Source organism: Dasypus novemcinctus, chromosome 3 (genome assembly GCF_030445035.2).
Source record: "Dasypus novemcinctus isolate mDasNov1 chromosome 3, mDasNov1.1.hap2, whole genome shotgun sequence".
Classification (NCBI taxonomy): domain Eukaryota; kingdom Metazoa; phylum Chordata; class Mammalia; order Cingulata; family Dasypodidae; genus Dasypus; species Dasypus novemcinctus.
Genome location: NC_080675.1, coordinates 160,165,729 through 160,309,907, shown reverse-complemented (window position 1 = coordinate 160,309,907; position 144,179 = coordinate 160,165,729). Strand labels below are relative to the sequence as shown.

The 144,179-nt window shown below is 37.5% G+C and overlaps 1 long non-coding RNA gene across 1 annotated transcript; it reads right to left on the bottom strand.

The window, feature by feature from the left end:
• Positions 1-52,093: 52,093 nt before the first annotated feature.
• On the bottom strand, positions 52,094-111,431 carry LOC131276111 (uncharacterized). Its single transcript, XR_009183606.1, has 4 exons — positions 111,340-111,431; positions 69,969-70,097; positions 60,662-60,837; positions 52,094-52,161 (listed from the first exon to the last, which is right to left on the bottom strand). It is a non-coding gene; the product is annotated as an uncharacterized lncRNA (long non-coding RNA).
• Between the last annotated feature and the right edge of the window lie 32,748 nt (positions 111,432-144,179).

Below are 144,179 nucleotides of genomic sequence, written 5' to 3'. Positions count from 1 at the left end.
TAATGTGTATGTTTATGTGTTTTGCATTGTCATTCAGGTCCCTAAGTCCCAGCTGGACTTTTTCTTTTTATCAATTAGTTCTACAATCTGTTTGACTTCAGATGTACTGTCTTCCATATCACTAATTCTCTCCTCTCCCTCTTCTAATCTGCTGTTATTTGCTGAGAGTGTATTTTTGCTTTCTTGAATTGTGCTGTTCATCACCATCATATCCATTATCTTTTTGTGTATAATTGCAATTTCGTCTGTATTCTCTCCAAGTGTTTTCTTCATATTCTTAATCTTTTCCTTCACTTCATCAAATTGGTCACTAACATATATTTTGAGAGCTTTAATTACTTTTTTTGATGTTCTGCTCCTCTTTCTTGTTTTTAGTTTGTTCACTGGATTGGGACATGTTTTCCTGATTTTTGGTTTGGTTTGTAGTTTTTTGTTGCTGTCTGGTCATCATTTTATCTTGAAAGTTTTAATCAGTTCCTTAGCTTCTTTGTCTAGTCTTGGGGTTTAATTAGTTGTTGTTTTTGCATACATGTTATGTCTTCTCTTTGTCACTTTGTTATTCTAATTCTATTTTCTTGTTGCTGGCTAAGTCCACTTGAAGGAAAATATTAGGGCCAGGGAAAGCAAAATGAATAAGAAAAGAAAATGAATCATAGTAGTACTGGTAGTAAATGTTAACAGAGGAACCATGTGTGATCTAGGAGAATGGATATTAGACTCATGCAAGCTGGGTAGGGTTATAACAGTAAATAAAGTAGAGTGCCTATAATGAGACAGTCAACTGAATATGAGGGGGTAATATAGTATGAATTAAAAGGCCAGTGTTTTCAGGAGAAAGGGAAAGAGAAAAGAATGACAATAATATAAAGAGTAAATAAAAGCAGAAAACAGAACAAAGGTATTAGAAATAAAAAGTCAGAAAATTGGTGGGCCAAAAAGAGAGGTAGAATGTAAGAGAAACAATAAATGATGGAGGATAGAAAGTGTAGAGGAAAGGGGATAGTGTTGGTAGCCAAAATCAATACACACAGAAAAGAGGAAATGGAGGATAAGGAAACCCAGCAAATGTGAAGCATTCCCTGTAGCCCCTAATATAAAAAAATAAATTAAAAAAAAAAGAAAGGAAGAAAAAGAAGAAAAAGGGGGGGGGGGAAGCAAGCAAGAAAAGGAAAAAAGAAAAGAAAAGAAAAAGGGCCTTTGGAGGGTAAAGAGAAAGGAAAAACCAGAAGACAAACCAATGACAACAACAACAGCAAGAAAACAAAGTTTCAAGCTAGGAATCCTCTTTGTAGTTAAATAAAATGTGTAGGAATCTGACATTGCCCCTTTCTCCCTTTCTCCCTTTCCTCTCTCCCAGGGCAGCAGGAAAGCTGCATGAAGCTTCCAGTAGGAGATTCGAGTGGGTCCTTGGTGAACCAAATCTATACAGAAGACCATGACTCATTATTTCCAGCGAGAGAGGACCTACGCCTCACCAGGAACCCCCAATATGCTATTGGAAGCTTGGAAAGCATGTCCTACGGGCCCTCTCTCTTAGGTGTGCTAGGAGGGCTAATTGATATTGTGACTCCTCCTTCTCCCAGACCAAGTTTCCTATCCCAGGGCGTTTAGGTAAATTGGGCTTTTTCAGCACATTTGTCTCTCCTTTCTTCCCAGGCTCTCTCCAAGCCAGCTGGTATGCTCCTCCAAGCTTAAAAAAAAAGAGGGGGCAGGGGGAGGAGGCGGTATCAGAAAATTGAACCTGCTCACCTAGCCCTTCTGTATCTCCCACCAAATCTCTCACACTCACAGTCAGTCCAAAACCAGAGGGCTAGGGCAATCACCGACCTCAGGGAGCACTGGATTTAGGAATGGGAAGTCCGGGATATTGCAGATTCGAGGTGTGTGTGTCTGTGGAGTGTGGGCTATGGGGGCTTAGGGGACACAGACCCTGGGAAACACGGGGCTTGAGAACACCGCCACACAACCAACAGTTTTCAGGGAACGCAGCAGCCGCCAACCCTAGGGGGATGGGTCCCACCCACAACTTCTGACCTCTTTGTCAGAAACCCAAAATTCTACCTCTAGCAAGTACCACTTCTGTCACTGTCTCGCCAAATCGACATCCAGACACCTCCTGCCATGCAAGCCCCCAAAACAGCCTTCTCTGGCAGGACTCCAACTCCACCCAGCTGCTTCTTTGCAGGAGAGATTATGAGGTGCACTCACTCAGATGCTATCTCGCCCCACCTCCTTATGAGTGTTTCTTTAAGCTTAGAGTTCAAGGTGATGAGGAGGAATTTCAAAGGAATTTTGAGATAGCAAAACCATGAACTAGGATGAAGAAAAGTAGAGGAAATTTATGCCAAAATCTGCTGAGAGATTGGGTAAGAAGAGGTCTGAAAAATCTGGGAAAGAGGATTTCACTGAGTTTTGGGGAGTGGTAGGATAAAAGCTTTATTGGAATGTGTTCCAGTGGGTGTAGAAGGAGCAAAAGTAGAGATGAGATGGAGTTTCATGACCAGAAGCTGAGGATGAGGGGTCACATACTGGAATTTCAATGAGAAAGGGAAAGATGTGCAAGTTGCTTATGATAGCTAAATGCATGAAAGAACTAGGCAAATATGCTAGAATTTCTAGATGTCAGTAAATGTTAGAGATCATGTATAGGAAGTGTGACTAGTTATCAGTATTGAGGTTATTTTTTCCAGCTACAGACAGTGTTCTGGAACAGATCCTGAGTAGGACAGTTGGGGTTCATAACTGGGGTTTAGGAAGGCTGTATGATTTGGGGAATAAGAAAGTAGAAGCTCTATATGCATAAATAATTATGATAAAGCATGTGGTAAATTGAATTATATACCCTAGTTTGGACATGTTCCTGGTCTTGGTCTGCATTCTGGTGGGTATGAACTCACTGTAAATAGGACTTCTTAAAGATGTTGTTTCTAGGTAAGATGTGGCCCAAGTAAATGAGTGTGGGTCTTAATCCAGATTACTCCAGTCCTTTATAAACAGAAGAAATTCAGACATGGTCAGAGAAGACCAGAGGGAGAAGTAGGGAATCACTGGGAGCCTGGAAGAGAAAAGAGAGGACATCGCCAAGTGATGGAAAAGCCAAGAAAACCAAGACATGCAGGTCAGTTCAAATGGTGCTGACTCCAGGAAAGTACAATTTTTCTAGTTTCTGAAGCCATGAGCCTATAAATTCCTATGGTTTAGCCTACCCATTGTGTGGTAGCTATCATAGCAGCTGGGAAACTAAGACAAAAGTGACACAATTTAAGTGAGGGAAGGAAGGAAATGGGAACATGAGAGTCTGAGGCAGTGACAAGCCAGGGTGTGAGAGCTGTACAGTCACACAGGGTCTCATATACTGAGAGGGGCACTGCACTTGTGTTGATCCTCTTTAGTTGTGATCTCAAAATTCATAATGTTCTTATCTTTGAAATTTTTACATTGCAAGCAAAGTCCTATGAGATAATGGAGCATGTTATATTCAAACATGATACTCCTTTCTATATCCCTGGCATGAGTTATCTGCTACACTCTCCCTCATCCCTGGTACACAGGTACCATCCAGCCTCCTTCTCTACAGGCCCACTCAGAAAACACTGCCATCCTCTACCCCTGGCAGAGGCCTGGATCTAGGAGAGAAGGTCAGTGTTGTACATGTGGTGTGCTCCAAAATATTTTGGGGCAGGGCATGGCAGCAGTATTCTCGAATCTGGGCTCGACTGTTCCCTACCTCCAATTCATCAGTGAATCCTGACACAGAGATTGCAACCTCCTAGAGACTTCACATCCATGATGGACAATGGGCCTGTGGAAAGGAAAGACAGACATCCATATCCCCAGCTAGACAGTAGCATGTGGATCTGGCAGCTGGTAGATTTCAGAGAAGTCAAATCTCCAGGCTTAGATGACTGTGAAGGTCTGCACTCACTTTGTGAGTATCCATGTACCCGAGGGAGCACAATATTAAACAACAAGTGAAAAATACTATGACAGGGCATCGGAGAGGCCATAAAGGAAAAGGCTTTGTTTGATGCTTAATGGCACTTTTTTCCCTGCTTTTTGAACAAGGGGCCCCACGTTATTTTCATTTTGCTCTGAGCACCTCAATCTACAGCCTTGTTGATAGGGTCAATGCACTTGAAGTCCTAATGGAATTGAAGAATTGTGTTGGAGGTGAAGTGCTAAAGAAATAAGGAGGAGGATACTCGGTGGTACTCAGAGAGTAATACGGATCAACTTGAGTGTTGGATGGTGGCGTTGTCACTGGTGGTGACAGTATTTATGGAATTGCCTTAGGAATGGGTGGTTGAAGTATTACCAATGAAAAGACCATTGCCATTCAAGAAGTCAAGTGTCTGAAAATCAGGTGTGGTGAGTGGGAGCTATGTATCCCAGAAAAACATGTTCTTAAACTTAATCCATCACTGTGGGTGTGAACCCAGTGTAAGTAGGATCTTCTGACGAGGCTAATTCACTTAAGCTGTGGCCCAACTCACTCAGAATGGGTCTTAATAATATTACTTAATCCCTAGTTCTTTATAGGAAGAATGAAATTCATATAGATAGAGAGAAGACCACAAGAAGCAAGAAGCTGAAAGTCAATGGGACTCTGAAAACAAGGGAGAACCCAGGAGAGGCTGTTTTGTGCATTGCCATTCGTCAGAGGAGCCAGGACCAAGGATCAACATTAGCCAGCCCCAGAATGCCAGTCTTAGGGACTTGATGATGCCTTGATTTGGACTTTCTCTTAGCATCAAAACTGTGAGCTAATAAATTCCCATTTTTTAAGTCAACCCATTGCATGGTATTTGTTTTAGTGAGGGGGAAACAAAAACACAAGGCTGTTAAAACAATCAACTACATGGATATTGAATTCACCAAGAATTATGATATGAGTAGTATTAATGCAGCACACAATAATTGGCAATGAAATCTTGAATGAATTTGGGGGATTCCCTGGGTGACCCATAGATGACTTAAAGAGGAGAAATAGGAAACTACCACAACTGAAATTCCCATTTTCCATTAAATTTTTATTCAATATTTGTTTTTAATAAACCTTCTTGCGCTCACCCATTCAGATTTAAGTTCTTATATTAGTTCCTGTGGCAAAAATAAAATATTAAAATAGACTGCTTGTTCTGCTCTTTGAAAAATATTATGAAGAAAATGAAAAGACAAGCCACAGAGTGGGAGAAAGTGCTTGCAAAACACCCATCTGTAAAGACTTTGCATCCAAACTACACAAAAAAGACTTAAAACTCAGTGAGGCAAATAGCCCAATGAAATTAGGGCAAAAAAAAAAAAAAAAAAAAAGAAGCACATGGAAAGATGCCTAGTGAAAATTAAAACCACAAAGAGACATCATAATACATCTGCTAAAATTGTAAAATTAAAGAAAACCAAAAAAATACAAAATACTGGTTAGCATATGAAGCAAAGGGAAGACCCTTACATTGCTTGTGGGAGCACACTTTGGAAAATAATTTGGCTGTTTCTTCTAAAGTTAAACACACACTTGTTTGATCTAAGAATTCTACCCTTAGGTATTTTCCAAGAGAAATGAAAGCACATGTAAACACAAAAACCTGTAAGCAAATTTTATAGTAGTTGCATTCACTCATAATAACCCTAAACTGGAAACAACTGAGCCATCAACTGGTGAATGAAAATAAAAATTGTGATACATCCATAATGGAATACTAAACAATAAAAAGGAACTAATTCTGATATATGCAACAAAGCAGTACATCTCAAAAGTCAGTCACATGCTATGTGGAAGAAACCAGAAAGGAAAAGCTACACGTTATATTATTTCATTTATATGACTTCTGGAAAAGACAAAACTGTAGGGTGAGAAATCAGATCAATGGTTTCTAGGGTAGAGTAGGAGGAAGAAAAGTGTGAGGCACACAGGAACATTTTTGGACAATGGGAATGTTCAATTTATTGATTGTGGTTGTGGTTACATGACTAGATATATTTATCAAAATTTATCAAAACCTGTACTTCTAAAGCACATCCGATTTTTACTGCATGTGAATTACTCTTAAATAAACCTGACTTTAGTATGATTTGCAACCTTTCCCCTTTTGCTGTGCTGCTAGGTCTTTCTAGTACTTATCACAATAATTTGTAGGGATATAGAATTCAAGAAGAGAGCAGTGAAACTTTTTCCAGATGGAGCATGAAGGTGGAAAGAGAGAATGATGTAGAATGGAGAGGGAAGAACGAGGGGATATGAGATCCAGTGAGACCAAGGAGTGGAGGATAATGGCATTATTGAAGAGGCAGAGAGACTTAAGTGGAGCTACAGGAATATAACCTCCATGAAAGAGAAAGGGGAAAAGAAATTTTAGGAAGTGTTATTGCATAGAGTTGAATGAGTCAAGCTTTTCTACCACTATCCCCTTAAGAAAACCATTTGTCATACTCTATATTCCCCTCCAAGGATTTTGGAATCAGACATAATATTCACTTTGTATTTCTCACTTTGCCGAGATGAGACTTAACAAGGAAGCGTGCAGGCCCCATTTTACTTGGGTTTCACATTTATTTATTTACATGCCAACTTCCTTCAGAGAGCAGGGGTCTGAACTGGTGAATTTTAATAACATTTGCTCTCCCTCTCCACTGCACCCTGTGCTTTGAACAATTACAGGTGCAACCTAATGGTTGACTATTTAATTTAAACTGAAATGCATTTACTTGTCCATTTTATATAATGGTGGCCTTGGGTAAAAGAAAAAAAAACAAAAGGATGATGTGAATCTGAGTAAAATAAGCATGCAATGCCATTGGAATAAACCCTGTGCACAAGTATTTGCACGTTATCTTGCATACGTACAAGTGTAAGTTTTAGGCGGTAATTCCTAGATATTCCTCCTACTAAACAAAGCTCATATTGTATTCTCTGACTTTTCCTGCACATAATAATATGAAAAATTTAGGTCTTTGATCTGTACAACAGTTAAGGTAAAGTTTGCTGAGAGTCCAAGTGTGTTTGGTATTGCAACCAATACTTTGAAAGATGGATATTTCACTGGTACCAAGGTCCCATTTTGCTTTCATTTATGGGTAGAATCAAGGACTTGGCGATGTTATTCTCTGCTCAAATACCATTGAGTAGGGGAAAGCAAACATTTCATATTTTATAAAATGAGTCCATAGGAGAATAAAATGAAGGATCTTACCATCAAAGGATCATCCCAGAGAATATTATGTCCACATATTTTCACCTACAAACATTTTGACTTTTTTTTAATGTGCAAGAACATTGTGGCACGTAAGAAAGAATCCTACCAAAGGCCTGTTTCTTTTTGGAGCTGCATGTGAGTGGAGACAAGCACAGATGTCTTTATTAGACTGTGGTCTAAGTAGCTTCCCTAGAGGGGACCCTGGCGAGTGAGCATTAGCAGGCTGATGTCTAATCTGTGTGAATCTCTGTGCTCATTAGCAGTGGGTGACCTCACAAGGAGACCCCCAGTTTTGCGATTTCTCTGATTCGTAGGCCTGGTATTTACTCCCTGGGTACGGAGGCACATTTCCAAACATTTACTCTCAAAATGAATCATCATTCAACCATACATCCTTAGCACATGTCCACTAGGCATCTCTCTTCAAAGTGCAGTTTCCACATGAGGGGAACAGTTATGAGGTGTCCACATATAAGGTATTTTTATTTGGCATCCAGAGAATTAGCTTATGCCACTATCTTGTTTCCGCTAAACTTATCACTGAATAAAACAGCTGTGCCAATACAGCAGAATTTTTCAAGTTGTGAATTCCATTCCTTTATTTTAAAAAAAAATGAAATTATGAAATTTTGTATGACTATGATTTTACTTATCAAAAATGCTTGTCTGCTTTTACCTCTGGTTGTTTCAGGTCCGTGTTCTCTCATAATTTTGGTCCTAAGAAGGAAGGAAACCCAACGCCATGGTTCTGGGCTGTAATGAAATTTAGAAGGAGTACTATATAATTTGGTAAAAATTGAGAAGATGACATGACTTTCTTTGCCTTAAGTGGGTTGATTTCTGTGAGAGTGACCATAATAATGGGAATTCTCTTTTTCATATGAGATTTGAATCCAAACATATATACTTCTTGCACTTTATCAACAGCACTTGAATTTTTCCTTAAGTGTCATCATATTGATTCCCTAACCAAAAGCAAATGCTAGGTAATTAAACATATACTGTTTTTATGAAATTTCAGACTGAATAAAATAATCCTATTTCCCATTAAAATGCACCTAGACACTTAGAACTAGATTAGAATCATGAAATAGAGTTCACTGTTCTCTCTGTTCCGTTGCTGATAAAAACAGTCAGCGAAAACTAAGAGCACAAAAACAGGACTTTCTTCTAATCTATGACTATATTGCCATTTCCCCTATAATCATTTGGGAAATTAAAAAGGGAAAACTCATTTTAAAATGCTTTTAAGAGAATCCATTACAAATTCAGTGACTTTGCATATTTTCACTGATTTTATGTCCACCTACACAGAAAACTACTTTTTGTGACTCACTTGGGGGAGTAAAAGAGCCTTGACCCTCGCTTGGAGTCACTTCCTTAATAGAAACTGACTCAGGAACATTGTAAATGTGGTTAAGCCACAAGTTAATTAAGTCTGACATTGTTGCTAGAAGTTGGCAGATGATGGGGAATAGGGGTGGGGAAAGTTGGGGGAGTGAAAAGAGATTTATAAAGTTACTGTTTTTTTTCCCCAAATGCATGACCTTTATTTAAATTCTAGTTTGATCAAACACACTGTTCAAAAATGCGTTAGTGGGCGGCGGACTTGGCCCAGTGGTTAGGGCGTCCGTCTACCACATGGGAGGTCCGTGGTTCAAACCCCGGGCCTCCTTGACCCGTTTGGAGCTGGCCCATGCCCACTGCTGATGTGTGCAAGGAGTGCCCCGCCACGCAGGGGTGTCCCCTGTGTAGGGGAGCCCCGTGCACAAGGAGCCACCCAGTGTGAAAGAAAGTGCAGCCTGCCCAGGAATGGTGCCGCACACACAGAGAGCTGACATAAGATGATGCAACAAAAAGAAACACAGATTTCCGTGCTGCTGACAACAACAGAAGTGGACAAAGAAGATGCAGCAAATAGACACAGAGAACAGACAACCAGGGTGGGGGAAGGGGAGAAAAATAAATAAATCTTTTTAAAAAAATGCATTAGTGAAGTTGGTGAAATATGAATACCTTTTGGATATTTGGTAATATTAAAAATTGCTACTTTTTAAAGCATGACAATGGTACTAGGGTTTTATTTATTTTTTATTTTTTATTTTTTTATTTTTTATAAGAGGAATTGTAAGTTTACAGAAATAAAGTTAGTACTTTGACACCAGGGGGTTTTCTTTTTGTTAAATATTATATATATGAAAGTTATTGTCTTGTATTAGGGAATTAATTTACATGGCATGAAGGGAAGTTTGTTTAAAACTTTAACAATTCTTCACACCTCTCCGATCTTTTTGCACATATCCTCTTTGCAGTGTTTTCCCTGACTTTTTGCATCAAAAAACAAGTGTTAAAAAATACATGCACGTGGAGTTTACTGCCATATCCAGGAAAATATTCTCAAAATTGGAAAAACAGCATATATTGTTGGCACAATAAAGTAAATAAATGACTGTTATTTTAAACTAACAAACCAGAAAAAGCTATAAAATGAATCAGATGAACTTTTGGGATTTTCAGATAAGATTAGTGGGTCCTATTCAAGCCCAGGAGATTGAAATGGTGTGGTAAAAATGTGAGTTTGTAGTAGTGAAGATAAATGATCCTTTAAAAAGTAGCATTCCTCATTATACAAGATGTGGAACATGCCTCAATAAAGTTATACGCATGTATAAAAACATAATGCTCCCCTTGTCCTAGTGGTAGATTGGGATATATATCCTCCATGGCAAGGGAGGAGATGGTGCCACTATCTGCAGGACCCTTTCTCAAACCTTTGCAACAGGCATAAGGGGCTCTCAAAGCAGCAGCAGGAATTGTTTAGTTGCCACTTGTTCCGTACAAGTCACTGCTCACATGGCCTGCCCCCTGTGGGCTTCTCTTCCTCCTCACTGGAATCTCTCTCCTCATGTAAATGCATGTCACTTGTGTCAACAATTTGCAGGGATTTTTCAATTCAGAGTTTAGATAGTAATAAGGGAATTTGGTGAAAAAAATGGCAACATTTATCTGTGAAATGTATTAATGGGTTACTAAGGTGTTAATGTACCAGGTGGATGGATGGTGTAGAGAAACAGCAGTGGTGAATAACACAGAAACCCAATGATCATGCGGGCCTGGTAATTACTACTAAACTAGGGTGCAGAACTCCACTTCTTCTGCAATTCCAAAATCCAAAAAGCTCCCAAACTGGAATGTTTGTTTTTCTCTAATTTATTTGGTGGCAAACATTGACCCCTATTGATATAAGGTTACTAGTAGACTCTATTTCTTTTACTTAGTATGGACATCCAGATGTTACCGTAAGAAATATTAATGTGTTTTATATTGGGGATAGGGGCTGAACAGATAATATATCTCTCTAAAATTTGAAAACTGAATTCTGAAACACAGTTGGGACTTTGAGAGTTTCTATTGAATGATCATGGACCTGAATTTCAAAAAAAGCTACCTTTATTCATTGATTTCATCTGCTAATTTCTTGGCCTGCATTTAGGTCCCAAACCAGGTCTTTGTTCCCAGTGATCTATGCTAGGTGGATCACTTTCTTGACCCAAGATTGATACTTGCTTCTATAATGTTAAATTTCTTAATCACTGTTCTGAGTTTATTCCACTTTGTCTAGAGGTAGTGGTTATTTCTATTTTCACTGGCTTCTGAGCAAGATCTTTCCTTCACATTGTGTGCTGTTAAGTTGGCCTTACTTTTTTTAATTAGAATGGCTCGTACTCTCCCTGTTATTCTTATGTGAAGACTAAAGGGACTTACGATTGGCTCATCCTTTTGGTTCCCTTTTGTTCAAAATGTTTTATATGGTTCTTCCCTAGGTTATTTTAGCAAAACGTATGCCTATATCCAATAACCTGGGGTTTTGCTTTTTACCTTTTTGGTGACCATTTATAAATAAGTGACATTTTCACTTTTGCAGATACATCCTGAAGCCTTGTAAGATGTGTGTAATTAAATCCCTTTGCATATTTGATAAGACTCACAGACACTGAGAACTTATCTAGGTCCACGCTGCTCTGCACGTGGGCTGGGGACGTAGCAGCAGCATCACCTGGGGAATTGTTAAGCATGCAGAATCTCACTGATAGGATGGATAAGGATGAGGCAAGTATATGGGGTGGCTATACTTGCACTTACAGGGTTTAGCTGGTAGCCCATTGTTTTAGGTGCTTTTCTAATAAGGCCAAAGGTCAGGCTCCATTCCATTTTCCCTGTGTATGATGAAAAAGCACAGAACCAGGGACTTGAGCCTAGAAAGTACCTGTTTCTCCAGACTAAGTGGGGAGTGGAAGGGCAGAAAACTGTGATCTGAAGGCTTGGGTTTTTCAATAACAAGGTAAGATTTTCCAATCTGTAAGGCCTAAGAACAGCACAGGAGTGCTGCTTGCAGCTGGCCCAGCTCCAGAAGGTTCTAATAGTTTCTTATAGCTGCATAATATTCCATCATGTATATATAGCACGATTTGTTCATCAGTTCATTGGTTAATGGATACCTGGGTTGATTCCATCTTTTGGCAATTGTGAGTAATGCCACTATGAATATTGGTGTGCAGATTCTGTTGGTGCCACTGTTTCTAGTTTTTCTGGGTGTATACCTAGCAGTGGAATTGCTGGGTCATGTGGCAAGTCTATACTCAACTTCTTTAGGAACTTCCAAACAGTCCTCCACAGTGGCTGTGACATTCTACATTCTCACAAACAGTGAATAAGTGTTCCTATCTCTTCACATTCTCTCTAACACATGTAGTTTTCCAATGGTTTAATATTGGCCATTCTAATAGGTATCAAATAATATCTCATTGTAGTTTTTATTTGCATTTCCCTAATCACTAATGAAGAATATTTTTTCATATATTTTTTCACCATTTGTATTTCTACTTTAGAAAAAATGTCTATTCAAGTATTTTGCCCATTTTTTAATCGGATAGTTTGTCTTTTTACTGCTGAGTTGTATGATCTCTTTATATATCATGGGTACTAAACCCTTATAGGATATGTGATTTCCAAACATTTTCTCTCATTGAGTCAGCTGCCTTTTCATCCTTTTGACAAAATTGTTTGAGGTACAAAAGTGTTTAATTTTGAGGAGTTCCCATTTATCTATTTTTTCTTTAGTTGCTTGTGCTTTGGGAGTAAGGTTTAAGAAATTACTGTGTCCACAAGATTTTGAAGATGTTTTCTGTCATTTTCTTCTAGGAGTTTTAGGGTTGTTGTTTTATTTTTTTTTATTTTAATTTTTAAATTTATTTCTCTTCCTTACCCCCCTACCCTGTCGTCTGCTCTCTGTGTCCATTCGCTGTGTGTTCTTCTGTGTTCACTTGAATTCTTGTCAGTGGCACCAGAAATCTGTGTCTTTTTGTTGAGTCATCTTGCTGCGTCAGCTGTCTGTGTGTGCAGTGCCACTCTTGGGCAGGCTGCACTTATTTCGCCGGGGGCGGCTCTCCTTACAGGGTGCATTCCTTGCACGTGGGGCTCCCCTACGCAGGGGACACCCCTGCGTGGCACGGCACTCCTTGTGCTCATCTGCACTGTGTGTGGGCCAGCTCACCACATGGGTCAGGAGGTCCTGGGTTTGAATGCTGGACCTCCCATAGGCAGATGCTTTATCTATCTATCCACAAGGAATCCACTTCCCTGTGGATTTTATATTTAGGTCCTTGACCCATTTGGAGTTAATTTTTGTATAAGGTGTAAGATAGGGATCCTCTTTCTTTCTTTTTGATATGGCTATCCAGTTCTCCTAGCATCATTTGTTGAATGGACTCTTCTGGCCCAAATGGGAGGGCCGTGTTAAAAATCACTTGACCATAGATGTAAAGGTTATTTCTGAGTTCTTGATTCAGTTCCATTGGTCAATCTGTATCTTTATGCCAGTACCATGCTATTTTTAACATTGTGACTAAATAATATGCTTCAAAGTCATGAAGTAAGAGTATTCCAAATTTGTTCTTTTTAAAGATATTTTTGGCTATTCAGGGACCCTTACCTTCCAAATAAATTTGATAATTGGCTTTTCCATTTCTGCAAAAACGTGGAAAATGTTTGGGATTTTCAGTGAGATTGCATTGAGTCTGCAAATTGGTTTGGGTAGAAATGAAATCTTTACAATATTTAGTTTTCCAGTCTATGAACACAGAATATACTTCCACTTATTTAAGTCTTCTTTGGTTTCTTTTAGCAATGTTTTGTAGTTTTCTGAACACAAAGGTCCTTTATGTCCTTGGTTAAGTTTATTCCTAAGTATTTGATTATTTTACTCACTATTATAAATGGAAATGGAATTTTTTCCCTCATTTTCTCTTCAGATTGGTCATCAACAGTGTATAGAAATGCTATTGATTTTTTTTTGTATTATTCTCGAATCTTGCCACTTTGCTAAATTTGTCTGTTGGTTCTGTAGTTTTGTTGTGGATTTTTCAGGATTTTCTAAATAGAAGATCATATCATTAGCGAATAGTGAAAGTTTTACTTCTTTCATTCCTTTTGGGTGCCTTTTATTTTTTTATCTAGCCTAATTGCTATAGCTAGAACTTCTAGCACAATATTGAATAACAATGGAAAGTAGACATCCTTGTCTTGTTCCTGATCTCAGAAGGAGAGCTTTCAGTCTTTCACTGTTGAATATAATACTAGCTTAGGTTTTTCATATATGCATTATACCATATTGAGAAATCTTCTTTCTATTTCTATCTTTTGAAGTGTTTTTTTAAATTAAGAAAGGATGCTGTATTTTATCAAATACCTTTTCTGCATCAATTCAAATGTTCATGTGATTCTTCTTCAATTTATTAATGTGGATTATTGCACTAATTAATTTTCTTGTGTTGAACCAATTAATTTTCTTGTGTTGAACCACCCTTGCATACCTGGGATAAAACCCACTTGATCATGTTGTATAATTCTTTTCATGTGCTTTTGAGTTCAGTTTGCGAGTATTTTTCTTTGAAGATTTTTGCATCTATTTTCATTAGAGATATCAGTCTGTAATTTTTTCCATAGTATCATTACCTGGTCCTGGTATTAGATGATGTTGGCTTCATAGAATGAGTTTACTAATATTCTTTCCTGTTCAGGTTTTTGGAAGAGCTTGAGCAAGAATGGTATTAGATCATCTTTGAATGATTGGTAGAATTTACTGGTGAAGTCATCTGGTCCTGGGCTTTTCATCTTTGGGAGGTTTCTGATGACTGTTTCAATCTCTTCATTTGTTTTTGGTTTGTTGAAGTGTTCTATTTCTTCCAGGGTCAATGAATCTTGAGTTTTTCTTGGAATTTGTCAATCTCATCTACATTGCCTTTTTGGGGGGGGGGGCAGAGAGTTGTTCATAGTATCCTCTTATGATCTGTCTTATTTCTTTGGGTAATGCCCCCACTCTGATTTCTGAGTTTATTTATTTGCATCATCTCTCTTTTGTTCTTTGACTTTCTAGCTAAGGGTTTGTCAATTTTGTTGATCTTCTCCAACAACCAACTTTTGGTTTTGTTGATTCTCTCTATTGCTTTTTTGTTCTCATTTCATTTATTTCTGCTCCAGCTTTCCTTTGCCTTGGTTTGGGATTAGTGTGCTATTCTTTTTCTAGTTCTTCCAAGTGTGCAGTTAGATCTTCAATTTTAGCTCTTTCTTCTTTTTTAAATGTAAGTATTGAGGGCTATCAATTTCCCTCTCAACACCACCTTTGCAGTGTCCCATACATTTTGATATGCTGTGTTCTCACTTTCATTCATCTCAAAATATTTACTGAATTCTCTTGCAATTTCTTCTTTGACATTATTTAATGTGTGTTGTTTAGTCTCTATTTATTTATGAATTTTCCCTTTTTCCATCCAGTATTGATTTCCAGCTTCATTCCATTATAGTCAGAGAAAGTGTTTTATATAATTTCAAACTTTTTAAATTTTAAATTTAATGAGGCTTGTCTTGTGGCCCAACATGTGTTCTATCCTGAAGAAGGATCCAGTGCTTGAAAAAAAATGTATGTCCTGCTGTTTTGGGGTATAATGCTCTGTAAATATCTGTTAGGTCTAGTTCATTTATCATATTATTCAAGCTTTCTGTTTCTCAATTTATCCTCTGTCCAGATTGTCTATCCAATATTGAGAGTGGTGTATTGAAGTCTCTGTTACTGTAGAGACATCAGTTTCTCCCTTCAGTTTAGCCAGTATGTGCCTCATATATCTTGAGGCACCTAGGTTAGGTGCATAAATATTTATTATACTTATTTCTTCTTGGTGAATTCCCTTTCCTTCTTCATCCCTTATAACAGTTTTGCATTTAAAATCTATTTTGTCCAGTATTAATATCACTACTTCAGCTCTTTGGTTCTTATTTGCATAGAATATCTTTCTCCAACCTTTCACTTTCAACCTGGTTGTGTCCTTACATCTGAGGTGAGTCTCTTGTGGACAGCATATAGATGGCTCTTATTTTCCTATCCATTCTATAGTCTATGCCTTTTGATTGAGGAGTTCAAGCCATTAAAATTCAATGTTATTAATGCAAAGGCATTATTTACTTAGTCTATTTTATCCTTTGGCTTTCCATTGTCATATCTTACTATTGTTCTTTTTTTACCCTTTAATTTACTCATCCTAATAATCTTCATTTATACACTCTTCCCCAAGTCTCTCACCCTTGTTTTTTCCTTTCAGACTGAAGCACTCCCTTTAGTATCTCTTTAGTATCTTTAGTATCTCTTGTAACTCTGCTCTTTTAGTTATATATGCTCTCAGTTTTGTTTGTCTGTGAAGATTTTAAACTCACCCTCATTTTTGAAGGACAGTTTTGCCAGATACATAATTTTTAGTTGGCAGTTTTTCTCTGTCAGTACCTTAAATACATCATACCAATTTTTCTCACCTCCATGGTTTCTGATGAAATATTGGCATTTAATCTTATTGAGGTTCTTTTGTATGTGATACTTTGCTTTTTCTTGCTGCTTTCAGAATCCTCTTTCTCACTGATATTTGTCATTCTGAACAGTAGGTGTCTTGGAGTAGGTCTATTCAGGTTTATTCTGTTTGGGGTGCACTGTCTTTCTTGGATATTGATATTACATCTTCCATAAGGTTTGGGAAAATTTTGGTCATTATTCCCTCAAATATTCTTTCTGCGCCTTTTCCATTCTTTTCTCCTGTGACACCAATAACATATACATTTGGCATTTCACATTGTCATTCAATTCTTTAAGACCATGTTCCACTATTTTCTCTTTTTTCTCCTGTCTTTTCCAATTCGAAATCACTAATTTTGTCTTTAAGAAATTCAAATTTGCTTTTATGTGCTTCTAATGTATTTTTAATCTCATTTGTTGTGATTACATATAACATACGTACAATATATGTATGTTATACATATAAAATATATAATATATGTACATGTATCTATAATGTACAACATATACATTTCATTCCCATAAGCTCTGTTACTTTTCTTTTCAGGCTTTCAAATTGTTCTTTTCGCTCATCCAGTGTCTCCTTAATATCCTTTATCTCTTTATTCTATTTTCCTTCATTTTTTTTTATTGATTTAAGAGATTTGTGTGATTAGCATTGATTAGTTGTCTTAAATCCTATACTTTATCAGGATATTTGGTTTGTTCCTTTGACTGGGCCATCTCTTTCTGTTTCCTAGTGTGGCTTGTAAATTTTTGCTGAAATCAAGGCATCTGAATATGTTGGTCAATTTACTCTGATGACACTCTTGCCTAGTGTTTTGTTTTATTTATTTATTTTTTCCACAGCTCTTCTTGATTTTTGGTTCAACTACTTCTGAGTACTTGAGAACTTGCCTAGCTTAAGTCATCAAAGTAGAGCCATAGACTAACTAAAGGTCACAGATTTTCTCCCAAGGATTGTTGCTGAAGAGAGATCTAAAAGCAGTTTTTCTCCTTGTACTTTCCTGTGTGACTAGCAGATGGCGCTTGTCAGTAAACCTTTCCACAGAAGTGTTTTTTCAACCTCTGCTTTCCAATATTTCCAGTCTGGCTAGAGCAGAGAGTCAAAGTAGGCTCTGCTGGCCAGATTCACTGAAGAAAAACCACTCTCTGTCCTCCAAAGCTCCCTCCCTCTTCCCTTGTAACAGTTAACTAGGAGGAAGATGTTTGTTCCCCTCTCAGTCAGCTGTAGTGAGCCAAGGCTTCCCTCTTGAGAGGGAAGGATGGGGGCCATTCCCAGCTGCTGCAGGGTTTAGTAACTCAGGTTGGTTGTTTTGGGTTCTTCATCTCTCTGTCCTTCTCCCTCCTGGGGGTTGCACAGCAATATCCGGGTCTGTTGATCCCCAAAGTATATCTCTTTGACAGTTTCTGGCCCTTTCTCCATTGTTTTTGTGACAGAGTTGACCCCTGCCTGTCTACTCTGATGCCATCTTCCTGGAACTTGAAAAAGTTATTTTAATGAAGGATTCTGTGATGTCAGTTTGCAACTGTGTTAAAGGTAGAAGGAGTCTTGAAAGCCTTTTAGTTTAAAAACATCATCTCCTGGGGGTAGAAAACTTGTGTCAGAAGGGTTAAATTTAAACAACAGGTTTGGCCTGGTCTACCTATTGTTAGGTTTTATTATTAATATTTTCATTTTTAATATCTTAAGGTGTGGCAGCTCTTTCCAGTTTTCACTGTTCTTACCTCTCTCTTTGTTTTATACTTCCATTGATTCCAATTCATAAATGGATGCCACCTGTTTGATCCCATCCAGGTATTTAAATTTGCAGTGGCTGAAATCTAACTGGATACCATATTGTTTATTGGCTATCTTCATCTCTAGAACTTCATGTGCAATGAAGCTCCTAAAAGTAAAACAAAAGAATGCCCCACATGGTACCAGACTTGGCCCAGTGGTTAGGGCATCCGTCTATCACACGTGAGGTCCATGGTTCAAACCCCAGGCCTCCTTGACCCATGTGGAGCTGGCCCATGCCCACTGCTAATGCGTGCGCAAGGAGTGCCGTCCCACAAAGGGGTGTCCCCAGTGTAGGGGAGCCCCACGTGCAAGGAGTGTGTCCCGTAAGGAGAGCCGCCCAGCGTGAAAGAAAGTGCAGCCTGCCCAGGAATGGTGCCGCACACATGGAGAGCTGACACAACAAGATGACACAACAAAAAGAAACACAGATTCCCATGCTGCTGACAACAACAGAAGCAGACAAGAAGACGCAGCAAATAGACACAGAGAACAGACAACCAGGGTGGGGGGGCGGGAAAGGGAGAGAAATAAATAAATAAATATTAAAAAAAAAAAAAGAATCCCCCACAAAATACTATGGCTATTTATTGTTCATTTACTGTTTTTCAGTATTTCTCCATTTTAATGTAATTATCTAGCCAAATGTAGCTTAAGGGTATCTTGTTAAGTTGACATCTTTTAGTCTCTACACATGCCTGAATAGTTTTTGGTGGTGATCACTGTTTCTAGTTCTAAGAACTCTAACATCATTCACTTTATTTTTTTTAATCTCAAGATGCGCCAGTGTTCTTTGTCTCAGTTCAATCATGTTCGTTTTGCTCTATATCAGCCAGGATATATATAGTATACCAGGCTATGCTGAGTTCAAACGATTCTAAAATTGCAAGGGCCTCAACCAGCTAAGGTTTATTCCTTGATGAATCCACATTTCCCTTAGATTTTGGCAAAGCTGCTCTCCTTTTTGGAGACCCACTGTAAATGTGGTCATTTATACAAGAGGGGGAAAAGCTCTGAAAAGTCTTGTACTGGGAGTGAAATGCACAATTCAGGAATGACACACATCCCTCTGCTTACAATTCATTGATTGGCCAGAGCTTAGCATGTGGTCTTACCTTCTCACAAGGAGGCCAAGAATTTCCCTACTCTTCTCTGCCTTGCAGGCAGAGACCTCTGCTTCTCTTTTACTTCTCCTAATACCATTTTATATTTCTCTTAAGTTTACTGACCTTTCTTTTTGCCTCAACCTCAAAACAATTACTAGAACATTTTGGCACCAGTGGACAACATTCTGAGACAAAAGCAATTTAACCAGAGAACACTGATAGCCTACATTTCTGTTAGACCAAGGTTATTGAAGACCAGCCAGGTTATAATAAAATCTATTGCAATAAAATTTCTTTCCTTCATTATTCAGAAATAGAGGTCTTATTTAATTATCCACATTTATATATAAAGTCAATGTTGTAATTCTTTGGGGAAGGTGAATTATTTTGTGGTAATACATCTGAAAGTTTCCAGTATCATCCTTCACATGCAGGCATTCGAGAGATCCAGCCATTACCAAAAAGAAAAAGCATCATTTAAAAATCAGAACATTATGTTCTACTTCATTTTACATAACTGAATTTATAATATTTATTTTGCAACCTGCTTTTCTGGATTCAGTACTCTTATGGCATTTATTTGGAACTTGGTTCTGCACTTTTTATCAGATTGTCTTCATCGAGGATTTTCTTTTCTATTTTTTTTTTCTCTGAATAGAGGCTCCTCCTAACCTGAATTGAAATGTAGCAGATGCAATAAGAAGTCATACAGCAAAGGAGAAAAAGACTTATCTTTATATCTCTGTCTGCAACTCCCAATTTCCTATCTCTTTCCTCTTCCCCAAATGCATAATTTTATTAGTGAATAAAATATTATGACCTAAAAAGACGTAATTTGTTCGGGTCCTCTACCCTACTATTAGCAACTCTGGGACAAAGCACGCCTATAATTTACTAAGGTACTCAGTTATTTCAAAAGGTTAGAGGCTGTGTTCTCATCCTGTGCCATCCAAAGCAGCCTGCGTTTAGCTGGATCGTCGACAGATAACAGGCATGGTAGAACATTTTAAACTCTTGACGTCAACAGGATAAGCCTGTAAAATTATATGGATATGAATAAATGCTGTTGTATCCAAGCAAATGACAGAAGCTTGTGGTGCAGAAATTCAGAAGCCCCCTCTGGTAATACTCATGGAGCTGGAGAAGGGACCCACTGCTGGTGTCTTGTTCCACCAGGAAAGCGGCGCTCCGAGCTTGTCATGAGGCAGGCAGCTCACTGGAGTCTGTGAAGTCATTGTATAAAGCTCTCCATAGGAACTGACAGAGAGATCTGTGCTTTCAGGACATACACAGCTGTGATGTCACAGGCACAAAGATAATAATAAAATGTGGCTAGTGTGATGTCAACTACACCTTGGTCCTTTTGTCTTTTTTTCCCCTCCTCATATAATTTTGTATCCTTGTACGAATCGTCTCATTAGGGAAAGAGACTGAAAATTGGGGTCAGGGTATTTAAACCTGACCTGCGCAGAGGCCAGCCCAGGCCGGGGGCCCACCGAGGTTTCACTTCAGAGCCCCAGACCACCCCTGAGGTGACACCAATTCAAGCCTCATTTTATAAAGGCCTTATTAATTATTGTCCTTATAAGAAGGAGAAGAAGCCTTATAAAGAAATGTGTCATTCTTAGAGTAGGAGTGGGCAGACAAAAAAAGGAAGAGAGAGGGAGAGGGAGAGAGAAAGAAACAGAAGATCAAAAGAGAGCTTTTTTTTCCCTTTTGCTTTTCATGCCTCAAAACCTCAAAGGAGGTCGAGGAACAATCAGACTTAGGGGTCTCGTGTGCTTTCTGGCAATTAGACTCAGCTGATGGGCTGAAAGGGATTGAATGGCAGGGTTCAAGGCCCTTCTCCCGAGCTGCAGACAACAGGCTTTTCCAAAGCAGCCGAACAGCAGACACCATCGAAATCATTTCAAATGGAGACTTACAGCGAGGATTCATTAATTCACTGGCCTAAACAATTATGGGAACATATAATGTCTCTATAAACACTTTGATAAAGACTGTCATCTTAGACCTTCATTTTCCCTTTTTTACTAGAGACTTTTAATGCCACGTTGGAAAGGCATCTTTTATTTCTCCAATTACTAAATTATAAACCTTTTTGCTGGAAACCATCCAACCCCAAATAATGAAATATTTAATTTTTTTACATTACAAAATCAAAAAGAAAAAAAATAGTTTCCACCCCCAAATCTATAAAGTTGTCATCTGGCTTAAGCACAGCAAACTGGCTCCCTGGTTTGGTAATTGTCACAGCACCTTTATAATTCCCAGTTTCCCCTTATTTCTTTAAATTTTAGTGGGTGAATTAAGAAAATAAAATGTACAGCCAATTTAGTCAATGCTAGCAAATCAGGGAAGGTAAATACAAAGGGCCAGGGATAATGACTTTTGTATTTTGAGCAGTCACCATTTTAAAAAATAATAATAGAGAGATACCTAAAAGCCCTTTGGCCTTTAGAAACAGCTGAACATTTAGAAATGGAGAGAAAATCAACATGCTGGACTCCAGGGCGTGCAGCAGGATGAATGATGCTGAATTTCAAGTGCTCCACTTCCTAAGTGTAAGGGGATCAAAATGATCCTGATCAGTTCGGTCAGTACCCAAATGAGTTGGTAATTTGCAAGAGAGCGCTATTAACCAGCTTTCAAGAGATGCTGCCTGTTTTTTAAAACGTGCAGAGCGGTTCTGTAAACCCAGATCAGCTTTGTAGTTCCAGTTTTATTTTCTCCACGGGGTTTTCACCTATAATACCTGTTAGGCTTTGATTTTAGGTTGAGCTGACCTCTTGCACAGCACCTGCCAGCAAAAATAGCGGCTCCGCTTTGCTCACCCGCATGGAGAAAATGTTTGTATGTGTGTGTGATCGCATCGGGCAGCTCAGCGGGGCAAGGGTTAACTACTTACATACTGTGGACTCCTTTCAAGCGGGGTCTAAGAACTGCTGCTTCTAGGCAACGACATCAGGCACTCGAGGGCTTTGCTGATTATTGATGACAAAGTAATAATAAAAAGAAATATGGCCGCTTTCATGGTCTGCTTCCCCTGTGTACAGAGGGACACTTGTTGCACAATCAGCCGGTACTTTGTTCGGCATATTTGGAAACTGAGGTAACTGGCTCTTTTGCCTTTTCTAGAAGGTGCCCAGGCTGACCTGGAATCAGAACCCAAAGCACTTCGCCTTGTGCACCCCACTTGAGGGAGAGCTGTCTCCATCCATCTTGATTCACTGGAAAAATAGGAGCGTACTTTTTGTCTCTTCAGTGGCTGGGAGGCTCCTGGGTGTCAAGAATTAAGGAAAAGCCAAGGTAGTTCTCAAACAGGCATCCAAGAAAATCTCTTCCCGAGTGCACACTGCTCTCTAATCTAGACATTCTCCTGCTGGGCACACAGATTTTAGAATAACCTCCAAGCGTTTACTCTGGGGACATGGATTTGCCCAGTACATTTGGGATGGTCCCTTTGACCATTCCTTCATTTGTTCTTTCAATCAAAAAATGCTTAGAAAACTTGTATTCTATATACTCTAGTAGTTCCAGAGAATATGGAGCTGAAGGCAAAACCCATTTTTATAATTAAGAATAAAACAAAACAAGACAAAAAGGCCTAAACTAAATTAAAGATATTTTTATCTCTCTGGCCCAGAGTCAGCACAGACTTGTCCTGCCAACACAGGATGCGTCTGAGTTCAGCAAAACTGGCATTTGGTGTCTATGTTAGGCAGGTGAACACACAGTCCTTTTGCTTTTTCAAGGTTAGAATTAGACTCAGTTTTAATTGTATTTAAATACATGGATAGGACTTGCAGAAATGGTAACGCTGAATGAAGCAGAGAGATTTCAATATCTCAATCTAAATTTATTCTCATTCTTGCTCTGGAATATTCACTGGCCTTGTGTTTTTGTTGCCGCTTCAATTATTAGTGTTAAGGCAGTTGCTCCATGTAAAATTTAAAAGCAATGAAGCACAACACTGCAGCTGAGACGCATAAGTATCCTCTCTCAAAGAAACATGCTGATTGTATTTTATTTCTAGAAACAATACTTCAACTCCCTTACAATTATCTCCATTAATTTCTTCTAAATTCTGATTTACCCTACAGATACTCTTCCTTTTGTTTAGTGCCAATTACATTTTGAGTTGGTTTCGGGCAGTCTCTTCATTTCCCCTTGTTCTAGGGCCTTTTTTCTCTGAGTGTATGGCTCAGCTCGCAGATGACTCCTCTCGCTCTGTGACATGTGCATTCCTCCCTGGCACTTGAAATATTAATTCCCAATGTCAGGTAGTTCATTTTACCAAAAGAGACATGGGCCCGTGAATTACCTTTCTCACCCCCATCTCCTAAGAGGTTTTGTGGTTGGTAATGGTTTTCCTCAGATGTATCTACTTTGAAATCTCTCAAGTAGATGAAATAATTTAATTTTTTAAAAATGCTAAGCTGAGAATTTAAACCCGACAATTTAAACCTTACTGTCATTGCAGCAAACAGTTTCAATTCCTTATTCACTTCCAGTCATTTTGGTTATCTGTGTTCCTTTAATAGAATTTTTTTTCCTAATGGAAATGAATGCGGAGTGCCAATTTTGTAGGTGGCAAAGTGAGACATGATCTGGCTGAAGTAAGGTTCGGATGTTGAGGGGTTTAGAGCCCCATCCATGTCAGTCTTGCTGCCTGCTCCTCAAAGCACCCCGGTGCTATTTGTAAGGAACCCTGGGACTGAATCTAGTTTGAAATGTAGATGGACTGAATTTATTGCCAGTCAAATCCACTCTCCTTTGGGCACCTCACGATCATCTTCTCTTTGAGATGCAGGATGTGACATTACATATAACAATAGCACTCATTGTCCTTTTTGGTACACATGAGCCACATTTTATTTTGCATTCACCTCCAAAATCCAAAATTGCTCCTCTATCCAAAAATATTCTCTACTTTTTGCCTCCAGAGAACAACCACTTGTGTTTCTATCCCACCCAAATCCTTGGATTCCCTCCGTTCTCTTTCCCAGTTCATGGCCTGTTTCCATCATGATAAACAATCTCCATTCCCAAATCCAGCCAGCCACTTAGCCCTCAAACCTCTGAAACAGATTCCTTATACTCTGTTTCAGTAACAAATGGCCATATATGCCTTGGGCTTGCACTATTACTCAAAATATATGATGTTTTCTGGCCATTTCCTTTTCCCAGAGAAACTCTTTAGACAATATTCCAAACACTGGCATTAACTGAATAAACATTCATTGAACTCCTCACTGGGACCATCAGAGCTGAATCTGTCACCCTGCCTTCAAGACACTTGCAGATTGGAAAGGATTGAGGTATATACTTTCATGCATGAAATAGGGGATGTTGGGAAAATGGAGGCATGATCTGAGTGTCTCCTATCTGACAGGCATTTCCAGTCATCATTTAATGAGTCATTATGAAGAGCCACTGAAATATTTATTTTATGTCCATTTTTCTTCACATGATGAAACTGAGTCTCAGAGAAGTTCATGGCATCTGATCTGATTCCAAAGACCGTGCTTGCCCGGCTCTCATAGACCAGTGCTTTACGATATATCAGGTGACTCGTCACATCCTTACACGGCAAGGATCGTCCTAACTATGGTGCTGCTCACAGTTTGCTCCTACAATTCATTGTTCATAGGATCAAAGTAAACAGCCCCCCTCAACTCCAAAAGATACCCACAAGGCAATGACCAAGGGACCAGATTATGGTTTCAGTCAAAATTAAATGAAATCCGCACACTTTCTTCTTTCATGCAAAACAACTGCTCTGAGGTCCTAAGGAGAGCAATCATATTTGTAGCCCACATGAGTCAGAAGAGCCTACCTACTCTTTGCTTTCCAATTAACTGGACTCTTCACACTGGACAAGTAGTTTAAGGTTCTGCAGTCCTTGGTGTCAAAGTGTGCAAACTGAATGTAAAGATATTTATTATCTCAAAGCATAACAGTCATCAATAATGACTAATCAGTCTCCTGTAGGTATGATATGCTTTTCAGAAAGACTTGAGAGAATTCCAGTCATGTGAGAAGTGTGCTAGACCTTTTGTAAAAGGAGATTTATTTTTTTAATTTTTTGTGGATAACATTCGACAATGCATGGGAGTGATGGTAGGCTTTGGCAAGGAGGGAGTTAACTAAATGTGCACTTGAGCCAATCCAGAATTTTCATCTAGGAAGGTGTTCACTCTGCCTCGAACCCTAATTAAAAATAAAACCCCTAGCTGAGCGAGCCTGCCCCATCCTCAGGATAAACAAGATTTGATTCACTGCAATTGCACTGTACTAACTGTATTGTAGAGTAATACAGTATATATGCCTCCTCGGGGGAGGCACAAAAGAGGCAGCTTAATTATCATCTAACCAGAAGGATAGAGCATAGTTAACACCTTTCTGGGTGGGCTGAAATTAATGACCCCTTCCCCCCACTCTTGCCTACCTCCAAGCCCCTTTATAAATGACTATACAACATAGTAGTTGGAATTCAGATCACAAGAGAGGGCATTTAGCCAAAGCATTTGTCTAGAGGGTTTGATCTCTTTTTAATTTTATTCAGATTTACAACTGTGTTATTAAGTGAGATGACTCGATCCTGTCTGAAGTAGAACAGAGCCTTCCCCACTCAAATCTGAACATCTGAAGTGAACATTAATTTTTGAGACTGGACGTAATGCTTTTTCCTGAAGTATTTGGGCAGGCTGTTATCACGCAGCCACGCTGAACCCTCCATTCTTCAGGGCTGTGCATACACAGCCTGCTGGCCCGCTTCAGGCAGAGGGAGTGGGCTTTGGGGACATAAACGGCTGGACTTGTGCAGTGCATTGCAGAAGCTTTAAAATTCACAGATGGTCCAGTGGCTGGGGAATTCTGCTCCCTCTTTGGGCAAGGAGAGAACTGTGGGCATAACTAATAAGGATGTTTGAATATAACATAGCATTTCCTCCTTTAAGTATGTGTGTGTATATGGATATGCATGTGTGCATATTATATGTACATAGGCATAAAGCATTTAATGACTATTTTTCCCTTTATAATATGCTTTTGTGATAACAAAGCAAAGCAAGATTAGGTGATGCATAAGTGTCATGTGACATCTTTTAGGGTCCTGTCATAATTTACCCCAGGACCTTGAAATAAGGGCACTATTCACCCCACTTTACCTTTGAGGAAAAGGACCTTCCAAGCCCACTTGGTTAATTCAAAGCTAAGGAGGATTAGAGTCAAACACATTTATTTTTTCTGATTCTAAATTCAGTGGTATTCAATAAAACTATTCTTTATTCCAGGAATTAAAAGTCATGGTTACAAGGAGTCTGCCTGCCACAGCCGTAGTTAGTTAGTAGTACGGGGTTTAACTTTGGGTACTGCTTAGGTGAGGGATTTACCTTCTTTAAATCTCAGTTTCCATGTGTAGGAATGGGAATGATAAGAGTACCTATTTAACAGGACACAAATAATCCAGGAAAAGGCTTAGAATAAAGTAAGCTCTCAATAAGTAGTATACTCACCTTCTTTATGAGTTTATGTGGTTACTTTAACTGATAAAATGTTTCATTCTTTGTGTGTCCCCTGATAGTTTATATATGACATTCTCAAAAATTAATTGCATCCTATAATGACTGTTTTGTAGAAGAATCCAGAGTACACCTATCTGTATTAACAAAAGGCCCTCTTTTATTTTTATTTTCCATAAAACTTACTCTGGGGTACCTTCATTTATTCAACAGATATTTAATGAGCAAAATCTCTGTGTTAAGCACTGGGATAGTTGCTCAGGAGCCAGTAATGAACAAGAGCAGACAGCTTCTCTATTCTAATGGAGCCTACAATTTAGTGGGCAGACGATCAGCAAATAAACACAGTAGTAAACAAAGAAGACATATCAAGGCAAAAAGGAATGAGTACCAAAGGATGGATAAGAACATATTGCTAAGGAAACAGATAATGAAGAAGTATGACTAAATTGGGGTAGGGGGAGCTCTAAGAAAAGCTTTCCTGAAGCACATGCTGCTTGAGCAGCTGAAAATATAAAGGATGGGTAGGGGGGGTGGGAGAAAGCAAAACTAGATGGAGTTGGAGATAGGATTACAGACAGCAGGATCAGTTTGTGTAAATGTCCAATAGTGGGAAGAAGAGTAGCTTATTAGAGGTTCAGAGAACCTGTGGGGCAAGAGCACAGAGAATGAGGAGGAAATCTAAAACATGTAAACATGTGAGTAGTGTACTCTCCATGCAAAGCTACCTTGAAGATTTTGGGCTTTCCCTATGAGTACTAAAAAATTTGTTAATAATATTAAGTAGGGAGGCAACAGAATCAGATTCGTCCTTTGCAAAGATTATTTTGTGCTGCTATGGAAATAATGGGTTCTAAGAGACAAATATTCCAGGAAAGAGAATATGGCAGCTTGGAAATATGGGAATATAAGTGGACTTGAGAAATATTTTGCAGATAAAATTTAAAGTATTTGGAAATGAATTGTATTGCTCTAGAGGGAAGGAGTGAGGAATTAGAAGGAAATTCCAGACTTACATAACTGAATAGATGATGTCTTTTTATTGGACTAAGGACCACTGGAAAAGACTTATTTTTGAATCTGTTAATTTTAAGTGACATTGGGACATTCCAATGGGCATGAAGAGAGTAGAGTTGGATCTTTGGATTTGATGATCTCTGGAGATCCCTGGATGCATACATACAACTGTGTGACATTGGCATTTGAAGTAATTGAGGCCATGAGGTTGTTTAGGGACAACGAATAGACTATGATGAGGAAGATACACAAGATGAAAGATTCCAAATGTGTAAGTGCCTGCAAAAGAGATTTGGAAGATGCAGCAAGAGAGAGATAAGAACAAAAAGAATGGTGTGCCATGTAAATCAAAGGAAAATGACGGAGTAATTAAGAGTGTAAAAACGCTCTGAAAAATGAGGGCTGAAAACCATCCATTAGGCTTAGCAATGTTGTGACCACTGTGGTGAAGGACTGTTTTGCCAAGCAAATATCACCCATACCTACATTCATATGGCAGATTGAGAAGCAAGTAGGTTAGGAAATGAAAACTAGGAGTACACACACATTTTTCAGGTATTTGGCTATAAGGACAAGAAGAGATATAAAGTAGTGACTGGAGGAATCTGAGGAATCTTTGCACTTTAATGATTGGACTTGCCATCTACATGTTACTGGTACTCAAACCTGCATTTCTAGGCTTGACTTTCCCCAGGGCTTTGGTTCCATATTTACCGGACTTTTGAGCTTCTTCTGAGACTCACACAGATCTCATCCCCATCACTGCCCTTGGCCCAAACGTCTTCTCTACCTGCTGTGGTCTTTAGTTCAATGAATGAATCCTTTCTTCACTGGGTTCCCTAAGGCAGAAACCTGGATGTCACTTTTATTCCTCACCTTCTCTATACATTTAAGTCAGTACTAGCTTTTACAACTATCTCAAATCTATCCAATTCTTTTTTTTTTTTTGGTATTAGATTCCATTAAAATTTTTATTCTCTTTTTTAAAAGATACATATATCATGCAAAATGTTACATTAAAAAATATCCATATACCCCATTCCCCCAACCCACTCCACCTCTAAATTGAGAGGGGCTTAGATCTCACATGGTTGATGGATGGAATTCTCCTGATTGCAACTGTAGGCTCTCTTGGTTCTCTGGTGTGGTAGTTGACCATCCTCACCTCCCTGTTAGCTGATCTGGGTAGGTCTAATGAACTGGAGAGTAGGTGTTGCAACTCTGCTTAGGCTCAGCTGGCACATGGACAGTCCAGAGATTCAAGTCTCCTAAGCATACACCAACCCAGTGCCAACCAGGTTCAGTAAAAGTGACAGAAGAGGCATGCATAGAGAGGACACATCTGAGTCCAACTCTATCACACGCAGGAGCACAAATCCCAAAGTAGGGCTCACTGGCAAGACACTGAACTCCAGAGCTATCTGTCATGACCATAGGACCTGGGAGTCTCCACAGCCCTCAGGTGCACCACTACCTGGAGTTGTATTTACTTTGGCTGCCTCTGAGATCCTGCTGAGAAGTGCATAAGCACAACCCCTTTTATTCAAGGACTAAAGTTGCATCACCTGTTGGTGCTTGATAGTAATCCCTTGGCACCAGGGAGGCTTATCCCCAGGAATCATGTCTCATGCTGGGAGGAAAGAAATGCATTTACATGCTGAGTTTGTCTTAGAGAGTGGCCACATGTGAACAATGTGGAGGTTCTCAGGAGGTAACTCTTAGGCACCCTGAAGCTCTAGGCCTAGTTGAAATTTCAGGCACACAGGCTCATCAACATAGTCATCAGTATCAAGGCTCCATCACTGGACCATCTAATAGGCATCTCAAACCTAGCATGTCCATAATGGAATTTTTTATTTATACCCCACATCTCAACTTTCTCCTCTCTCACACAGACTTCCTGATCCCATTCTACCAGAGTTGCTCTGGGAACAACAAAAAACCTTTAAAATTTTCCTTGACTTCTCTCTCTCTCAAAACCCACATGCAGCTAGTCATCAATTCTTGTCAGCTTGTCAGTAAAAATTTATCCAGACCCTGATTACCTCTCACTTCCTCCTCTGCATTGTGGTCTACACTGCCAAGATGTCTTGCATGGACTTCTGCAGTATCCCTACTTGTTCTTCTGGATTTCTCATGTACAATTCTCTACATGTGTAGCAGTTTGTTATTATTTATGAATTCCAAAAATAGATATTAGATTATGTTTGAAAACTGGCCTGTTGGCATATTAGATTGTATTGGATTCAGAGGTTTCACTTTTATTTGATTAAATCATGATTAAGGCTTTGATTGAGCCATGTCAGTAGGACATTGAGTCTCTGCCCCCTTGGTGAGAGGGAACTCACAGTGAGAAAGCTGGAGTTTTGATACTGGAGTCCAGGAAGATAAGCACACAGAGAAGCAGTTATGTGAGGAGAGAAGGCTCCATTAGACATGGCAGAGGTCCCAGGAAAAGAGATGAGCCATTTGCCTGAAAGTCTACAGCTACCCTTGTGGAGAGAGCAGAGCGGCTAAGCCCAGAGAAGAATGAGCCCTGGGAGGGAGACAAGACTTGTTCCCTATGGCTGAGATTTAAAGAAGCTAGGACCATGCAGCCTTAAGAGGAAGAGGAAGCCTGAACACTTGCAGATGTCAGCAGCCATCTTGCTCCAACATATGGCAACAGACTTTGGTGAGGGAAGTAACCTACACTTTATGCCCTGGTAACTATAAGCTTCTACCCCAAATAAATCCCCTTTATAAAAGCCAACAGATTGCTGGTATTTTGCATCAGCATCATTTGGCTAATATGGCATGGAAGTGAAAGAAATAAGTGGAGTTGTTTCCTGACTCCTACTTCTACAGTAGCTACCTCGATTATCCTTGCTACTGTCTATCACAGCACCCTGTTTTATTTCCTCCACAGCTCATACATCAACTACTACTGGAGGGGGAAGCAGATCTGGCTCAAAGGATAGAGCATCTGCCTACCACATGGGAGGTCTAGGGTTCAAACCCAGGGCCTCCTGACCTGTGTGATGAGCTGGCCCATGTGCAGTGCTGATGCGCACAAGGAGTGCCGGGCCATGCATGGGTGTCCCCCACATAGAAGAGCCCCATATGCAAGGAGTGCACCCCATAAGGAGAGCTGCCCAGCACAAAAAAAGTGCAACCTGCCCAGGAGTGGCATCACACACACCGAGAGCTGACGCAGCAAGATGATGCAAAAAAAAGAGACACAGGTTCCTGGTACCACTGACAAGAATACAGGAGACACAGAAGAACACACAGTGAACGGACATAGAGAGCAGACAACTGGTGGGGGTTGGGGTGGGGCAGAGCAGGGAAGGGGAGAGAAATAAATAAAAAATAAATCTTTTTAAAAAATTACTACTGGTATCTCTTATGTAAATACTTGTTTCCTTGTTTAGTTTATTTCCTCTCCCATTAGAATGCAAACTTCATAAGAGATATTCACTGCTTTGTTTTCAATATCTTATGCAGTATTTAGCATATAGTAGAGGCTCATTAAATAAGTTTTGAATAAATAAATCCTGGTACTAATATTAACGTAGGAAATAAGGTGAGGCCAAGCCTGCTAATAGAAACTTTAGTGGTTCTAACTGTAAATAGCGGGGTTTGAGGAAAACTTAAGTTTCTGAGAGCAGGTAAGAGATGAGGCTATAGACACAAAAACTGTTACAGATAAAAATATTTAACTTTGACTTAGTTGAACAAAGCATCTGAGTATACCCAGGTTTGAGTATTCTATGGTGTGAATTTTAAGCATCAGTTTTATTATATAAATATTGTACATGGATGCTAACAAATAAATATGAACATCTTACTGATTCACTACTACTAACTACTTGAAGTCAGCTTTAAGTTCTCATTGTTTTAGACGTGGACTTTGCTAATGAATTCAATTACACTCCAAGCATTCTCTAAACTAAACATTATTGCCTGACCTGAAAAAGCAAATTCATCCTTTTTAAAACTTCTACCCTAAATAAATTCCCATTACTATAACCTATAGTTTATAAAACTGTAAACATTACTATTTAATAGATTTAGGGAGAAATAAAACCATTAGATGCTCTGCCTAAAGAAAAAATATTAATGACTGAAGAAAATTTCATCCAAATTAAATAAAGTAGTTGTTTAGGGGAGAGTCACAAAAGAGGTGATGTATGTCATTTGAGCCGATATATGGTTTTAAAAAATTATGTGCTTTCTGTAGCCAACACCTCCATGAAGAGTTGAGTTTTAAGGGTAGGGGTGAAGGAAAAGCATAATGAATGGGCTGGGAGAGATTATTCTACAGGTGAAGAGAAACTTGGGAAGCAGGGCAGAGAAGGGAGTCAGGAAAGATACTCAAGAGACTTAAGAAATTCGATCTGAAGCAGACAGTAGGTGAGAGAAACTGGTGAGTGTTTATTGAATTTCTCCAAGTCTATAATGCCCTCCTGAGCAATAGGTGGAACATTACCTCCTCATGCCACTGCAATAAATAATTCATTCACAGTTCTGCCTAGGTAGGAAAAAATGGTACCATTTTGACTTCCAACTGGTACTCCCACATTTCTTCAAGAGAAAAGCATACTTTTCACCTCTGCAAACACCTGCCAATTGCAAGTACGGTGGTAAGCAAATTTCTATACCTTCCTGGCAAACAGCATATATTCCTGTCTTTGAATTCAGAAACTGTCACTTCTGGGTTTCCTTTGTGAGAAACAGTTCCCATAACAACTTGAGAAGTCAGACCTCTGGGAGACTGCTGGCAGAGCCCTGGTGCCTTCTTAGCCTCAGGGGTAGGGGGGAGAATGCCAGCAAGCCTGATTGGCCTCCCTTGTTGATGCAAGCTTGTATCTGGAAATGGGCCAATTCCTGTATACCATAGGCAAATCCACTCTTCCTCCAGGTTGCCGTAAATGATGCAGCATCTCAAATGGCAAAGCAATATTTTTGAATCTATCAACTAATGACTAAAAGAAGGGATATTGTAAAATATTCTCATAGTTGCAAAATAGATGTATTACAGCTTGTCAAGCACTAATGTTGATAAATACTTTGTACCTTTTGAAAACATCGTATGCATATACATGTATGAAAACATTTGCTTGCATACTTGAATATATGTACATCCCTTTAAAAGATTAGCCATCTAAATTTCCTAAAGCATATTATTTTAGAAAATAATTAATACATTCAAATTTAGATCAATTAGCTTCTTTGTAACTGGAAGTTAGATATATAACTTATTGTGGACCTTAAAACAAGAGTGCTTAGAATGAAGTTAGAAATTCAGTGGGAAAGCCACTTAATCACATCACAACATATAGAAATATTCCATTGTTAATAGTAAATTTTGTAGTTGCATGCTAGGTTTTTAGTCTTTTTTGTTATGGTTATTTATCTGTTGTGATTAATACTATATTATCCCTAATTCATTATAAAAATTTAGTAAGACCAAAAATGATTGGCTGGGCCACAGTAATATATCTGTAATGTATGGCTGCAATAATAGGTCACTTTCTCTTCACATTATTTTATATTTCTAGACCTGCTGTAATAACCCAAATGATTCCATTATACAGGTATTTTTTCATAATAATATTAAATTACCGTTACCTCTTTCATAAATTGTACATAGTGATTTGTGCTATATGTCCATCTTCTCTTCTGCTAGTTGAAATGAGAATTTGCCACGTGATTTTTAACCCCAGCTTTCCCAACCCTACCCATCCTATCTTTGAAAAACTAAACAAAATAATGGGAAGATTTTTTTAAAAAGGTACCAAATGACAAGATGGAACAAAAGGGCTTTTGCTAAATAAGGTCTTGATTTAATCTTTTCCCTTTAATACATTTAAGTTGGTTTGATTTGCTACATTAAAAATAATATAAAATTTTTATGTATGCTATGGACCATGACTGGTGGTAATAGTCTGATGATATTATCTCATAATCTGTAACAAATGTTCCACCATGGTGTGGTGTTGTACAGGAAATCTATACATCTGTATGATTGTTTTGCAAGTTCACAACATCTGTAACAAATACATATATATTTTAAATAGCTTGGGTTGGGGGAAAAATACACCAAATGTAAGATAAGGACTATAGTTGGTAGTAAGATTTTGACAATGCTCTTGCATAGTTTGTAGCAAATGTTTCACAACAATGCAAAGTATTGGTGGAGGGGTGATGTATGAGACTCTTGTGTGATGTTATGTATGTTTATTTTGTAAGTTCACAATCTTTACTATACACTTATTGTTTATGCATGTTCATGTAAGAATGATATACTTCAATAAAAAATATATTAAAAAGTTAAAAAAATTATATAAAATTTTTAGTACAAGAAAACCTTAAGAATTCAGACTTCATAAATCCATATTTCCCCTAATGTGAAAAGTGGTCGAATTAAAATTTAACTTCATGCTATCTATCTGAAGGATGAATGCTTATTTAAAAAAATTACAAAGCATTTTAGTTCTGCTCAGTCTAATAGAGCATTGATGTTTTTGAAGAATAGAATGTTTCCCATTTGGGCTTTGTATGATTCTTCCTCCTGGTTAGATTCAGGTTATGCATTTCCAGTCAGAATATTACATAAGAGATGGTGTTCCCAGCACATCACATCTGAATACAGATACGCCCGTCTGTCCCTCCTTGGAGAAGTCTACTTTGATCACCCAATCAAAGTGTGTCTGATTTCTGCACTGTATAGTCACTATTTTTTCCCTTGTTATTGCTATGTAATTTATAAGGAGACTTTATTAATGTTCTTCATCAAAATCTCTCTCTAATCCATCTGTGCTCTTTTCTTGCATACATTAATAATTTCAGTTAACTTATTTGTATTTATACTCTTTTCCCTTCAGTTTTGGTTCTTGTATATGTCAAAAGGAAAGGCAAAGAGTTTGAAATTGTCTGTGTCCTGAAGAAATTACTAAAAATTACCATAGACCCCTCTGTGGTATTTCAGGTATTCTCCCCTTTAATCACCACCAGCCTACTTTGCTAAGGGATCTGTTAACAAAGCTTTGGCTGGAAACCATTAGTCATGAGTTTGGGGTAACTTCCTACCCTCATCTCAGTTTTGATTTTCTTCTCTCCTCAGGTGGCATCTTTGTCTTCCCTGGACTGACTTTTTTTTTTTTCTGCAATAAAGTTTTTATCATTCTGTTCCCTGCAGAGTTCCCTCTTAAGACCACGTCCATGTGCAGGAGACTTTCTTCTTTTCTATGGCTAATTCAGTTGATACTCTGCCTTGGAGGGTGTTTTGTTGCCCTTCTTCAGCTGTCCCCTTGTTTTGTACAGATGTGCACTGGAATAGAAGTTTCTTCTCTGTCTAGGGCAGAAATCATGGCTCGTCCTTAATGACTCCTCTTCAAATATTTTTCTCCCCATAACTGTGTATCCAGTGGAATCTTATGAAAATTGCAGATGATAAATTCTTCAGCTCAAAAACTTTACAGTGATAATATTTTTCATGAGGGACTTCATTTTCCATTTGCACCCCCTAACATAGATTCCACTGGCCAAAAAGTCCTTCTAGAATAAATACTTGATTGGAAGATCTGTGTACCTCTTATTTATATATGAATATTATATATGTATTTATTATATTTAATATTATATATTTAGTTTTATAGTATGTAATATTATATAATATATAATGATTTATTATATCACTAATTCCTATATTAACATATTAATTCTAATCAATATGATTAATTCATGTATTAGAGTCTATTATGCTTCTCTACCTATTATAAAATGTGGTGACCTGCTGTTCTGATTTTACGCCCAACTATAGACCCTGTGACCTCAGCCTTAAGTGCCTATATCCTGACTTAGCATATTTCTTGATGTTGTTTCCATTGCTTGTGGTGATCTCATCCCCATTCCTACTCATCTCAGGTCTCAGAGTCATTATCACTTCCCTGTTAGCATCCTTCAAGATAATAACTTCCCAAATAGAACTTAGTTCTTCTATTCTGTGCTTTTATATCTCCCTGCATTTCTCTTTTACAATTCTTCTCTCTTCAAAATTATAATTCTCTTTCATGACAAATTTTAAGTCAAACTACATGTTATTGCCCATAGGTATTTTGCACACATCTTCACTCCATCATGTGACAGAGTACCCAGCAAGTAACTATTTGGTAAATATTTCTGGCATTTAACAGCATTTATGGGGCAATAGCTAGTCTAGGATTTGGGGATAAAAGAGGATTCAGTAATGGTCCCAGATTTTAAGGAACTCAAAGTTCTAAGCTTGCAAAACCAGAGAATTGTAGTGGAAAGTTACAGACTTGGAACCAAAGAGATCTGAGTTGGAGACTGCATTCTAAGACTTTGGTCAAATTATTTAACCATTTAGATGTTCATTTCCTCATCTGTATCACATATACTACCATATTATTTTAAATTTTTATTGGTGTGGGGCTTTTGTTTCCTTTGTTAGAAACCAGCTTACCAAACCTGATTTTCCTCTAAGGCTACATGTTCCTTTATATAGGTATAGTTCTCATTGTACTTATGGTCATGGTACTGTGTCAACCACAAGAATATGCTGTCTTCCTAAGTGATCTTACCTTTTTCCAAATCTTCAAACACTAGGTGTAAGCTTATGACTCAATTTTTTTCCTACAGTCCTGAAAATTTTATTTGGATACCAACCCAACTCCGAATGCACATAGCCCATCTTGACTTGACTACCCATTAGGAATTGCAAATTTAACACTTCCAGTATTGAACTTTGGATTTCTTTCCAGTAATGTGCTGCATCCCTGACAATTCCCTTCTCAACAAATTGCATCAATATATATCCAGCTGCTTTTAACAAACAAAATAATTAAGAGTCATTCTTGACTCCTCTCTTTCTTTTGCAAACCGCATGTACTATATCAGCACATCTTGATGACTCTACTTTCAAAATATATCCTGAATCTTTTGAGACATAACTACTACTACACTGTAGTCCAAGTCATCATCATTTTTCACATCAAGGACTGAATTTGACCTCTGGTAACTGATCTCCTCTGGTAATCAGGGTCTGCTAAGTCTGGAATCTATAACCTGCTCTTTTTTTTTTTTTAAGATTTATTTATTTATTTCTCTTCCCTCCCCACCTCCATTGTCTGTTCTCTGTGTCTATTTGCTGCGTCTTCTTTGTCCGATTCTGCTGTTGTCAGCAGCATGGGAATCTGTGTTTCTTTTTGTTGTGTCAGTTCTCCATGTGTGCAGCATCATTCCTGGGCAGGCTGTACTTTCTTTCACGCTGGGTGACTCTCCTTACAGGACGCCCTCCTTGCGCGTGGGGCTCCCCTACGCGGGGAACACCCCTGCATGGCACAGCACTCCTTGTGTGCATCAGCACTGGGCATGGGCCAGCTCCACACGGGTCCAGGAGGCCCAGGGTTTGAACTGCAGACCTCCCATGTGGTAGACGGATGCCCTAACCACTGGGCCAAGTCCGCCGCCCAACCTGCCCTTCTATACAAACTGGTTCTTCTTCTACCCATGACCCACCATTTCTTCTAAATGTCATATATCTGCCTGTCTCATGAGCCTTGCTCATCACAGTGTTCTCACTTTTTGTGGGGCCTTTTCTCTATTATCTACCTGACTATGTAAAATCTATCCATTCTGCAAAACACTATCAACCTCTGCCCATTTCTTACTAGTGTTCCCTGTTGCAAAGTCAAAAGCACTATGTATCCTTGGAAATCAATTGTACTTTTTTGTTTCATAACATTTTTGGACTGTCTTAGTTTTCCTGAGTTGCTATGATGAATACCACCTAATGAAATGACATAAACAATAATTTATTGGCTCACAGTTTTAAGGCTAGGCAAAGTCATATATTTAGATATTGGCAAGGCTCGCTTTCTCCCTTTAGATTGTAGCATTATAGTGCTGACTGCTGGCAATCCTTGGAGTTCTTTGGCTTTCCTGTCATGTGGTTATGTCTTTGCCTTTCTCTTCTGGGTTCCCACTGACTATCTTGGTTCTCCTTATTGCCCTCTTAGACTATCTATGGAATTTTCTGCTTATTATGGACTCCAGGAATCCAGATTAAGATGCAATCTGATTTAGTTGGGCCACCCCTTATAAAAATAACATCTTTAAGAGACTCTTTTAGCCCTGGACTCTCATCCACAAGAATGAGGACTAAAATTAAGAACATGTCTAACCTGGGAAACATAATTCAGTATACCACAGTACCTATTAATAGTTTTAAAATAGAAAAGTAAGGCAGACTTAGGTTGAAAATTGAAACAATACAGAAGGATGAAGAAATCCTTCTCCATTCCTTCACCTCACCCTAATCCCAAGAAGTAACCACTGTCAACAATTTCTTATATTGAAAATATTTTTTCACAGATTGTCTTATGCCTTTTGATATTGCTCTTTATTAATTTTACTTTAATGAAGGCTTAAATATGTAGTCGACCTTGCCAACCATTTCCTTCTATCCCCATTACAGTTGTAATGTCCATAAAGTGACCACATGTTTTACACATTGAAGGTATCCAGCTATTTTGTAAAATGAAAGAAAAAAATCAATGATAGAACAGTAGATGTTTTTAAAAGCTCCTTGCTAAGCAGTATTTTAACTATAATACAGTCATATATGATATAATTCAAAGAATTTAAGCATGGATTTCAGTAAATTTATTTATGTGCCTTTAATAACACCCCATATCATGCCAGTATTCTACTCAGCTAATTTATAATGACCATACCCATCTGCCATTTTAAGAAACCATTTAATTTTAAAAATTACATATAGAGAGTTTTTGTCCTTGACCTGCTCACAGATATTACTGAAAAATCAAGCTAAAACCTCTCCAAAATCTCATAAATTACCTGACTCAGAAAGCTTACATCACCCTGCATCTTCCTTGACAGCTGAATTAATTTTAAGAAGTGACATGGAGTCATCCTCAGCCATTCATTATCCTAGGCCTGTAGCATAGCCCTATATAGGCATTTACTGACTTGTCCTCTTAATCACCTCCTAATGATGAATTGTCCTGGAGTATTCTGATTCTATCCAGTCCCTTAACTGACTCTTTTTCTCCTGTTGGCCATTGTTACCTCCACTAGTGACCTTATTGGTATCCACAGCACCACAGCAGAAACAAAGACACAATTGATTATTCTTGTACCACCTAAAACCAGGTATTCCTTCTTCACACAATTCCAACTTCATCAAGTTCATCAGTCCCTCACTGTTTCACCTTCTTTCAAATTCTATGCTTGCAATTGACCTTATGGAACTGTATCCAGCTAAATTTGCCCCTAACCTAAAATGAAACCTCTGCGTCTCTCCATTCCCTTTCCAATCATGACCTTTGCTTGTTCATATCTATTCTATTCCCAAGATTTCTCTGCCATCATCCTTTTGTCTCTTTGTCCTTCCTTCATGATAGAGCTTTTATTTTAAAAAGAATTGCTTTGATGTGATAAATGCAGTTCTTACACATTTCTCTGTAAATCAGAAAAGCATATTTTATTTCCATAAAAGAAGAAACTGAGGGAGAGAGGGATTTTTTTGGTCACCTGATTTTTCTGACTCAATCGCTCAACAAATGTTTGCTCAGTGGCATACACTGTTTGGGCTCTCCCCTGTATCACTAAGGATCCAGTGGGGAAAACAAACAACACACTTGATATTTCAACAGACAGAATTTAATATTGGTTATATGGGTGTTGGAGGACTGAGAGCTTGAAAAGGAATCATGAGATGGCACAGAGATACTAATAGCAGGAGAGTAAGAAGCATCTACAGCCCAGGAGGGGGGTGGGGAACAAAAGGAAAAGAATGGGGTTGTCATGACCCAGAAGTAGAGGATACCCCTGAGAACTGGAACCTAGTCTTAGAACAGGGAGCTCCATTGTTGCTCCTGGTGCCCAGAGGTGACGCTTGTACAGGGGGTGCCTAAAGTAGCTGGGGCTTGACTCAAATGTTGCTGTGAAGGTGAAGGGTCATTGCTACAGCAACTGTGACAAGGACAAGAAGAAAAATAGGAAGCAAGAATTTCCTCTGCTCCTCCTGCTTCCTAGTTTCCTTCTAGTGCTTGAGTATGAAAATCTTCTAGGAAGTCTGCTGACAAAGGATAAATAGAGTTTCGGTTCCATCATCACTGAGCAGAGCAGAATATAAGCAGGTGAATTTGAAACTAAGAGACAATAGCTTAATATTTGCTACCCCAAGTTTCCAAAGTTTGATTCATCTCAAATTACTGTTATTCTAAAATTATCACAACCATTTCTCTGCCTGAAATGCCCTTCCTCTGTTTCCAACTAATGAATTCCTCCACAGATGCCTGTTTTTGCATGTAGATTTTCTTTATTTTTCCAATCTTTAGATGGAAAAGGAAAACACATAATTAGTTTCTCATTGTCCCATTTCTTTTATATACACGGCCATTATGGTGCTGGGTGATGAACTAGGTCTGCATAAGACCTGCTGGTCATATCCAACTATCTATTACTCATCTGGCTTGAACATATGGTTCAAGATGCTACAGTAGTGACTTGACTGGAGCCGAGAAGTGGTGCCCATCACTTCTTCTCAATTCCACAGGCTGCAACACAGTCAAGTGGCCCCACCCAACTTCCTAAGAGGTTGGAAAATATAGTCTCATGTTTCCTGGGAGTGTTGGAGGAGGAAGCAGAGTTAGTGAGCCTCTAGACAGCCTCAGCCATGCCCTCACTCACTCCACCTTCAAGTATATCTCATCCAGCAGGGAAAGTCATCTAGCAAAATAAACATGCACAGACACAAATATAACACACACATGTATACTGCATAGCAACATGTCACTACTTATTCAACCTTAACTATGGAAAATGTTTGAGGATTTATCACATAAGAGGAATTCATTTTATGTCATCCTGATACATTCTCATATAAACATAAATTAAACAATATCCCAGCAACTAAGCTACCTGTGTACAGAAGGAGCCTAAACCATATGGTTCTGCAAACACCTTATAATAATATTTTAAATGAAGTGCCATTCTACCATTTTATTCTTCCCTCTTTAGGGAGATATCAAGAAAAGTTGTTACAATAAAAACATTGATAATAAACTTGGGTTGTGTCATTTTGGAGGACATTTTATTGAATAGTTCATTTCCCAAGGATTACTGATTATTTTCATAAATTCCCACCTTCTAATCTTCCATTCTTCAACATATCAGATAGCACTTCCCACATCTTCACATTTTACAAGGGACCTATACAGAGGAAAACATCGATTTCGACAGACTCGGCATTAACAATCATCTCTTATTTGTGGTGTGTCTTTATGTTATAGAGACAAAGAAGCCTGTCAAAGGGTAGAAGAATCATTTCAGAGCCTGGTGTAAGGGGAGTAAAGATTCAAAATGATACCTGAGAGCACAGAATAGTCAGCAACATAAGGGCTGAACTCTTGATTTTTACTCCTGAATCCATCCTACCCCAGGCTCCCCATCTCTGTCAAGGGCAATTCCATTCTTTCAATTCCTCAGACCCACGTTCTTGCAATCATCTCCCTGTAACTGGCTTGCCAGCAATTTATAACTCAATCTCTGCCTCCATCACAGGGAGCCGGCCCCTTCTGTCTCTGCCTGACTCCTATAGTGTGTAAGGATACCAGTTATGTGGGATTAAGGCCCATCCTAATTCCCATTGGCCTGCCCGTAATAAGATCTCTGAACACCCTATTTACAAATGAGTTCACAAACCTGGGGTTTAAGACTTGAACATGTCTTTGTGGAGGACACGATTTATTCCATTGCACAACCCAAAATAAAACACTGGCAAACTGGCTGAACATATATTTAATGAAAGAAGATATCTGAATGGCTAAAAAAATAAGTTACTCGACTTTCCAAATCCTCAGGAAAATGAAAATTAAATCCATAATGCAATACTCTACATACTCACTCAAATGGCCAAAATTTGAAAGAGGGAAAATACCAAATATTGTGAGAATGTGGAACAACCAGGACTCTCATACACAGCTGGTGGTAGTGCAAACTGGAATGCCACTTTGGAGAAGTATTTAGCAGTAGCAGCAGTAGCTATTAAAACGAGGCATATGCTTATCTTATGAAACACAGCCAATACCCTTCTAAGAACATACTCAAAGAAATGTGTACAGGTTTTCCCAAAGACAACCACTATTTGTAATGGCCAAACCTTGTGTACCAACCAAAGGCCCTAAAGCAGTGGGGAGGAAAAATAAATTGTGGTATAGTCATGAAATGAGCGCTGTAAGCAATAAGAATGAATGAATCACAATTATATCCAGTGATATACACGAATCTCATAACATAATGGCATACACAGGGACTCATATGCAGAAGAGCATATACCATATGATTCTCTTCATGTATACAAGCAGATAGAATTAATCTATGCTCTCTAATGTCAGGACCAAGACTAGTCTTGAGGTAGAGAGAGTGAGCAGAGGGTAGGTTCTAGAGTGCTACTAAAGTGCTGTTTCTCAATCTGGGCAGATTAGTTTATATACTAATGAAATGTGCACTCTTCTGTATTTGTATCATATCTAAAATTAAAGGACAAAAACAATCACAAAAAAAAGAAGAGGAAAAGATTCTCTTTCCCCACCTTGTTTAAACTGTCTTTGAAATGGTGGTCTATCTATACATTTTACATACCTGCAAAGAAATGGAAATCTAGACTCATATGCATGGTGCATTTTGGGGGGATTGCACATTCAAAAAGCAGGAATATAAGACAGCCACTTTTCAGAAGTGGAAATTCAAATCAAAGATGAGACATTTGGTAGCGTTCAAGCCAAGACCACTGTAATTAATGCAAGGGGTACACTGGAAGGTGATATTTACTTAGTTTTTGCAAATTCACAATTTAGGCTGGCCCAGTATTGTTCTTTCATTCTATTAGGGTGTCTTATTTGCTGCTTTGTGTTTTTCTTAATGTAAGATTGCTTCCTTCTGCTGCTGGAAACAGTGGTTTGGGGACCCCAGGTAAGGAATTCTGACAAGCATCCCTGTGACGGCTGCCTGGTGACCTAGCAGGAGGGCTTGGAGGTTTTTCAGAGTGTTCCCTCTCTTTGTGAAAGCACATACAGCAGTTTATAACAATCAGCCCAGATTTCTTTATGGCCTGTGTGAAGATCAGAGGTGGGCTGCTTAAGGTTGGCCTCCTCCGGCTTCCTCCAGCCTCCCGGGAAAAGGAGAGGAGGGGACCAGACCTGGTGGCTCCTGTAGCCCCAAGGGCAGCGACTGGCAGAGTGGTCTGTGGAAAGCTGCGGAGGGAGGGACCAAGGAGTAGAAGGGCACGAGAGGTTGACTGAATTAGGCTGAGTAGTCAGAGTGCTTTCTGTCCCTTAACCATCACAAACCAGGGAAAAAGATCCCACACCCTCTGGAAAACACCTCCCTGACTCCAGCTGGACACTTACCCAGTAGCCGCACCAGCCTCTTGGCAGATTTCAATCTGTGCTAAACTTTTTTTATCTATTCCCTTCTCTCCCTGTGCCAGTTTTCCCAATGTTTCTCGACATCACATTAACTCCCCTCCCAGTACAATAATCGACTCCAATCTGCTATTATCACGGAAATAGAAGAGGTAAAGTGCCTGTAATAGGATCCAAATCAAATCACTTTCACTTCAGCTGGCTTTGGCTGTGAAGCCAAGGATTCCCCAGGGAGATTCAATACAGAGAAACACCTGCATTCACAGGCTGAGGCCTGGGGACTAGATGGAACACGACAGGCTCCGCTTGCCTGTAGCATCTCCTTAGTTACTAGACGGTCAGATCATCTCGGGCAAGCTCTGATCAACTTGTGACTCAAAGCAATCTCACTCTGACTCCATATGACCCATCCCTGAAGCAACACGTTGATTTACAATTCAGTGTAAGGGGAGAGTTAAATGTCCTTCCCTCAAGTCTTTACCTTAGTTGAGGTTTGTTTAGCATGAATTGCCACTTGTTCTTTGAGGAGTTCACCCTCTAGGAACAAATGGCACATGGATATTACCAACTCTGAAGAAACAAGAAAGGCCGAAGCACATTGAATTGAACATCTTTCAGGCCTGGCAGGGGAAGAGATAGGAAAAACCCAGCAAAGCCACCTATTGGCCATTTCAGATATTGCCCGCTTTGTCCCTCCCACTGCATTTCATTTTAGGTTAAAGTTCTTTACAGTGAAGCTCTTTCTAGATGTGCGGCCAGCACTTCGCATCTATTTTGTTGACGCTTCCCATACATATTCCTAGTTAAGTAGCAATGCTGTATACATTTGCATTCATATCACAACATCTCATTCCGGCACAGAACCTGACACAGATTTGGCAGGAAGATCTTGTCGTTGATGCTTACGTCTGTGCCAGAGTCTGAAAATTTCGGCTACCTAGACTAATTGATAGTTTTGGTAAACGTGTTATCAGACAAGCAGAAAGAGCAATTATAATCTTCATTTTACAGACCTATTAAAAAAATCATGGCAGACATTTCCAAAGCAAATGTTCCCTGGGAAAAATCTCCAAATGGAGTCTCCTTTGGGTTTGTGTGTGTGTTTGTGTGTGTGTGTGTGTGTGATTTTGCCCCTGAACTTCATGTGAAAATTAGCAAAAGTGTTCAATTATAAGAGAACCAGAATTGGAGTGAAAAATTCTGAGTTTGGTTGAAGTTTTACCCTTTGCCAGTCAAGTGACTTTGAACAAATGATTTAATCTCTCAGATCCTTAGTTTTCTCATCAAAGGACTCCTTCCTCATATACAGTCACGTGTGTTAACTGGGCATGGTACTAGAAAGCACTTTATCTCTAATAAACTGATAGACTGACGTAAAAAATGGTAAAGTTCTTGGAAGTATTTTCCTAGAAGTATTTCATGATTAAGTGTGAAAAGGGTGAAGCATGAATTGCTGCTTCTGCAAGTGGACCTCAAAAAGAGACAGTTGTGATGATTTGAAAGAAGGAATACTCAACAAAAGTGGCTCTGGTCAGTTCCACGGGCTATTTGGCCGGGAAACAGAGTGTAAGTAAACCCCACTGTCCCAGGTCTAGATCAATGGCTCATGTGGTTGATATTAATGGAAACTGGATCCACCATAAGGTTTTACTGGACCAGTTCTGTCCCTAAGGCAACCAAGTCTATGCCAACTAAAGAGGACATGGAATACAGAACACAGAAATCTCAGTGGCCTGATGAGACCAGATCTTGTGCTGCCAGAAAGTAGTCACTTCCAGGCTTCCTATGGGAAGAAAAGAGAAAACATTTCCACGGGGAACACTTGAGAAGACAGCAGTAGAATTTATGCCTGGACTCCTGTGTGATCTCAGACCCCTTAAATTACATGTGATCAATGTATCTAAGGAAAAATGGTTTCACGGTGAATGTGGAGATCAGGGAAACAGTCAATTCCTGTTAATATGCCCAAGCTGGTTTCCTTTAGAGCTCCCAACTCTCTTTGTGTTTATTTGTGAAATAATCATATTCTTTCAGAAAATAGGAGAATGTGATATGAACATGGCAAGGGCAGAACCACGTTGCCTTATTTATATCAGGGTAATGTACATTGTACAGCCACCAGAAGCCAAGGCAGGTCTGATTTCATACCATTTTATCCGGTCCAAAAACAAATTTCCTTAAATATGTAACTAGATTGGGTTTCATGTGCATAACTTTGGAAGGATATTTCATACAGAAATATGGTTTTACAAGAAAGAAAGAAAAAATCACATCATCCTGGTTGAGGTTTGAAAAATAACGATCATTTTATCCTGTTTGTTCAATAAGTATTGAGTGCCAGCATGTCCAGTGCCAAGTCCTGAGGAAACTCAGTTTGAGGGTCATCTCTTGTTTCTATAGGGTGGGTGTCCAGATTTGGGGAGACATGAAGGCAATGGGGCTACAGTAAAATAATTGTGAAGAGGAGAGCAGGTGAAACTGTACCTGATCTCTCTGAACAAGCTGGAGATTCCTCTTGAAGAAAAAGTCACACACAGATTAAAATGTGGCTGCAAAGTAGAAAGCTGTGAGTTAGAGAGAGGTCACAGGGAAGATAGTTCTAAGCAGAGGAAATGGTATGTGCAAGGATTTGAAGGCAGGAGAAACGCTGTAACAAATGCCTTTTTTTGTATGCACTTGAGTCATTGCATCAAAAATGCCTACAACAATGGAAACATGCACCTTCTTTTATGAGAATTGACTTAAATTCCTGATTTAAGAATGAATAAATGCAAGCAGTCCAAGACTTTAAAATAGCTAAGGTGTCCCCAGAGACATGATCTCCAGGAATTGCAGATACTGCTTAATTTCCCTTCTCAGCCATCCCCTTTTCCTTAATGAATTTCCCCAATTACTGAACATTTGATATGTGCAAGGCATTATTAACTCCATTTTATAGATGAAGAAACAAGCGCAAATAAAAGTGGTGCAGCCTGGAGTCAAATCCATGTCCCCATGATTCTAAAACCAACTTCTCAACCCATTCCCTCAGCTCCTTGCCTGCTATCCATGTAATTGCCTGGGACTATACCCGTATGCCTCATCCACTATGCCTCACTTTCCTTAGAGACAATACCAGATCAGTCCTCCATGTTGGTGATGACAAGCATGGTGGAGAAACCAAAGAGGCCATTTCCCAATCCCTCTATTGCTGTTGCCTTCTCAAACCTTTCTTTCATATGAGTATGCAAAGGATGCTAATTGCATCACTTGGAAAGCTAGTCCCAAGGTGGCCCACAAAATGGCTTTCATTTACACTGTCAGAAACTCTTCCTATAGCATCCCCATGTTAGAGACCACCACATGTTAGCATATTTTAAAACTCTGAAAAATATGTATGGTGAAGCATTCTGTTGCCTTATGTGGAATTCACTGTTTCTCCAACTCATTTGATGTCTGCTTTTCCTATATACTTTTTGTATTTAATTTTTTTATTATTAAAGAAACTTTAGATCACATAAATGCTACATAAAAAGTACAGGGGATTCCTATATGCCCCACCCTCTCCCCTCCCACACGTTCCCACATTAACAGCATCTTTCATTAGTGTGGTATATTTTTATAATTGATGAACCTATACTGAAGCATTACTACTAACCATGGACTATAGTTTGCATCATAGTTTACATTCGGTTCTGCACAATTTTGTAGGTCATGACAAAATGTATAATGGCCTGTATCCATCATTGCAATGCCATGCAGGACAATTCCAATGTCCTAAAAGTGCCCCTTATATTACACCTATTCTTCCTTCTCCCTCTCCTCAGAACCTCTGGTGGCCACCGCCTTTATATCAATAATAAAAGTTCTTCCATTGCTAGAATACTAATAAGTCTATAATATAATAATATTCTCAGTGGGTGTAGACCCTCACAATAACCAAAAGAATATTGAATTCCCATCCTGGGGAGTCCTGCTACATTCTTTAACAGAATGGCATGAATCTCCCAAGTACAAGGATAGTGCCTTGTGAAGGAAGACAGATTATTAGGCCAGGTCTTGATATTGATTATTGTACTTATGAACCTTTCCTTGGGAAATTGAAACCTAGTCTACTATTATATATTGCTTAAGAGTAACCTCCTGAAAGCCTCCTTGTTGCTCAAATGTGGCCCCTCTCTCAGCCAAACTCAGCATATAAACCACTTTCTTCCCCCTGGCATGGGAAATGTCTCCCATGGATGAGCCTCTCTGGTACTGTGGGATTATTACCAAGTACCAACTAGGAATGCATCTGGAAAAAGACCTTGACCAAAAAGGGGAAATATTAAATACAAATGAGTTTTTATGGCTAAGAGATTTCAAAGTGATTTGGGAAGTCATTCCAGAGGTTACACTTAAGTGCATTTCAGCAGGATCTCATTGGGTGCCACAGTAAGCAGTGCCTCAAACAGCAGGACTCCTGAGGGCTTTAGAAACATCTAGACACTATAAGCAAGGCAGACAAGCTCAGGAATTCGGCACCAGATCAGTGACATTTATGCTCCCCAGTGTAACAGAGATAGACTCATTTATAGTTTTCCTACACAAGGCTCTTCTTATATACTTTTTAATATCTTCAGTTTGTATAGTTTTCCTGAGCCAAGGGTTCTTGTTATTCCCTATAATTTTATTCCCTATAATTTTATTATTTACTATTATAGGTTTATACATTTTTATCTCACTATATGTATTCTTTTTTTCATCTAAGCTGGTTTTAGGCATTGGGTGTGAAGGTAACATTTGATAAGGAAGCATGTGTCCTAATGGGAAAAAAACAAAAACAAATGATTAGGGGAAAAGAGTATGCACCCTTCTTGCAAGGTTGCTTGAGGCAGAAGTTCCAGAATCCCTTACTCAAAAGGAAACTTCAGGAATGTTTATTTAAAGGCCTCATTATAGTGGGTGATTGGATCCATTCTGAACTCCTGGGCTTCAGAAACATAAAAAATTCAACAGGCCCACCTGGAGACCCACATTGGAATTGATCTTTATACCTCATGTTAGAAGGTCAAGTTTCTTATGTATATTATAAAAGTCTTCATAAATGTAAACCAGACAATACTGATATTCACTTTCAGCTGTAAAACAGGTGATGCTAAGGGTTGAATTGTGTTCCCCAAAAGACACGTGGAAGTCCTAAGTTCCAGTACCTGTGTATGTGACTTTCTGAGGAAAGATGGTCTTTGTAGAAGTGATGAGTTAAGATGAGGTCATACTGGATTAGGGTGGACTCCAATCCAATATGACTGGTGTCCTTATAAGAAAAGAGAAATTTGTACACAGAGAGTTCATGGGAAAATGGAGGCAGAGATTAGAGTTATGCTGCCACTCACAAAGGAAAGCCACGGAATGCTGGCAATGAGCAGAAGATGAGAGAGACACCAGTCCCCGAGAAGAAATCAGCACTGCTGACACATTACTTTTGGACTTCTTGCCTCCAGAACTGTGAGAGCATAAATTTCTGTTGGTAAACCTCTTAGTTCAAGATAATTTGTTACAGCAGCCCTAGGAAACTAACAGAGGGATAATAACATCTTCTTCAGAGGGTTACATGGATCAAACTAGATTGCTCATGTACAAACACCCAGCACAAAGCCTGGCATTCAGACATGTTCCCTTCCTTCTTTTTCTCCCCTTTCTTTTCCTCCGTCTTTCCACCCACCATCATTCTCAAATCTCATTCCCCAGTCATTTTGTCTTTCCTATAAATGACTCTGACTGATGCAGAATTTAATTTAAAAACAGATATATTTGACATGTCCTGCACAAAATTTTATGTACTTAAAAAAAAACAAGATGCAGAGGGAAAAACTCCAGCAGATAAATAAAGGATATGGGGAGGGTAAGGATGCCTTATGTTCTTATGATTGTTTTGTTCCCTCCCTCTAGTGTCTAGCACAGAGCTGGGCACAAAGCAGTTTCTAAGTAATAAATTTACATTGAAAGAAGAACTAAAGCAAGATTTTAAAAGATTATGTAATATTCACCATCCCAGATATTAACTCTAAAATGAAAACCTCTGATTTCTGCCATTTCTATTATGACACATATTATGTAGGAGAGTACATTTATGTCTGTTATATATCCATTTATATGCATACATGTTCCATTAGCTACTGCTGGAATAATCTGAAATACTGATGATTATAAAATAGCTAACAGTTATTGAACACTTATGAGTAATAGGGATTCTACTAAGTGCTCGACATGAATCATTTCAATCAGTATTAGATATTTTAGTACATTATCCAATACACTATTGTGTTTTTATATATTGTATATTTTTCCTTCTTTCTAATTTGTCTCTCAAGGAGAAAATTAATGGCCATGTCTCCATGTAGAATGATCCTGACTGGGACTGTTTAATTCATTCTAACAAATATGTAGGAAGCATCTGGATAGCTATATCTATATTCATACTCTTTCTTACGGAAATGTTTGTTATTATTTTCATAATGTTATGGGTCTAGAAAATAATGATATTGTATTTGAATTTGATCTTGGACATTCCTTTAGAGAAAAATAGGACCCTTTCCTCTTAGTAAACCTCTAAGAGTACCATGTCTGGAGTGTCAGCCATCGGTTTCATTTATAAGAAGCTTAAGGGTTGAGCAAGAGAAGTGTAAAAACGTCTCCAAAGCCCACTCTAAAATATATAATCTTTTGGAAGGAAGCTTAATGTCTGACTTAAATATACTGTTGGCTAAGGAGAGATTATGTATTCTGTTCAATAACAGCCAGGTGAATCACTTAAAATTAAATGCCATTATTTCTGGAAAAAGTGAGTTTATGTGTATTCTCCATGATATTTTTGGGGAAACAATTACATATTGTGGATCTTTTACGGATAAACAGAATATCCCCCACACATCGCAATACCCACTCTAGCATTTATAGCATTAGAAAATTATAGCGGTGACTGAGAATTTTTGACTAATTAGGTTTCTTGGATAATAAGAGTTTTTTAATAAGGTACATATCATTTACAATATTGCTAATGAAATGTGAAAGCGATTCAGCACCCGGTAAGATAATGGCTAACTTGTTTTAATTGTTAACATTTTTTCTTGCCTACAATGACACAGTCATTATTTCACAGTCACCACTTATCGTGAAATCCAAGAGGATTAATGGTTTCACTTATACTGGCGAAAATGTTTAAGCTGTCCCGATTATCAGTGCAGTTGGGAAGAATAATGGTTATTTGTCATTGCGTTTAGCAGGAGAATGAATTGTCCCCCAGATAGTGGCACCATTAACCCTTTGAATAAATGGTAATAGAGTTTTATTGCAGAACTGGAGAATGCCAAGATTGGGACATTTGTAGGCAGCTTATTCTCTTACATGACCCCCTTAAAGAATTGCATACTCTCCCAGGAAAAGTGAAAACACAAATCTCAGCTACACCACCCTCTACTTGCCCTACAGGAATTTGGATATCTCAAATTAAGACTAGATAGTTATCCATCTATTCTTGTGATGAAGGAGCAAACTGTTGAAGAAATAATCATGAGAAACGTGAATTCTGGAAGAGAAAAAAAAAGACAAAATAATATTTGTAGCTTCTTAGCTCTTTGTCTTCTCTATTAAAGAGAAAAATGTGGATTGTAAGTCATTCAATTGCTGACTATGTTTTAATTCAAATACTACATTTTAATAGCTCCTATGTCTACTTTAAAAAGTCTCACCATACCCATCTTAACCATGAGGAATGTCCTTAATTCTTAAAAGTCTAAAATTATACTAATTGAGGATAAAGCTGGTCAAGGCTGATAATGGTCTGTGCTTAAAAATCAAGCCTTTGAGAAAGTAAAAATGTCAGTGTACAGATGTGTGTCTGCTGCATATTGTTTAATATCCTGGCTTGGTGAAGGATTTCAGTTAGGGACTGCACTGGTAAAGCCAAATTACAGTATCTAAAAATAGCACAGGGTTATATTCGAATATATCATCTTTGCCTTTGGTAATATTAACAGAATGTTCCTCCTTCTTTATAAGGAGTATAGTAAAAGTTCTCTCTCATCAGGTCGTCTCTCAGCATAATCAACACAGGAAATGGCCCTGCCTGCCTCAGACTCCCCTTGCTCTCTCTCCTGTGGATAAGACATAAGGGCAGCTTAATTCACAAAAAGGGAGGGAAACCCTAAAGCTCTCTGGAGGGCACCCAGGGCAGACCTGGGGCACGGGATGAGGGGAAAGAAGGCAACAGCAACAAAAACAAAGCGTGTTTTAGGAGATAGAGCTTGGCTGCCTTATCTTGTTACAGAGAAAACAGTGTCCTGACTCCTCCAGAGAAGGGGCCCCAGCTCAGCCCTGTCAGGCATAAGAGGGTCGCCTTGCTCAGCACCTGGACGGTGAGAGATCTGTTTCCTAAAGAAACAGAGTTCCGGGGGATTATATTTCTTTCAAAGACCTTCAATCTTAAAAAGAGAGAGCAGCAAGGAGACCAACACCCTCTGGCAGAGTCCATAAACACAAAGCGTTTGCTTTATAGAAGCTATGGCTCTCCCCCACAAATTAATGAACCAAGTTTCAAAACAGAGCCAAATGCTTCTGGGAATAAAATGCAGGTAGTTGAGATGTGAATAGAAATTATATTACTCAATATTACAGGGGAAATTGCCTCTTCAGGTGTCTTCCAAACTTGGAATCAAGATGGTCAGTACATGGAAACTTCTAGCATCATCATTATCATCATGTGTGGTCTATTGACAGACTGGTGTTTCTTTGAGATGGTAAACAAGACTATTTCTACAGGAGCCCCATGAGGTATGCTGAAAGTATAGCCATTTTAGATATAAGAGGTCACAGGGAAACAACTGTCAGGAGATGAAAAGACATGGGGGGTGAGGATAAAAAAGAAAGAAAACAGGAAAAGAAAAGTGGGAAGAGAACAAGAAAAGAAAAAAGGAATGGCACTATACAGCAGGTTTGAATGGCAAGAGTAAGATGATATAGACACACATAGCTATAAATGTGACTGATAAAGAGGATATTTGGTGAGCAAACCCGATTCAGAATTTCTGATTGACACAATGAGAGTATGGTCCCCTTGGCAGGTTGCAGTCTTTATTTCTGTACACTGCTTTTGGAGTTCCCCTGACTTCACTGGGTGGAGAGCAATTCTGGTAGAAAATGAGGCAGAGTGGCAGGATGATGATTTCCTAGAAAGACAGCATCAACAAAATACCCTATAAGAATTTAATTCCTTCATCATGGAGTTTACCACTTTCTAAGTTGTAAAACAAAATGGGACCGCAGCCTGTTTCAGCCAGCCAGATGCTTGACTCTCCAATAGCATAGGCTAAGATACAACTTAACTTTACTTCTTGTCTTTAAATTAAATGCACATGCATTAAGCGGGTAAGTAGAAAAATAAAGATCTAGAACAGAATGGTCTTTAAAACCCTGTTGATGGAGGATTAGGTTAAAAGAGGGAACATTTTAGACAGAGACCCTTGTACTCAAGAAGGTGAGTAGCAGACTTAAAATCAAAATGACATATGTATTTGAAAAGTTTTCCTTTATGATTGCATACCTCACACATCCTGTCTCTTTGCTTGGACTGTCATAGAATTAAGAAGTGTGGACATCTTAGTAAGTGTTGAATATGCATGCTGTTGGACTCCTTTCTTTTTCTGAATTCTCCCACTTTGTGGTCCTGATAAACTTAGACTTTTAGTAAAGAAAGACCTAAATGAAATATCAAAATCTTGGAGTTGACGGGAAGGGATGTTTTTACTTACATTTAGAAAAATAATTGGTATCCATAAAAGAACTACAGCTGGGGCAGGGTAGTGGTGGTGGTGATATTCTTTTATGGTAATGCAGGAGCTACAATTGTTACAAAGCATTGAAAGTTTAATTTTGAGGAATACCTATTCAGTGGTAGGACAGTAGCAGCTTGACTGCATTGAATGACTGCCTAATTCCCTGTTTTTATTTTTCTCAATTATAACCACGCCTGCCTTGCCAGCTGGAGGTCAATATTCTGATGTCACCCCTGTATTTACTACCTGGGAATCTGTACTCCCTCATGATCCTTCAAAGGGCACATTTTTAATTGACATGTTCCTGAAAATACAGTCAGTCAATTTAGCTGAGAAGGTGCCAAATAGATGTGAAATCCCAATCCTTTCATAAAACATTTCTTAAAGGTTTGTTTGAATTTCCGTTGTTGCTTTTACTTAAAATCAAAGGTACCTGTACCAAAAAGTCTTCTGCTTTTTAGTAATTTATTTTCACAAATTGTTATCATGTCTTAACAACTGAACAGGACCAATATATTTAATTAGGTGTCCTTAATATGCCAGCATTCTAGAGCAGGTTCATCACTTCACTAAAAAATAACACGTTATGGTTTCTGAAGCCAGCACTAATGGAAGATCAAGTGAGTGAAATTCCCTCGAAGAATTTGCTCACCTGGTGATAGAAATGATTGGATTAGGGGCTCGAGGGTGTCATCAAGACCCCAGTGAAGAGGACTAATGCCATCAAATAGAGGGCACTGTATCTCTCTGGAGAAAGGGTGGCTCCCAGGGCATTGGGGCAGCTGAGCAATTTAGGACCTGAACACTGCTGCAAGTATCTCTGGATGTGGCACCTCGGGAAACGGAGGTTGGCTGTCACTGTGGGCACCAAGGGGATGGGAAAATGTATGTTAAATGTGTGAAACCAACGTAAATGAGGGGTAAGAGAGGAGTTTCGTGAGAATACACAAGGAAGGATATAAAATATGTAATATTACATCATAAACATATAGGGGACGACAGAATGACAATGTAAACCATAATGTAAAACATAGGATAACTAAAAATGTTAGAAAACTCTGTGTCCTAAAGTATGCACCACAATGTAAGCACAGATGTCACCTGGTTTGAAAGCTATTGTCTCAGACTATGTACATCACTTTAAGTAAATATGTTGTGAATAGGTTGTAAGAGTATCGCTGTGGAAGGGAAAAGGTTTTGTAATGGATGTGTGGGAGTGCTGTATATTGCATACATGAATTGCTGTTGTCTAGGGCTCTTGTGAAGAGAAGGTCAATAATTAGGGGAAAAAAAAAAGGAAAAGAAAAAGATAGGATGTAGAATTTTCCCAAGTCAACACGTATTCTATATCTAACCTTTAAACCCATCACTATATTCCATTTTGCTTGTAAGAGATCCTGACATGATATTGGGGCTTCAATATTCAGAAAGTTCTGGATCCCAGAGTGGTCCAACAATGGCAGCGGAGAAATACTGGTATGGGATACTATTGACAGGGGATAAATGGCTGACAGGGAGCTATACAGGGCATATGTCCAGGGTACATGGTAATGTTTGGATATACTCATAGTGGCAACAATTAAAAACTAAAGCTGGGGGGGTACTGGATCCCTGGCCGGGGGTGCTGTGCCGTGGTCCCTAGGGGAGCAGCGGCAGCCCCCCAAGTGCAGCGGTAAGGACCGAGAAGGAATGAAGGTCCAACAGTAAGCCCCTGATACTAATGACTATGCTTGTGAGCCTATAGGCCTGAAATAAGAACAAGGCCTAGAGCAGCACTGTGCCTGGGAATCTCCTCCTGACAGCCTTCATGTTACTCAAATGTGGCCAGTGTCGAAGCCTAACTCAGCATCTAAATGCAATGCCTTCCCCCCAGCGTGGGACATGACACCCGGGGATGAGCCTCCCTGGCACCGAGGGATCACTATCAACTAACAACTGATAATGCAACTGGAAAATGACCTTGAATTGAAGGTTCGATGCGGATCAGTAGAATATCCCTGTCTACATAGAATAATATGACTTTAAAATGCTGTTTGACCTAATGTAAGGGGGAAATAGAAAGGAGAAATGAGTTTATATGGCTATGAGTCTCTAAAAAAAAAAAGAGTCTGGAGGCTGTCAGAAGGATTTCCCTTATGCACAACTGAGCAGAGTCTAAGAGACAGAAAAAGTAGATACAATCCCCAGGTATTGGTTCCTTTGAGGGCTAAAGGGACCCACGGGTTCTACGGTCATGGCAGATAGGGTTCACTGCCATGTCAGATGGCCCTTCTATGGAGCTGGTGTTTCTGAGTGATTAAACTGGACCCAGAGGGGATCTCTTTTCATAAGACTATCATGCTACTTTACTGGAATTGTAGTTGGTATTGGGGTTTAAGATATATTTAGGGGATTGAATCTTTTTACTGACAATATGATAGCCAGGCCCTGAGCCTCAACAGACTCCAGCTCCTACAATCTGAATTATTGGACTCACCTCACTCAGCTAAGATGGAGTTGAAGAAGGGCAACCACCACACCATGGAGCCTAGAGAGCCTACAACTGAAAGCAGGAGGATTGCATCCAGTAACCATGTGGAATCTGAGCCTCCTCTTGACATAGAGGTGCAACGGACACAACCAATCCAAGGACCTCAGAGAAAAGGTGGCAATGGAGTGGGAAAAGTGGACATGGTGGCTGTTGGGTATGGGGAATGGCAGGAAGAGATGAGACGTGGAGGCGCCTTTGGGACTTGGAGTTGCCCTGGATAGTGCTTCAGGGGCAATCACCGGACATTGTAAATCCTCCCAGGGCTCACTGGATGGAATGGGGGAGAGTGTGGGCCATGATGTGGACCAATGACCATGAGGTGCAGAGATACCCAGAGATGTACTTACCAAATGCAATGGATGTGTCATGATGATGGGAGTGAGTGTTGCTGGGGGGGGGGAGGGGTGCAGTGGGGGTGGTGGGGTCAAATGGGACCTCATATTTTTTAATGTAATATTTTACAAAATCAATAAAAAAAATCAAAAAATAAAAAATAAAAATACAAGAAAATTTATAAAAACAAAACAACAACAACAACAAAAAAACAAAAAAAAACCACTATATATCCTGTCTTAACACACGGAATGTACTGGGGGAGAGCATAAACTTCAATGTAACTATTATCTGTGTGGTGCAGCAGTGCTCCAAAATGTATTCATCAAATGTAATGAATGTGCCATACTGATGAAAGAGGTTGTTGATGTGGGAGGAGTGGGGTGGAGGGGTGTGGGGTATATGGGAATCTTTTATAATTTTTAATGTAACTTTTTTTGTGTGTGATCTATGTATCTTCAAAGAATACAATTTTAAAAATGATGGGGGTGGGGCAGTGGGGATTGGGAATTTTTTAATGTAACATTTAGTGTGATCTATTAACTTTAAAAAAGATATGAAAAATAAAATAAAAAAATAGAAAGAATAAAAAAAAAAAAAAGACCCCAGTGAAACCATAGGTTACACAAGACCTTCAAAGAACAATTGGAACTTCCTGTCTCACATAGCCGACTGGTCATAGGCAAAACTATGCTTAAAAAGAAAACACCTATTTTCACCTGATTTGCAAAAGTCATTGGGATGATGCGTCAAGAGAAAAAAAAAATCTAAAGGAGATGTATTCCTGGAAGAAAGCATGCATGCTTGATAAAGTAGAAAATAAAATGAAAACATTTAGATGTGAATCTTCCTTGCTGACATTTGTATACCTGTTTGTTCAAGTGTTGATATCCGTAATAATTTTAACTGACATATTGAATACTTACGGCATATGTATATTTTAACTCTTCCAATCTGCACAATGAAACTATGGGTGGAGTTGAAACTATTTTTGACCCCATTTTACAGAAGGATAGAGAGTGTAAATTGCCAACCATGATGAAGCTGGTAAGTGGTACAACTTAAACCTGATTTCAGGCAATGTGAGCCCAGAGCTTATGTGCTTAAACATTCTATACTGCTTTCTCAATAGATTGGAAAAAGCAATGATATAAGGCACTTTCACCCTCAGGGAAGTATTCCAAGTATGATTAATTACAGGAAATGCCTTGATCACAAGATTTATTTATTTGCTTTTTAAAAGAAACAATTCTCTAACTAGTTTTCAGATGGAGCAGGTGCCTTATTTGAGGACAGGATTAAAGTAAAGATCGCATGGAATTTGGAATGAGAAAGACCTCATTCAAATTGTTTCTTAGATACCCAGAAAAGTACTTTGCATCTCCAAGCTCAGTTTCTTCATCTGTCAAACAAGGATTGAAATACTCACCTTCCAGGCTTGTTGCCACAACCTCACCAAGCAAGTGCCAAGTTTGTGTTATTGATGTTGTTGCTGCTAGTGCGTGTCTTGGCTTATGAGTGCTCAGGACAATTTGCTCGGTTTTAATGGGATCTTATGGTTTTCTACATGTCTTCCTGTTGTGGACTGGAAAAACATTATTGATATTCACAATTGTCATAATACCTTTAAGAAAGTAATTTTTCCATTTTTAAAAATAAATTAATTTTTTAAAAGATACTTAGATTACACAACCTGTTACACAAAAAAATATAAAGGATTCCCATATGCCCCAATCCGCACATCTCCCACCCTTCCCCACTGTAGTAGTTTGATATGGTTATGAATTCCAAAAATAGATATTGGATTTTGTTTGTAATCCAGTCTATATCTGGGCATGATTAAGTTATGATTAGGGCTTTGATTGGGCCATGCCATTAGGGCATTGAGTCCCCACCCCTTGTTGGGTAGGGGCTCACAGGTAAAAGGCATGGCAAAGGATAGAGTTGGGGGTTCTTAATGTTGGAGTTTTGATGTTGTAGTTTGATGCTGAAGTCTTAAGCTGGAGCCCCAGAAGTAAGCACACAGAGGAAAGAGAAGCAAGCCCCAGGAAGAGAGGAACCTTGGACCCAGAGAGAAGCAAGACCCTGGAAGGGAGGAACGCAGGAACCCTGAACCCTCACAGCAGTCAGCAGTCATCTTGCTCCAATACTTGAAAATAGACTTTGGTGAGGGAAGTGACTTATGCTTATGCCCTGGTATCTGTAAGCTCCTATCCCAAATAAATACCCTTTATAAAAACCAACCAGTCTCTGGTATTTTGCATCAGCACCCCTTTGCCTGACTAATACACCCACATTAACAACTTCTTTCATTAGTGTGGTACATTCACTGCAATTGATGAACACATTTGGAGCATTGCCACTTAACATGGATTGTAGTTTACAATCTCTCCCACTCAATTCTGTAGGTTATGGAAGGATATATAATGGCCTATATCTATATATACAGTGACATTTTCTTCCATTTCCTCCCCAATGTCTACTTTTTTTTCATTTTGTCTTCAAAGAAGTTTTAGGTCACAGTAAAGTCTCATACAGAATATAGGGGATTCCCATATACCCCACACCCTCTCCCTTTTCTCCCTTCCTGCATCAATAACTGTTTTATATGTGGATGGTACATTTTTTTACAACTGGTGTACAAATATTGAAACATAGCCACTAACCATGCACAATGGTTTACGTTGTGATCTATACTCTAGACCATACACTTTTATAAATTTTTGATGACATTCAACATGGCCTGTATCTGTTATTGCAAGATCATGCAGAACTCTTCCATTGCTCTAAATACCCCCTCTTCCATCTACTCTATTTCTCCCTCCTACTCCCCTCAGGGTCCATGGCAACCATCAGGCTTCACTCCTTGAAGAACAAGATGCATAGTTACTAGCAACAACCCTGAGGGCTTGACATACTGGTCTATCCTCCCCTATTAGGAACTGCCCATGCTTTCAAGAGACACCCACCCTTCTGTTTGAGAATGTATTGGGCCTTCCCAGGTTGGGAGTCCAACTCCTTTCCACTCATAATGTGGGTCTCCACCCACTGATACAACACACTATGACAAAGTGATCACTTACACTTTCTCTAGAAGACTGCCCCAGGTGTGCCCTGTCCTGAATACCTCCCCCCACCCCATCCAAAACCCCAAATCAGTAACCCTTCCTTGTCAAATTGGCAAAAGAGCTTTCCCAACATCATAGTTTCAACCACATACTGGTCAATCCCCAGTGTTCACATGCTCCTCCCCAACCTACCCCAGTTGCATGGGCCATTCAACACACCCTCCCCACACTACATCCCTGTCAAATCTACACCACAAAGATTACCATTAAGAAACACAAGTCTTGAGGATTAGACAAAATGTATTTGAGACATTCTTTATCATTTAAAATTTTTCCTATGGATTTTGCTAGAATTTTTATTTAACCTACCATGATTTCTCAAATAATTGTCTTATATCTTGGAGGCAGAGAAACTAAAGCAAGGATAGACAAGGCTGCAATGACAAATTCACATGGTACATTGTTTTAGATTAAAATTCAGCTTCTTTTACAACAGAGTCTGTCCTTGCTCACTGAAAATTTAATGTCACAAATTGGAGTAGGTAGTTATTAAGATATACTAACCCATGTCAAACCACATTTTCACATACTTTTGGAAATTGAGTGGTGATAACTCTCACGTTGAGTTACAACATGCTTCTCTTCTGCACTCTTGACTAGTAACATATACCTTACCTCTTTAATTGAACTTTCTCAGTTCCATTGAAATCAACACTAACACATTCATTCTGTGGGCTCAACAAAGACCCACAGAGATTGCCATGCTCCCCTAAAATTGTATTTATATAAAAAAGATGGACTATGAAAGGTGAGCCAAAAGCAAAGGAGTTCAGTCTTAAGTGAGGTATTAGGTCCTCCAGATACAGCTTTTCATTTTTAAGGGGGTTAAGGGGCTCTACTAAAAGTGTTGACTCACAAGCTATCGTCCTGGGCCTTGCAGGTCTAGTCTAAAGTATCTTCTCTCTTTAGCAATTCATTTTCAATACCACTTTTCCAAAATAGGGGTACATGGAAGATGGTGAAAATGTACTGGAGAAAGATTGTGGGCAAGGCCTCAAATAGAAATGGGAAGTGAGCAAAGCCATACCAGTTGTTTCCTTAGAAGACAGCGTGAAGTAAATAGCATTGTTTTTCTTCTGTTTGTTTTTAAACTAATGTTGTTCTTGGTTTAGCTCACACTAATAGATAAATTATAAACTAGGATTAACCCATGAACACATTCAGAATTAACATCGTCATTACTTATCCATTTGCTACAATGACCTAGTTACTTACATAAGTTTATAAACCTCTGCAAATTTAGCAAGTTATTTCTTCAAATGAGTATATTAATTCCAAAGTGATCATTGAAGTTTCACTCAAATGGGACCTTTTCCACTGATGCTCAAATATAAAAATTTTCTCTAAGATATGTGAAGAGTTAGGATGTATTTTCCCCATGCTCCCACTGTTTATTCCTTGGAGCTTTGCCTTAGGGTAGAGGTACTGTAATTATTAAAAAATAAAATTATAAATGTAATAAATACTTCTTTAAATATGATGTTGCTGGTTTTGGTATGACTTTTGTATAATAACCAGCCAAGATTTAAAAAATAATATGCTTATTGGTGAACCTTGTAAGAGAATATGCTTTACTTTAGACAGATGTGGGGGATTCAACTCCAATTCCAGGTGATCTAGGGCAAATATTCATATTCCCACGTTTCCAATTCCTTATGTATTATGGAGAATATCACTTCTTCCTTGGGGTTTGCTGTTTAGATTAACTGAAATAATTTCCACAAAATGCCAGTTCATAGTAGGACCTCAATAGATTCTCACCATCTCATGATATTTGTCACAAGGGAAATGAGGAAATAAGCCACAGGAAGGGTCCCAGTGGGTCCTTCCTCAATTATGCATCTTCCCATAGTGCCTCTTAATTGGACCCATCAAGATCTCTGCACACTGGACGTCTTATTACCAGAATTGTATGTTCAGTTCTGGGTCAGCAGAGAAGCACGCCAGCATTTAGGAGTGTGTGGGGAGCCTGCTCAGCATCCTGTGCATGTTATGAGAGTCCAGATGCTGCTATTTTACTGTCACCAACATAAGCACTTGATGCCATTGTTTCTTCTCTCTTCAGTGACTATCTCTTCCCTATAAATACAAGGAAAAAATTAAAAACTCAAAATCAAACCCAAGTAAAAGCATAAATATAAATATGATAAATCTGATGCAATTCCTCCAATGGTCAGCTACCCTGGCTGAGACATCTAACATAACAACCTGAGCTGTTGGTTGACTATTGCTCATTGTGCAGCTATGTGCTAGTGCACAGTCACTACCCTGCATCCAGCATATTATCATTTATTTCATTGTCTGTAAAGTGCTCAGAGATGCAGAGTAGGGAAAGCACCGAGGCTCTCTGGTGCAATTCAATTTCGTCAAATATCCGACATCCACATTGTGTAAATGGAACACAAGTAAAGAATCTGATCCAAGTGCCTACTGGTGTAATTGGCTCAACAGAGCCAGCCTGTGTCATTAGTCCTATAAACAGTTACATTTACAACAATAAAACTGAAAAGCATGGAAATTAAAAGCTGTTAGCATTTTCTCTGGTGTGCGTTTATCTTTGGAGAAGAATGTACACTCTCTAAACAAATTTTTAATCTCTTTGGTAAATTGGCATCCTAGTAACCTGTGTCAGCAAAGCCTTATAGGTCAAATGGTGATCAAATTTGAGATAGGTGAAATGAGAGCAGGGTATAGTGGGGTGATTGATGTACTAACTTAATTATCCAACACATGAATTCCATGCAAATTTAATGGCATGGCATCCAGTTTCTCAACAGTAATGTAAGGGCTATATCTGGCCACTGGAAGTTGTTCCGGGAAACATTGTAAATAATATATTCATTGTCATACCAAATTATGAAGCTTGACTAATTGTAAGCTTGAAAGTTCAATCTGTGGTTTCTTAATAGTATTTCTCCTTAGCGACTGGGCTGCATGCTGGACAAGGCCCCCCAATAATATTTACTTGATTAGCTGGACCTTGTCAAACAAGCGGGCTGTAGAAATGACCTTTTTCTTCACCATTCCTACCTCCACCCCATTAAAATGAAGCTTTGAACATTTCTTCTGTGCATTCCCATGTCAACAATAAAGAAATAGAGTGTCTTTCCATCTCTGGTGATAGCCACTGGATCACTTAACCAAATATTGAGAGAGTATATTACAAGGCTAAAGAGCAGAGTTCAGAGGTCGTTATCATTCTCATTAAAGATGTTTCTATGCACTGACTATAGGTGAATTAATTGATATTTCTTTCTTAAAATGACCAGCCTTGGTAAAGATGGCTTTAATTGGAGAGGTGCTGTTTATGGAAAAGGAGCATTTATGGGTCTTTATGGCATTAAATAGCAGCAGTCCTCATAGGTTACCAAGTCTGTGGCAGGATGTGATATGACAATTGATAAGACATAAGATTTTGACATTTCTGGCCTCCCTGGAGTAGGATGCTGGGCGAACCTTTAGGATTGGTCAGAAACTCCTCAAATCCCAAACTGGGAGTTGTGGTTTGATGCACATATATAGAGAAGGAAAGACGGCCCGTGCAAGATTTGTACTCATTGTTTTAACTTGCACTATTCCTGAAAGAGAGGGAACACTAAACTCATTGGTTTTCTGTTATATCGCAAAAAAGTCCTACCTCTAACATAAAGAACCATTTTTGCAAACACATATTCAACTACCAAATTGCAAGAAAGAAAGGCAAATCAAAGGTTTAAATAACAAATTTCACTGTTGTCCAGAGAGCATATAAGATTCCAATTTGCTTTGCATTTCCTAGGATTTCTACTGCTGAGTATTTTTTTAAATCAATTTTTTTATGGTGTCTGCACGGTGAGTCAAGTGCCTGCATGGCAAGCCGAGTGCTCACATGAGTACCTGCATGGTAAGCCAGTGCCCGCATGGCAAGCAGGCACGGTAAGCCAAGTGCCTACGTGGTGAAACAAGTGCCCACATGAGTGCTCATGTGGTGAGCCAGTGCCTTCATGGCAAATTGAGTGCCAGTGCAGTGAGCCAGTGCCCACACAAATGACTCACACAGGAAGATGATAATGCAACAAAAGAGAAACAAAGAGGAGGGTCGAGGTGAAGTGCAGCAGAGACCAGGAAATGAGGTAACACAATTGTTAGAGGTCCACGTCAGAGGTCCCCAGGATCGAATCCTGGTGAATCCTAGAGGAGAAAGAGGAGAAGAAAAAAGAGAAATAGATACAGAAGATCACACAGCGAATGGCCACAGACAGTAAAACCGGCAGGGAGGGGGGAAGGGGGAGGGGGAGGGGGAAAAGTTCTGTGACATTTGTGTCAATATATTAAAAAAGACAACATGACATAATCTCTCACTTGTAATTGCATAAATTTATATTGACCAAAAACAAATATAATTAGCAAATGGTAACAAAGAAGCACTTTTAAAAACTTAAATGATGCATGGGATCCCTGTGCCATGTTCACACTGATTTTCAAATTCCAACATTGTAAACTTAAGTGTGTTTGTGAGCTTCTATACCTACCCTACATTTTAATAATAAGTACATATATTTAAGTCACTGAAGGAACCACTAATTTGGTCTGGAAATAAAGTTTTAAAATTATAAATAATAGACAATAGTGCTGCCTATTGAAACCTTGATCCTATTCATCAGTTGGTTTCCATAAACATTGGACAAATTTGCTATCATATTAAACACTTCACTGGGAAATACTTGTAGCAATTCTATATTGGCTTACAATCCAGAAGTTCATTTCACATTTATTCTATACAACAGTGGAAACTCATGTCCAAAATGTATCTCTAAAACTATTTTGAACAAGTTTCTATTTCTTTGATCTAAACAGTTTGAATATCCAGGCTTGGCAGAGGAAGAAAGGATGCTCAGTCCTTGCAGCTGCCAGCTCATGTTTCCAATACCCACTGATGGAATTTGAAGGAGCTACATTGGTGAGAAGGGGAAAGCTATTCTGATAGAGAAGAGAAAGGAATCAACATTTTTTAGAAGTAAAATGCATCGAATTAAAAAAAAATGGAAGCAGGTACCGAAGTTGACGAGTACTTAGAAAACATGGATATTTCAGAATTGTAGAACATAGAATTATAAAATGTTTTTCATTTCTGTGAGCACAAAAGCAGATGAACTGAAAACACAGGCTAATTTTAACCAAGAAGTTTTGAGCTGCTGATATTTCCTTGCTCAATGTGGCCCCCAAATCATAAAATGGTAATAAGAAAAAATGCATCCTTGCAAAGGATGGAATAATAATTTGAGCAGTGCAACACGGACTCCAGTTAGATATTGCTAATGGAGAATATGATAAGGAAGATGGCAGATGATTTTGTAGCTGACAAAAGAAGGGCTCATAAGGGTTTGAGTAGAGTCTCTGGCCATATTACATTAGTGTTTTTCATCTTCTTTTGTGAAACAGTACCAATTACTTAAGTAAGTGGAACTTCACTTTGGCTAAGTTGTTCTGCCACTGACTTGGTAGCCTAAAATTGACTTCAGTCTGGAAGAGCTAGGAGTTCATTCTCTGAGTTGGCTGCAGATTGTCACAGCTTTAATAACAGTTAGTAATGACTCTTGGGGATGTAAATAAGAGTCTTTCAGGGGAATGAAAAGTGGAAAAGTAAGAGATGCCATGTACCAATATCCGTGTACCCATACATTATTGCATGTTCGCATACATTATTTAATATAATTCTATTAAATTTAGGACATTCAAGTGCAAGAGAGCTTCCATGATTGAGAAACTACATCTCTGTGCTAGGAGGATGACACATTATGAATCCACAGTAGAGGATAGAAGCTTGTGTTTGAGACCCTTCCAGACCTTGCCCTAAAATGCATTGCTTCTTTTGACTTCATCTTATTTATATCCCTTTACTCTACTAAAACTATAATCATTAGTATGCACTTTCAGTGAGTTATGCACGTTGTTCCATTAATAGTAAATTATAAAACCTGACAGGGTGGTAGGAAACCCCACAGTTGTAGTCAGTTGGTTAGAAGTGAGGGTGGCATGGGCCCCCAAATTATAACTGGTGCCTGAAAAACACTCTTGCAGAGGATGACCCTTAACCTATGGAGTCTGTCTTAACTCCAGGTAGGCAGAGTTGGAATTGAATTTAAATGAGTTACTGCAGTATTTGTTGTTAGTGTCAGAAGTTGTTGTGGAAGTTGCAACAGTTTTTGATAAACTTTGCACTCAGTTTGTAAGAACTGATGAAGCAGGGCAGTGGAGAACCCAGAATTGAACCCACGCCTTTCTGACTCTAAAGTCCATTATGCTCTTCTTACCTTAGTTCACTAGGGTTAATGTCATAATCATTCCTTTGTATCAACTAAACTTCCCATCTGGTATCATTTTCCTTCTTCCCCTTAAATTTTCTTTAATTGGGGTCTGCTAATGATAATTTTTTCAGCTTTTATATGTCTTGAGAGGTCTTGATTATTACTTTGTTTCTGAAAGATAATCACTGGGCATAAAATTCATTTATTTTCTTTTATTTCAGTACTTTGTTTTCCCACTATCTATATGCTTGCATTTTTCCAAGGAGAAATCTGTTATCATAGTTATCTTTGCTCCTATGAAGTTGAAGTGACTCTTTTATTCTGGCTGCTTTTACCATTTTCTCTTTATCACTGCTTTTGAGAAGTTTGGTTATGATGTGTTTGAGTTTCATTGAGCATCTTGGATCTGTGAATTTATAATTTTCACCACCATTAGAAAAAAATTCTGCCATCGTTTCTTTAGATATTTCTTTGGTCTCCTTACTTCTTCCCCAATTCTCCCCTTTGGGGCTCTCCAATTAGGCTGCATATTAAGCTGCTTGAAGTTGTCCCACAGCTCACTAATACTCTTTTAACTTTTTAAAATTATTTTTCTCTTGATATTTCCTTATGGAGCATTTCTATTACTCTGTCTTTGAGTACATTTCTCTTTTCTTCTACAATGTCTAATCTGTTGTTAATACCTTCCAGCATATTTTTAATCTCAGTCATTGTAATTTTCATGTCTAGAACGTCTGTTTGAATCTTTTATTTTTTCTTGTTTCTAGTTAACCTTCTGATCATACAGAATACATTTACACTAGCTATTTTATGTTCTTGTCTGTTCTTTCTAATATCTGTGTCAGTTCTTGGTGTGTTTCAATTGACTGATATGCACATTTTTCTCTTCATGATGATCATATTTTCTTGCTTCTGTGTATTTTTAGTAATCCTTGTGAATTTACCTTCTTTTGCATTGAATATTTTCTATTTCTAGAAATTCTTGAACTTTGCTCTGGGATGCAGTTAAGTTACTTGGAAACAATTCAGTCCTTTCAGGTCTCTATTTTAACATTTGTTACATGGCATTGAAACTGTGTTAGTCTGTGGCTAATTATTCCCCTTTACCAAATAAAGGCCCTTCTGAATACCCTCCAAGTCTTATGTTGACCCCTCTAATCTCTTTGGATGGTTCTTTTCCTAGTACAGGTAGATTATTCATGCACATGGCAGTTCAGAACTCTGCTGAATACTCAAGAAGACTCTTCTCTAGAACTCTGTCTACAAATTCTAACCATGTTGGTGCCCATGAAATCACAGCTTCTCCTCAAAGCAGGTAGCTGCCTTTCTATCCCATAGCCTAGAAATTCTTACAAGGCAGCTATCTGGGGCAATTATAGGGCTTAGCTCTTTGGTTTAATATTTTTAGGGATTATTTCTCTTTTCACCTGAGGTATAGTGCCTTGAAAAAGCATTATTTCAATTAATTTGTCCATTTGTCTGCTTATTTATTTAGTTAGTTGTTTAGTTATTTTTGGTTACTCCTGATGGGAGAATAAATCTGATTCCTATTACTCCAACTTGACTGGAAGCAGATGTTCCAAAGTCATTCTTTATCTGGCACATAATCAATTACTAAGAGAGAAAATCCTAATAGAAAAGAGACTTATAAAATAATAATGTTGATGATACTGATTATATATTTGTTTATCACTTAGCAATTTGCTATGATCCATTTTATATTTTCACGAAGCAGGTCCACTTATCAATTAAAATTCCAGGAACCTGGAATATAGAAAATAGAATTTTTGAAAAGCATATAGAATGATTTTAATATACACCATGAATGCTGAAGCCTAAGTACATATTAAGAATATTACTTTCTATATATTTGTATTAGTAAATGGGGAGCTCCAAAAAAAATTCCTTTTCCATCCTCAGAGCTATGGAGCAGATCCTCATAGGCTTTTGGTTAGCTTATTAAAATCCAATCACTGAATAAGTTCATATATAAGTCAATTTTATTTTAAATATGCAGTATTTCTTAAGATAAGAATAGAGGACAATATTTTTTTTTATTGTTTTGTGTTGTTTGTTTGTTGCTTTTGGTCTTTGAAGACAGAGACGGCAATCAATATAAAGACAAATAGGAAACTGCAAAACAAAACATGTCCTTAGGCAGTGACTTATTTGTTTCTGGATTCAGAATATTGCTTGCATAACAATAATATCTTAGTAATACTGTCTCTTCATTGGTGCAGTTTCGCCTCTTCTAGGTAAGTAAATATCCATGTGATGCACTGGCCATTTTACTTCTACTGATAACAGAGCAAATATGCACATGCAAAACAAGTCCTGGAAATTTCCCTTCTACCCAACATGTCATGTTTTGAGTAAAGAAAGTTTGGTTGTAGGGACTATGTTGTGATAAAGCAATTTAATATTTTCATTCTCAATATATTTATTACCAGAAAGGAGGAACAAGCATGTGTCTAAGATTTCAGAAAGCAGTAGAAATTATGAGAACATTGGAACTCTTGAGCAAGTTTGCATTTGCCTCTTTCAGTATCCAGGAAGTTAGATAGAAGAGGTGATTCTTCAATGTCAGCACTAAGCAAATTGCTCAATTACTGATGAACATGTCTCTCTGGTTTTAAATCTTGATATTTATCTTACAATATGTGTGAAAATCCTTACTATTAATAATAGTATTGTGGAACTATATAATGAAGTAGAGGATAGCAGTTATCATAATAACTGATGAATCATGTGGTCATTTTAAATAAAACTTTTTAGAGCTAATAACAAATCTATAAACAAATTGATGTATAATCTCATTACCAATTTTGGCAAAGTCTCTCTTTCTTAGCTGTTTTGCTGCTGGAATAGCATACTAAATTTGATTTCTGAATTACCCATTAAAATTAGAAATAGAGCCAGAAAGGAGATTCCTGAGTACAGAAAAAAAAAAAAAAACAATTAAATACTGCTATGAAATAGCCCAGAACAAGGAGGAAAAAGCATTCTGGATATTAGTCTGTAAATGGGGACAGTATAGGTTTTTAAAATTGCTTCTAAGTCTCCTAAATGATGAAGAAGAACTCTTCCCCAGTGCCACTGGCCTTCTTCTTCAGTTGTTATGTGGAGTCATAATCCTAATGCAAACTTCTAAGATTTAAAAATTAGTTTTTTTTCCCAGTTATATCTCAATTATCAGGGAATTTTTAGCCCCAACTATTAAGGGAGATATAATATACTCTTTCAAAATTAAAAAACAGAGGGAAACCCTGAGAATAATAACAAACAATAAGGAAAAAGAAATGGCTTGCTTTATCAGCCAACTAATGCCTTATTTTCAATATAAACAGAATGAATCAGAGTCTGACTGGCTTTCTGCTTTACCAGCTCTGGTTTACATTAAGATATGCTTTTAACACCTCTATAAATACCGCTAATATCGGGGAAAGAAAATGGCTGGGTTAGAGATAAGCCCGGGGGAGATGCAACCTGTGGTGCCCTTACATACAGTCAATGTCCAGGAATCCATTCAGAGCTGACCTCCTGTTCCCATTGCCCAAGTCCTGATCACACACATATCAGGTTGAAATTCTGAGATGCTGCAGATGCTAGAACTAATTCTCAAGAGAAATTCTCTTCAGAAAAGAAAGTGCCTGCATGCATGAATCGATCAACTGATTTATCAATAGATAGATAGAGAGACAGACAGAGAGATAGATAGTTGGGTGCAAGAAGTGCATGGCTGAATTTGATGCAAATTACATTTAGGGACCTTATGCATTTGACACCCAAACCTACTTTTCTTCATTATATCACGAGACTTAATGTGGGAAATGGAGGATCATCCCACACACTTCACCTTGATAGCCTCAAAATATTTCATGAACAGCAATGAAACATATGCTGCCAGACCATGGCAAGTGCCCAAGCTAGGGAACTGGAACCAGTGACATGGGAGGGGATTCTCAATCCCAAGGCCTTTGGGCTAAACATTCCAGGGTTGAATTGTGCCATGAGGCTGAAACCCATTCCCAGGCACTGACCTCCCCTCTGTTGAAGTGGATTTGTTCTGTCACTCGTGGTGAGGACCTCTTCATTTGTCAGGGGCACCCCATAACCTTTGTGCTAATTCCCATGACATCCTCTGTGTCTCACTGTAGGATTCTGTGAGCAGGTCTTTCGAGGAGCAATGAGAACAATAGATTTATTCGGTACATCTGAAGAGGGCTGGTTGTGTGTGCCTGAATGTAGGGCCATGATTTGAAAAAAGCCTGGGAACCCCCTACCTAGCACTAAAAGGTTTTTCAATACACTGAAACACAATTTTAAATGCACTTCTATAAGCTATGTTTGGCCCAGTACATTTGTGTATTCAGTTTAACTGCATTGGAATCAATTGTTCCCCAATTTAATGAATGCAAAAAAAAAAAAAAAAATTCTGAGATACCGTTTTCATTCTCTTATTTTCTTTTTTCAAAAAATCTATAAATTTGCCCCCATGAATCGAAACTTTGTTATAGATCAGAGGCTTTGAGATGGGAAAAAGAATACTACAGAAAGTAAATTACCTCCTAGCTATAATTTGCATGGAACTCCCCTTGAGTGTTAAAAATTATCTGCAGATAATGTCTTTAGCTTTTTCTCAAGAATAATGATTACAGTAATATAAAAGTCATGTAAATGCAGGTTGGAAGAATAAATAAATTCTTCAGCTCATTTCATGGATATTTTAAATCACTGTCACAACTGTTTAATCGGTATGTCAAGAAAGACTCTAAACAGAAGGAAATGAGGTTTGTGTGCCTGTATGTGTATGTGAGTGTGTATTTTGCCCATATTGCATTGTAGAGATTAAGAGTTTATTTGAATTGATGATTACCTCAGAAGTTGTAGATATATATCACTTTATTTAAAATAGCAACCAACCTGAAAGAGTCACTGACAATCTCCAATGGCATCAATAGTAATATTTACAAACATTGTGAACATGACTTCCTTTTCATCCTCAGCAACAAATATCTGATGTAGGATATTTATGTGTTTTCATTGATGGGGCTGAAAAAGAAAAAGAGACCCCTACTAAGGTGACAATATCAAAAAAATTCCTATAAGAGAAAAGTTGCAAAAATTCTATGAGGCAATTTTAATGATTTAAACAATCTTAATAATTTTATATTCTAATAATCTACAGAATTTTAATACTCATTACTAATATTTTATTGTTGATCATTAGTTAATAGCTACACATAATTACAATTTTACATAAATTATTTAATTTTAACTACTTTAAGTGAGCCTGTTCATTTTAAACATATAGGAACTTCACTCATGTAATGATATAGGCAACAACTGTGTCCCAGTACTGTGCTTGGCACATTCAATATGTTATCACTAAACCTTACAAAACCATACTCTAAATGTATTATTAACCCTATCTGGTAGGAAAGCAATGGAAGCTCATAGAGATTAAGTAATTCGCACAAGGACACCTAGCTAAGAAGCAGAAGATACAGGACATGAATATGTACCAATGTCATATAGAGAATCTCATTTTCCTATTTCCCAGTGATAATAGAATTTAATGCTTTCATGAGACTTAATCCAATGCAAAATTAAATAGAGATAGCCATATTTAAAAACATTGTTACAGCCTTCTTCATGCTTGGTAACTCTACCAAGAAGTAGACATTGTAATTGAATGTGGCTGACAGCAACTTTGAATTCCTGAGTGTGGAGGCAGAAGGCTGCCCATGTGTATTGGTGGCTGCTGGCGGTAGAGAGTGGGAAGAAGAGATGTGATGTGGGGGCATTTTCGGGACTTGGAGTTGTCCTGGGTGTGTTGAGGTAACAGTTACCTGACATTGTATGTCCTCCCATGGCCCACTGGGTGGACTGTGGGAGAGTGAGGGCTATGATGTGGAACATTGACCATGAGGTGCAGCGGTGCTCAGAGATGTATTCACAAAATGCAATGAATGTCTCATGATGATGGAGGAGAATGTTGTTATGGGGGGAGGAGTGGGGTGAGGGGGGTGGGGGGATAGGGGGACCTCATATTTTTTTAATGTAATATTAAAAACAGAAAGACAAAAAAAAAAGAAAGTGAAAAAAATAATAATAAAGAATGCCAAAAAAAAAAAAAAAAAAGAAAAAGAAAAGTGAGCTGCCTCCATGTACGGCAGAGCACAATGGATATTGGAGGACAGTAGAGTTCCTATTGGTGGCTTATGTTAGTGGGTGGGAATTTGTCTATATGGTAGCAGCAGTTGGTTCTGTATGTATAATTCCCCTTGGGAGTAAGAGTTAGAATGGAATTTACCTCCTGCCATTTTGGTTGTGTGTCTAGTAATGAAAATGTATATTGCCATTGTTACCTAGTGTTTAATGTTGAAAATGTATTGGCTGATTTTCAAATAATTTTGTTTGTCAAAAACCAAAATGGGCTTTGCCAAACACTTGGTCCCTTACTTCTTTAGCCATTATGTACTTTCAAGGATATTCAACTCATAGTTCTCTGATATGATTGCATGTGACTCACCAAACTATTGCCTTACAGAAATTATATTAATGCCCAAAAGGCCTTTAAAAATAAATTTACAAATATGTTCCCTTTTAAAATGTCATCATTCAAGAAGAGTAAATGAATCAGAAGGAAACATTAGATATTATAAGGACATTTTTCACTGTCAGAACTTTACAGTTCATCTCAAACTTAGTATTTCCCCCACTATTAAAAAGTTTTATTACTATTGGAATAATCGCTATAGCCTATTGAAATAAAGGAATGTCATGTTTTAAGAATATTAAAATCTCTGGTGTATCATTGTTTAAACATAAAATTTCTGAGAGGCAAAAAATATATGTTACTTTAGATGATCACCAGAGCTACAGTCCTTCACATCGGCTCATTCTCAGTGAAACTAAACCCAGACAAGAGAAGGCGGAAATGGGCATAATCCATTCATGATCTTCATCTGCTCTAGTCAGAATTTCAGATCTGTGCCCAGCCTTACCTCTATTCAAATGGTTCTTATTCATACCCAAGGACATAACTGAAGTAGTTGATTTTCAGGAAATGCCTCCAATTTAGTGAAAGTCTTTAAGATGAACATGTTAAAGTAACAATCACATTTTTCAAGGCATAAGAGAACAATCAATTTCTTGCCTCATCAGCCCTTGGAGCATCACTGGTACTGTCACCAGCCTTAGGAGGGGAGAACATTTTAGAGCATATACAATAAATTCAAGAGTGAATGATTATTCCCATCCATGAGGCCAGCCCATGTTTCAATAAGACAAATTGCTCTGGAGTGTTCTGGTGGCAACCAATGATAACTCATGATCCTGAGACAGAGTGGGTGAAAATTACAGAGAATTGATGAAAATCAAGAGCAAGGGAACAAATGGCTCTAAAGAAAAGAATCTGGGATTATTATTTCTTAAACCTTTAGCCTGATGCATCTTGAATATTTCCTTTGAAAAAATCTGTATAGCTTGAGACATTATATGTCAGCATGGAAATGGCTTCATTTGTTTCTTGCCAATGGCGAATGATTAACTCTTCAATATGGACGTGGGAATCCATCCCCAAGAGAAGATGCATTTCCTAGGAGAGAGTGCATGTGGTCTGTAGTCTTGCTATCGGTCAAGTGCATATTCAGATATCTAGGTGCTATGCACACTTCAATCCCTCCTATACTATCCTTGAAATAACAGTTGAGCAGCATGTTTTTAAAAGAAACACACATACATTTTTTGCAGAGCTAGGAATGATTTCCTAAATAATGAATGATAATTGATTTGTTATTGTAAGGAACTTACTTGGAAATGAGAAAGGGCACTGAAACCCTGGGCACTATTTATAATACCATGGCGAATTCAATATGAATATGAGCAAGCCTTCAAAAATGATTGCAAATAGCACTGAAGGGCTTGGGACCATAAACAATTTGTTGGTCCCATGTGTAACACAAGTATATTCTTTGGAATTGCCTAAGAACAGTATTATGTAGCAAGGAACTTCCTGGGATATATTCCTGGGTCACTCCATTTAGTAACCTCAAAATTTTACCCAATAGCACTGTCACATTATGTACTTTTCGATGCACCCATTATCCTTCCTTAAGGGTTCAGTGTGCCAAAACAAACCGCCTCTAAATTTTCCTGAAATTTAGAAAGATTGAAGGAAGTACTTAATCTAGCTCTAACTCACATTTGGGTGTTATGTTTGTATATCATTAGAATCTAAGTAATCCATAACAACTAATATCATCTGATAGTCACACATTGTCATTCTGAAATGCATTTGTATTTACATGCTTCCAGTAAATGTAAATATTTTTTGTTTCCTTCCTAAATTGGCTCACTTAGTTTAAAAATGAATTGGCCATACGTGTTCCTAATTCAGTCCAATACTGAGGTCCATGGAAACTGACCTTAAACAGTTCATCATGGAGTTTGGCTTTGATGTCAGAAATGGGTGGCTCTATTTGAAAATGTTAGTGCTCCCTCAATGCCATTTGCATTGGACTATTCAAACAATTAGTAACTGTCCTAAGATTTTAAGGAAAGGAAGAAGTTTTTAATAAATTGGAGAAAATCGTACACTCAAGCTATGTGAACTACTATCCTCCCTGTGTGAGGGAGAGGAGATCTCCCAGTCCTGCTCCCTAAGTAATACAGCCATTGCTCTAAACAGCTGTGAACAACATTCAATTCAAACTACAAATATTTTGCTATTGAAGATGATGTGGGATTGTCATCCATCATAGCCTATTCCCAGGCCCTAGGAACAAACCTGGTTTGGCAGAAGAGAGAAAACTTGGGGTACTTTGTTGACTTTCAATGACTCTACAGCCCCAGGGTCTAGTCTAAAGTATCTTCTCTCTTTAGCAATTCATTTTCAATACCACTTTTCCAAAATAGGGATACATGGAAGATGGTGAAAATGTACTGGAGAAAGATTGTGGGCAAGGCCTCAAATAGAAATGGGAAATGAGCAAAGCCATACCAGTTGTTTAGTAACTTGGCCCTCGGTGCACCGTTTTGCAAGGCACACAGACCTATTTCTGCAGTTCTCACTGCACTATGGTTATGTGTTTGCAACTGTATCTTTCTAGGATGCAAACTTCTTGAATTTTGGTCTGTATTTTCATTTATCTCCAAAAATTTGATTGGGAAAATGTTCAACATAAAGTTTAAATATTTTATAGTGAACACTCATAAATCCCAATGTTATTGGACCATATTATCATGTGTGTATGCATCAAACTATCCATTTTCATGCATTTCAAAATAAGTTGAAGATCAGAAAACTTCAACTTAACCATTTCAGCATGAATAAAAATAATTGGAGTTCAATATTTGTTCAGGATACTTTTCTTTTGTGGTAAAACTTACACTTATTAAAACCCACAAAACTTAGGTATACTGTTATATGAGTTCCATGAACACATTCACCTGTGCAAACTAAACACATATGATACGGAATATTATCACCAGAAAAATCTTCCTCAGTCCCTTTCCATCACCCCCAGAGAGAATCATTTTTCTGTTATTGTTTTTCAAAAATATATGTATATATTTTCAGATTGTGGACATTGTGCAGTGTGTACTCTAGTGCCTGTCTTCTTCCACTCAGCATATTTTTGAGATATATCCATGTTGTGCCATGTTGCATGTTCATTCCTTTTATTTGTTTTTGTTAAATAGTATAACATTGTATGAATATAGCAAAGTTCGTTTATCCATTCTCTTATTGATGGACACATGCACTGTTTAAAATTTTTGGATATTATGAATAAAGCTGCTATCAACCTTGAACAAGTTTTTTCATGGTTACATACATTTTCTTTTGGATAAATAACTGAGTAGAATTGTTGGACATTCTTGGGTGAATGTTTAGTTTTATAAGAAACTTCTAGAATTTTTTTCAAAGTGGTACTATCATTTTACTCTTACTAATATTATTTGAGAGTGGTGGTCAGATCTCCTACTCTCCAACATTTGGCATTATTAGTCTTTTTTATACTTTGGCAATTCTGGTGTGATTGTAAGGTATCTCATTATATGTTTAGTTTGAAATTCCCTGATGATAATGATGTTGAGACATTTTCATGTGTTTCTTTTTTAAAATACTTGCTCACATTTTTTAACCAATTTGTATTTGAATGTTCACCTCTTATTATTGAGTGATAACAGTAAGTTACATAGCCATGAGTGGTTCTTTGTGAGATATATGTTCTACAAATATCTTCCAGGCTGTAGCTTCTGATTCACTGACTTACTGGAATGATATGACGAGAAGTGGATTTTTTACTTTGATGTAATTCATTACATTTTCTTTTCCATTATTGTGTTCTGTTTCCAGTCAAAGAAAATTTAGTCTACCCCTAAGCCACAGAGATATTCTAGAATGACTATACTAATAATAGACAAAATAAACTTTAAGACAAAAATGATACTAGACAAGAGGGACATTATAATGATAAAAGGGCTAATCCATTAGGAAGATAAAACAAGTTTAAACATATATGCAGCTAATGATAGAGACCAAAATACATGAAGCAAAAACTGACAGAATTGAAGGTTTAAATAGAAAATTCAACAATACTAATCAGGGACTATGAAACTCCACTTTTAATAATGGATAGAAATACTAGGGAGCAAGTAAAAAAAGTAGAAGATGTGAATAACATTATAAATCAACCAGACCTCACAGACATCTATAACACACTCCCTGCCATCAGCAGAATGCACATTATTCTCAAGAGCACTTTGAGCATTCTCCATGGAGACCACATATTAGGTCATTAAACAAGCCTCAATATAATTAAATGATTGAAATCATACAAAGTTTGTTCTCTGATAGCAATAGAATGATCTTAGACATCAATAACCTAAGGAAATTGGAGAAGTACAAAAATATGTGGAAATTAAATAACATACTCCTAAATAACAAAGGGGTCAAAGAAAAAATGAAAAGGGAAATTAGAAAATATTTTGAGATAAATGAAAAATGCAACAAAGTAAAACTTATACCTGTCAAAGGTTGTTGAAAAGAAGATCTCAAATCAATACTCTAAACTTCTACCTTACGAAATCAGTAACATAAGAGTAAACTAAATCCAAAACAAGCAGAAGGGAAGAAATAATAAAGTTTAGACTGGAAATTAATGAAATGGAGAATAGAAAAACAATAGAATATATTTTTAAAAGGTTTATTTTGAAAAGATCAACATAATTGGTAATTGTTTAATTTGAAAAACAAAGAAAAAGAGAGAAAGCTCAAATTACTAAAATCAGGAAAGAAAGAGGGGACATCACTAAAAAGTGTATAGAAATTAAACGTATTATAAGGGAATTCCATGACCAATTACATGCCAACATATTAGGTGACCTAGATAAAGTTGGTAAATTCCTAAAATGGCACAAAAACTCCTAAAAAGAAATAATGGAATATCTGAATCCAATTTTTTAAAAAGTAAAATGATATAATTATTACTAAAAAATATTACTCACACACAAAAAATCTCAGAGCCACAGCTTTACTGGTGAATCCTACCAAGTCTAAAGAATTTATACCAATCTTTCATAAACCTTCCAAAAAATATAAGGCAAGAAAACATTTCCCAACTCATTCTATGAAGCTACCATTATCCTAATAGCAGAACCAGACGAAGGCATCACAAAACAAGTTTCTTAGGCTTCTCAAGCAAATGCCATACAGTTGTTCGGCTTAAAATCGTAATTTAATTTTTCGCGGTTTTGAGGCTAAGAGAATGGCCAAATAGAGACATTACCAAGTGATGCTTTCTCCCCAGACCCTTGTGTTTTGGGGCTGGCTGTGATTCTTGGTCCTTGGTTTGTGACATGGCAAGGCACGTGGCAGTGTCTGCTGCTCTCTCTTCTTTCCTGTCGGTGTTCCGCTTCTGCCACCCCCTCGGGTTTTCTCTCTCTCTGAATTTCATTCCGCTTGTAAAGTGCTCCTCTACTAGGAATGAGACCCATCCTGATGGGGCTGGGCAGCAGCTTCACTGGAAAGGGTCACCTTCCAGTGGAGTCGCACCCACAGGCATGGATTAGATTTAAATACATGTTTTTTTCTGGTGTTAATACAGCTTCAAATCAACACAAGGAAAAGCAATAAAATGTATGCAAGTTGGAAGAGAAGTAAAACTGTCTCTATTCACAGATGACGTAGTATTGAATATAGAAAATTAAAAGGAAATGACAAAGAACCTATTAGAACTAATGAAAGAATTCAGGAAGGTTACAAGATACAATATCCATTAAAAAATAACAAAATCAATTTTATTTCTATGCATTAACAATGAACAATCTAAAAATGAATATTCAAAAAGAATTTCATTTACAGTAGCTTCAAAAATAGTCAGATATAACAAAAGATTGCTGTCGTTATACACTGAAAACTACGAAACAGCATTGAAAGAAATTAAGGGCCATAATAAATAAATGATGTCAATATTTGCGTCATGTACTTTGGAGCTCTGTTTTAGACGTGTATATGTTTATAATTGGATAAATTTCCAATACATATTGGATAAATTTCCCTTTGTGTTTTCTAACAGTTTGTTTTATTTATTATATATTTTGTTTGATATTAGTATAGTCACCTGAGCTCTCTTCGTTGACTATTTGTATGGAATATTTTTTTTCCATCCTTTCACTTTCCACATTTTTTTGTCTTTGGGTCTAAAATGAGTCTCTTGTAGTAGACATTATACAATTGGCTCATGTTTTTTTGGCCATTCAACCAGTCTCTGCCTGTTGGAGAACTTAACTATTTACATTCAAGTCAAATTTTTTTTTTCCATAGAGAAAATTTATACTTTGTAAAGCATGTTTGATCAACAGTTGTCTTGTTTCATAAATTACAGGATTTTGTTCCAATTCATAGGTTGTTCTTGGTTATGTCATGTAAATTTTAAGATTTTTGACAAAATGGAAAAAAAATCCCATCAAGTTTATTTCATGTATGTGTTGTCACAGATGTCCTCACAGTAGTATTGCTACAGGTCTATGTCCTAGTAACACGGGAATTCTGGTAAATTACATTTTGTGGAACTTTCATTCAAAAATATAAAACTAATCTTAAATTCATTCATAATTATATACACTGCATTTATAATTATTATTTATATAACTAACAAGAGAGAACATATGTTTTGATTATTGATTGATAAGGAAAAGTCCTCTGTACAATTTTATGTGTTTACTGATTGGAAGAATGTTTCATAGACTGGTTTCTTACACTATATGCTTCAAACTTCCTGCCCCTGCTTTATCAAAATATATTAGGTGTCATAGAATATGTTCATACCAAGAGAGAACCTCTGAATTATTCTTTGCATCTAAAAGCTTGATAAGTTGACACAAGGGGTTTAGAAGTATTCTTGGAAGCCATTCCTAAATCAGAACCTCTATACCTAAACCCAGAAGTGAATGCTAACAACATAAATATGTTACACAAGACCCCACCTAAATGAATCCCTGACTCAACTTTCCCTTAGCCAGATCCCCAAAATGTTCAGACACCTCAGGCTTTCAAGAGCTATGGTGAGGAAAGCAGATGTGGCTCAAGTGATTGGGCTCCTGTCTACCATTTGGGAGTTCAATTCCTGGGGCCTCCTGGTGAAGGCAAGCTGGCCTGAGTGGAGAGCTGGGCCACACAGAGTGCTGGCCTGCACAGAGTGCTGACCTGTGCAGGAATCCTGTCACATGCAGGAGCACTGGCCCACATGGAGGGCTGGTGCAGCAAGATGACACAACAAAAAGAGACACAGAAGAGAGACAATAAGAGATGCAGCAGACCAGGGAGCTGAGGCGGTGCAAGAGATTGAGCTCTACCACTCCAAATGGTCCCAGGATTGGTTCCCAGTGCTGCCTAAAGAGAAGCAGACACAGAAGAACACATAGAGAATGGACACAGAAAACAGACAGCGAGTGCAAAATAAAACAAAACAAAACAAAGAAAAGAGCTATGGCAAATTGTAATGGAGGGGACGATGTTCTGGGAGAGCCAATTAGAGTTCAAAATCTTTAGCAAATTTTACAAAAACACAAAATTTTTAGCAAATTTTACAAAAAAACAATCGTTTTGCTAAGAATGCTCCCAAAGCTTGGAAGAACCATGTGCAGGTGACCCTGAAGAATAAGTTTCTTCAACTCCATGGTAAATTTATCTCTGCTTATTAAAGTACATGTCAGGGGGTGGAGGGTATAAGGGAACCTCTTATATTTTTTAAATATAACATTAAAAAAAATAAAGAAAAAAGGTTTATGTCTTTTTTGTGCCAATGTATGCTTGCAATCTTATTAGTGAAACCAAGATGGTAGCCAGTATATTCTCATTAAATTCTCTTTAATAATTAATAAAGTTAATGAATTAATGAATGAAGCTTAGTTATACGGTGAGATTATATTATATATGTTATAGTTTTCATTAACATCACAATGAAATCAAGATCTATTTAATGTAATTTTAGATTCTGCGAAGATTATGTATTTTTCAACATGCTCTTAAAGATAGATGAAGGAAAAAATCTTTCCCCCACATTCTCTGTGAAAAGTTATTAGAATCACAAATGAATATGTGAGTATCCCATCATAAGGTTCTGGATGTCAAAGTGTTTCTGCTTTTTGAGTTATAACAGTGAGAAAAGGCAAGAAAGAGAGCTTAGTTTCATTTTCTCTGTCTTTGTTTATCATTTGTCTCACTCATCATTCTATACTCATGTCTCTTCATAAGCTCTCCCCCAAATAGGGAAGCAGCAAAGAAAAGAAATACTGACAGTGCAGCAGATGTGATTTAATCTAAACCCTCACCACAGTTCTGCAATTCTGTGTATACCCACATCACATCATGTGCAGAATGTTGCCTGTTAGGTTGGAATCAGCTCTGTGTGTTTTACCCATTTCTTCAACTTAACACCATGTTGAGTACATAAGCCTCCCTACTTGGATGTTTGATCAAAGCTTTTATTTACGATAGAAGGGAATGACTCCCACTGGGGTAGAGTGGCCACAGAAATTGCTGCTAAATTACCACCATTTTCACCAAATCACCTTCCAGACACCATCTCTCCAGTCTGCCACCTAGAGAAGATATTAAGCAAGGAAGCAAAATGAGTCAATGTGCCTCACTGGGGGCCAGGTCACCAGGCCTGATACAGTGAACCGAATTCATCTTCTGACAAGTATGAACACCTTATGGAAGGCATTGCTTAGAACAGAGCTGATAACATATATCCGTGCCTGTTGAATATAAAAATGTTTTTCCATATAGTGAAACTAAAGGGTTCTGTCAAGTGTGACCACTTCTTTGAAATGTCTCAAGTTGCACTTATACCTTTTTGATGGTTTTTAAAAACTGAAATTAATTATAATTTTTAAAGTTTTAAAATTCATAATATCTGTAGTGAAACTGTTTTGAGGGCTTAACTATAATCAACGTTGTTAAATAACTCTGAGGTCAATTCATAAATATAAGTGCTTATGAAAACATTCAGAGGTTATATGTCCATATTATAAATATTGAATTGCTAACTAAAATTAGAAGACCGTTGCAAAAAATACTTACAAATGAATCTTAGAGACCAATATTGTAGCTCACACATGAAAATTTGGTTTTAGTGACCAGTTGTGCTAAAATACTCATAGATTACATACCTTGTTTTACATTAGCAGATTAATGACTGTTTTCTTTGAATATACAGATGCTATCTTTTAAATGTATGTCTACCTGAATGTGTTATCCAGTATATAAATGTCACATGAGGTAGGCAAGGGACTATAAAATATAGGAATATGACCCTCCGTGAACATTCCATTCTTTCAATTACTTTGACGCTAGACGATTCTTGAAAGAAGCAGAAGAGACAGATTTTGGCATTAGATAAGATCTGGTTTCCAATAAGGGAAACCTCCTTTTGCAGTGTCTTATTTGACCCCCCTCCCCTGAACCTCCAATCTTTCATCTTTAAAATGAGATGACCATCAACCATGGATCTAAGCTCCTTCTCGATATAAAGGTGGAATGGACATGACTATCCCAGGGTCCACAGGTTGGAGGAATCAAATATGGATTAGAGTGAACTTACTTGTATTCTACTATAGAATTATTGTGACTAGTAGTGGAAGAAATTGTAGCATCGATGTGGAGAAACTGGCCACAGTAGTTGCTGAGGGCAGGGAGAGGGAAGAAGAGATGAGTCGTGGGGACATTTTCGGGACTTGTAGTTGTCCTAAATGATATTGAAGGGACAGATGCTGGACATTATATATCCTGCCATAATCCACTGAATGGACTGGGGGAGAGGGTAAACTACAATGTAAACTATAATCCATGCGGTGCAGCGTGCTCCAAAATGTATTCACCTAATGCAATGAATGTGCCACAATGATGAAAGAAGTTCTTGATGTAGGAGGAGTGGGAGGGTGGGGTGTAGGGCATGTGGAAACCTCTTGTACTTTTTAATGTAACATTTTTTGTGATCTATATATCTTCAAAAAATACAATTAAAAAAAATGAGACGATGTATTGATATAAAGACAGTGGTCACCAGAGGTTCTGAGGGGAGGGAGAGGGAACAATAGGTGTAACATTTCGGAGACATTGGAGTCATTCTACATGATATTATTAATACAATGACAGAAGCCAACCATTATACATTTTGCCAAAACCTATAAAATTGAACAGAGTAAAGTGTAAAACATAATGTAAACTATAGACCATGGTTAGTAGTGATGCTTCAATATATGTTCATCAATTGTAACAAACGCATCACACGAATAAAAGATGTTACTATGCGAAAGTGTGGCAGGGGGAGGGGGTGGGGTACGTAGGAATCCCCTAAATGTTTAATGAAAATTTTAAGTAATCTAAAGCGCCTTTAAAAATAAAAAATAAAAATTGTTTTTAAAAATGAGATGATAATACTTTCCTCGGTAGGTTGTTATGAAATTAGATGAGAATGTATGCAAAGTGTGTTGTGAAGTTTTTAAATTTAATTTAATTTTAATTTGGCAATAATGAATACTCACCAATGTTGCTTCTTTCTTTATTGCTTTATAAAATTAACTTCTTATGAAGGTCTGCTTTAATTTTTTATCAATACCTATAAAAATTATGTGTACATTTGTGATTTCTAGAGCTGAAAAGAGAGGCTACTTCCTCTATAGGACAGTGGAAATGTTTTGGTAATGGATGTTGGTGATGGGAGCCCAAGATTATGAATGTAACAGCACTGAAATCTATGTGTGAATGTGGTTAAAAGGGGAAATGTTTGGTTGTATATATATTAAGAGAATAAAAATTTAAAAACAACATGAAACTGCACTACATAAACAGTAAACCCCAGGTTAAAATATAGACTATAGTTAATAGTACAATTATAAGAATGCCTTCTCATCAATTGTAAAAAATGTACCATACCAAAGAAAGGTGTTGATACTAGGGTGGCATATAGGAATCCTATATTTAATGTGTGATTGTTCTGTAAACCCACAACTTTTCTAATAAAAAAGTTCCCACTTTTCATCCAAAATGTGTGCACAAGCGCACACACACATATCAAAACATGTAAAACTCTTTCTTCTCCTGTTATTGATAAACTTTCTTAGGTTTATTTTGCCTTCATTTTTCTTACCCTAGATATCTGCTTCAATCATTTAAAATGTGTGTGCTTTGGTCTCCAAATTCTAAAATGAAAGAAAAACACATCATAATTATATAGCTTAAAATAATAACCTAAATGGAATTCAAGAATCATATAGGGTTTAATAAACAAGAAATCCCCTTCTAAAATGTTTGTTTAGAACCTTTGGTTTTATAGCAAGAAATATATTCATGACTTCCCCAATAGGAAAATACTACATGGAGGTGATAATGTATTAGTCATATTTGCATTTCTCAGACTTTAGGTGTCTGTAAATTGAAGCCAAGTACAATTAATGGCATGGGAAAAGGATAGTAGCTAAGCCCATAAACTCTAGAATCCAAGTGCCTGGATCCCCTACTCACTAGTTGTTTGCCCTTCAGAAAGTTTAAATAACTTTTCTGTGCCTCAGTTTCCTCTTCTACTTGAAAAGAATAATAATAGTATCTACCCTTGAGGGTGGTTTGAAGATTAAATGAGATAGTGATATCGAGAACTCAGGAGAGGGTTTGGCACATAGGCTAAATTAAAGTTAGCTATTTTCAAGTATTACTATTACACTTGATGTAAAATAAGTATTAATCCTATATCTTAAACAACTGTCTGCAAACAACAAACAAAACTGTCTCAATCATTTGAAGTCTAAACTTTTGCTTTTCCATGATTTTGTTTTGTTAGAATAAAAAGGTTATTTTACCCTAAATTTAAGACAAGGAAACAGAACAAAACAAGGGGTAATTTAAAACTCTTAAAATTTTAGATAGGTAAACCCAACTCTAATTTACTGAGAGATCTTAAAGAGCAGCACTAACTGAGATTAAATAAGTGTTTAACTATGATTTGGATTTAATAAAACAATTATGTACATTAACTTATAATTTATCATTATTAAATGTGTAATTAGTAAGATTGAATAACAGAGGAAAAGATAAAAGTCTCTCTTTAATCTATTGTTCACTGTCAATATGTAAGATTATAATAATCATTGGCATCTAATATAATTATGAAGTTATAAATAAAAATTAGATTACTTTGAAAGATGGATTTAAAATCTTTATTCACTTCATGTAATTGCTATAAATTTGATTATGGATAAAAAGCTAAACCATAATACGGTATTTGAAAGTTAAGCTTTTCTGGCTGAAAGCTTGAATGCTTACCTCAAGCTATTCAACTTTATTATGTGTGAGCAGCTAAAGGCAGAAATTAGAGAAAAAGACAAAAATATAAATAACACGTTATGGCTACATTTGATTTTACATACACAAAAATAAAACTTTTGGAAAGCTAAAGTATGTTGGAAGGTTGAAATAGTCTCATGAAGGAAAATTATCCTTTATTCTTATGAAAGCTCTTGATGGTTTACTCCCTTTGATATCAGCAACCTCCTCAGTATAATTAAACTGGTGATATGCACTGTCTCAGTTATGCCTACGAATGGCCTACAATGCAGCTTAAACCAAAGCAAATGCAGACTATATCACTCTCTTCTGATCATCAAAGGACTCCAAATATATATGTGCTTTCCCCTTTGCTCCTGAAGCCCTCATATCTTAGCTCCCAAAGAGAACTTTTCAGAAGCAATATTTAAAGAGAAAAACTTCACATTAATTAGATTTATTTTTATATCAAATATTAGATTTTATTTTCATGCAGAGGAAGGAATTTAAAAATGGTTTTGGGTGAGTAATCTAACTCAGCTGAAACTTAGAGGCTCTTAACCACTCTGAGTGGATAAATTGGTTTCAGCACAGGCAAGGCGCTTTCACCCAACTCCACCCAACAATGCAATGGCCTTCGGCTCCTGGATGGCACCTCAAGTAGGAGGAACTGTGGAGTGCCACAATCTCCTGCCATGGTTCCTCAACTGGGGATATGACACTAGCTATGTAAGCACCTTGCATAGCTATTGGCATATACAAAACCCCATTCGCAAGTATTGATAATTATTATTGTGATTACCCTTTCTCCAGCCTTTCTATCTTGAGAAGATATTTATGAAGAGAAATGGTGTGGAAGGAATAGTGACATCTACTTTCCCTACCCTTGATCTATAAGGATCAATAAACTCTGCTACCACCCTCATCTCTAAATGGACATTCACTGGCAGCCGGGACTGGAAGTGTTAGAGGTATATGCCATCGATGTATCCAGCTTTTCATGTGAGTCGCGGTTTCTCCTCTTGCCTTAAGCCAGTCTTTGGCAGGAAGAGATGATCATTCTGGATCTGGGCAATGACATTTTCGTCTTAATATAAGATCTTTCACATTAATAGAAAATGTTTTCGTCATGGTTATACGACCTGTAGTTGAGTTTTGACTGTTTTCTGAACTTTATGTAAATGGAATCATGTAAGAAGTATTCTTTTCTGCCTGGCTTATTTCACTCAATATTTATCCTATTTTTAATACGACACCATCTTAATTATTACAACTTTATAATGAGTCTTGCTATCTGGAAGAAGACCTTATTTTTCTCCTTCAGGACAATCGTGTCTACTTTTGGGGTTTTATCTCTTTGGTAACAATATTTGAATCAGTTTATGAAGTTACTTACACACATATACCCTCTTAGTATTTTGATTTAGGATTTAATTGGATAGGTAGAATAATTTGGTAAAAGTGAAATATTTACAGTAATGAGTCTTCCAGTTCATAAACTTGTTATATTACACATTCAGGTCATAATTTTTCAATAAAGTTTTACAGTTTTCTGTGTCTTGCACATTTATTGTTAGAATAATTTCTAGCAGTTGATTAATTTGATGCTATTACAAGTAGCATCTTTTAAAAATTTCCCTTTCTAACAGTGGTATATGAAAACTTGCTTATTAATTAAACTTATTAAACTTCCTAGAAAACTTGCTTATTAATGCTAACAATAATCTAGTCCTTTGGTTTATTTGTACCCACAATTATATAAACAGTCAATAATGCTTTTTCCCTTTTCTTGACTTTTTTCCCTTTCCCATACTCTCCTTAGCACTGGCTAGGACCTCCAGTGTGATGTTGAACACATGTGTGGATTGTAAGCAATCTTATTTATTTCTGCTGATTCCAGAAAGTAGTTTTTAACATTTTACTATTGAGTATATTTGCTATAAGTTATGCAGATACCATTTATCAGGCTTAGAATGTGCCTAGGTAGTTTTCGGTTTTGATAATGAATGGATCCTAAATTTTATCAAATGCTTTTTACTGTATTTCTTGATTTCTTTTCTTTTATTATCTTATTTAGGTCAGTTAATAGTTTTTAAATGTTAAGCCAATCTGGCATTCCTGGAATAAACTCAATTTGATCTTATATATTTGTGTCTGGTATATTGTTGAATCCAATTTGATAATATTTTGTTTTGCTTTTGTAAGTCTATTTTTTATGATGGCTGGCTAGGAATTTTCCCTCTTGGAAATGTCCCTGTCACGTTTTAAAGTCAAAGTTATGCTAATCTTATTTAATAATTTGGAGACTGTTTTCTCATTTCTCATCTTTGGAATAGTTTATATAAGATTGACATTGTGTCTTCTTAAGATTACTTTTAGTAAGTGGAATTATTATATCAAAAGTATGTGTACTTTAAATTTTGATAAATATTACCAAGCAGATATCTAACCTTTGTAGCAATTTACCTCTTAATGCAGTCATTAGAATACATATCTCTCAGTTGGGTGGTTTTGGTTGAAACATAATGCATTAGCATTTAATCTGCATTTAAAACTTACTAATAACATTGAGTATTTGAAATTAATTAACCATTTGTTTATCTTATTTCTTATATTGTGTCTACATACTTTCCACATTTCCTTTCCTGTGGGGGAGTTTATCATTTATTGGCTGATCAACAAAATATATTTATCGATTAGAATGAATATTTCTAACATGGTCATACATGGTATACATTTATTTTTCTAAATGAGTTTACCTTAAATTTCAATACAAATTACATGCAAATATAAACAAACTTATCTAAAGGAAAGAATCACCATTTATTGCCTAATCTGTATTTTATTCAGGAATTTTATTATGCATTAGATTCTTATATATGATTTATTTATTTCAAGACTATCTCTTCTTATTGAACAAACTGTCTTCTCCTGAACTAATTCCAAGAACTAATGATTTCCATGACTTTTAGCATTCTTTAAAATGTTAGTGTTAGTTTACAATCCTTGGCATTTTTCAATATGTTGTTAATTATTTTCCAATATTTATTCTTCCAAAAGAATGTTGAATTTAATTTATCAAAGTCTCCAAAGTTTCAATTAAGATTTTAATTGTATTGAAATGATAAGGTTTATAGAGTGCTGCCTTTTAAATGAACAAACTCTTGCATTCATTATTCCATTTCAGTGAGTAGAGTTATTAATTTTGCCTTTATTTGCCTAATTACAACCTTCCTATTATCCTTAGGTTTCTTTTAAAGTTACTTTTTCCATTCTTAAGTTAAATATGTAATTCATTTATGTAAAATATTAATTAATAATTAATATATTCAATATTATAAAATTGCATTCTACTTATTGCTTTGATTCTAAACTGGTTTTTTGAGTTCTTGCTAATGTGTTCAAATAAATTGTCCTGCATATATTTTGGCGTCCTCTATGACTATTTGATTAAGAATATAGCTTCTATATTAGACAGATTTGAATTTGAGTATCACTATAGCATTTATTTTATACCTGGGGAAAATAACTGATCCCATTATTCTCAGGTTTTTTTATCTGTAAAACAAACACAATAGAAATAACACTCTCAAATGGTTATGAACATCACATTGGATAACCCTTCTAAACTCTCGAAGAGTATTTTTCAGCGTTCTTAATCTTGATTTAAATAAGGTAATAAGAAAAATAATATGTATTTTCTCAATCATATTATATTTCTTATATTTTCAAAATGCCTGTCTTTTAGTCTATTCTTCAAATATTTAAAAAATATTTCAATGTGTCCCATATGAATGGGTCTTTGTTAATTTTCCTTGCATTTTTAAAAATAATTTGGATTTTAATTCTGCATTATTTGGTATGTGAACATATGAAGAGCATTTATTACTTTTATGTTGCCATCATGGATAGGACCTTATATAAATAGGAAATGACTGTTTTTTCCCTATTTAATGACTCCTGGCATAAAAATTGTTTTAGTAATAAATAATGTTTACTTTCCTTACTTTTTAAGTTTTCTGTTAAAATATTTGTCCATTGTTTTCACTTTTCTTTTTAATTTATTTGTGTGTGTGAGCTTGTTTTATAAGTAACATTAACTGTGATGTATTTTTTATGTGCTTTTGAGTGGATTATCAGAAATTTTGTTTCTCTAATATTTTACTTTGACTTCAGTAATAATTGTTTCAAATTTCTTAACTGTTTTCCTTACTGTACTTATCATTATACATGAACATACATAAATAATAAGTGTATGGTAAAAGTTGTGAACTTACAAAACAGGCATGCATAACATCATGTAGAGGTGACTTACATCAACCCACCACCAACATCTTGCATTCTTGTGAGACATTTATTACAAATTATGTAAGAATATCATCAAAATCTTACTACTAAGTATATTCAATATCTTACATTTGGTGAATATTACCCTCAACCCATGCTATTATTATTTTTTAAAATATATTTTTATTATAGAAGATATGAGCTTAGAAAACAAACATGCACATGTGTAGAATTCCCATACAACACCCCTTCACCAACACACCACACCATGGTGGAACTTTTGTTACAGATTATGAGCTAATATCATCAGACTATTACCACCAACCATGGTCCATAGCATACATTTGGCATACTTTTTCCATACTCCCCCATTATCAACACAATCTATCCTTGGCATAGATGCATGGATTTTACAGTACTGCTGTTAACCACAGTCCATAGGTTACTCCACTTGCATTTTTTCCTTGCTTCTTCACATTTCTTCCTCCCTGCAATAATGAAATACATCCACTCTAGTTCCCAGAAGGACATCCTTGCATTTGTACTATCAACCACAGTTCTCATCCACCTTTGGGTTCACTGTATTATTCAGTCCCTAGATTATTCTTTTGTTTTTTTTCAGTTGATTTCTATATCTCTAGACTACCCTTTCCAGCCACATTCCCATTTAAAAAGCAGCTGTTAAACCCAGTATAATGTGTTACCATCAATTCTATACCTTTCCACTCTTTTACAGTAAAGTTAATTAAAATTTCTACATACATTAAGCATTAGTAGTCCTTCTCAGCCCTCCTTCTATCTTCTTTAAGAATCCACTAACTTCCAACAGGTCTTGAAGATGTTTTCCTACATTTCATTCTAGAAACTTAAGTTTTTGCTGTAATATTTAGGTCTTTGATTGATTTTGAGTTAATTATTGTATAGAGTGTGAGATAGGAGTTCTCTTTGTTTCTTTTGGCTATGAATATCCAGTTCTCCCAGCACCATTGGTTGAATGGACTGTTCTGACTGAGCTGCGTGGGTTTAACAGGTTTGCCAAAAAGCAATTGACCAGTGATGTGAGACTCTGTTTCTGAACCATCAATTTGGTTCCATTGGTCTACATGTCTATCTGTATGCCAGTACCATGCTGTTTTACTACTGTTGCTAGGTAATATGATTAAAATCCAGAAGTGAGAGTCCTCCATCTTTGCTTTGCCTTTTTAAGGTGTTTCTGGATATTAAGGAACCCTTACCCTTCCAAATAAATTTGATAATTGTGTATTTCATTTGTTTAAAAAATGCTGGTGGAATTTTTATCAGGATTGCATTGAATCTGTGTATCAATTTGGGTAGAATTAACATCTAAATAATATTTAGTCTTTAATCCATGAGCATGGAATATTCTTCCAATTATTAGTTCTTTTCATTTTTTAAAAAATGCGTTGTAGTTTTCTGAATACAAGTGCTTTGCATCCTTGGTTAAGTTTATTCTTAAACATTTGAATTTTTTAGTCTATATTTTAAATGGAATTTTTTCCCTGATTTCCTTCTCAGATTGCAGATTATTAGTGTCTTTTAAAGTCTATTTCATCTGAGATAAGTGTAGCTACTCTGTGGAATATCTTTTTCCAACCTTTGATTTTCAATCTATTGGCATCTTTCAGTCTAAAGTGAAAGTCTTGCAAATAGCATATATATGGCTCATGTTTTTTTTTTTCCATTCCGCCACTGTGTGACTTTTCTTTATTTATCCCCATCTTCTGCCAGATGGTTCACTCATCTCTTTGCTCATTGTTGCTCACATTTTCCAGGAAGCACTGAGAACCGAACTTGGGACCCTCCACATGAGAGGGGAGGGCCCAATGGACAGCCACATCTGCTTCCTCTGGGCTGTGACTTGTGGCCTCTGCTTGTTGTGGAGGGCCGGAGTCTAACTCATTACTGAGGGAGGCGGCATTTAGATCTGTTGTGGTGGTATCTAGCTCTGTTGCAGCAGGAAGCAGCTTCTGCTTATCTTCTTTTTAGGAGGCACCGGGGCCCAAACATGGGACCTCCCATGTAGTAGGTGGGTAGCCAAGTGATTGAGTCATATCCGCTTCCCACTCTGTGTCCTCTGATTGGGGAATTTTATCCAGTAACATTCAATGACATTACTATAAAGGTTGTTCTTGTGTCACCCATTTTGACCTGTGGGCTTTATCTGTCATGTTTTATTTTCACCACTCTTTTGACACTTTTAGTTACTTTTACTGATATAACCTTCATTTCTAGACAGTCTTCCACGTCTTTCCCTCCTCTCTTTTGTTTCCAACTGTAGTTCACCCTTCAGTATTTCTTGCAAAGCTGGTCTCTTTGTTATAAACTCCCTCAGTTTCTGTTTATCTGTGCATATTCTAAACTTGCCCTCATTTAAAAATATATATATTTCATTTGTTTTTAAATGATACATAGATTATGTAAAATGCTTCATAAAAAATATAAGGGATTCCTATATGCCCCACTCCCGATGCCTCCCATTCTTCCACACATTAACAACTTCTTCCATTAGTGTGGTATATTCATTGAAATTGATGAGCACATTTTTGAACATTGGATTTTAGTTTACATTGTAGTTTACATTCTCTCCCACTCAATTCTGTAGGTTATGGCTGTATATATGACCTATATTTGTCATTGCAATGTCATGCAGGACAATTCCAGGTCCTGAAATTGCCCCTGTATTACACTCTTTGTCCCTCTCCCTGACTTCAGCACCTCCAGTGGCCACTGTCTCACATCTATGATATAATTTCTTCCATTGCTAGAATCATAATAAGTTTATAGTAGAATACCAGTAAGTCCACTCTACTCCATATTTTATTCCCTAATCCTGAGGATTCTGGGATGGTGAGACATACTCCACCTCTAATTGAGAGGGGGATTGAGTCCCATGTGGCTGATGAATGGGACTCTCTTGCTTGCAGTTGTAGACTCTCTCAGTACCTTGGTGTGGTGGTTGTCTATCCTCACCTCCTTGCTAGTTGTCCTGGGTGAGTCCAGTGAACTTTAGAGTAGGTGTTAAAACTCTGCTGAGGCTCAGGACCCCACTGGCACATGGACAGCCCAAAGATTCAAGTTTCTTGGATGTACACCTACCAACTCCAGCACCAATTATAGGTTCAAACATAGGAGACAGAAGAGACATGTATAGTGAAGTCATACCTGAGTCCATTTCTGTCACAATAAGGAGCACAAACTCCAAAGTAGGGCCATGGTGACACACCAACCACCAGAGCTATCTTCCATGATCATAGGGCCTGGGTGTCTCCAGAGCCCTCAAGAGCCCCACTATTTGTGGTAGTATCTACTTTGGCTGTCTGAGTTCCTGCTGAGACTTGCATAAGCATTATTTCTGGGAAGACCTCGTGACACATTTTGAAGTCTCTTAGCCATATAAACTCATTTTTTTAAAGATTTATTTTATTTATTTCTCTCCCCTTCCCCTGCCCCCCTCAGTTGTCTGTTCTCTGTGTCCATTTGCTGCATGTTCTTGTTTTTGTCTGCTTCTGTTGTTGTCAGCAGCATGGGAATCTGTATTTCTTTTTGTTGTGACATCTTGCTGCATGAACTCTCCGTGTGTGTGGCGCCATTCCAGGGCAGGCTGCACTTTCTTTCAAGATGGGCAGCTCTCCTTACAGGGTGCACTCCTTGCATGTGGGGCTCCTCTACACAGGGGCCACCCCTGCCTGACAGGGCACTCCTTGTGCGCATCAGCACTGTGCATGGGCCAGCTCCACACAGGTCAAGGAGGCCCAGGGTTTGAACCCTGGACCTCCCATGTGGTAGACAGACACCCTATCCACTGGGCCAAGTCTGCTTCCCATATAAACTCATTTGTCTTTACCTTTTTCCCCTTTTATTCAAGATCTTTTTACAGTTGCATTGCTTCTTGGTATTTGGTAATAATCCCTCATTGCCAGAGAGGGTCACCGCCAGGAGTCATGTCCCACACTGGGAGGAAGGTAATGCATAAATATGCTGAGTTTGGTTCAGAGAGAGGCCACATTTGAGCAACAGTGAGGGTCTCAAGAGGTAATTGTTAAGCACCTTACAACAATAGGCTATGTTGCAACTTCAGAAACAAAGGCTCATAAGGAGAGTTGTAAATATCAAGGGCCTATCAATGGACACTAGTCATTTCCCCTGTACTTGGGTGATTGTTGCTGTTCCATTAGAGAATGTGGCAGAACTCCCCGGGATAACACTCTCATTTTTGATGGACAATCTTGCTAGATATAAGATTCTTGGCTGGCAGTTTTTCTCTTGCAATGTCTTAAATATATCATAATATTGCCTTCTTGCCTCTATGGTTTCTGATTGGAAATCAGCACTTAATCTTAATTGCTATCCCTTGTTATGTGATGCTTTTCTCTTGCTGCTCTTGAAATTCTCTCTTTCTCTTTGGTATTTGACACTCTGATTAGATTATGTCTTAGAATTGGTCTATTTGGATTTATTCAGATGGGAGTACATTTTGTTTCTTGGACATGCATATCTATGTCCTTTAATAGGGTTGGGGAATTTTCTAACATTATTTCTTCAAATATTCCTCCTGCAACTTTTCCCTTCTCTTCTTCTGGGACACCCATGAAATGTATATTTGCATATCTCTTGCTGTTGTTTAGCTCCCTGAGACCTTGTTCAATTTTTCCATTCTGTTCTTTATCTGTTCCTTCATGTTTCACTTTTGGAGACTATGCCCTCAAGCTCACCAATCCTTTCTTCTGCCTCCTCAAATCTATTGTTATATGACTCCAGTGTGTTTTTATCTCATTTATTGTATCTCTCCTTCCTGTAAGGCCTGCTATTTTTCTATGTATGCTCTTAAATTCTTCTTTGTGCTCATCCAATGTCTTCTTAATATCTTTAATCTCTTTAGCCATCTCATTGAATTTATTAAGGAGTTTTTGTTTGAACATCTATGATTAGTTGTCTCAACTCCTTTATGTCATTTGGAGGCTTTTCTTGTTCCTTTACCTGGGTCATTTCTTACTGTTTCTTGGTATGGATTGTAATTTTCTGTTTGTGTCTTGGTGTATGGTTTACTAGATTTATTTATTCTGGATGCAGTTTCTCTCTTTAGTTTAGGGCTCTTTTGCCCTTTTTTCTTTGCTGGTTGTATAGTAGGAGCTAAGGATGTAGTTAGTGCTGTAAGCTGTTGATGCTTAAGCTGCCCATGTTGCCTCAAGGACTGATTAAGTTTCTCCCACCATTCTCCTTTGTCAAAGGTAGGGACAAAGCCACAGCTGTGTGTAATAATCCAAGTCTTGCAGGCCAAGACCAGTTGTAGTTGCTTGGAGAGACTGATGAAATTTCATACCTCTTCCCTGCCTGGGACAAGGATCAAGCTGCAGGGGTGGGCCACAATCTATGCTGTGCAGGTCCAAAATGACTACAGCTGCCCACATAGACTGATGCAGCACTGGAACCCTCTCCCTGTGAGGGGTGGAGATGTACCCTCTGGACTGCCCATAATCTAACTTATGTGGATCAAATGTACCTGCAGTTGTGCTGAGTGGCTGTGAGAGTGCAGTCCCTTTTGCCCTTTAGGGGTTGGGAATGAACCACTGACGCCCAACAGTTAAGTCCAGGTAGGCTCAGAATATCTGCCATTGTCTGGAGAGGCTGAAGATACCTCAGCTCCCTCCTATCCTATTAGGGATGAGAATGGATCTATAGATACCCACCAATCCAGGTTATGCAGGTCAAAAGTGCCTGCCATTACCTAGAAAGGCTAGGGAAACACAGCTCCCTTTCTACCTTTCTTAGGGATAGGGATGGAGTTATAAGGATCTGACTCTTCAGTCTGTGTGTCCAAAAGACCTTCAGTTACCCAGAATGGCTGAGGAAACACAGCTCCCCCTCTTATCCTATTGGGGGACCGGGATGAAGCTACAGGTGCCCAAGTATCCAGTCTGTGTGGGCTGAAAGTACTTGCAGTTTCTCAGAGAGGCTAAAGAAACCCCAGCCTCCTCCTATTCTATGGAGTTGAAGGGGTGGAGATAGAATTGAGGGTGCTGAAAGTGCCTGCAGTTGCCTTGAGAGACTGAGGACACACAGCTCCTCTCCTATCTTATTGGGGTACAGGGATGGAGCCCCAGGTATTTGACTATTTAGACCATGCCAGATGAATGTACCTGTAGTTACTCAGAGAGGCTGGTGCAGTTCCTGCCAGCTTACTCTCTGCCAGAGGTGGGGCTGAAGCCTAGGTTAGGGCTGCAGTCCAATCTGGGTGGAAAGAAGCCAGTCCCTACTATCACTGTAATTTTCAGTCAGCCCTGCTTCCCCTCCTGCCATGGGCAGAGTCAAAATGGCAGTTATCAGTCTCTTTCCAACTTGCACAAGTCCAAACTTTAGCTGTTCTTAGGGTTATACTTCAGCCAGTCAAATTTACTAATCAGTAGCTGATGTCGGTGATCAACCATCTCTTCCTGCCCTGTTTTTTGAAAATGGAGCTTCCAACCCACAGAATAGCACCTTAGGCACCTTGCATAGCCAGAGTAGGATGATCACCAGCCTCTGTGGCATGGCCTGCAGTTTCCCAGAGAGGCTGGTGCAGGTCCCCCCAGCTTCCTCCCTGCTGGGGGTGGGGATGGGGCTTGAGCTAGAGCTACAATCTGATCTGGGTGGAAAGAAGCCTGTCCCTACCAGCATCATGATTTTCAGTCTGTCCAGCTTCCCATAATACCAGGGGAAATGGCAGATACTGGCCTTTTTCTGACTTGGACAGGTTCAAACTTCAGCTGTTCTTGGGATTAGACTTCAGCCAGCTGAACTTAAAAATCAGTAGCTGAAGTTGGTGCCCAACCATCTCTTCCTCCCCTGTGTTTGGGGAATGAAGCTTCCAATTCCAACTACAGAATAGGTCCTGAGGGAGCTTGTGCCTCCAGTGGAGGATGGGCACTGGCCTCCGGGGTGTGCAGTGGTCTACTCAGGAATCTTCTCTGTAGATGGACAGTCTCCTTCCATTCTTTCAAGGATGCTTCAGGATGCTCATCTGGTCTCCTGGAGCCCCCAAATAGGTGCTTTAGATAGCTCTGGGTGATTACTAACTGCTGTGTAGCACCAGCTTACTCTAGGAGCTCCCTACTCTGCAGCCATCTTGCTGGTTCCGCTCCTTACTCTACTTTTAACTTCGCTTTCTAGTTTTTTGGGAAAAAGTGTGTTTATGTGTGTGTGTTGTACATTAGTGTATTTATTGATTTTGTGTGGACAATTTTCTTCAACTCTTCCTTAATCTTTCTCTCTCCCAGTATTTCCAAGGTAATGGTCTTAATAGAAATATGCCTAAGAATTTTTTTCTTTTTTTAAAATTTATTGAAATATATCACTCATACATAAATATACATAAACAATAAGTGTATAATAGTTGTCAACTTACGAAATAAACATACATAACATCAAACAAACATATATAACATCTCACCCTACCATCAATAACTTGCATTTTTAACTTTTCTTTGTCTTTATTCATTTTTTTAATATTACATTAAAAAAATATGAGGTCCCCATATACCCCCCATCCCCCTCACCCCCCTACTCCCTCCATAGCAACATTCTACTCCATCATCATGAGACATTCATTGCATTGGTGAGTACATCTCTGAGCATCATTGCACCTCATGGTGAATAGTCCACATCATAGCCCACACTCTCTCACGTTCCATCCAGTGGGCCATGGGAGGATCTACAATGTCCAGTAATTGTCCCTGCAGCACCACCCAGGACAACTCCAAGTCCCAAAAATGCCTCCACATCTCATCTCCTCCTCCCATTCCCTGTACCCATCAGCTTTCATGGCCACTTTTTCCACACCAATGCCACATTTTCTCGATTATTAACCACAATAGTTCATGAATAGAATATCATTAAGTGCCCTCTAATCCTTACTGTATTCCTCCTTCCTGTGGACCTTGGCTTGGTTGTGTCCATTGCACATCTATGTCAAGAGGAGGCTTAGATTCCACATGGATATTGGATGCAATCCTCCTGCTTTTGGTTGTAGGCACTCTTGGCTCCATGGTGTGGTGGTTGACCTTCTTCAACTCCATGTTAGGTGAGTGGGGTAAGTCCAATAAACCAGAGTGTAGGAGCTGAAGTCTGTTGAGGCTCAGGGCTTGGCTATCATATGGTCAGCCCAGAGATTCAGATCCCCTGGGTATATATTAAACCCCAGCACCAACTACAATTCCAGTAAAGTAACAGGAAAGGCTTGTGAAAAGAGATCACATCTGAGTCCAGCTCCATCACACAGAAACACCAACTCCAAAGAAGGGCCAACTGACATGGCAGTGAATGCCATCTGCCATGACCATAAAACCTGTGGGTCTCTTTAGCCCTCAGAAGAACCAATACCTAGGGTTGTATCTACTTTATCTGTCTCTGAGACTCTGCTCAGGTGTGCATAAGGGCAATTCTTCTGAAAACCTCCAGACTCTTTTTTAGAGACTCATAGCCATATAAACTCATTTGTCCTTTCCATTTCCCCCTTAATTTAGGTCAAAAAGCATTCTTAACTCCTGTTGTTATATGTAGACAGGGATATTCTGCTGGTCCTCACTGAACCTTTAATTCAAGGTCATTTTCTAGTTACGTCATCAGCTGGTACTTGGTAGTGATCCCTCGGTGCCAGGGAGGCTAATCCCCGGGTGTCATGTCCCATGCTGGGGGGAAGGCAGTGCATTTACATGCTGAGTTTGGCTTTGAGGCTGGCCACATTTGAGTAACACGGAGGCTGTCAGGAGGGAACTCTTAGGCACAGTGCTGCTCTAGGCCTTGTTCTTATTTCAGGTGTATAGGCTCACAAGCATAGTCATTAGTATCAGGGGCTCACTGTTGGATCCTCATTCCTTCCTGGTCCTTGCCATTGCACCCAGGGGAATGCTGCTGTTCCCCTAGGGACCATGACAGAGCCCCCCTGGCCAGGACCCCAGTACCCCCCCAGCTGTTGCTTTTAATTGTTTCCACTATGAGTATATCCAAACATTTCCATGTACCCTGGACACATGCCCTGTATAACTCCCTGTCAACCATATGTCCCCTGTCAATAACATCCCATACCAGTATTCCTCCGCTGCCATTGTTGAACCATTCTGTGATCCAAAACTTCCTGAAAAGTGAAGACCAATATAATGCCAGGTTCCCTTAATAGTAAAATGGAATATAGAGATGAGTTTAAAGGTTAGATATAGAATACATATTGATTTGGAAAAATTTTACACCTATCTTTTTCTTTTATTTTTTCCTAATTATTGAGCTTCTCTTCACAAGAGCCATAGATCACAGTAATTCGTATATGCAATTATCCTATGTTTTACATTATGGTTTATGTTATTAGTTTGTTGGCCCCTATATGTTGTTGGTGTAATATTACATGTTTTATATCCATCCTTGTGTACTCTTGTGAAACACTTCTACTGCCCTCACAGTTACGTTGGTTCCATCTATTCAATATCTATTTCCCCCTCCCCTTGGGGCCCACAGTGACAGTCAATCTTCATTTCTTGAGGAGCCATGTTCAGAGATAGTTGCAACAGTGTTGAGGGCTTGACTTGCTCAACTGCCCTAATGCCCTGGGAGCCACCATTTCTCTTGAGAGATACAGTTTCCTCTATTTGATGGCATTAGTCTTCCCCAGGATGTGGGTCTACCTCCACTCTCATTATATGGGTCTCTACCCAATGGTATAATCCACTCTGGCAAAATTAGCATTCAGATATTCTCCAGGAGTCTGTCCTACATTAGATTATCCCCTTTAATTATCTTAAACAGGTAACTTTCCTAATTGTATTTTGAAAAGATTTTCTCAGCATTATACTCTCAACCAACACCTGACAATCTCCTATGTTCATATGTTGCCCCACCCTCCCCCCAATTTCTTGGGCAATATTACCCTTCCGCCCATCCCTAGCCCCCCTCAAGCCTGCAAAGCCCCACCCAAAGGTAACCCTATGCCCCTATTTTATCCCTTCCTTGTACACATACTTACCTCCAGCTTATCATAGATTTCACCCATGTAGATGTCAGCTTATATCCTTCCTCTACCCCCCGATTTCCTGTAAGCCTATCTTCCAGTCTCTAGCTCTCTGAGGCAGCTTGGTTTACTTATTTCATATCAATGAGATCATGTAGTATTTGTCCTTCAATGCCTGGGTTGCTTCACTCAACATAAGGTTCTCAAGATTCATCCATGTTATCACGTGTGTTTGTAGTATAATTGTTCGTAAAGCCGAGTAGTATTCCATTGTATGTATATACCACATTTTATTGATCCACTCATCTGTTGATGGGCATTTGGGTTGATTCCAACTTTTGGCGATAGCGAACAATGCTGCTATGAACATTGGTGTGCATATATCGGTTTGTGTTCTTGTTTTCAGTTCTGCTGGGTATATACCCAGCAGTGGAATTGCTGGGTCATATGGCAAATCTATGGTTAGTTTTTTGAGAAACCGCCAAAGTGTCCTCCAGAATGGTTGGATCCTTCTGCATTCCCACACGCAGTGGATGAGTGTTCCCATTCTTCACATCCTCTCCAGCATTTGTATTCTTCTGTTTTTTCATAGCTGCCAATTTTATGGGAGTAAGATGGCATCTAATTGTAGTTTTGATCTGCATTTCCTTGATAGCTAAAGATTTGGAGCATTTTTTCATGTGCTTTTTAGCCATTCGTATTTCTTCTTTGGAGAAGTGTCTGTTCAAATCTTTTTCACATTTTTTAAATGGGTTGTTTATCTTTTTATTTTCAAGATATAGGAGTTCTTTATATATGCAACTTATAAGTCTCTTATTGGATGTATGGCTGCCAAATATTTTCTCCCATTGTGTAGGCTCCCTTTTTACTTTCTTGACAAACTCCTTTGAGGTGCAGAAGGCTTTAATTTTGAGGAAGTCCCATTTATCTGTTTGTTCTTTTGCTGCTCATGCTTTTGGTGTGAAGTTCGTAAAGCCATTTCCTATTACAAGGTCCTGTAGATGCTTCCCTACATTGCTTTCCAAAGTCTTTATGGTCTTGGCTCTTATATTTAGGTCTTTGATTCATTTTGAGTTGATTTTTGTATAAGGTGTGAGTTGGTAATCCTCTTTCATTCTTTTACATATGGATATCCAGTTCTCCAGGCACCATTTATTGAATAGGCCATTCTCTCCCAGTTGAGAGGGTTTGGTGGCTTTATTGAATATTATATGTCTATATATATGAGGATCTATATCAGAACTCTCAATTCGGTTCCATTGGTCTGTTTGTCTCTCCTTGTGCTAATACCATGCTGTTTTCACTACTGTAGCTTTGTAGTATGTTTTGAAGTCAGGTAGTGTGATTCCTCCAATTTCATTTTTCTTTTTCAATATGTTTGACTATTCCAGGCCTCTTTCCTTTCCAAATAAACTTCATAGCTAGTTTTTCTAGTTCACTAAAGAATGCTGTGTTGATTTTTATTGGGATTGTGTTGAATGTGTAGATCAGGTTTGGTAGGATAGACATCTTAATAATATTTAGTCTTCCTATCCATGAATAGGGAATATTCTTCCATTTATTTAGGTCTTCTTTGATTTCCTTGAACAGTCTTGTGTAGTTCTCAGTGTATAAGTTTTCTACATCTTTAGTTAAATTTATTCCTAAATATTTGATTTTTTATTTACTATTGTAAATGGTATTTGTTTCTTGATTTCCTCCTGATCTTGCTCATTATTGGTATACAGAAATGCTACTGATTTTTGCGCATTGATCTTATAACCTGCGACTTTACTAAACTCATTTATGAGTTCTAGAAGCTTTGTTGTAGATCTCTCAGGGTTTTCTATGTATAGGATCATCTCATTTGCAAATAATGAAATTTTCACTTCTTCCTTTCCTATTTGAATGCCTTTTACATCTGATTCTTGCCTCAGTACTTGAGCAAGTACTTCTAAGACAATGTTAAATGGAAGGGGAGAGCATTGGCATCCTTGTCTTTTTCCTGACTTTAGAGGGAAGGATTTTAGGATTTCTCCATTGTAAATGATATTGGCTGTAGGTTTTTCATATATAGTCTTTATCATGTTCAAAAAATTTCCTTGTATTCCAATCTTTTAGATTGTTTTTATCAAGAAAGGGTGCTGTATTTGTCAAATGCTTTTTCTGCATCTATAGATATAATCATGTGATTTTTTTTCCTTCAATCTGTTTATATGGTGTATTACATTTATTGATTTTCTTATGTTGGCCCATCCTTGCATACCTGGAATGAATCCCACTTGGTTGTGGTGTATAATTCATTTAATATGTTGTTGAATACGATTAGCAAGTATTTTGTTAAGTATTTTTGCATCCAGGTTCATTAGAGAAATTGGTCTGTAATTTTCCATTCTTGTGGTGTCTTTGTTTAGCTTTGGTACTAGGGTAATGTTGGCATTATAGAATGAGTTAGGCAATGTTCCTTCTGTTTCAATTTTTTGGAAGAGTTTCAGCAGGATTGTTGTTAGTTCTTTCTGGAATGTTTTGTAGAATTCACCTGTGAAGCCATCTGGCCCTGGGCTCTTCTTAGTTGGGAGCTTTTTAAGGACTGAGTCTATCTCTTTACTTGTGATTGGTTTGTTGAGATCATCAATTTCTTCTTTCATCAATATAGGCTGCTTATGTGTTTCTAGGAATTTGTCCATTTCCTCTGAATTGTCATTTTTGTTGGAATATAGTTTTTCAAAGTATCCTTCTATGATAGTCTTTATTTCTGTGGGGTCAGTGGTGATATTTCCTTTCTCATTTCTTATTTTGTGTATTTTCATCTTCTCTCTTTTTTTCTTTGTTAGTCTTGCTAAAGGTTTGTCAATTTTATTGATCTTCTCAAAAAACCAGGTCTTGGTTTTGTTTATATTTTCAACTGCTTTCTTATTTTCTATTTCATTTAGTTCTGCTCTTATCTTTGTTATTTATTTCTTTCTTCTTCCTATGGGATTACTTTGTTGTTTTATTACTAATTCCTCCAAATGTGCAGTTAGTTCTTCAATTTTTGCTCTTTCTTCTTTTTGGATGTATGAATTTATGGCTATAAATTTCCCTCTCAGTACTGCTTTTGCTGCATCCCATAAGTTTTGTTATGTTGTGTTATCATTATCATTTGTTTCAAGGTAGTTATTGATTTCTTTTCAGATTTCCTCTTTGACCCACTGTTTTTCTAAGAGTGTGCTGTTTAATTTCCATATCTTGGTGTGAAATCTGGGCCTTTGGCCCTTGCAGATTTCCAGCTTCACTCCACTGTGGTCAGAGATATTATTTTATATGATTTCAATCTTTCTGAATTCATTAAGCCTTTCTTTGTGGCCTAGCATATGTTCTATCTTGGAGAATGATCCATGTGCACTTGAGAAAAATGTATATCCTGTTGTATTTTGGTGTAATGATCTGTATATGTCTATTAGATCCAGCTCCTCTAATATGCTGTTCAAATGTTTTGTTTCTTTAGTGATTCTCTTTTGAGATGTTCTGTCCAGAGTTGATAGTGGTGTATTAAAATCTCCCACTATAATTGTAGATGCATCTATTCTTTCACTTAGTTTTTCCAGTGTTTGCCTCATGTATTTATAGGCGCTCTTGTTAGGAGCATAAATATTTATGATTGTTCATTCTTCTTGGGAGATTGTCCCTTTCACTAATATATAGTACCCTTCTTTGTCTCTTACAATTGTTTTGCATTTAAAGAACATTGGCTTTTAGCTATATATATTTAGTGATTGCTTCAGAGCAGGAGTTAACCAACATTTTGTACAGGAACATATTGTAAATATTTTACTCTTTGCTGACCCAAAAATGTCTGCCAAATATTCAATTTTGCTATTGAAGTGTGAAAGCACCCATAGACAATACATAAATAAATGAGCATGGATGTGTTACCATAAAACCTTATTACAAATACAAGTGAAAAGCCAGATTTGGTCTGAAAGATATAATTTGGTGACCCCAGCTCTTGGATTTAAAATATACATCTCAAATTTATCATAGTCTACTATCAAATAATATTACACTATTTTATTTATAAAGTAAGAATTATACAGGAGTATACTTCTGTTTTTCTCCTCTAAGCCATTGTGTTAGTACTGTCATATATTTCCATTTTCATGTTAATTAAACTTACATTTCGTAATTAGTATTGCTTTAAATGAGAACATATCTCTTAAAGGAATTTGAATAATTACATACAATATTGATGTTGTATTACCTGCTTTCAGTTCCTTGGTATGTGTTGTGGTTTGGAGCTGTATACATGGAAAAACATGTTCTTAAAGTTAATCCATTTCTGTGGATGTAAACCCATTGTAAGTGGAACTTTTTGATGAGATTCTTTCACTTAAGGTGTTACCCAAACCAATAAGAATGGGTCTAAATCCCATTACTGGGTCTTTTATAAGCAGAATGAAATTTAGATGGATAGAGAAAAAGTCAAAGGAATGAAGAAGCTGATGGTCAAAAGCACACAGAATAGAAGGGAGGGGCCAAGATAGGCTGCCACGTACATTGCCCCATGACAGGGAAGCCCAAGTCATTGGAAAGAACATCACCTTGATGATGCCTTGATTTGGACTTTACTAGCCTCAAAACCATGAACTAATCATTTGCCATTGTTTAAGTCAGCCCATTGTATGACATTTGTATGAGCAGTCAGGAAATTAAAATAGATTTTGGCACCAGGAGAGTGGGGTGCTCCTATTGCAAATATGAAAAAAATGTGGAAATGGCTTTGGAATTGGGTAATGGGTAGAGACTGGAAGAAGTGTTATGTGTTTGATAGAAATGTCTGAATTGCTTTGAACAGACTGTTGATAGAAATATTGATGCTAAAGATACTTCCAATGAAGTCTTTGAAGGGAATGATGAATGTGTTATTGGAAGCTGGAGGAAGGATGATCTTAATTTAAAAGTGACAAAGAATTGATGAAATTGAGTTCTGATGTCAAATGGAAGGCAGAACTTGAAAGCAATGAATTTGTATATTTGACTGAGGGGACTTGAAAACTAAGTGTGGAAAGTATAACCTGGTTTCTCCTCAGAGTTTATAGTAAATTGAGAGAGGAAAGAGAAAGCTGAGAACTGAAATCCTGGGCACAAAGGAACCAGAAACTGATGGTTTGGAAAATTCTGAGCTTATCAAGATAGTATGATCTGAGACTAGTTCCAAAAATGGCTCTATCAGGAACCTCCCTGAGTTTCTGGAAAGCAAGTCCTTAGAAAATAGGACTCTATGTGCGGGTTTAAATAAACATTGAACCAGTTAGCCATTTCAGTGAAAGCCAGGATTGGAAATGCAGTTATGGAAGAAGGATCTGTGGAAAGTCCTATTGTCTGATAGTTTTGACCCCTGTGAACTGCATGTAAAGCCATCACATTTTCTGAGAAATTTGTATAACTATTGCCATTTCAAACTGAAAGGGATGAAGAAGGGATGAAATGAAGGAAGAATGAATTCAAGAGCAGAAAAAGTGAAACTAGGGTCCACACTGAATATATTCCCTCAGGCCAAGGTAGTGGTTTCAGTCATGTGTGTGGAAAAGGCATCATTGATACCCAAGGGGACAGGTCATCTGTCCTAGGGCATGGAGGGTCCTGGCTTTCCACCCAATTGTTGAGGAAGAGTACTGTCACTCCAATATTTGGAGATGGTAGAGCCTGTTTCCTGGCATTCTCAGAGAGCCTGGCTGTCACCCCGTGCTTAGAGAGGGTGGGGCCTGTGCCTGGGGTTTTCAGAGAGCTGGCTGCCATCCTGATCCTCTAGAAGGTGAGACCAATGTCCCAGAGTTGGTGAAGTGCTTGGCCACCATGTCAATACTAGAAGAGATTAGGGCCTTTACCTTAATTCTCAAGGAAAGCAAGGCCATTGCACAAGCTCTTGGAAGAGGTAGAGCTGTTGCTCCATCAAGCCCAGAGGACAAAACACTGATCCATAGATGACTATCAGACCTTGAAATCTAATGGCATTTGCACTGCTGGGTTTTGGAATTATTTATGACCTGCAACCTCTGTTTTCTTTCCAATTTCTCCCTGTTGGAATAGGAATGTTCATCCTATGCTGGTCCCTCCATTGTATACGGAAGCAGATAAATTTTCCTCTAGGTTTCACTGGACCTCAAAAAAGAGGGGAATTGTGCCCAAGGACAGACTACATCCACAACCAGTTGTGACAGATTTTGTACTTAGCATTATTACTGAAATGACTTAAAGCTTTTGAGATGATGTGATAGAATTAGTGCATTTTGATAATGAATAGAACATGTCTTTTGGGGTTCAGAGGGCATAGTGTGGTGGTTTGGAGCTATATACCACAGAAAAATATGTTCTTTAACTTAATCCATTCCTATTGGTGGGAAACAATTGTATGAGGACCTTTTAATGTGGTTACTTCACTTAAGGTGTAGCCCAACTCAATCAGGATGACTTAATCCAATTATGGGGTCCTTTATAAGCACAATGAAATTCAGACAGATATAGAAAAAGCCAAATGGAAGCAAGAAGCTGGAGATCTACAGAATTCAAAAAAGAAAGGAGAGGCCAGAAGAGGCTGCCATGTGCAGTTCCACATGACAGAGGAGCTCAGGACCAAAGATCACTGGCAGTCAGCCTCAGAATGCCAGTCTTTGGGAAGAAAGCATTGCCTTGATGACACCTTGATTTGGACTTTTTCCTGGTCTCAAAACCATAAGCTGAAAACCCATCATTTAAGTCAACCCATTCACATGGTGTTTTTTTGAGCAGCCAAGGAAAGTAAAACAGTATGGATCCAAATTCCATCAAGTATCATTTTCTTTCTGTCTAAAAAAGTTCCTTCAACGTTACTTTTAGGACAGGCATGCCAGTGGCAAATTATCTTGTGCTTGGTTTGTTTAAAACTATCTTTTATTTTTTCTTAATTGTTGTTTAAGTTAATGTGTCAACTCAGCCAGGTAATTATGCCCAGTTGTTTGGCCAAAGAAGTACAGAGCTAATTATAATACAAGGATATTTATGGACTTTAATCATCATAGTTAACTGCACAGATGACTGATTACATCTACAATCAACCAAGGAGATTCCCATCAGCAATGAGTGATGTTTTATCCAATCAGTTGAACACCTTAAAAGGGAAAGTGATTTCAGCATTCAGGGAGAATTTTCCAGCTCTATTTTGGATGTCTCATGGGAACTCATCAAGGACCTTCATCAGAGCCCCTAGTTTGCAGCCTGCCTGCAGAATTTGGACCTGTGCATTACCATGGTCACATGAAAGAATTTTATAAAATCTCATACTATTTACAGATATCTCCTGTCAATTCTGTTTCCCTAGAGAACCCTGAGAAATACAGTTATTGAATGATATTTTTACTGCATATAGAATTCTACGCTGACAGATTTTCCTCTATCCTAACAATAAAGATGTCCTTCTCAATTTCACTGATGAGTCAGTCAGTATACTTATCTTTATCCTCTATACATAATGTCATTTTTTCTAGCTGTTGTTTAAGTTTTCTCTTTATCATTTGTTTCTGCAGTTTGACTAATGTCTTTATTTTGCTTAAAATTTTTTATTAGAGCAGTTGGAGGTTTACAGAAAAATGATGCAGAGTGTACAGAGTTCCCTTATACCCTTCCTTCATAAGCAGTTTCCCTATTGTTAACATTTTATAGTAGTGTGGTACCTTTGTTAAAATTGTTGAAATGATATTATTATAATATATTGTTAACTAATTTACTTTAGTGTTTACATACTTTGTTGTACAGTTTTATGTGTTCTCATAGTTTTATTCTGATAATAAATGTACAACCTAAAATCTCCCACTTTAACCACTTTCAACTATTCAATTCAGAGGCATTAATTACATTACCCAAGTCATGCTACAGTCACCACCATCTATTACCCAAACCTCCCTATCACCCCAAACAGAAACGCTATACCAATTTAGCATTAACTCCTGGTCCCTACTCCTACCTTACCTCTAGCAAACTGTATTCTCACCTCTGAGTTTATGAATTTGCATGTTCTAACTATTTTATGTAAGTGAGATCATACAATATTTGACTTTTTACATCTGATTTATTTCTTTCAACATGAAATGTTCAAGATTCATCCATGCTTGTACCAGAACTTTATTCCTTTTTCTGGATGACAAATATTCTGCTGTATGAATATGCCATTTTTTAAAATCCAGTTGTCTGTTGGATACTTGGTTTGCATCTACCTTTTGACAATTATGAATACTGCCACTATGAATATTGGTGTGAAAATATCTGTTCAAGTCCTTGCTTTCAGTTCTTTTAGGATATATAACTACAAGTGGGCTTGTGGGTCATATGGTAATTCTACACATAACTTTCTGAGAAACTGACAAACTGTCTTCCACAGTGGTTTTCGCATTTTGAATTCCCACCAAAAATATACAAGTGTCCTTATTTCTTTGCATCCTCACCAACGCTTGTTTATTTTCTGTTTATTTAAAAGTAGTCCTTGTAGTGAGTATGAAATAGTATATATTTTTTGTGGTTTGATTTACATTTCCTTAATGGCTAATGATGTGGAACATCTTTTCATGTGTTTATTGACCATGTTTATATCTTCTTTGGAAAATGTCTATTTCAATCCCTTGCCCATGTTTTAAATGGGTTGTCTTTTGGTTGTGGAGCCTTAGTGTGATTTTAATTGTGCTTATTCTCCTTGGAGTTTAAGGAGCTTTTTGAATCTGTGGGCTTAATGGATTTCATCAATTTAGAAAAAATTTCAACCATTATGTCTTCAAATATTTTTCTGCCCTCTCCTCACTATGAAACTCTAATGGTATGTTATTATTATATTATTATATATCATCAACGATATGTTCATTTGCTTTCAGTATGTTTCTTCTCTGTGCTCCTGTTTAGGTCATTTATATTGCTATATCTTCAAGCTACATGAAAATTCCTTCTTCATTTTCCAATAAAACTGATGATTTATCTTTGTTTCTTTAACTGAAAGTGCTTGTGTTCATTTTTTGCTGGCTATAGAATATTTTGGTTAATAGGTTTCTCTCTCTTTCAGCTTTTTATAGACACATTGTTCTGCTATCTTCTGACCTCCATTGTTTCAGTAAGTATTTGAATCATCATTACCCTGCAGGCCTGCTATCATTTTTCCTTGACTTCTTTCATGGTTTCCTCTCTATGTTTTGTTTTCAATGTTTAAATTACTACGTACCTCGGTGTGGTTTTCTTCATATTTATCCCTTTTTTTTGTCTTTATTTTTTTAATTTTACATTAAAAAAATATGAGGTCCCCCTATACCTCCCACCCCCCTCACCCCACTCCTACCCCCATAACAACAACCTCCTCCATCATCATGAGACATTCATTGCACTTGGTGAATACATCTCTTGAGTTTTGCTGCACTAGTTCTTTCACCAAATTGGGGAAATTGTCACCCACTATTTCTGAAAATACTGTTTTGGCCCCACTCTCTCTCTTCTCTCCTTATGAAATTCAAACTATGTATGTTAGAATTTTTATGTTATTTTATTATTGAAGCTGGTCTTTTTAAGTCCATCTGTTTTTTACTCTGATTTTAAGATGGATTAATTCCTATTGATTTATTTTGAAATCCACTGACTCCTGTAACATTTGTATTTTGCTGTAAAGCATATCCTATAATATTTTTTCTTCAGACATTGTAATTTTTATTTCTAAATTTTCCATTTGGTTTGTTTTCATAATTTCTATTTCTCTCCTGGTATTTAACAGTTTGTATTTATTGTGTATATATTTTCACTACCTCATTAAACCTAGTTATAAAAAATGGTTATATAATTCTTATTTGCTGGCAGGACTTCCACTTACAGCCAAAGGAGGAGGTCATTCAATCCTCTCCCAAAATAAAATGGTGGAAAATTTGACAAAAACAACAATTTCAGTACTATTGCTAACAACCAACAGCATTCAACAATCTAAGGAGCATTTGTATTTGAAAAACTGTTGAATTTCAGGTAAAAGAAGTGTAATGCTCTAAGTTTCTTGCCTGGAGCATCTCTAATTCTACTTGTTTGAATAGATGTTCTGCCAAAGTGGGTTAAACTGAGGACTTGCAGGTATTCTGCCATGGTTGAAATGGGACCCCCCTGTCAGTTGTCAGTGGCAACAACAATCAAGTGGTGAGTGGCTCTATTTGTTCGACATCTAGTCTGTGGCAAGCAGTTTCCTGGTTGATATTATATGCCTATATTGGGGATATAAAAGAGTGCCCAAACTATCCATGCACTTGGCCAACACTGAGGTTGTGCACACACCCAGAGAAAAAGTGAAAGGCAGAGCAGAAAATACAAGTTTAGATAGATATGAAAATGGCCTTCCCCTAGTCCAGAGGTTCTTAACCTTTTTTGTTCCATCAACCCCTTTGCCAGTCAGGTGAAAGCCACTGGCCCCTTACTAAGTCCACACTATATTGTACATTATTTATTTAATATATTACACCTGTACCATCATGTCCCCACAAGAATAGTGTTTTTTTTAAATTTTCAATTCAAGCTCATGGACCCCCTGAAATCTTTCCACAGACTCCCAAAAGGTCTGTGGACCACTGGTTAAGAAACTCTGCCCCATTCACATGTAGATCTGCTGGCAGTGGCTGACCACTAAGCATGCCAACACATGGGTAATTCCCAGGTAGAACAAAACTATAAATGAAGAGAATGCAACTCTGAATTGTCTGCAGTCTGTAGGGGAGAAAGATTTCACAGCTTTAGCCAAGGAAAGTTACTAAGTAAACAAAGAAAAAATAAGCAAAAGACTTAGCAACTTTCAACAGCCATAAGAGAGCTGGTGTAGGAAGCGGATTTCGCCCAACGGATAGGGCATCCGCCTACCACATGGGAGGTCCAAGGTTCAAACCCAGGGCCTCCTGACCCATGTGATGAGCTGGCCCATGTGCAGTGCTGATGTGTGCAAGGAATGCTGTGTCATGCAGGGGTGTAACCCCACATAGGGGAGTCCCATATGCAAGGAGTATGCCCCATAAGGAGAGCCGCCCAGTGTGAAAAAAGTGCAACCTGCCCATGAGTGGCACCGCACACACAGAGAGCTGACGCAGCAAGATGACACAACAAAAACAAGACACAGATTCCGGGTGCCACTGACAAGAACACAAGCGGACACAAGGAACACACACAATGAATGGACACAGAGAGCAGACAACTGGGGGTGGGGCAGGGAAGGGGAGAGAAATAATAAATAAATAAATCTTGAAAAAAAATAAGAGAGCTGGTGTGGATATAAGGCTATGAAATAAAAAAGAGAAAAAAATTGTCAATGAACCCATAAGTTGGTTCATTAAAAAGTTCAACAAAATTAACAATCCCAATTAGATTACAAAAAAAAAAAAGATGTAAATTATCAAAACCAGGAGTGAAATAGTGGACAACACTACTGACCCTACAGAAATTAAATGACTGTAAGTGAATATTATGACAAAATAGATGAAATAGATTAGAAAGACAAAAATTGCCAAAATTGAGTTATGAAATAGAAAACTTGAATATACCTATAATGAGTAAATAATTTTAGTATGTAATTAAAAACCTTTCCAAAAAACAAAATTTCAGGTTCAGAGAGTTTCTTTGGGGAATACTGTCAAATGTTTAAAGTATAACAACATTTCATAAGTTCTTTTACAATAAATAGCACAGAAAATAGTTTGCAAAATATTCTATGAGATCATTATTCCTTTGAAACTAAAGCCTGAGAAAACTTCACAAGAAATGAAAACTAGTGACCAATAGCTCTAATCAGCAAAGACACAGATATTCTCAACAAAATTTTAACAAATTTAATCCAGCAATATATATAAAAAGCATCATACATCATGATAAGTGGAGTTTATTCCAGAAATATAAGCTTAATTAACATCCGAAAGCCAGTTAATGCACTTCAGAATAAAAAACGAAAAACACAGGATCATCACAATAGGTCAGAAAAAGAATTGTACAAAATCCCATAGACATCTGTTATTTCAACATCTCAACAAATTGCAACTAGACTGGAAATTATTAAGTTCATATAAAGGAATCAGTGAAAAACCTACAGCTAATATTATGATTAATATTTAAAGAATAAGTGTTTTTTTCCACTAGTCACTGCCTCTGTACTTGGAGGATTATTGCTGTCCCATTAGAGAATGTGGCAGAACTCCCAGAATGGGAATTGGATATTCTTTCAGTTATTGTGTGGTTCTCCACCCACTGTGACAATGCCCCATAGCTTTTGAACTGTTTCATATGCCTTATAGGTATGCCCCAAGTTAACCTTCTCCCACGCATCCCCCATCACTGACACCCCACACCAATGATCCTCCTCTGCCACAGTTGTAACACTTCTGTGATCCCAAACTTCTTCACAAATGAAGCCAACAAAATAACTCAATAAAATTAGTAAGAAAATGAATAATGACAAATGAAAAATGAAATACAAAAAAATTAAAAAGACTTAAAATTAAAAAATAATAAAATATAAAATTAAAAAAAGAAATTTTGGCAGTATGTCTTTCATCACTGTAAGATCCATTGTCTCATGTACAGTGACATTTTCTTCCATTTATTCCCCCAGTGTCTTATTTTTTTCATTTTATCTTCAAAGAAGCTTTAGTTCACAGAAAAGTCATGTATAGAATATACCCAGCATCATCCCCCTTTCCCCTTTCCCCTATTGATAACATTTGACATGTGGGTGGTACACTTGTTACAACTGATGTGCAAATATTGAAGCATTGCTACTAACCATGGCCAATAATTTACATTATGGTTTACACTTCGGACCACATGCTTTTATAAATTTTGACGAAATTTAACATGGCCTGTATCCATCATTGCAAGATCATGTAGAACAATTCTCTTGCTCCCAAAATGTCCCATGTTCCATCTGTTCTATTCCTCCCTCCCCCTCTCTTCAGGACCCATGGCAACCACCAAACTTCACTCCTTGAAGCTGACGATTCACAGCTACTTGCAACAACATTGAGGGCTTGACATACTAGCCTGTCCTCCCCTATTAGGCACTGTCTGTCGTCTCGAGGGACTCCCACCCTTCTATTTGAGAACATAGCAGGACTGTCCAGGAAGGGACTCCAACACCTTCCTGATCACTGTGTAGGTCTTCACCCACTGATACAATCCACTATGATAGGATGAACACTCACCAGATGAACTCTCACAGGATGAACACTCCCAAAGATTGGACCAAGGAAAGGATGTCTATCCCATCACTTCTATTCAACATTTTCCCTGGAGATTCAAGCTATGACAAAAGGAAATAATAAGTGAAGTCATTGTATTTCGAAAAGATAAGCAAGTCTCACTTCATTTATAAGTGACTTGATCTCATATATAAAAAATTCCAAGGAACCCACACAGAACAATTAGAACTAAGAAACCTATTTAGTAAGGGTGGAGAATACAAGTTCACTACACAAAAATTCAATAGCACATCTCTATTCTGGCAGGGAAAAATTTTAAACAAATTAAGAAAACATGCCCATTGATAATACTATCAGAAAGAATAAAATATATAGTAACATATTTTGAAAGTACTGAAAAAAAAACATTTCTGAGAAAAGTTTTTCAAAAGATATAAATAAATGAAGTTATATTGCATATCATATTCATTTATGGAAAGACACTATTGCCAGGATAGCAATTTGACTTAAATTTATCTAAAAATTCAAAGCAACCCTACAGTCCTCTTTGAAGAAATTGACAAGCCAATTCTAAAATTTTATAGAAATGTAAAGTACTTAGATAAGTAAAACGATTTTGAAAAAGAACACAGTTGAAGGAATTACACTACCTCTGTTAGTTTTCCTTTGCTGGTAACAAATCACCACAAACTTAGCAGCTTAAAATAACCATTTATTACCTCACAGTTATGTACATCAGAAGCCCAGCATGCCATCACTGGGTTCTCTGCTCAGTGTCTCAGAAGTCAGGGTATCAGTTGGCTTTGTTCTCAAGCGGATCTCAGAGTCCTCTTTAAAGCTTATTCCCATCACTGGAAAAATTCCATTTTTTCCTGCTGCAGAACTGAGGTGACTGATTCCATGCTGGCTGCCAGTTGGGGGTCATTCTTGCTTCTAGATTCCACCTGCCATCCTTGTTCTCCTCTTTCCTTAAGGCAGCAGAAGTATGTTGAATCATTCCCAAGCATGGATTCTCTAAGTGGCATTCTCTTCTTCTATATTCAGAGAAATCTCTCTTCTCTTAAAGGACTTGTGCAATTAGATTAGGTAAACTCATATAATTTCCATTTTGACTAATTCAAAGCCAACTTACTAGTAATTTTACATGTGATACAACATAAACAAGTCATGCTATTTCCTTAGGTACACAGTCCCAGAAATCAAGGGGAAAATTCCTGGATGCAACTTTAGGATTCTGCCTATCATCCTACCTTATTTTGAAGATTATTATATAACCATATATAAGAAGTAAAATGGAGACTGAATTTAAGGGTTCAAAAATCTATGGCAGAGACACAGGCTCTAATGCTGTTACCCCAACCGGATGACAAATAACAAAAGAACCTTAAGTAAATCAATAGCAATGAAGATAGATATAAAAGGACCAAGTCAATAGAATGTGAGGATTGATTGGCTGAAGGGAGTAAAGGAGAAGGAGGCCACAGAAACCCCTTAATTTTTGATTAGGGAACTCCTCAGTTGTTGATGCCATTCACAGTGACATAGATATAGGAAGAAGAGCTTTACAGTGCAGTGATGAGCTCAATTTGTATGTTTAAGTTTGTGATATCTAAGGGCCCTCTAAGTAGATATGCCCAGTAGGAAATAGCTCATGAGAGTCTGATATGCAAGAAAAGTATTGAGGCTGGAAAAGTCAACTGTGGTTTATTTCCATTGATTATACATTGAGATGACAACTGACAACCCAGAAGTTGAAGCCAGAAAAAGTAGAGTAGGTCTACTAGATATTTGAATAACAGGTCAAGAAGGTAACAATGGAGAATAGCAACATTTTTATATGCCTGAAAGAAGCAGAAACTTTGAAGTAGATTTGATAAGAGCTGAAGGATTTAGAGTTGAAACAAACAAAAAAATTATTAATGTCATGAAAGTAAGGGAGTTTCAGGATGGAGGTCGTGGTCCTTAAAGTCAGATTTTGGCTAGAGGTGTGTTCATTTAGAGGTTCACTTAGAGGTCAAACTGTGTTGGTTTGAGTCTTCTATGTGGTCTCCAGAAAATTATGTTCTTAAATTGAATCTATTGTGAACATTTGATTAGATTAGATAAGATCAATTAAGGGCCATTTGATTAGATTGTTCCAGTAGGGCATAGCCCAGGATGGGTATAATCATCTTACTAGAGTCCTGTATAAATGGAGGAATAAGCCACAGACACAGAGAAAAAGAACTGCAGAGACAGAGAGAAGCCTCCATAAATTTATGAACCTGGGAGAGAGAAAATAGACAGATGGAGCAGCCTGAAGCTGAAGCAATGAAGCCTAGAGGAGAGGAGAGAGATGCATGGACACTGTCATGTACCTGATCACCCACAGCTGAGCTTAGGGAGAAAGTGAGCCTAGAAGAGAAGGCAGAAACTGGCAGAGCCTTCATTGTGCCTTGCAATGTGGCATGAGTGCAGGATTACCAACAGCCAAATTTCAGGGAGGGAGCTTTGTGTGGTGACTTGATTTAAACAATTTTCTCAGACTCAGAACTTTAAGCTTTTAACCTAGTTCATTCTCATTTCTGCTATATTGCTTTGGCAGAATTTAGCAAACTAAAACAATGAGCTTGATGGATCACTAAGCTGATGGTCTCAGAAATAAAATTACAGTGGGTTAGGGGCAGTGCATGAGGTAAGAAAGTCTAAAATCTATTAGGAAGATGCAGTTGAGATGTCAGTTGGTTTATAATGGAAAAGCCTGAAGGGAAGAGGTTTCAGTTAAACAATGATAGGTTCTCTTAATTCCAGCTTGAATTCACGTGGCAGAAAAGATGATGAAAACAAAAGCTATTATGAAAGCAGAATTAGCATGATATGACATAACTATTAATATTTGCATATAGTTCGTGCTTGGAAGAGAAGCAATTTCCTGGACTTGACCTAGCATGACTAGGACACTAAGAGCACCTGAATACACTGGGAGGTTCTATCCGTTCAGTCTGGGGAGGTCTAGGGGCACTTAGCTCTCTTCTTCCTTCCTCCCCAAACCAGTTCAAACTCATGCCGCTTAGCAGTCCCCAGAACCACCCAGAGTCAAGTGCCCAAAATTATACTGGGATAGATATGGGGTATGGGATTATTCCTGATTTTGAGCCAGGAAGGCTATAAAAGACCAAGTGAGGAAAAGTAGAAACATGTTGGAGTCTAAGCAATGGAAAAAAGAGCTAAATGGCTAAGAAAATAATAATAGTTGAAAAAAAGATAGCATTCATTATGAAACAGATGGGAGCCAAGTGCATTATACACGAGTATTTAATCCTTATATGGTGAGCAATTTGCAGACAAGGGAGGAAAAGCAGTGGGTGAGAGAGTCACATAGACCTGCACAAAAATTAAGTGAAAAAAAAGTCTACAGTAACCATAAGAAATTGGTGGAGGGGTGTTATAAGCTATTAACCAAGAATTTAAACAGAAAGAAAGTTCAGACAATCAGCCTAGGTACATATGAGAAAACTACCATGGCAGCCTCTGATCATTTGAGCTTAGTACAGATATTCCTTCATTCAATAAATATGCACTGATGCCAAGTATGTGTCCTTCAATATTCTAGGCAGTGGAAATACAAATATGAACAGCCTGATCCCAAGTCCTGCCCTCATGAAGCTCACATTCTGGTGAATAATGTAGTCAACACATTGACAGTATTTATTAGATGTTGGTGCTACAAAAGTAAAGCTGGAGAAGGTAGGCAAGTGGTGTCATGAAGAGGCTGGCCCTTTTTAACAGGAAGTTTCAGGGAAATCCTCATCAAACACAACTGATAAAAAGTAGAGTGCGCAATTAAAAATGTCACACGAGAAGTTTTGATCAGGTCAGATATGTTGAATTTAGTTTCATGGTGGAACACTTAAGCCTTAAGAGAATCTTCTTTTCCATTAAATTATTTCACATTTATTTTAGATACAGTAACATGTTTTAGGCTATTGTCAATTTAATGATTCCAGTAAATGACTATAATGTGTGTGAGCCCTTTTGAGAAAGCTGCTAAGAACATGAACTTTGGCAAAAGAAAACCTGAGTTTGATCTTGGTTTAGCTGTGATTTCTCAGACAAGTACCTAAGCTTGGTACAAAGTCAGATTTTTAAATCACATTTATTGAAGTTCAGAAGAATGATTTTTCCCTCATTTCATTTCTGATCTCTTTGTTAGAAAAGAAACCTAAAAATGGTGAAAATCAGCTCAACTTTGCCCCAAATCCAGAGACTGGACTTGTCATGGTCATTTCCACACTTGCTGGGTTTCTGCAAGTAGATGTGTAAGTTGTATATTGTACAATTCCAAGGAGGTGTTAATTACATGTTAGTTTGGCTTTTTTGACTCAAGTATTAAAAGTTCAACTTTCTGCTGACAAGATGCATGAGAAGGAAAGGGCCAAGCCCTCCTTCCTTAAATATCACAAAGGCTACAGGCATGCCTTGCCTTATTTAGTGCTTTGCTTCATTGTACTTCACTTCATCGCACTTTACAGATATTCTACTTTTACAAATTGAATGTTTGTGGCAACCCTATGTTGAGCAAGCTTATTGGTGGCATTTTTTTCCAACAGCATGTGCTCACTTCATGTCTCTGTGTCACATTTTAGTTAAGGTATATACATGGGATATTTTTAGGCATAATGCTATATTTCACATGTAATAGACTACAGTATAGTGTAAACATAACTTTTAAATGCACTGGGAAACAAAAAAAATCACGTGATTTTCTTTATTGCAATATTCACTTTATTGCAATGATCTGGAACCAAATAGCCGTATCTCCAAGGTATGCCTATATATTCAAGGTTTTTAGAAAGCCTTTAGATTCATCTTACTGAGTTTCTCCTGTTCATTCAACAAATATTGTTGAATACCTATTTTGTCCTATGCAATTTTCAAAGTTTTGGAGAAAAGAATAATGGCCAAGGAAATAATAATGGCAAATAATAACAAAAAAGCATTAATTATGATCTGTGCGATGATTATTCAACCTTATATGTTGAGCATTTTACATAGGCAGAAACTGAAAAACAGAGAGGTGAAGCTATGGATAGGTGGTGAAGCAGAATTTTGAAATCAAGGCCAATGACTTTGGAGACTTCATCATGTACTCTTGGGCAAGAATGTCTTCTCTCAACTCAAGATACTATCATTGAAGGACTAACAAAGACTTACGAACAAGAATTACACAAGAGTGGGAGTGGGATGATAATAATGGGAGTAATAAGGTTCTATGGGCCAGAGCAAGGTTTCTAACTGGATAAGTCATTGCAATAGTAATATTTAAGTTGAGTCTTGAAAGCCCTGCCTCCTTTCTCGAGTTTAGGGAGGTGGGCTAATATGAGGTGGCCCAAAAACCCAACCCCCTAATCATATGGTTGGTCCTTCTGGTGAGGCAAGTTCCCACCCTAAGACTGCAGGTGTGGTCCTGTGTCCACCATGTAGATCAAAACACACTCCCACCACAGGAAAGTCCACAGATTCAAATTTTCCCCAGGAATTAGGGACAAAGACCAGACAAGGTTTTTATATGCTACATTCTGCACATGTTCAATATAGTCACCTCTAACCACATGTAACTACTTGAAATATGACTATTCCAAACTGAGATGTGCTGTAGGTATAAAATACACAAGAAATTGAAGACTTAAAATAAAAGGTAGAATATAAAAGATCTCAATAACAACATTTTTATATGGATGACTATTTGAAATTATAATATTTTCAATATATAAGATTAAATAATACATAATTAAATTAACTTCATATGTTTTTTCTATTAATTTCTACTAGAAAATTAAAATGACATGCATAGCTATCTTTTCACATTTTTGAAGAATACTGGAAATCATATAAGGGATAATATCCAGAATATATAAGAACGCCTACACCTCAACAACAAAAATAAAAACAACCCAATTAAAAAAAAATACGTAAAGAACTTGAATAGACATTTCTCCAAAGAAGATATAAAAATAGCTAATTAGCACATAAAAAGATATTCAACATCATTAGCCATTAGGGAAATGCAAATTAAAACTTCAATAAGATAACATTTCACACCAACAATTTTGCTGATATGAAAACTGAGGAAACACAACAAGAAACAGCATTTTGGTCTTAACTTGTATGACTGGACTAATTTCCCTCAGAACCATGTGAAATAACCTGAAACCGTGGAATTCTCTAGGAAGAGCAATGAGGTTTCTATTCTGCCTCTTCCAACAATTAGCTGTTCCCCAACATACTCATCATACCACCAGGGTGGCCCAAAGCCCCCTGTGTACAGTGGCAGAGCTGGACTTCAGCTTTTCCTTCTTGAAAGACCATCTGTTGCCTTAGGCAGGTAACAATGTGTCATAGAATTCAAAAGGGTGTGATTTCACATGTCATCCATCTATAGACTGTCCATATAATCATTCAAATTTGGATATTTTTGAGAGTAAAAGGGCATACTATTAGTAATTATACTGAACAATGGGCTTTGACCAAAACTGTCCTATGCAAAGTGAGAAATCTGGTCATCTTGCCCCATCCAGGCCTATGTACTAAACAAATGCAGCATGAGTTCTGGGCTTGCTATGCAATTAGTAGAAAGGCCAAATAACAGCAATGACAACAATAACTATATTAGTGGCCTTCATTATAATAAAATGTTAAAGAGTAGAAGATTGCCAAGATTTCCAGTTTTGATTGATGGGTTCATTTCAAAAGTGATTAATTATTTTCAAAGACCTTTTTTTCCCATCATATAGACACACACATGTGATGTCTTACACACATATGCACTTATCTGTGTAGTTTCTCAGTGGATGTAGGTATACATACTCCATGGTTTCATAGGGAATCCAATCTCTGCACAATCTCTGTCCCAATCCCAGTCTTGCTGGCCTACAGCCTTTTATTTTGAGAGTCTTTTTATCCAGCTGATCTTTTAAGGCTCCGTCTTTCCAGAGATTAGTGCAGGAACACACTTCATTTCCTTAAATGGGATATATTACTTGACTCTTCATTCTCCATACAACTCTGTGGGAGGCGTAAGGATTCACTGCCTCAGCTTGTCAGGTAAAGCATTATCTCGACACAGGCAGTCCGGTGACTCCGCTGAGGTACTTCAGTTTCTTCACTTGAAAAACAATAATCTCCTGTCTATATGACTGTCATGAGTTTTAGCTCATGCAAGCAATTATTTGTAAAACAAAAACAAAAGGTCTTGCAAATGGAAACTTTGAAAAATTGTCAGCTCCTCTGTTCCATGCAAAGGACTCGTCTTGAATCTTAGCAATTGCAGCCCTAGCATCATTCACAGTTGTACTGGTACATTTTTGAATGCCGAATTATTGAATCTAAATTCTGTGAAAATTTTCTTTTAATGTCTTCTTTCAGAATAGTATAAAAACATGAGTGTCCCACCATGACAATATATGAATTTTATAAAATTCATGTCCTGTGAAGTCTGACCTGTCAATTCTTTTAGAGATGGTTTTCCTAAACATGGATATAAACAAAAAAGAAATAACTAAATGATATCCAAATATATTTCATGAGTCTCTTCTCATGGAAGGAAGGAAGGAAGAAAAGGAGGGATGGAGGGAGGGAGGGAGGAAAGACATTATTTGATAACCAATTATATTCTTTTAAAAAGGTAAAGGCAATATTTAAAAGTGAACCTGAAAGAACGAGCCTAAATCTCTCACTATCTTTAAAGAGTTCTTTACTAGACTGGTTGAAACTAAGCAATTGCCACAGGGGCCATTTGAAGGGAAATTTGCAGACAAAAAAATTTGGTCCAGGGAATTTCAGCTACTGCTTGATTTGTAGTCAAAAGTCTGAGTTGGGAGCATGATCACCCACAGATGTTTTACTTTAAAAGAAAAGAAATGGCCTCCCACAAACTGTTTCTCCTCCAGGAATCCCCTCTCACCATGTTTAAAAAGACAGTGCCTAGCCAGCATCATTTCCGGTATTATCTGCTTAAAATGAAACCTGTGTACCTTCACACCAACAAAAAGTTCTTCTCTGCCTTCTTGGAATGATAAATATTTTAAGCAGTGTGTCCCAGAGAGGGCCTTGAGTGAGTTTCCTATCTTGCTGCAGTAAAGATATTTTCCTAATTTGGAGACATCTAAAAAGGTCCTTGAAATAAGTGGTTTATGTATAATTTTGAAACAAAGTATGTATCCATTTAAGTGTATAGCTTATAATAAAACTTCTAGAGTATAGAAATCAAGTTTGTTTAATTTGTTTTCTAGGGTACATTATATATTTTAGGCAGTTTTTAGGGAAAATTGTAATTTTTTATAGCTTATATTGGCACAGAAAGATCAGTAATCCTTCATAGCCATATTTTTCTCTCACTTCAGTTAAAGGGCACATATAGTTTAAAATATTAGCTACTTCTGCTACAGATCATCATATGATTATTAAGCTTTTATCAATTAGGGGGCCTCCTGCTAGTTGGAAACCTTGAAATCCCAAAGTCTGGAACTGCTGCTACTATTATCTTTTTGAAAATAATTTTCTACACATTGGGGCCAAGAAAAAAACAGAGACTTTTGTATGTGAGTCATTTTCACCAACACAAATTTCCCTGCACAGGAAAACAGTACTAATATAGCGGTCTGAAAGTCCATGTGATGAAAGCATGTGTCACCACGTGCAAACTGTGAAATGTAATTGAGAGTAAAATGTTTAATTAAAATGGACGTTTCTAAGCCTGGTTCTGGCAGCAGCCATCTTGCTGAAAAATTATATTTGTTAGGCTGGCAACCTGGGAGAACAGTTCAAGAGATTGTGGGTACCAGATTCCACCCAAAAGTAAGTGGGGTGAAAACTGGGTAGAGAGCTTGGATGCCGAGGCTTTTGCGCCTCGCACATCTTCAGCACATGCATCGTGCGGCCATACCAGTTTCAACAAGAGGACGTGCCTCCTGTAGCTGTTCTGAAGTCCATCTTAATTATAAAAAGCATCCCGCCCCCCGAATAATTGTCCGTTTCGCACATGTCAGCAAGTTTCCTTCACAATTGCACTTTCAGATGCTTTGCTCTTTTTTTTTTTTTTACAGCCTGAAATGGAAGGATACTCGTCTCCGAAGATATTTCTCCTTTGAGACCATGGCGATCTTTTCTCTCCCCTCATAAAAGCCACTGATCCCAGATAATCCTCAGATTTGAGTGGGGATGAGCTTCACTGACTTTTTCAGTTCAAATGTGAGAGTAGAATTTGAGAAAGAAATTCTGCCTGGCTTCCGAAGGCCAGCTTCTGCTCCCCTGGGCTCCGGCGCGAGGGTCCCTCTGGCTTCGGACTCCTCTCCACACCCGGCTGGAACTCGACGGGTTTGGTCACCCAGCAAAGTCAGTCTCAGAAAGTTTCCTCTGCGGAGAAGACTGGCATTTTAAAAAGGGCATAGGGAAGAGAGCCCCATTTCTGTTGCCTCTCTTCTCTATCCTCTAAAAATCTCACCAGCCAGTGGTGGATTCAAAGCTAAAGAGGATATACGCCTATGTCTTCATAAAGATACAAGTCTGACTTACATCAGTGTTTTCAATGATTTTAGCTATCTTGCACTTTTTCTACGTCTACCTGTTCAGGAATCGGATTACTATACCCAAAAGTGAAAGAAAAGCAAATGAATAAATACATGAATAAAAGCTCTGCCAATGTAAAACTTATTAAAAATGTCAGTAAAAAAAGGACTGCAAAAAAAAATTCAGAAGATTTAATGCATGAGTCTATCGTTTCATGATTTGCGTATTAAAACAACTATTGTCTGGATCTGGCAATCATACGATTTGGTCATTTTTACCTACCTGACCTTGTTTAGTGAGCTCTTTCTCTATAATATGTTCTTTATTACCCAAGGAATGTTCTTTGAATTTACTTTCTTTATGGTGTCATTATAAATCTTCATGACATCCCTAATGATTCATCTCTTTTGGTGCTGGGCAGAAGGATAACCATTTCTATAATGCACACATTTCATTTAAGATGAAACCAGAGGGAAATTTATCAATCACCACTGGGTTTTCAGGCACAGTTTGAACTCTGTCACTGTAACCATTTCTCCTTCTCCATAAACACATTTAACTTTGTACACTTTCTGCTCCAAACATCCCTTAATCCTTTATATATGAGCTTTTTTAAAAAAACACTTGTACACAATCTAAACTACTGCACTTTTCTTCCACTAAGGAACAGATGTAAATCTTAGCCTTAGTCATACTATGGAAATATATTTAGTTCATATTGAAACACTCACCAGATTATTTCATGTATCTGAGAATGGACTACTTAATTTGAACTCAAATTAGTGGTTGTTTTCTGGGTTTTTACCTGCATCAAAAAAAAAAAAAAAAAAAAAAAAAAGGACTGAAATGAGAGTGATCGTCTTTATTTGCAGATTCCCCTCAGTGAGCTTAATACCTCACTGTAATGGTTATGAACCATGCCTTTCAGGTTTCGGTCCTAGATTTCAGTTGCTTTAGCAATACGCTTGTCGGGAGTGGAAAATACCCGAAACCCACGGGGTGAATGTTTCTGGGATTGAACTCTTTGTCCCATCGTGTATACTTTTGGTAAAACAAAGGTGTTAGCTTCAATCAAATGTTCCAACTCCACAGTCTTGTGAAGACTGAAAATTACTCAAGCGTATTACAAACCCACGCAGGAGATGCCTACGAGGGGAGGGGCGGGGAAGCCGTCTGCGAAAATACTTTTGAACTTCAGCGGACGAGGCACAAGCTTCGTCCACAGAGCTGGAAAAAACGGATTTTTTTTTTTCTTTTAACAGACATATGTAGAGCATTTGTTTCCGTTTTATTTCTGCTGTCATAATATGATGGTTTTATTCAGTTTTTAAACATGCTTCAGCTGGAAACACTACATCTTTAAATTAGGCAACCCTGGCGTCTGTGTGAATTCCCTTGCTGCGCTCCCTCACCTTACTCAGGTGCATGTTAAATCAGTATTAATGACAATATCATTCTTGTGCAGTCATCTCCTGCCTGCAATTTGGTTTTAATTACCCGCCACGTTGTCTTTCCCCCTCACTGACAGCCATTAAATAGGGAATGACACTGGAGCCACGGCTGTGTGGGAGACGCACTTCACGATTTCTTTCCCCTCCATAAAGCAGGCTGCAGTGCCTCCTAGTGGCGAAGGCCAGAAAGGCAAATAATTGAAAGGGTAGACTTACAAGGACTTCAAGCTAATTTGGAGACCTGCGTAGACCTGGAGCTGCACTATTTTTAAAGAGGAAAAGAAAATTAAACACCACTTAGAGATTAAGGAACAATTATGATGGTAGCGTGCCATTTCACTGAAATATAATAGTAACTGGAAGCACTAGTAAAAACTTGTCTGGCTGTCAGAAATGGTGGTTGAGAAATAACTTGTCACCTAAAATGTAACCCACCAGCGTTATTGAGGTAAATTGTTCCACAAAATTGAGCTTCAAATGCGCAACGAATCAGAACTTCGGCACTTTCTCCTTCAGTGTGCTATTTTCTTCCATGCTACACTCAAAGTTTTATTTCTTTTTCTCTCTCTACCTCCCTGTCACCTTCCCTCCTTTCTTCCCTTTCCAACTTCCTTCCTTCCTCCATCCTCCCTCCTTCCCTGCCTTCCATCCTTCTTCATCCCCTCCCTCCCCCTTAACACTCCATCCCTCTCTCTCTTCTTCCTTCTCTCTTTCATATTCCTTTCCCTTTTCCTTTCTACACATTCCTTTTATTTTAATATGAGTTAAAAGTATTCTTCTAGGGTCCAAGTGCATCTGCATTCAACAGTATCTTCCTGTTCGATTATGCAGTTGTAAGTGTTTTAAACGAAGTTCTCCTTTAAACAGGAGTGTGAAGTTGAAGCTGTTGGTCCAATGTTCAAGTTAGACACTGCACAGGTGCTTTGGATTGAAGACATCCATGTAATGGCTATCACAGCTTGCTTTTTCTAAAATTTTGGATACAATAAATCTGCAGGAATGTGCATTTCTCAGTAAGAACGTTGGACCTCATACTATAAAGTTAAAACATTTCTTATAAACAATAGATCATTGTGTACTTGGAGAGAGAACACTGGTAAAGAATCAGATTCAGTTTTTACTTTCTGATTTTCTCCCCATAAACTTCTCCTTGGTCTGAGGGTTGTGATGTACAGATTGCTCTTTCATAGTTAACGCTGTATTTCCTAGCTTCTTTTAACAAGAGTAATTACTCATTTTGCATGCTGCTAAATAAGAGTCAGAGCTAACTGCTTTAATTAGAATTTTAAGCATACACACTAGATGTAATAATTTGTACATGCATTTCTTGTGTGTGTTTGTGTTTGTATTGCATGCTTATAAAAACTGAAACATAAAATAGTGATAATTACAGTACACCTAAGTCCTTCCCTACTCTGCAGTTCAGCAGGCACATTGAACATAAACTCATTTATTGTTACTGCTGCTTTTAGAAATAATAACTTTTTTATATATTTAAAATTAATGTGAAACTGTACGAGTATTTTGTTGAAAAAAAATGGAAGTAATGAGTAGTAAGGTGAAGTAACTTCAAGAAAAGTATATTGGTTATAACTGGATCTTTAATTTAAAAAATAAGGCATTGGAGTAAGAACTTTTTCACTAAATGGGAAACTTTAAATTGTTACTTAAACATTTCTTAGTACTTCTAATAGCATCCCTAAAAGAACAGAAAAAAAATAGTATTGTCTATTAGACTTGGGCAATTAGCACATATTCTAGAAGGAATATGTTCCCATTTGATCTGTGCTTTTCTTTCAAAGAGAACAATATTTCAGTTTTTGAGATGTTTCTTGAATTGATCTGATAGATTATTTTAAGGAATATTTTGCATCATTAAATTACAGTTAGAAAATTTGTTATTCCTTCCAGACTGAAATGGGATGCTTATAATCACAAAGCTGAAGGCTTAATCTCTGTTACAACTTACATATATTGGCTTACAGCTATATTAAGTCTAGTTAAACTCATTTTTTTTTTCTTTCCTGATACGAAACTTGATGCTGGGAAATCTGATAAGTGAGTTTCATTTCCCTGGAAATTTATTGCTTCTATATCCAAGTGCAAAGAAATAGCCCAAGTGAAAAACAATGAGGAGTCTGTAACGAGACATTAATGAGGGTGGCTATTTTCTCACTAAGATTCTGCATCGGGAAGAAAATGTATTTGAGCCATTAAAATTATAAGACAAGTACTTCCTATTAGGATCGATCATCATTGCCTTTGCCTGGCTGCTGTAATATCACATCGGCATATTCTTCAGGCATTTTAGATCAAGAAAGTGCAATGCGGTGAAAGACAAGAGGGCATTCGTGTCCCATTTCTCACCACACTAGGGGAGAAAAGCTGCTGGGGCCCTTGTGGAGCAGGACAGGTGCTGCCACTCAAAGCCCTTTGCAGGCAGCCCCCCACGCACCCCTCACCCTCCACCACTCTCCACCACAGCTCCTGTTCCAGGACCTCCTCGGCCCTCCCCAGCCTTGCAACATGCTTTGCACATTTTTATCTCCACTCTGTTGCATGTGCCTATTGCTTGCTACGTTACAGATGGGATAACAGAAGCCGAAGAACTTTTCAGAGAGCAAACAGTATCATTACATTAATTAAACCAATGCCTACAGTTGTTCTGTGACTATGAAAGACCCGATGATGGGCATTATGGGGACAAGACAGCAAATGATATTGACTGAGTGTCCTCTGTATGCCAAGTGCCTCTCAGAAAGGCTCATGCTTTACACTAACGGGGTGTGCCCGGGCTGGGAGGGAGAAGCTTGCCCAAGCCGAGGCCTCCAGAGAGCGGAGCTGGGGAGGGAGACCTCACCCCATCTAGCTGACTATAACGACTGTCCTTTTGCAGTTTTTCACTAAATGGTGATTGCCAACTTCAAGGAACTTAAACTCTCAACTCATGTGTGCCAAAGGTGACACATGATTCAACACCACCTGTAAATGGCAGGAAAGAGATGTAGTAAGAGCTGAAGCCATCTTGGTCGGGGAGAAATACATTGTCTTCTAAGCATGACGGCCTGGGAGAGGGGTGGGGAGTGGCCTTGTGAGCAGATGGAATGGCTACGGTTTTGCCCGTTAAACTCTGGGGAAAAGCAATCCTGGGGGAGAGGGTCAATTAAACAAGCTCATGCTTACACACCCACACATGCACATACAAAATGGGGTAGGGGAGGGTAAAGTTATTTGGGAGGACAGTAAATAAATCCATCTCATTACTCATTGAATACGTTTTTGTTTCACAACCCTCTCTCTGATTTTGCATCAATCTTTCTTCAAGAGTTTTTTTTTTCCTTTCGTTTTTCCTCTCTCTCTTTTGGTTGGATAAGCTTGAGGTAAATAAAATCAGGCAGGTAGCTTTAATGCAGGAATTCTCAGAGCCTTTACTAGGTCAAAGACCTTATGAGTAACTTAGAGAAACTTAGACTATGTATTTCCCATGCTAATTTGTCCTTGGGATTTCTATCGTGTTATACAGATCTTTTGCCAGGAAAACGGTGATTGTAAACACATTGTAGAAAATGCTGCTGCAGGGAAGGAGGTAAATTAGAGCTAATGGACAGGAATCTTTGAACGTTAGATTAAGACAGACTTTATCCTGAAGGCAATGAAAAGCTCCAAAAGCTCTTTGCAAGGGGAGATGATTTGTACCATTACGTTAATGATAGTTCCAATCTCCAGGGTTGAGACAACAAGAGTAGCATATTCTCAAACACTGTGGGGCCAAACTTGTCAAAACAAATACTATACACTTCCTTTTTGGTTTACATCATAAGCAAGCATGTGGTTTGCTGCGCTGGTTTACTGGAATTAGTCCAAACGCAGTGGTAGGAAATAACCCACGCTTTACAGGTTTTAGGGAGTGTGGGGCTGATAGTTTAATCTTGCTGAGTATTAAGGCTAGCAAAGAAAGGAAACTGGTGTAGATCACTAAGTAAAGCCTTAAAAGGTTTTTTGAGCACATATGGCATCTCACAAGAAGAAGAAAGCAAGAAAAGTGAGCCCGAACAAAAACAAGGGCTGCCTTAGGGAACGCTCGTATATTTTTGCCCGTAATGAATAATTCCAGTTCTGGATTCTGAAGGTTCCAGAATTCTACCCAGAAGATAATTTTCTAAATATTGCCTTCTTCCATGCAGATTCCTAAGAGTTTCTGAGAGTTTAGGTTTTGATCCTAATAATGTTATCAGTTACTGAATCATAATAAAACCTCTTGATGTGAAGTGAATAATAAATGCAATGTTTATGGAGCCTATCCTTTTTCAGTGTCCTCAGCACTTTAAAGATATTTAACATTTAATTCTCAGTACAACCTCGAGACAAACATGATGATTACCCTTGTTGTACTAATTAGGAAAGTTAAATCATAGAAAGGGTAAGTAGTTTGCCAAGACCTTACAACTAGATCATGTAGGATTAGTTGTAGTTAGAGTTAGGGTTAGTTGCTGTAGGACTTGGGTAGTTGGTGTTGATTTTATGTACTCTGACCCAGAGCTCAAGTTCGTTACTGTTCCGATCAGCTATATCCTGGTGAAGAGGGTGGTTTACAAAGGCATCTCTCTCCCTTCTGGTTCAGTAATATTGCATTAATGACACTCACAGATTCACTATGAACAAGGCTCTGTATTAAACTATTCATATTTTAATTCATTTAATGCTCATAACCACAATACGAGAATATGAGACAGGTGGTATTATTTTCTAATTATACATATGAGAAAATGGAGACACAGAAAGGCTAGGTCCTATGTTCAAGCTCATACTGTGAGTAAGAAGTGATTCTGGAATATGAACCATCAGATTCCATGCCAGAGGTTGTAAGCATGTATTCTTTTTAATCATATCCTCTGGAAGTATGTTATGGCAAATAAATTGCAGATAGAAATCACAGATCAGATCTTGTATTGTCCTTTTCTCTTCTCCAAATAAAAAAAGAATGTGGAAAAATATTAATTACTCTGGGATCCCAGTGTGTTGGTGAGTTGTGTTTATCTTGCATAGGCCAGCATGTCTATTCCACATCCACAAAACCCATTATGACCTTTTAAAATTGATCTTTTTCATTCTCTTCTTTAAAAAATAATGGTCTAAACAAACAAAAGTCATTCATGAGTGTTTTTCCTGAAAGTCAAACATTAATGAAGCTCAACTGCCCTACTTATAGCATTTTTTTCCTATATCAATCAAGACAATTGGCAGAAAATGGATGTGTAAGAATGGCAGGTTATATATTATAAGACACTAGAAGACTGTTTTAAAAATTGAGAGTTGGAAACACCATAATCAAAATGAAAGATTCTTATACCTGAATGATTTCTAACGCTGTCATCTTTCTTTGAAGAAATCAATTGAATATATCTTCATATGCTCTTGCCACAAAAGGAATTATTAATAAATAAATACCACATGCAATTTCTTTTTGAATTAAAAAGTGAAACAATTTAGAATGAGTTCTCTATATTCTTTGTGTCCTTGATCACATTTTTTTCCCAAATAATTGGAAATATTGATGGGGGCTTTCAGATTACAGTTTTCCTGCCAATGATAAGGGTACCTCCATAAGTTAATATTTCCCAGTAAGACACTACCATAAAAATGAAAAAATGTATAGTTATTCTCCTCTGAAAACTTTTATTTTCAAGTATGTTTGGAAAGAATTTTCTTTACTGCAGAATTCCTCAGAGTCCTTTGTTAGTGAGCCTTGTGGTTCTATAAAGGCAGAGGGGGGAAGTACAGTTTCTGCATTTTGAAACTTGTTTCTGAAACATTTTTAGTATGAAATACCTATTAGTTTATAAAATACGTGAGTTTTAGGAAAGCATTTTGGAAACATGAATGCAACTGTTGGGTGACAACCATAATTAGCTTTAGATGTTTGAAAGAAAAGGAATTAAATATGATGCATTCGAGGTTTGACTAGTATGATAAAATGTCATCTCAGGAAAGAAAAATATGCCCAACATATAAATTGACAATGGAGGCAATCTGTTATCTACACCAAGGCTTATATATACTAACACAATGGGAATTTGCATTGTCCAAACTGGAAAATGACAGTACTCATTTTGTCGTAAAAAAGAGTATTAATGTATGGGATTTCCATGCAGGAAATAGAAACTCTGAATGTTTTAGGCAAAAAGGGATTTAAGATAGGGGTTAGTGCTTTTAAAACTTTTGAAAGGGCTGGGGGAACAAGCTCTCAGCTGGGTCTTTAGGAATGATTCCAACCACTGCAAAACTTGATATGCTGGTGAGCTACAAATCTCTGCAGAAAGAAGGAAGGTGGGAATTCTGGAGGTTGCCATTGGAATTATGGTGATCATGACTGCACAACTATAATTATGATCTAGGAATCTAGAAGCTGCCTCTATAGTCACTGTCACCATCTGTGGTGATTTGAAGCTGTATGTACTCCAGAAAAGTACATTCTTAAAGTTAACCCATTTCTGTGGGTATAAACCCATTGTAAATTAGATCTTTTGGTGAGTAGAATCTTAAGTTAAGGTGTGGCCCACTTCATTCAGGGTGGATCTTAATCCTCTTACTGGAGTTCTTTTTAAGGTAATGAAATTTAGACAGAGAGAAAGTCACAGTAGCGAGAAGTTGAAGGCAATGAAACCCAGAAGAGAAGAGAGAGCCCAGCAGATACTTCCATGTGCTTACCATGTGACAGAGGAGTCCAGGATCACCAGCAGCTGGTCTTTGAGGATAAAGCTTCACTTGATGATGCCTTGATTTGGACATTTATCTCAGCATCGAAACTGTAAGCTTGAAAGCAAATAAATTCCCAGTGTTAAAAGCCAAGCCATTTTATGTTATCTTCTTTCTGCAGCTTAGCAAACTAAAACACCATCACTGCTGCAGGTGCCATTTGACACCATAGAAGCCGAACACTGACAAATGCAATGTTATGGCAGGAAAAACAAAATTCACTTTTCTATAATCTTGCTTAGGCAGGAAGAGCCAAAAACATCAGGATTTGGCTACCACCTGCTGAATTTCTTAAATTTTGAAAACGTGCATTTAATTGGTGGTATCTAATTTGTATACAAGAAGGTAAAATATGTACCTTTTAGCTTTCCAGGCTCTGTCATTCAGGAAAACACATTAGGAGTTACGGACGAATGTCAAGGGCCAATCTACCATAGCAAGACATTTTGAAGGACAGCATGGTAGATACAAAGGACTGGATGGTATTAATCAGCTCCAGTGCTGATCTGTCCCCAGACACTCCTTCCTGTGCTGGGAAAGGAATCCTTAGTGATTGCTTAAGTAGAGAAGAAAGCACTAAATGGACAGTGGTAAAAGAGGATTTTCCTTGTCTTTGAAAGAGAATTCCATATTAATGGAGAACAGATATGGCAATATCTCCCCATATCTTTATGGCTGTTCAAAAATTCTATACTATGTTAGTAAATAAAAAAATAGCATTAAGATGGGAAGGAAGGTTCAAAAGGAGTAATATTACTGTGGAAGAAAATAAGATTTAAGACTTTCTTCTCAGCAGTGATGCCAGGTAGAGATGACAGTGTGGAAGCCCTGGGCTGTGGTCAGGACCGGTAGATGACTGGTAAAGTAGCAAAACATGAATATTTACATATGCCCTCCAGAATATTAATTTTAAATGAAAGCATATAAATGTTATTCTCACTCACCTTTAATGCATAATTTTTTAAAGTTCAATTATCTGATTTTCCCTCCCTCCCTGCCTCCTTCCCTCATTTCTTCCCTTTCCAACTTCCTTCCTTCCTTCCTTCCTTCCTTCCTTCCTTCCTTCCTTCCTTCCTTCCTTCCTTCCTTCCTTCCTTCCTTCCTTCCTTCCTTCCTTCCTCCCTCCCTCCCTCCCTCCCTCCCTTCCTTCCTCCCTCCCTCCCTCCCTCCCTCCTTTCTTTCTCTCTCTCTCTCTCTCTCTCTCTCTCTCTCTCTCTCTCTCTCTCTCTCTTTCTTTCTTTCTCTCTTTCTTTCTTTCCAACATCTTATAACATATGGGGATAGCCCTTACTTTATTCAGACTCTGTCTAGATGTAAACACACATACACTCTTATATTCATATACATGTATGCTTTCTTGATCATTCTTATTTCTTTAAGCTAAATTAGAAGATAATTATTTAGTTTAAGCTACAATATATAGAGAGATTTAAAGCTTATTTTAGAAATAGAAATTCACTTTATAAATTGATTTAAAAAATAGATTTCCTAAATAGAAACATGAAAGCTATATATTTATTTAGAGAAATTAATTTTTTATTCTGCTATTGGGATTTAAGCTTGGGCATAACACAAATATGTTATTCTTGTAAATAGGAATAGGCTCATCCTAGTGAATCATGTTCAGTGAAGACAACCAAAATTCAACATTTGAGGAGTGCCACTAAAGTTCATGCTAAATATTCACTTATTAAAGATCTAGTTTAATAATTCGATAGTTACATTTAAATGACACCCTGAAAAATAGACACATTAAAGAAATAGAAATGAATACAAAATTATCCAGGGAATTTACCTTCTCAGCCTCGATTTTCTCTTCTCTAAAACAGGTACAATGAAAAGGTGATTAAGCAAAGGTGTTAAGCAAGAGTAGTGAAATAGCAGTAGCCTGAAAGTAGCAATGAGAAACCAGGGAAATGCCAAGAAAATTACTCCTGGAGCAGGTATTTGTGGAAGAGATGTCATCAACACAAGCCAAATATAGGTTACAATGTGTAGATTGTGAGAGTTTCATGTAGATGTCAACACCAGCAAACGTTTTTCTGATAGAATGGGAAGTTCAGCACCACCATCCTTGCAAACCTCAAGGGGCTCTATTTACATAGACTGTAATAGAAATGGTGCCTTTTGCATTTACACAGCACAATGGCTCTGAAGGAGCTCGATAAACATATTAGAGAAGATTAACAGGGTAGGTTTTAAGTGGGAGAATCAACTAGGTATCCTGCGTAGCTGAGATGAATGCTGCTAAGAGGACAAGCCTGAAGGAGGTATGGCATCTTAGGAGGCAATATAAAAGTCAACGATAATTTGGATAGGGAGCAGAGAAACAGATGAAACTATGCAATAATGAATTTAAAACAAATTCACTTTTTTAACCGGAACCTTGATTGCATCACAATTCTGGATTCTAATGTTGGTCCTGGTAAGACAATTCTGGAAATTCAGGTGATTACAAAATATATAATGGTCTTTATCCTGTAGAAAATGGGGACTGTTCAATGATTTGAAGGTAGAGAATTGTTGTGGTCGTACTATTATTTTAGGAAAACTATTCTATAAATTTAGCATGGGTTCTAATGTGACAAACCTTGATCTCAGCTTAGATGTTATTTAGAAATTAGGAAATGAAATGTTTAGGATCTGAGAGCAGTTAATGAAAAATAAAGGAACTGAACAACCAAAGACACTGAAATGGGAATTAGTAGGACTTGATAACTTTTGAAGTTCTTAAGGACAGCCCGTTTTCAAACTTGGATGATTAGGTGAATGATAATTCTATCCACAGAAATGTTAGTCATGGTTTGTGGGGTTGGGGTTGGGCACAACAGAATCTCTTTAACATTGAGATTACTTGTCAACACTTTCCACTTCAAATTTTCATTTATCTAATATCTTTGTAATTTACAGATCATCCTGAGCAAAATAGTGCGGTAGGCGTTTGTTTGTGTTACCTATTGCCACAATAATGCTGTGTAACAAAGCACCCCAAAACTTTATGGCTTAGAACAACCATTTATAATTCCTCATGAGTTCTGTTGATCTGGGTTGAGCTCTTATGATCTCTGCTTGGCTTGCTCATGTTTGTAGTATCAGCTGCCAGGTCAGCTATAGGCTGGCTAGTCTATAATGGCCTCAACTACAACCTCTCAGATCATCTCTACTTATCTCTCATATACTTTCATCAAGAGAGCTTGGACATATACTCATGGTAGAAAATAGAAAGGATGGAAATGAAGATGTGCTCTCCAAGGCTCTGTTTATTTGAAGTTTACTCTGGTCCCCTGGGCAAAACAAGACAGATGGCCATGCCCTGAGCCAGTGTGGGAGGGCATTGCAAAAGAATGTGGATACCAGGAGGCTTTGCGGAGAAGAACACAGTTAATATAAAGGTTTCCAGAGGACATTCAGTGGTTTTCTTAAAAGAGATAGGGCATCAGATGTCTGGCATTATTTTGACATAGCCAGGAGGGTGCCTGTTGACTGATTTCTTTAATCAATGTCTGTAGACTCAATCGTGAGATTTGAAAATTTGTCCTAGTTCTCATGAGTTTCTTTCACTGGTACCTAAAAGTCATCCCAAAATGAAGCAGGTAGGATAAAAATTTCATAGTAAGTTTTCTTCTGTTTTGTTTGCTAACTCAAATCATTTTAATGATTATCCATACAGAGAATTTGTGTTCCCATTAAAGATTACCATTATAAGGAATGAGTATAAGTATTTAAGATTTCTTTTATTTAAAATATTCATACTATTTTTCTTCTGGCTATCTTTCTTCATCTAACATTAAATAGTCAATGGTTAGATGATTATTGTAAAAGTGTTGGCATTATTCTCATTTTCTTTTTAATCTTGATTTTTTTCAGAGCTCAATTCTTAGTACTGGCCAGTGCCTTAAAAAGCATTTCCACAGGCACTGTCAGTTGTAAGATACCATTTGAAAAAGCTATAAAAATGTGTTCTGTATTTTTTGGTTTTCAGGTCTTAGTTCAAATGACTATATTCTCAAACCTTCCACCAGGGCTACCTCCTCCACAAGGTATGGAGATACTTGATTTTCAAAGGTTAAAAGTGCCTTCTGAGGAAAGGGTACTATTATCTTTATTCTCTATTCCTTCTCATTTATCTAAACGAGCTTATATTGTTTTAAAATTTATATTTAATGTACTTGGCTAAATGACTTATTCCTGAATGCCATTTTTAAAAAAGCGATCACTGGTGTTCCTTGACTAGACAGTGTCATTTTTATTCTCTTTTGTCATCTATCAGGAAATGGCATTGTCATTTTTCTTTACTTTCATTGCTTTGTCTCATCAATATGTCAGCACCAGTGTTGATGACAAATGGAATAAATTAAGTTAAGGATAAAAGTACTAGCAGTAGTTTTAGTAATAATAATAATCAAAATGCTTATGAAAATCTAAAAGGTTGGTATATATGAACTAAAGGGGAAAAGGAGGGGAAAAGGACCATCAACATCCCAACACCTGATTTCATTATTCCCTTTCTTACCATGTAGTTTCCATCTGTTGCTTGTGAATAATCCCATTGAGGCTCAGTTCACAGTAGGTCTAACTGAGCTCTTTAAAGAGCCTAAACCTCAAGTGAGCACTAGAGTCTAAGGTGTAAGTCTTGGATCTCATTATGTCTCCGATCCTGGCCCATTCAGGAAATTAGAACCTGGCCAGCTGTGTTTGTCAGGCTGTAGGTTGAAGGTTCTTTCTCAGCCTCACCTGCTGCCCTTTACTTGGAAGTAGACACAGATGTGTCAGCTAACCCAGTTTTCCCCCTAAAGTCAAACATGATTTTTCATATATCAAGTACCATCTACATTCTTGTTTACTTAACATTTTCCATTTGAAGGGGTGATATTGAACCATTTAAAAATACTCATATATTTTAAATGAAATTTTGCATGTCTAATGTAAATAGAAAATTACTACTGTTACCTTAACTAAAAAGTAGGTAGCCATAAAAAAATACAATGAAATCAAAGCAAAGTCTCTAAATTTGAGTCCTATATTTTGGCTAGGGTTCTTAGACCGAGGTCTACGTTTCTTAAAAAAGGGAACATAGCAAGTGTTTATAAGATTAGCATCTAATTGAATCTTTCTTCTTGAGATAATCAGAAAGATGCAAACTCCTTTGAAGGGAGAATTACTTTTAACTGAATGGTTAGCCATTTATTTAATGTCCTACCTGAGTACCATTTCTAATCACCTTCTATAGTTATAGTGTTTGCATCCTACATTTTGGGAAACACCATGATAATCCAATTTCAGCCTAAGAAGGCAATACTGGCTTCATCTGGGTTGGCTGTATTATCAAGTTATGCCTGGGCACCTTTGGTGATATGGCGCATGGTGAACTGAATTTTCTATGCCTCCATGAACTCCCTTCCTGATCTACATTCTGCAATTGTGGATGTGACTTCTCCTTTTCTTTCAATGTTTTTATTCCTACTTTTTAAATTTAGGGCCTCTTCATAACTTTGTTTCAAGCCAAATGATATTCCTTTCTTTATGCACTAGTTCAGGATATTGGTTCTTCATATGTTCTCTAAGATGACCCTATTGCCAATATATCCAATTCCTCAGTGACTAATTTGGCTCTCAGGGGTTAGGGACTGGAAAGGTTGAAGCAATTGTATATAGTATCTGGTGATGAGTAAAGTGCAGATTAATTTGTGAGATGGAACGTTTCTACCCTTTTCACTCTTGCTTTAAGGTTTATTTAGAATTCATGAAGCTGTTTCTGTACTAAAAAGCTTTGAACCATTAAAGAGAATTATTTAGCAAAATTTCTAAAAATGCCAGTGCAAATTGGTTTGTCTTGAAATTCTGGTGCTTTGTTATTTTGCCACCAAGAAAAAGGCTTAAGAAAAAGCTTGAGGGAGAATATGAATGTAATAAATATTTCATTTTTGCAGCACATTGTGCATTGTTCTTCAGTTTCAGACCTTGCCAGCAGTCAACACAGTAGTAAATTTCAGCACCTGTGGACCTGTTTCAGTAATTTATGATTTCCATTAGATTTCCATTAGAGATGGGCTGAAAAGGTTCCGGCAAGTTCATGCACCCCAACCAAGAGCACGGTCGCCTGAGGGATTGTTTGCATGTGGGTATTTGGCAGCACGGCCAGTCTTTGTTGCCTTTTTGCTATCATTGGTATAAATTGGGAGCTGTTCAAAAACACAACCGCCAAATGTTAAGAGCATAGAAAGATGTTACGGACATCTACTTTTTAGGATTCCTCTTTCATCACAATCTGTGCTTGTTTTCTTCATTTGTTTAATAAATATTTAGTGAGCACTTATTTAAGTGCCAGGTCCTGTAGCACAGGAGATGCATGGATGAAAAAGACATGACCCCTGATTTCAAGGAGTTTAGAGTCTACTAGAGGAAGATCAACTCATCAATCAACTCATTAGCCATAAACGCAATTAAGTATGATATCATGGCACTAAGTGTCAATGAACAAGTAGAATTAAATGACCAATGCAACCAGAGACCCCCTGAAAAGAACTGAGTAGATACACTAAGTGGAGCGGAGGAGAGAAGGGGACTCTGGACTCAGAGGCAGGAAGCACTGCTTGTCTGCACAAGAGACTTGCAACATCAGGGAACAAGAGATAAGCTGGCGTATGGGGAGCAATGAGCATTACTAGAGAACATTTGAGGGGTTGACAATCCAGATGGTAATATTTTCAAATATTTCCTCTTGAGCAATTTTTTTGTGCTTTACTTTTTCCCTAATCAATACTATCTGTCAGTCTAGTAGTGAAAGAGAATTAGAATAGTTTACAGCAGAGTTTACAGAAGAGAAAGAATGAGTTTGGGTCCATTCTTTGATATCTAAAATGAGATTTTTGTTCCTATAGCAAGTCAATGTGTTTGAAAACCTGGCTTTATCCAATAGCAGGTGGGGGAAAGACAGTTCGTTCTTTCTATCTTTAACAAAGTGTGCTCCAATGGACTTGGTCATAGAGTATTGCTTTTTAACCCACAAATATGCAAATATTTATTTTTAATTGTAGAATATTATGGAAATGTAAATTGTGCCTTTCTTATTTTTCTTAATATTATTCTTGTCAGTATTATTTCAATGTGAATTTAAATTCAATTCCAGAGTTTTACTATGTGCTTGGTATAGAATAAAAGAGGACATGGCAGAGGAAATGAGAGTCCTTAGGCCATTCAGTTCTGAGCCAGAGTACTGTGGGTAAAAGAAGGAGAGAAATGAAAGGCAGGAAATTCACAGGCTGTTTCTTATTTTCCTCCAAAACCATATTGTATGGAGGGAGGGAAGGTGACACTTCAAATTCAATATATATGTACAGGACACATTTTATGGCACTTCCTACCTGATACAAAAGTCATGGTGGAGGTGGTAAAGCAGGTCAGCAGCTGAGCGTAGGAGGAGGGTCCTGGCTACCTCATGGCCTGTGCTTGGTACATGCTTCAGTGAGGCCATAAGGAAATGCCGTGCTCGCGGGGGGACCAGCAGAGACCAGGGATCCATGGAAGAGGCCACAGGCCATGGGCCTTTGAGACCAGAGCCAAATGACTGAACCTGCAGACATCAGCACAGGTGGAGGCATGTGCTTTTGAAACAAATCTTGCAGTGCCCAGGGTAAGGAGGGGGCCAGACCATCCATTCAGGAAGCCAGCGAGAATCTGCAGGAATTCACCGCCCCTGCCCCCCACACATGCACACACTGCCTACCACCAGGAGGTCACATATGCCAGGATTCTGCTAAATGTAATTTTGGAAAGAGCAGAAGAAAGGGGAGAAAATCCAAGAAACCAAACATTTTACCTAAACAATTGAGCATATGCCTAAAGGACTGTTTACATTTTTTTATTATACTAGTGGCTACCAGACTGAACAAAATTTGTTATTTTTCAACTCCATGTTGGATTGGGATTCATTAGGAAAGGTAGTTCAATGTTAAAATAAACAAGCATACTACTTTTTTGTGCATATCAACTTCGATATAAAACTTTTATTGAGCCAATATGCTCCAATTCACTGAAATGCTTAGTATAGTCTGATGTAATCTCTTCTTTATCTATAGTCCTACAGAGTCTAGGAACCTGGCAAGAAAAGATGAACAATCCAACATGAGGATAACACATTTTGGCAGAATGACGTTCATCAAAGCATTATGCATAATGGCAAAAAATAGAAACAACTATACCTCTAAGATATAATAGATTATATAAATATATATATATGGCTAGATAGAATTGGATATTCAGATTATAGGTATAGGCATAAAGACAAAGATAGATTAGATATTGATATAGACATGAATATAGGTATGGAGATAGAGATAGAGATATAATTAGGATTGAATCAATTCACATTTGAAGATGGCTAGTACCTTCCCCAAGGAAGTGATCATTGTCAAACTGGGACTCTGTCAAAAATCCATGCCAGAGAAGAATCTATCATTGACTCAGTTTAGGCAATGAGAAAAATGGGTATGATATATATTGCCTGTAAGCTGTGAAGAGAATTGAAGATGTTGTTTGGAGTACTGGTCCTTCACCTGTTAGCAATCCCAAAGTTCTAAGGCATGCAATGCATCCTGGGAGAAGATTACTAAATGTTACTAAACAGCACTGTGCTCTTTCTTTCTCATACTGACTGCCTTTTAGATGTCTTCTGTTTAATCTTCTAAAAATTTCATTCAATATAAATCTATATCACATATCTCATATTTTATAATGTAACTTTCCCTCTAGTCCTGACAAAAGATAAAATCTCCATCAATTTCTCCTAGAGAATTACTTTCAATTTCTCCATGAGGAAATGGTAAAGGCACGTTGTTGTTGGTTTTAGTAGGTCTGTAGACCTGAAGAGCTTAGAGGCACATTGGACATCAGTTCTCCAGGACTTCCAAGGAGTGATCTTGGCAGATGAGTCAAAATTTCCTTGCAGAAAGGGTTCTATGGCCAAACAAATTTTGCAACTCTGGGCTGAACAAAATTAAACAGTTTACAGATGGATTTCTCAAGATTTGTATCATACTTTTTTGCATAAATTTCTGACAGGGAATTTAGTCCATAGCATTGCCCAAATTCATTGACCAAACCTTCCCATTCTTCAACAAAGGGAAATGAATTTTGATCCAACTTTTTCTAGTACCTCCAAACATGGAAGAGACTGGGATTTGCATGAGAAACCTTGTGTACCAGAAGCCTTGGTGAAATAACTAGTTTGGGTCTGTCCCCAGGAATGGAAAACTGGTGATTCTGACGAAACCTCAGAATTGTGGAAAAAGATTACATAACCACATCTGCTCCCCCTCTCCCTTTGTAAGCACTGGTGCAGAGGCACCTCTCTCATTAGCTCCTATCCGTCAACCTGGCTTCTGGTATTCTGGCTTCTCTCTCTCCCAGGACCTCCTGTGTGGGAGGCAAGAGCTCAGCTGCTTGAGTCACATCTGCTCTTAATAGCTTTTGACATGAGTACTTATTTCATTTTATTTTCCTTTTGGCTATTAAAATATAATACACTTTTGCAGTTATAAACAGTAGAGTAAGGGGTACGTGAGTAATTAAATTTGGCTTTGGATATGTAGATTCTTTCAGTGTCTCCTCATAGTTGATTTTTTTCAGATATTGCCAATAACCCCTTATCAAGTTCAGGTTCTAATAGACATATCAGAATTTGTCAATCTCATTTTATGTAACAACAACAAAATATTTATTTTGTTTGAAAACACATTCAGTGCTACCGGCAAGGATGGAAACAAAGGGATGTGCAACACTGACAAAATACCTTCCTCATGAAGTTTTTATTTAATTGGGGTATAATTTAAGTCTATGGTTATATACTACTCTTTAAGCTCACTCATATTTCTTCATGACCAACTTCCCTGAATTTGGAGAAGATGTTGTTAAATGCTGTTTTAAACTCCTACACTGATCATGGAAGGTAAGGAACTCTATCCTAGGGCCACCATTGAATTCAAAATCTCTTTCCTGTTCCCCAAGACCACTGAAATACTCTTTTCGCTATTCACCTTGGCTCTCTCCTTCTTCAATCTCTCTAATGCACTAACAGAGTTACTGTCCTGGAAAAAGACTCTGCCTAGGCCATGCTGAAACTTCTGAAATGTCAAAACCTTTTTGGTACTGACTAGAGTCCCAGCTACTTAACCCATGATTCAAATTCCTAGACTCATCCCCCGGCCCCTTTCATGTCCTATGCTCTGGCCAAATTGAATTCCTCCCATTTCCTGTAAATGTTCTAGGCTTTACCTCTTATGCTTATGCCTGATGTGCCCTTTTCTTCATCTCCATATGAGCAAATCCCACCTGTCTTTCAAGGACGAGGTCAGATGTCTTCCCTGACTCCCTCACTGTCAACAGTAATTTATTCCTCCTCTTACTACCCATAATTAGTCAGAAGTAAATGGCACTTACCACATAAACATACATATATCCATGGCTTGCTTATTATTGCAGCCCACACAGTTCTTTGGATTCACACACACACATATACACATAACACAAACATAATATTTAGTGTTTACTGCAGTAATGAGTAGAATATATATTCCTTATCGTCAATGTAAGAGGTTGATTGACAGGATATTTGTATCTTTCCATATTACAAAGCAAGCACTCTAATAAGATCAACTAAACATTTTAAACTTATGTGACTCAACTGATTCTTTTCTGCTTCTATTTCTTCCATGCAAATGGCTGTATATTGTACAAGTCATTATTCATCTCACTTTTATTCACTTAATTATTTGGGAATTCTTCCTACATCTTACAACCATCTTTGATTTTTTTTAACTAAGTAGTATTATACTTCATTATGTCCCATAATTCATGTCGTGGGTTTCTGATTGATGGATGTACATATTAACTCTGGCTGTGGGTGCTTTGTTGTTACAGACACTACCACAATAATTGTTCTAGCATAAGAGACATAGTAGAATAGCAGTTAAGATGATGACTCTGACGCCAGACTGAGTTTCAAACTTGCTCAACTATTTCTGAACCTAATGACTATGGGAAAGTTACTTAAACTCTCTGTTCTTCAGCTTACCTAAAGGCAAAATGATCTCTTTAGGTTATAAAGATTAAATGGACTAAATAGATTTAGCACAATGGCTGCATAGAGAAAAACCCTCATAAATGATAACTATGATGCTGGATAAATGTTTCAATTTTTATTTGGACAGAATTTTAGCTACATATTGAAATTCTAAAAGTAGGACAGAGAATTCCCATGTATCCTTTACCCAACTTTCCACAGTGATAACATTTTACATAGCAATAGTAAAGTGATCAAAATAATGAAATTGACTAAATCATGTAATTGGATTTCAGCAATTTTAATGCACTTTTCTTGGTGTATACTTCTAAGAAATTTTATCACATGAATAGATTTGCATAGCCACCACTAGAATCAAGCTACAGAACTGTTACATTATGCCAAGAAAACTCCACGTGCTAACGCCTTACAGTCCTTACTTCACAAAACCCTAACCCCTGGCAAAAAACAATTTATTATAATTTTGCTATTTATAGAAGTTAAATAAATGGAATCATGCTATATGTAACCTCTTGAGGTTGACTTCTTTAATTCAACATAATGCTGTTGAGATCTATTCAATTTGCTGCCTTTTTCAATTTTTTCTTCTGATTACTGCTGAGTAATATTCCTTTGAAAGGACACACTGGAGTTTATTAATTCACCTGGTGTCTTTGTTTCCTGTGACTGCTGTAGCAAATTTCTATGAACTTGGTGACTTAAAACGACAGAAATTTACTGCCTCACAGTTCTAGAAGTTAGAAGTCCAAAATCTTCCCTCACTGAAATGAAAGCAGGATGTCAGCAGGGCTGTGCTCCTTCTGGTAAGAATTGGTTCTTTGCCTCTCCTACTTCTGGCTCTCTATACTAGTTTGTTGATCTGTGTGACTTCCAATCCACTTATACCACACTTTCTTAATTACTGCAGCTGTATAGAAATTCTTAAATATAAGTATGGAATTCTTCTCTTTACAAAATATTTTATCTCTTCTAATTCATTCATCTTTCATTTAAATTTTAGAATCAGCTTCACAGTATGAATAAAAATCATGCTGTGATTTAGAGAGGAGTTGCATTAAACTAACAGATACATTTAGAGAAAATTGACATTTTCTAGACTGTGTCTTCCAAATTGAATATATCTCAATTTATTTAGGTTATTCCTTACTTCTTTAATTAATATTTGTAAGCTTAAGCCTACAGATGCTGTATACATTCTGTCAGATTTATATATAATATTCTTTCTGGAGCCATTATATACATAATATAGTAATTTTAAATTAGTTCCCAATGTTCATTATTATTATAAAGAAATAAAGTTGATTTTTATATGTTGATCTTGTAACCTATGGCCTTGTGGAACTTACTTGCAAGTTCTAGTAGCTTTTCTTGGTAGATTCTTTGGGATTCTCTAATAGAAAACCATGTTATCTGCAAGAAGGGACAGTTTTTATTTCTTCCTTTGTAATTTATATGCCTTTGATGTCCTTTTCTATCAATTTATTGATAATTTCAAAGTGCCAGCTCTCAATTTGATTTATTTTCTATTTTTTCAGTTTTCAATTCTATTGATTTCTATTAGCTTATTATTGCTTTATTTCTGCTTGCTTAGAATTATTCATTCTTTTTTAAAAATTTCTTGAGAATGAAGCATAGATTTTTGATTTGTGACTTTCTTCTGTTCTAACATAAGCAGGTAGTGTTAGTAATTTATCTCAAAGCACTGCCTTATCTGCATTCCAAAGCTTTTGATATATAGATTTTCATTTTCATTCTAAGTATATTTTTAACTCTTTATATGAAATGACTATGGGCTTACAGTATGTAGCAAAAATAAAACAAGACCTCTGAACACTTTCCGCATCTTGCCCCAATTGTAACACCTTACATATACTCCTGATACACTTTTAAAGTCACAAATCGAAATTGGCACATACTGTCAACTGGACTACAGATCTTATTCTGCTTTCATAAGTATTTATATACACTCATTTGTGTGTGTGTGTGCCTGTGTGTATGTACATAGTTCTATACAATTTGATCCAATGTATTCACACATTTACACACATTTACACACACATTTAGAATTTTAAACTTTCCCATGAGAGCTTCTATATAGCCCAGAGCTTTTAGAAGTGTTGTTTAATTTCTACATTTTTGGAAATTTTCCTTTCTTATTTATTAAAAAAATGATTTCTTAATTTAATTTCATTATAGTCATATGCAGCCCATCAGCCTGTTTAGGTTATGAATGCATGTCCTGGACCACTTTTGTGAGCTACAGTCAAGTGTCAATTTCGTTTTCAAAGCTTTTGCAGCATTATTCTGGTTTTCCCTGCTATCGTGTCTCCCTGGGGCAAATGTGAAAGCTGCACAGTATTCAATAAGGATCTTGCTATGTGCATTCTGGTTGGTTTCATAGATAGTCCATATTCAGAGGTATTCCTAGGACTTTATATACGTATTTGAAGAGTTTTCTCCTCTAATTCCTTTTTCAGTCTTTTAATTAGAGGACTGCCATCTCATTGATGTCAATTTTTTAGTGCATGTTGGACATGGACAGGGTTAGTTGAAAAGGCTCCACTGTACAGTCTATAAATCATGTAAAGTAAAATCTTAATGACAGAATATAAGTGGTAGATACACAGGTTTCAATTTTTTTGAGTTTTATTGTATGTTTGAAAAATTTTGAGAGAAACTTTTGAAAATAGGTGAGGCATAAATCGACTTTATTTTTCCCTTGAAATGGTCAGGAAACCTAGAAATCAAGAGAAGGACTGACTAACTGGTTTGGGGTCAAAATCCTGACATTGTAATTACCCCAGGTCACTTGTGCTAAGTTATACCATTAATTATTGTTTGGTGCATACCTTTAAAATTTAATAGTGAAAGTGGGTTGGGGAAGGAGGGAAAGAAAGAAAAGAAAGGAAGAGAAGGAGAGAAAGAGAAAGAAAGAGGAAAGGAAGCAAGGGAGGAAGGAAGGAAAGAAGGGAAGGAGGAAGAAGTGAATGGAATGTAAATTAAATCACAAAAAAATGTAAGCATTGATTAATTTCTATGATCGATTCTGCATAACATTTCTGAAAGGAAATTGCAAGGTATCCAATCAAAGAATACAGAAAATAATCATGAATTGGACAAAATTTGTAAATATTGGTGCACTCAGTAAAACATATTTAATGTGTTAGTTCAAGTAGCTATTGAATTTTCATGTTTTGTTACAATACTCTTGTTATTGTTGTTGTTGTTTGTCAACCTGGGCCAGTCTTTAGATTATGCTGAGTGATAGCAAAGTCCAGAGAACCCATAACTTAACGTTGAAGAAAATTTTAAAGACTCAGGAGATAGAAATGCTGGGGTGCACTTTGAAAGTTGCTAGCTAGGCAAGTAACAAGAGAGAAGAAATTATGTCATTATGTCCACTGCTCTGCATGGAAGGAGAAATTGTTTGAGCTCAGGAACCAATTCTTGGATAATCCAGATCAGATGGTAAAACAAGATAAAAACAATAAATCTTACAGATTATTTTGCAATTGCAGTTATATATAAACTTCATATATTTGCAGTTAATATATATTAACATATTTATTAGTGATTATATATGTGGCATGCAAATCTTGTTAGAAGAGTGTTTAACACATAGATATTTTCTTATGAATCCTTTTCAGTGGACTAGATGACCTGTTCTGACAATATCATTCAGAATTTGCCTGTGCAAATCTGCTGTTATTTGCTGAGAGTGTATTTTTAATTTCTTGGATTGTGCCATTTATCACCATCATATCCATTTTCTTTTTGGATATGTTTACAATTTCTTCAGTCTGCTCTCCAAGTGTTTTCTTAATATCCTTTATCTCTTCCTTCACGTCATTAAGTTGACCCATGATATTTGGAGAGCTTTGATTAGTTGTTCAACGTTCTGCTCCTCTTTCTGGTTTTTAGTTTGTTTGTTGGACTGGGCCGTGTCTTCCTGATTATAGGTATGGTTTGTAAGTTTTTGGTGCTGTCTGGTCATCATTTTATCTTGATAG